The sequence below is a fragment of the Hyaena hyaena genome, unplaced genomic scaffold (genome assembly GCF_003009895.1).
Source record: "Hyaena hyaena isolate Hyena2069 unplaced genomic scaffold, ASM300989v1 scaffold_229, whole genome shotgun sequence".
Classification (NCBI taxonomy): Eukaryota; Metazoa; Chordata; class Mammalia; order Carnivora; family Hyaenidae; genus Hyaena; species Hyaena hyaena.
Window position 1 is genome coordinate 270,749 of NW_024080861.1, and position 144,179 is coordinate 414,927.

Consider the following 144,179-nt stretch of genomic DNA (forward strand, 5'->3'; position numbering starts at 1 on the left):
TGGGGCTCTTGGGGGGTCAGTCAGTTAAGCAAGACTCTGCCCCTCCCCTGCACTCTCTCTTTCCGAAAATAAATAAATAAATAAATTTATCAACAATAACAACAACAAAAACGCTCCTGTCACAGTGACTGGCGCCCTTCATCAGTCCTCAGCCCTCCCCTCATGATGATCTCATGTCCCACTTGGCTCTGGAAATCTCTACCTTCTTGGTTTGTATGATGGCCGCCCACCATCCCTTATCCTTCTCAAGTCCCATCTCTCTCCATAGTGCCATCTTCTACATGGTTTGCTCTGGCTCAAAACCTGAGGGGCCATTGCTGACTTCTCTACTTTCTGAGCAACCACATCCAGTCTGTGGGTGAGTCTTCTGTCTTCAAAATATATCCTGAGTCCAATAACTTCTCCATACCTGCACCATCATCATCCCAGATCAGGCTTCCATCTTCTCTCCGGGGCTGCTGTAACAGCCTCCTATCTTGTCTTCCTGCTTTGTCTTGTTCCCTATAGGTAAGTCTTCACAGAGCAGCCAGAAATTGTTTCTCTGTGATCGGAAATACAAACGCAAGGTAAAACATTTTTTAATTAAAAATGAATTTAAAATTTCAATTTAAAAATTATCCAAAGTGGGGCGCCTGGGTGGCTTAGTCGGTTAACCGTCTGACTTTCGCTTGGGTCACGATCTCGCGGTTCGTGGGTTCGAGCCCCCCGTCGGGCTCTGTGCTGACTGCCAGCTCAGAGCCTGGAGCCTGTTTCAGTCTGTGACTCCCTCTCTCTCTGACCCTCCCCTGCTCACGCTGTCTCTCTCTCTCTCTCTCCTAGAAATAAAAAAAAATAAAAAAAAAACATTAAAAATTATCCAAAGAGAATTAATAGTATGAAAACCAAGTCTAACCCTCTCCTGTCCTCTATCCCATCCAGCTCCTTTCCCCAGAGCCAATCAGTTTCTTGCACTTCCTTCCAGAGTTAACCTGGATAACTTTCATAGTTTTCATAGATCGCAAAATACTATATACAATGTTCTGCATCTTTTTAGAATGATCTGCTGAAAATCTAAGATCAGATTATTCTAAAGCTTAAAACTACCTAATGTCTTCCTGTTACACTTAGAACAAAATTCACATGGTCTACAAGGCCCTACATGCCTTGTCCCTGGTCTAGTCTGTCTCTTACCCTCACCCGCTTTATACTAGCACATTGTTCCTCCTGACGCTCTTCGCCCGAAACAGGCTGGATCTCTCCTCTGGACCTCTATCCTCTATGTTTGGAATGCTCTCTTCTCATTTTTCTCTCCTTCATTCCATGGCGGTTTCTGCTCAGATGTGACCTTATCAGAGAAGCTCTCCCTGATTCCTTATTCAAAATATCATCCTTACCTCTACCCCTTAGCACTGTTCTTCCTTACCTTGCTGTATTTTTCATCACAGCTCTTCTTCTTCTTTGTTGAGATTATATGAACTCAATTATTACCTGTTTCCTTACCTTGAACAAAAGGTCCATACGGAAGGTGCTTTGCTCACCCCTGTATGTCCAGGGCTGACAGCTATCCTTGGTGTATGGTGGCATTTGATTAATATGAACTGAAATGAATAATGAAAATAAGATATATTCACATATGATATTGACAAAACTTAAAAGTTAAAAAAAATTCTAGTAGTACTGATGGGGACTGCTGGTAGTCTTATAGACTGGCATCATTTTTAACCTGAAAATAATTTGAAAATATATGTTAAGAACATTAATAGTTATGTATCTTTTGGGCATATGTTTAGTAATCTATCACAAAGAAACAGCAAGATGGGAGGAAAACGTTGTACAGAAGGATGATCATTACCCACCAGGGACTAATGAAATAAATTCGTTTAAATACACAAAATTTGGTATTATGTAATTTATTAAACTCTTAAATGTAAAAAATATATAATGACAGAAAATTGAATTCTATAATACTAGGGAAAAATTCGTATGATATATAAAAAGTTTGGAATCAGTGTAAATATTTTTTAAGTTTATTCTATCCATTTTGAGAGAGAGAGAAAATCCCAAACAGCCTTCGCGCTGTCAGCACAGAGCCTGATGAGGGGCTCGAACTCATGAACCCTGAGATCATGATCTCAGCTGCAACCAAGAGTTGGACACTTAAGCGAGTAAGCTGGCACCCCAGTGTAAATATTTATTGATAGGAAACTGATTAAGTAATATGCAATATTGAGGCAATGGAACATTATATAGCTTTTATATGCTTTTTACTTTTTTTTTTTTTAATGTTCATTCATTTTTGAGAGTGAGGGCAGGACAGAGGATCTGAAGAAGGCTCTGACCTGCGAACAGCTATGCTGGTGTGGAACTTGAACTCACGAACCTTGAGATCATGACTTGAGTTGAAGTCCGTCGCTCAGCTGAGACACCCAGGTGCCCTTTACATAGCTTTTAAAAATAATGAAGGACCTTTCTGTAGTGATATTGTGGGACTTCTCAAGTATGTTACTCTATTTATAGCAGTCAAATAAAACAGAGTGCAAAGCAATATGGATAAGATGTTCTAATTTCTACTAAAATTATATATACATATTCATATATGTATTATTTTTTTTAAATTTTTTAAATGTTTTTTAAAATTTATTTCTGAGAGAGAGAGAGAGAGACGGCATGAGCAGGGGAGGGTCAGAGAGAGAGGGAAACACAGCATCTGAAGCAGGCTCCAGGCTCTGAGCTAGCTGTCAGCACAGAGCCAGACGCGGGGCTCGAAACCACGAACCGCGAGATCATGACCTGAGCCAAAGTCGGACGCTCAACCGACTGAGCCACCCAGGCACCCCATATGTATTATTTTCGGAAAGAATTTAAAAACAAATTCCTAATTTTTATTTTAAAAATAAATTTAAGATAGACTGGCAACTATCTGCCTCTGGTAAATGCACCTGGGTATCTGGAGTCTTCTTTTTTTTTTTTTTTTTTTTTGGTATGACCTTTTGAATTTCGTGCCACATGTGTGTTTTACCTATCCAAAAACATATTTAAATGTAAAGTCTACATATACAGTAGGATAACAATAAAAAGTAGGTCTAAATATATGAATAGAAGAGACATGAAAATAAATAATCTCAAAATTTTAGCAGGGATTTTCCCTTGATGCTGGAATTACTGTTGATTTTTACATGGATTGTTTTTATAGATAAAAGTATTTTGTTAAAAACCTATTCATTTCCATTTTTTTTTCAAATATCAATTCTTAAAACTAAATTAGCTTTTTGTAGACTTCTGCTCCTAGTATGCTAAGTTAGTTTTCTAAACTGATGTAACATAAGTCTAAAAATGCACAACGTTAGTTCAAGAGACTGTGTGTACGTTGGAGATACATGAGTATAATATCATCTTTTTTGTTTCATTGCATATCTCAATTTTCTGAATTTCCTCTTCACAGCAAATAACACATCCGCATTAGGTTTGATGTCTTCAAAGGGATCTCTACGTGGTTCAGCTCCCCAAGGAGAGATCCCCTTTGAGAACCTCAGATCATGGAAATGAGGATCAAAAGTATGTAGGCAGAGACACCAGGCCTTTAGAGAACTTCCGCCAGCTCGGGGGGCCTTTTCACACGTTTCACAGTGTTCTTCTCTTCCTGTCTTTACTCGAACTCCAGTTCTTGTCTTTCCAGTGCATCTGGCTGGAGTTATAAAAGCAAAGCAGCTAATCGCCTAATCACAGGTGTGGATCACTGATAGGATCTTAAATGAGAGCTGAGGAATTTGGCTGTGTCAGGCTGTGCCTGTGTTGGTTCTATAGAGGGTGGGGAGAGATTTTTTTTTCTTTTTGAGGTGAAAACAATTTCCAGTAATCGTCATCACACATTCCTCTATTTCCAAAAGGGGGACAAAAGATTGAGAGGGTGACGCTTGCCCAGTGTCACACAACCGGCTGGTAACAGACAAGCTAAGACTACAACACAGATCCTTGACTATACCCACATATGCTCACTAATCAGGCCGTAACTGTACCCGGTGGGAGAGGGGAGAGTGGTGGGCTCCGTTTAGTGTTGAAGCACTAGAGAGCTTGAAGCAATAGAGAGCCTAGTGGGTGCTTTTTCTTCAACTGCAGAAGAAATGGTGCTCTTCAGCTTGTACTTCTAGAGACAAGTTGCTCTTTGAGAAGCTTAGAAGCTTCACAATATTTGTTATAGGAGTTTTCTTAATGTTTCTCTTTTCTTTAATTAATGCCTAGGGAAATATGCGTTAGTGGGTATCTTTTCTGTCTTTTCCTGACAGCGAAGTGTGTTGAATCACATGCCAGCTGAACAACAGACTCTCAGGAAACCTTATGATTTCTGAGAAGTAGAAGTCAGAGCGTGGGATCCTGAGGGCTCTCGAGTTTCTCATGTTTCCGGTGAGTCTTATATATGCTCTCTGCCCCTGGATTCTGTGAGAACCTCCAGAGTTTTCTCAATCACATGCCTTCTCCTTTGCTTAAGGTAGTTGGAGGTACTCAATTTATGCTACCAAAAGCGAACATGCACACACCATCTTGCTGGGTTGAAGCTAATGACCACCAGAAATACCAGAACTCCAGGAGCTTGCTGGCCTCCTAAAAAAAAAAAAAAGGGTTGAACTCGGCACTACATGATCCAGAAGTTTCCTTCCTGCCTTATAGTTCTACTTGTTTATGAAATTGATGGTGCTTTTTATTGGGACATTTTCTACATCTAACTTGGTAGAGCTCTAGAATGACAGAGATTCAGTTAAAACTAATGGTCGAGAGGTTAATGTGTTGAGACAGGCCTCAAGACAGGAAGACGTTCCCATTTTCAAAAAAATTGTATTTCCTTAAAACCTGAAGACGCGTTTTGCTTTTCAGTCATTGAATTGAAAGGGTACCTCTGCTTTCTAAAGCATGGAACTACAGCTGTCTGTCTGTGCTTCTCTTCACGTACCTCCGACTGGGCATCTGGCAGTGACAGGTAATCAAATCATATCAAGGGACATTGAGCCATCTGCCCTAATTTCAGCCCTCAGAAGTGAGCTATTGGAAAAGGTTTCAGCTTTTCATCTTGAGTCTACAAGCCAGCATGGTTCAATTTCCTCAATGAAAGTATTGATTTAGTCCTTTAAAAATAATTCCCAACCCTGCCGACATCAAGGAGATAAGCCTCATAGCATCGAGATAAAAGATAATCATGCTGTGAATAAGGCTGTTAAATTTTCTTTCACACACAAAACAAAACTCTCAAATGCATGTCTTAAATGGCCAACAGAAAAGAGCAGCAAGCTAATTAGGCCTTGAGGATTAGGAAAGCACAGTGCTGGGAGGTGATGAGTGGGTTGAGGGTGACAAACCATGGTCCCCCTGAAGCCAGTGACATACTGAAGTATTCCTCCCACTGTGTCGTGAGATGTGAAAGACAGCCCAAATCAACACTTTGGCTGACATATATTTTGTATTTTGTTCACCTTTTTGATATTGAGATAGTGGCATTCTCTTCTTATGGTGATTATATTTGTGTGACATTTAAACTAATAAGTGTATGTTTTATTTGAAGTATCATGCTGTATTTGAACTATTGTACAACCAATGTCAAAACTGATTGGGTTTTACTTTAAATCCCTAATATCTTAGTCCATTTGGGTTGCTATACCAAATTATCATAGTCTGAGAGACTTAAACAACAAACATGTATTTCTCATGCTTCTGGAGGCTATGAGTCTGAGATGAGAGTGCCAGCAAGCCCAGGTTCTTAGTGAGGGTCCCTCTTCCTGATTATGTCCTCACATGGCCTTTCATTGGTGCATGTATGAAAATAGAGGGAGGGGTATCAACAAAGGAATTTTAAGGGACATAAGCATTCAGTTTATAGCACCTGGTAATACCTATTCTATTCAGGGATCTATGGGTTGCATCTTAGGTTGGATTTCCCACAAGTGGACACTGAGATGTGGAGTCATGTGAAAGTAGTTTGTTAGGAAATGAAACTGGTGGGGGAAATCAGGAGACGCAAGAGTGTCATATCAAAGTCCCACAGGGACTAACCCTTACTCAATCCAGCAGTAAAACCATCATGATTAGGGCAAGGGATACAGATAGCACCCAGGGGATGTACATTCCTATGAAATTGTGGCTCTTAAGACCAACAGGCTGGGAAATCTGAGGGCAGCCCTCTAAAGAGCTGCTTGGTAGGCTCAAAAGTCCCATTGATAGAAGGCTTGTACAGGAAAGGGTCCCCCAGGAAAGGGATATGCATGCAGCACAGTCAATTCCAGGAAACAAAAACGGACTCAAACTAACTTCATTAAAAGAGTCTCAGTTAAGACTGCATTTGGCTGCATGTATTAGAAGCCCGACTCAGTACCTAAGGAGAAGAGTTTATGCTTCTAACGTAACAAGAAGTTTAGAGATTGGCAGTGGGGGATTGGTGTAACTGCTTCCTGATGTTCTCAGTGATTCATGTTCCTGCTCTGTCTTCTTGCTTATTGCTTCAGGATTGCCAGATGGTTCTTTTACCTCCAGCCTCATGTCTGAGTTCCTGGCAGGAAGAAGAAAAGGGATGGAAAGAAGGCCTTATGTGTATTAGGAAAGCAATCATTTCCCAGAAATCTCTAGCAGATATTTCATTGCCTCTTAGTTCCTCATTCCCTTTAGATGTAAGGAATTGGGGAAAGGTGGCACATGGCTCCCCCGAAAAGAACAGTTTTTCTTTTAGTAAAGGATGGGCAATGACTGGGTATTTAGCAGTCGTCCAACAGACGTTTTTGTTTTCTTTTGTTTTTGCAAAAATACAACGGGCCATCGTAAGGGCATCCCAAGACAAGATGCAAGCCCGCTTGAATTCCTGGGATTGTGCCAGGACTGGCCAATGAGGAGCTTGTCTTTTGTAAGTTAACTTTGACTGGACAATGGGACATGCACATGCGCAGAGTAGATATGTGAAAAAGCATACTTTCACGTTGACCTGAAGCCTGGTGAGCCGTGGGCAGAGTGCATACCAGGCAGCCACGCAGTTAGTTTGGCTCTGCATGCCAAGCCCGGGACCTGGGTTGGGCTGGGTGGTGGTGATGGTGAGGGTGAGGGTGAGGGCAGCCACAGAAGCAGCAGCAGTGGCAGTAGTAGCCACAGCCCTGGAGGGAGGAGGGGCCCCAGTGTCAGGATCTGTGGCAGGAGGCTCGCTTGCCAGGCTGTCTCTGGAGTCCATCTCTGGGGGATTGGCACAAATCTTAACTCTTTGGCCAGGAACTATTAGAGCTCAGGTGGTAAAACTGTCAGCAAAATTATTGCAAAATAAAAACGTACACATGGGCATTTCAATAAAACCTATTATGGAGTAATTAGAATTCTTCATAGTTTAAAACCTCTGTGTTGCTAACTACTGCAGCATTGCAAAACAAATATGCATAAACTTAGAAATAGAAATTAAATTTAACGATTATCACATTTAATGAAATAGAACACTATTTTCATATGAAGCATCAGATGAAACAATTTTAATGAAGATAATTTTGAAATTAATTTTCCTTTGTAATTGAATATACAATGGTAGAATGCATAAACAAGTATTTGAATTATATGTAAATCACAAAGTCAGTTTCTTGTATAACCTCCACAAATTATAGGAAATGTAAGAAGAAATATTAAAATGCCCATGGCATAAGTTTACATTTAAAATTATGTTTAGAAATTCATGAAACTGATCTGTATGAAGACACATATTTCAGAAAAATTGTTCTGCAAGAATCATCAGCTTTAGGTGTACTAATATTTGTATTTTAAAATAATTAACTAGAAATGTATCCCAATGATTTCATAGCCTATAAAATACTCTTTTATGTAAAGTTTATTTATTTTGAGAGAGAGAGTGAGAGTGGGGGAAGGACAGGGTGGGGGTGGGGGAGAGAATTTTAAGCAGGTTCCATGCTCAGCAAGGAGCCTGAGAGGGGACTCAATATCAAGACTGTGAGATCATGACCTGAGCAGAAATCAAGAGTCTGATGCTCAACTGACTGAGCCACCCAGGCACCCCACCTGTATACTCTTAACAGCTTCAGTAACTGTGATGTCAGCAGACATATCCTCCTAAAAATAAAAAATCATCAAAAATTGTTTGCAATCTTGAGTTTTCCAAGAGCAACTCACATTGCTTTCAATGATATAGATTGAAAATGAAATAGCTAAAAGTAAAACTTTTGATGATTTAATAAATATATTTGCAGAAATGAGCCAGAAGAGTCTAAAATCCATCAAGCTATCACACTAATAAAGTGTTATTTATTATATTATAAAGATTATGACACCAGGGGTGCCTGGGAGGCTCAGTCCATTAAGTGTCTGACTTTGGCTCAGGTCATGATCTCGAGGTTCCTGGGTTCGAGCCCCGCATCGGGCTCTGTGCTGACAGCTGGCTCAGAGCCTGGAGCCTGTTTCAGATTCTGTTTCTCCCTCTCTCTCTGACCCTCCCCTGCTCACGCTATCTGTCTTATTTATTTCTCTCTCAGAAATAAATAAAACATTAAAAAAATAAAAGATTATGGACACCAAAAAATATTTTCTTCAGTTTGTAAGTTTATACTGTTACCTACGTATCACAATTACCCCTATTCATGAACTGAATTGTCTCCCTCTGCCAAATTCATATGTTGAAGTCCTAACCTTTTATGTGACTGTATTTGGAGACAGGGACATAAAAGAGGTAATTACGGTTAAGTGAGGTGATAAGGGCTGGGCTCTAATCCTGTAGGGCTAGTGTCCTTATAAGAAGAAGAAAAGACACTAGCCATCTCTCTTGCTGCTGTGTGTGTGTGTGTGCGCACGCGCGCGTGCGTGCATGCGCGTGTGTGCATACAGAAGAAAGGCTATGTGAATCACAGCAAGGAAGCAGCTGTGTGCCAGCCAGGAAGAGGTATCTTATCAGAAACGCTGACAGCACTTTGATCTTACTTAAGACTTCTAGCCTCCAGAACTGTGAGAAAGTAAGTTTCTGTTGTGTAAGCCGTCCCATCTGTAGAGTTCTGTTAAGGCAGCCTCAGCTAATATACCCCTATACATTTTATAAATAATAAAATATTTTAAAGGAAAAGTCATCATATTTTTAGTACCTTTAATGGCATTTTCCCCTTGCTTTTGAACAAAGGGCTCCACATTTTCATTTTGCACTGGGCCCTGAATTACACAGCTGGCTTTTCTCTGAGCTGAAGTCACACTTTGTGCCTCTCCTAGGGGCATTTCAAAATGGTTCTTCTCTCTACTTCCTCTCTCCCCACATCAGCTTTTCCTGGTGGCATATAGCCCAGCAAGGCCATTTTCATCCTGACTATGTGACGTTTTCTCAAGTGTTCAACAGTAACCCACTAATTCCGCCTCAGAGCCCTGATTCTGCATTTCTGTGGAGTGTAATTGGCTTAGCCCAATTTATGGATTGTTTGGTCTTGTATTGGATGCCCCTCTGTTCCAACTGGCTGGGGCCACACACATGTAGCTGGCTGGCCAGGCCTACATTTTCAGGGCCTACGTGTCCCGCAGTCAAAGGAAGTGCTGTGGGCTGGGCTTGTGTTCTCAACTGAGGCAATTAAAATGCTTGCATGGAGGATAACTTGGCCTCAATTCCAAGCTTAACTTATTTTTCCAAGGGTGTTCAGCATCTCCACTCCTAAATATAACCACCCATAGTTTAAAAAGGAAAAGCAGAAACCAGTACTGTGTTCTGAGAAGTATTTCAGGGTTGTGCAGCTCAGCTCTCCATTGACAAAAAACATATTAAAAATAGGATTAGATAGAGAGGCTCCTGGGTGGCTCAGTTGGTTAAGCATCTAACTTGCACTCAGGTCATGATCTCCCACTTTGTGAGTTTGAGCCCCGCCTTAGGCTCTGTGCTGACAGCTCAGAGCCTGCTTCAGATTCTGTGTCTCCCTTGCTCTCTGCCCTTCCCCTGCTCACACTTTCTCTAGATAAATAAACATTAAAAATAAAGAAATTAAAAAAAAATAGGATCAGATGGAGATTTTCAGCACAATAATGCAATGTCCATGCATTGTTAGTTTAGGATCCTCTAAATTAATTTAACATATATTTTTTTGCTATCTCATTTAACATTAAACTGTGTTTGAAAAAAATTAAACGTCAAATGTATAAATAAAAGTAGCAACATAAATATTTTCCACTGAGATCAATTTTAATAATATTTTTTGGCAAGATTCATATTTATTATTTTAAAAGTGTAGTAATATCACAGGGTGACTTATCTGGGTGGCTCAGTCAGTTAGTGTCAACTCTTAATCTTAGCTCAGGTCATGATCTCCTGGTTCACAGGACTGAGCCCCGTGTTGGCTCTGTGCTGACAGCATGGAGCCTACTTAGGATTCTCTGTTTCCCTCTCTCTGTGCCCCTCCCCTGCTTGTGCACATTCTCTCAAATAAGCATCTTTCAAAACGCAGTAAAATCAAGTGTTACTATACATTTCCAGAAGCAAACTTGAAAGATTCCTGTTGAAATAAAAGGACGAATTAAAATCACTGATTACAAAATATTTTAATACAGCAACACCTTAGTTACCTGGCATTCAGGCTTATGTACAACTCCTACAGTCTGGAACACAGCAATAGAACAAAGTTCCCCGAGGTGTTGAGACAGCTCTCGTAAAATCAGAGCACTGAAGCTCATTTGCTTTAATTGTAGAAGAGGGACCCAGTCAGAGCCTATTCACCTTACTTTATACACTTTCTAAATAACTTTGATGATCTGGTTTGGCAGCCCACAGCAGATTAAAGCCAACAATTTATTAGGGTAGAAGAAACGAATGAATGAAAAGCAGATGTGCTGCCAAAACACACAAAGTGTTTATTGACATCAGAGAGGAGACTGAAAAGCAGAAACTCTAAAATGTTTAGTTTGGGGACATTTGGTACACACATATTTGACTTACATTCTTGCACACATTTAATAAGCATACATTCAATAATAATACCTATTATTAGCCTTTGCTATTGCTAGGTGCCCAGGATATAGAGACTGAAATCTCGGTGTCTGCCCTCAAGTGTTTATAATCTAGCAGAAAGGCTGACAAATAAAAAGGCAGTTATGATGCAGTATGGAGAATGGTTAAGTGCTAGATAAAACTGAAGCCTGGGTGATGAGCCAGAATGCATTTAAAATATTCCAGGCAAGATGCGATGAAACCCTAATTAAGACAGCAGCAGTGGAAATGCAGAAATGTCTATGACTTGAAAGATCAAGAAGGTAGAATTTCCAGTTCAGGATGTCTGATTGGATCTGAGGGATGAGGGAGAAGGAAAAGTCAGGGATGTCTCTCAGATCTCTAGCTGGTGTGAAGAAACAGAGACTTCAGTCTCCCTAGAGGGCATCGTCTTATGAGGGCTGACATTTTAAAAGAAGACTTGGGAATCACTGACAAAAGGTCAGAGAAGTGTGAAATCCATTTAGTAGTGATTTTTCTCTGTTGGGGGAATAAAACACCCTATTCTATATGAATGGTATACAGAGAAGTCCTTGTAAGTTCCTGAGGGCAGGGCAACTGCCATTTATCCTTGTAAACCCAGGGCCCAAATGTGGTGGCTGCTTAATAGTAATTTATTTATTTGACTTATAGAAACCAATTAAAACCACTTTGACCTTTTCTAATCATCTCCCTGAGGGAGTCAGATAAGACTGAGGAAATTTATAGAGGTCTTTTGTCCTTGAGCAGATAGCTATTGGCTTCAGAGATACTTCTCTTTCAAACAGAATTTTTCTTAAGGGAATCGAAAGGTCCATGTTGTCATCTTGGATCAGATCTTCTGAAGGTCCTGACTGGCAGCCCTTCCATCTCCTCAGGCTTCCAGAGTCTTTTACAAAAGTCTTGAACACTAGTTGGCTCCTTGATGCTGATGCTGTGGGATACAGAGGGGGACCAGCAGTGGCCCCTCAGGGAGCTGGGGGGTGGCCTTGTGTACTCACAGGCACTGTATGCTTACAGGTCTAGGGATGGGTGTGCAGTAGAAGCCTGCCATTCCCTAAATGAAAGAAGGCCTCATTCAGCCGACCTCAGAGACCAAAAGGTTCCCTGGAAACTTCCCGACCCCTAGAAGAGTCCCCAGGGACTTCTATTCAGAAAAGAAGCTCATCTCTGAGAGGCAACTTTGTGAACAATGAAATCAAGATGCACTTGAAAGAGAAGCTCAGAACTGGGTCAGGATAGGGTGAAGGGAAGAAACAGTCCAGATGCATTATGGAACCTCTCTGAAAAGAACTGTTTTCATGATTTTGAGCACTGACATCTACTGAAGCAATGTTATTTTTTTCATTTGAATGTTTAATTTTGAAAGCCAAGCTTGAGAAATAGAAGCATTTTATCCTTTATCAAATAGCTGTGAGTCATGGTTGATGTGTCTGAAAAAATCAGCCATAAAATCTCCGTTGGCTTTGAAGCAGGAACAAAAACAAAATAAAACAAGAATCAAATCGCACAAGGAAAACCAGCTTCCAAAAACACTCCCAAGAATGCTCATCTGTGCCTATGGAATAGGGCATTATATCAGATTGCCAAGTGTGTGAATTTAAATAGCAGGCTTTGTCTATAAAATCTGTGGTTGGATGAGCATCATGCTGCAAGGGTACTGGTATTTAAATGAAAGCTACACTGGGCAGTGGGTGTTCTTGATCCAGTTTTATGTCTCTTGGTTGCAGACGGCATGTTTTTAAAAATTCTTTCGAATCCTCCTAAAGCAGCTTCGCTTTTCTGCAAACCTTAAAGTTGTTCAGTGTTACTGGCTAGTTGCTTAGAAGCCGACTCCAAGGTGAGCCTTTCCCACTCCAGCCACCTTTTTGTGGGGAGATCATTCTGGAAGCATTTACCTGGAAGGGAGCCACCAGGGAAAAGGTACACAGCCTAGCTCCCCAGAGGGTAGGGGGAGACGTGGAGGGACAGGGCACTTGTCACCCCAGTCATGGGCCAGGCAACTGGGAGAAGATGTGGTCAGCCCAAAGCTAACCCGCACAGGTGTGGCCTGGAGGTGTGTGGGGGGCTGCAGGATATGGGTGGGCAGCCCCGGGCCCAGTGACTAACTCTATTCCTTTTCTGAATGCAAGGCCGCGGTCACTGATAATGCACTCTCCTGTTGGGAATCATCCTTGCCCTTAGCGGAGGGTGATGAAGACGTGACAGGCTTTCCTCTGGGAAGCCAGTGGGATCAGAACGAGCCATTTTTGGATACAAATGTCAGTGGCTTTGCCTGCGGCAGTTCACGGGAAGACATAATTGCTGGGAGCTGCCTCCCTCCACCCCTCTTCCTGCACTCAGCCACCCACCTCCCGTGAAGCTGATCACAGACAGAGCAGAGGGAAAGGCAGGCAGTAGATGCTGCTCTTTCTCGTTCCTTCCCACTCCCTCAGTGGGAGTCTCTGACGTTTCCAGAATTCGGACCCCAGAGCTGAGTGGGACTCTAGTGGGCAGAGGGGAGACCCGTCTGCCATGGATGTGAAGACTGCTCTGCAATTGAGAGCAGTGTATGAATTGAACCTGGGAGCCTTCTCTGTCAACCACATACTGAGTTTATGCCTTCTGAGAGAAACTCTGGGCTTCTCTGAAATGTGGCTGGGGGAAGAGAAGGGGGTCTCAAAATTTAATTCTTGGGCACTGCCTTCTATACCTCCTTTGGAAGTATAGACTCAATGCAGAGAGATTTATGTTTACCAACTGCCCCCATCATATATGTGGGGTCTTTACTAAATCCTTATAAATGTTGTAACTTTAATAATTTGTTTCTATCATATCTACCACCTAGCCTCAAGTGGTAGTTAAAAGGCAAACTTATTGAATGTTAGGACACTTGCTTATTCAATTGTATATTCTTATTTCAAATTCTATACAATCCAAACATGGCTTTCGTAAGTGAGCATCGTTCTATACCTAGCAGTATTAAAATACTCAGAAAATTCAGGGGCGCTGGGGTGGCTCAGTCAGTTAAGCGTCTGACTTCGGCTCAGGTCATGATCTCACAGTTCGGGGGTTCGAGCCCCGCGTTGGGCTCTGTGCTGGCAGCTAGCTCAGAGCCTGGAGCCTGTTTCAGATTCTGTGTCTCTCTCTCTCTCTGACCCTCCCCTGCTCACGCTGTTATCTCTCTCTCTCTCAGAAATAAATAAAAAACATTAAATTTTTTAATTGAAAAAAGTTAAAAAAGAAAACTCATCCCACTTACAACTAGAGTTTACTTTGCTCTCTCTCTCTCTCTTTTAAGACTTCACGCCCAGCATTGGAGCCCAATGCAGGGCTTGATCTCATACACTGAGATCAAGAGTCCCGTGCTTAACAGACTGAGCCAGCCACCCAGGCACCCTTACTTTGGTTTCTTTTAAACATTTAAAGCATCAGGGTTCACAAGGTTGTAAATGCTTCTGTTTTGTGACTGACTTGAAGAGCTATCATACTTCTATGGTCATAGACTCTCCCAGTTCCCAATTTTAGGCTGGTAGTCAGCTCAGGGGACTAGTCAGCTTCAGCAGTATCCATCTGGTTTTACTCCCTTATTTCAAATACAAATACGTTGTTGACTGTTCCTGTCTGAGCTTATATACTGTGCCTGTCCTCACAACATGAGTGGAAAGATACCATTAATTTAATTTTCATCATTCCACCCTAATTACTTTTTCTATGAGGTCTTTAAAAATTCAATAGCTCACAGGCCTCTCTGTTCCTGAGGGTGGTGCTGATAACGGAGAAAGTAAATGTGCTCATAATAAAATTTCCACACTTTTCTTTTTAAAATGTCACAAGTAATACATGTCCATGATGAAAAAGCGAGGAAGCATGTAAGCAGAAAGAAAAACCCTGCATTTATATGTATTTATAAATATGTATTTATAAGAATGTACATGTATATTTGTAAAAATGTGATATATTTCATCACTTTTTAATATTTTCCTGTTTACTATTACATGAATATGTGTCTTTATTGTAATGGCTGCTCAATTTTTTCTTGTATGGGTATAATAAAATTTATTTAATTGATCTTTTATTGTTGGAGATTCATGTTATTTAAAAATATATGCAATGGTAAATGAACATCTTATTGCTACATTCTTGTGCATTTGCTCAAGTATTTTTGTAGGATAAATTTTCTGGACCCTAAGTTTCTTTTTGATCATACTTTGCTCAATGGCCTTAACTTGTCCCCTTTCGATGGGACGTGATTGTGGCAATACAGAAGATAGTACTGCCTCTACTGGATTCTTCATATTAGTTCCTTGACCTTGAGTATTCATTTTAGTTGCTTTATCTCCAGAAATTTCTCATTTTGGGTTTTTTATTCCTTTGCTAGAGATTATACTGAGCTTGGTCAAAGTTAGAGTTAAAATTTCTCTGTTGCTTCCTATGTCTCAACACTGTTCCTCTGCTCTCTCTCTCTCTTTTTTTTTTTAAGTTTATTTATTTATTTTTGAAGAGAGAGAGAGAATACTAGTGAGGGAAGGCCAGAGTGCTTCATCTGGTCAAGAATTAAGAGCTGCCCATTAAATATATAGAAAGCAGTGAACTGAGCTCTGCCTTCTAGCAAGTCCCAGATAAGGTGGCAATTCCATTCTCTGAGGCAACAAATACATGTCTAATGTCCTAATTCATAGGCGGTCCTTACATAGGGCAGCGGTCTAGGCTCTGGTAAGTCCTGGATTTCCCTCACACTTCCCCTGTGTCCTGCCTACTGGACCCTATTTGAGATATTTTCTGTTGGTCAAAGCCTTTGTTAAAACACAATGCTCGGAATGAATATATGTTCCAGGATTTTGAGGGTTTAAATGTTGGAGGTTGCTAAGAAGAAAGATCAACAAATGTCTTTATTGTACTTCTGTTTATATTTTTGAGCAGAGTAAAGTTAAATGTTTAAAATTTATCATTATGCCTGAATTAAAGGTGTTCCACTTGAAATGTTGTTTAAATGCGTAATTTCTTGGAGTGCGGGGGTGGCTCAGTGGGTTAGGCCTCTGATTCATGACCTCAGGGTGGAGAGTTCTAAGTCCTGCACTGAAGACTGCTTAAAACAAACAAACAAACAAACAAACAAAAAACCCCAACTGTCTGTAATTTCAAATCTCCTTTTGGAAACTGGTGGCAACAAGCTGGCGGGAACTATGGGACTTAGGAAAAGCAAACACACTCTATTTGCTAATGATCACTAAGCATTTGTAACCAAGGTAAGCTTATTACAGAAAGGAAGAGTTAGCTCAAGTGTAAGGGCAGAGCATTTAAAAATTCTAACCTTCTTTCTTGCATGCTGAAATCAGTTAACAGAGATCAACTATTAGCTGCTATATAAGGAAGGGATTTGTTTACACAGATTTTTGTCAGGGACTGCTTGCCTGCCTGTCTGAGATTTTATTACTTATTAACTCATTATTCCCAGTAAGTAGGAGAAGTTGCTTGCATTTCTAAGGTTTGCGCAAATCAGGTGTCCTCATTTTTCTGCCAGGGCTCAGGTATTCGGTCTTTGGATAATGGCAGTTCTCAGCAAAGCCAAGGTTTTCCACGCATGCCCTTAACCATGAACAGCTAATTAACCAATTTGTTGATGGTTCTTTCTGGTTTTGGATTTTGGACATAATCAAAATGTTGGATACTGAGAAGCTTTGTAAACAGAATATGACCGTAAGTGTACTTGTTTCTGACTTCCAAGGGATGATGTCTAACAGCTCTCAGATTCCAAATGCCTTGACCAATGGCACGAGGCTGACACTGATTATGGAACCCAAGAGAAGAACACAAAATTCAGGAACTCTGGGGCTCCATTATTGGTTTTTTTTTTTAACTAATTATTTACACATTAGTGCTCTTGTAACATATATACTCAGTTTAAAGGAGAATTATCAAAGGAATACCTGGTTTCTTCCCATGTTTAAGGAGAACGTTGAACGAATTCCACCAAAGCTCTGTGAGCCCCATGTGCACCCCCAGTCTGCGGGGGAACCGGGAACCACAGTCCTGCACTTTCATGTTAACTGTTTCCTTGCCTTTCTTTCCTTTCCTCCCTTCCCCCCTCCCTCCCTCCCTCCTTCCCTTCCTTCCTTCCTTCCTTTCTCCCTCTGTCCTTTCCTTCCTTCCTTCCTTCCTTCCTTCCTTCCTTCCTTCCTTCCTTTTTTAAAGCCCTACCTTAACCTGGAACTTGAACTCCTCTCCCTGAGATCAAGAGTCACAGGCTCTACCTACTGGGCCAGCCAGGTGCCCCTTCTTTGCCTTTCTTTATATATTTTTACCACATATATATGACTAGTGTTTAATTTTGTACATTTTGGGACTTTATGTAGATGAAATTATCTTCTATGTAATCTTTCAGGAATCACTCTTTTTGTTCAACGTGTTTGTGAGAATCATTCATGTTTCATGTATAGGTATACTTAATTCATTTTCATTACTTTCTCCTGCTGATAAATATTAGTGTTTCTTCAAGGTTTCTTTTTTTTCAATGAATAATACTTCCATGCAAATGTTTACATATGTCTCCTGGCACCTTTTTCCATTGCTGACATTTATCAAGCACTTATTTTGTGCCACACACTCTTCCAAGCACTTTCAATGTATTGATTCATTAAACCTTCCCACAACCTTATGTGGTAGGTATAATTATTATCCCCATTTCATAGATGAGGGAATTTGGTCCAAAGAGGTTAAGTAACTTGCCTAAGTTGATAAGCCTAAGAAGAGACGGGACTGGACTTTGGACCATGCTTCCTAGCTACAGAGTCTGTACTCTCAGTTCGTACAACATTCAGACTCTTCTGCTAATCAATCACTCAGTCAATCTGAAAAATTCTAGGGCTTTGTTTTTTATTTGTCCACATATATCTTTGTTAGTCAAATTGTTAGTAAGTGAGTCAATTGTTAGCAAGTAAGAATTTTTTTAGTAAATTCTTTTAGAAGCATAAAGTCAACAAATTTAATAAAGACCCCAGGCCTCCTTTTGGGGGGTTGGGATTAAAATTCCCATTGTTTCTCCTCTCCCCCCCCCATCTAATATTCTGACGTATCTGCATTTTGAATCAATTTCAAAATGGGGAAGAAGGTACTTCATGAAAAGAAAGAATATTATGTAAACTATCTTAACTATTTGAGGCTTTAAAGACCAGTGGCTAATTTATATGTCCCACAGATATCAGTTTCAGGGACAGGCAAATGGTGGATGGTATTTATTCCCATGAGTGTTCATTGTCTCGATGGCCTGTGTATGAAAACTAAACATGAGCCATATGGACATCTTCTGAGTTGGTGGGAAACCTCCAAGCACCACCTAATCCAGAAGAAATCTGTTGAAGAAGTAAGGGAGAAAATACCTAACTTGCTTCCAAATTTAGCAACACGTCAGAGACAGGTCTTAGATAAAAACAAGGATAGCCATTCCTGAGGACAGAAGGAGCCTCCCTCTACCAGCGCAAACACAACATAACACAACAGCGCTCACTTCTTTCTGAAGAAAGCCTTGGATGTAGCAATATGAACCCTAACGTGGCATCTTTACTGGCATTCAGAAAGAAAAACCAACTGGAAAATCTGTTAAAGACTAAAACTAACAAAGGAAGAAAGAAATCTCACAGCTTCTACAGGTAAAGCAGTCTGGAGAAATATCAGTGAGAAACATGAATGTTTATCCAGGATTAATAGTGCAAGCTAAGGTTGCCTTCAGCCACTTTCACCCGAGGTCCCGAAGACTTTAGTAGGAACTGAGCACAGAGGAGGCCAATACCTCAAAGGGCAGATAAATGACTACCTAATACTCAACCAGCCACTCCGCAGAGGTAGTGATTTTCAGGAAATAACATTTTGGAAGGTTCAGCTATCTGTAAAAGACTCACAGCACTCTGCTCTTAACAACTCCAATTTTGGGTTGCTGTTTGACTGAAACAATTTTAAAGCATTAAATTTAGAAAAAAGAGTTCACAATCTGCCATTTCAATAGTTTCTAGTTTGGTTAAGACTGATGCTTCATAAAGTTAATCTAAGTATAGTTAAAATAAGATTGTTATATTTTTTGAGTGAAATATGATCCCCCCAAAATATATTATTTTTGGGAATAATATATACATATATACATTAAAAGTATCTGGAAAATTCTACACCAAGATTAATCAACTTGGGCACTATTGACATTTTGGACAAGAGAACTCTCTGTTATGGGGGACTTCCCTGTGCATGGGAAGACTTTTATCAGTATTCCTGGCCTCTCACCTGCCCCTGACACTAACAGCACCTTTCCCCTGAGTCGTGACAATCAAGAATGTCTCCAGCCATTGCCAAATGTCCCATGGGGGGCATAATCACTCCCATCATTTCTCTACCCTAATGTGTTTACAGTGGTTAAACCTGGGGTGGCATATGACAGGTAAGTTTCACCCCCCTTCCCTTTATTTCTAGTTACTGTACACTGAATATGTATATCTATCTTCTATAGTGAAAAATTAGAACTACCATTAAAATATCTTGAACCATGACACTCTGTGGTAAAAAATTATACGCGCGTGCCTTAGAGCAAAGTCTTTGGGGAAAAAAAACTAGAGCAAGAAGATTTATGGAAGATTTTGCGAAGGGAACCACAAAGAAAATAGAGAAAAACAGTTCTTCCAAGAATTCTTCCACAAAACTTCAGCTCAAGACATGAGGGTGGTATTGAGTGGGCCAGAAAGAATTTGATTTATGATCCAGGTACACCGATCCATGCTGATGGAGCCCTTTATTTAATGTTCTTATTAGACTGACCATGCTGAACAGACTTGCATTCTGGGCTGTACAACTAGTTTTTCTCTGCATTGATTCCCTTGGAGTTGAGCTCAGCCTAGGGGCACCAGATCTTTCCCATGTTATCAGCTGAGAGGTAAGTGTCCTTCACGTCCTTCCTTCCCATGCATATGATGTGGCACTAGGTTTCACTCACTTTGTAGAGGGTTTATGTTCATTCACCCAATTTGGAATGTATGGGGTGTGGAAATAGAGTCACCAATTGTGGTTTTCACGAGGAAAACTTACCTAATGTGGAAGAGGTAGAGGCCACAAAATTTTTTAAAATGCTCACCACTTCTTACATGCTTTAGATGACAAGGGACGATGTAAAAGCTATTCAGAATTAGATTCCTTTTTATAAAACCACTGACGATATCAATCTGAAGGTATAAAGTAGGAAGCAAATTACGATTGTTCTTTTAGGTAAGAAAAACAAGGTGAGGCCAACTCAGTCTTGGAGTTGAAACAGTCATGTTTAAAGGGCTTGTCTCTCTGGAGCTGAGCACATGCTCTAACAATTAATAACAATAAGCACATAGTGCTCCCTGTGCACCAGATACTGTTCTAAGTGCTTCTATATTTCAACTCTTTTCATCTCAAAACAGCCCTAAGGGAGTTGTTATTCCTATTTCATAGATGAGGACACTGTAGGACACAGCAGGTACTCAAATAAACATTTTGTGAATAAAACCAATAAGCCAAACCATCATCAATCACTTTGTTTTCTTTCTGCTCTTAGTAACGACTCGTTCTTTCCTATTCCTGAACTTCTTTTACAGTTAGTGTTATAAATTTGTTCTTCAAAACCAGCAGAATCATGTCTACAGGGGTTGAAAGGAACAGAACACTCTAGTTAATATGATTATGGTCTAAATGAAATCATGAGATCAGAAACTGTTTGGATTTGAGGACAATCTCAAAAGACCATGACTCCAGAATCTATCTCTCCTCTCGGGGTTGTCTGTGCCAAAAATATAAATAGGGAAATACGGATGATATCTGTTTTCTTGTGAGAGCATCAATGGATTAGGAGTTCATGGTTGAAACAAAAGTACATTAAGGTAAAATGATACCATATTGCTGTTCCTGAAGGTCAGAAACTGTCAAATATCAATAATTTTATATGGTTCAACTTTATAGATTCTGTCATATTCTAATGCAGTGATGGCAGAGTTTAATTTTCTAGGTGAATGGTAAAGGAGATGGGTCTAGTTACTGAAATTAAGCAGGAGGGTATTGTTTCATAGTATATTTTATTTTCCTTACAGTAAATTGTGTCAAATTTTAATACATTCTCCTTTACCTATTTATTTAACTTCTTTTATATATCCTTGTTTGTTTATGTATTTTAAAATTATTGATTTTAAAGTTATGTAGCTAAGGTATATTCATTCATACATACTCCAAGGAATCTTTGAGGCATTGCTCATTCAAACAGAATACTTCATAGTAGAATAGTAACATAGTGTTTCAGCTGCTAACCATGTTTAATTTGGAGACTATGTAAATATCTTTTTAAAGATACATTTCCAGGGGCACCTGAGTGACTTACTTGGTTAAGTGTCCAACTCTTGACCTCAGCTCAGGTCTTTTTTTTTTTTTTTTTTTACAAACAGTTTATTGTCAAGTTGGTTTCCATATAACACCCAGTGCTCATCCCCACAAGTGCCCTCCTCCACGCCCATCTCCCCCCCCCCCCCCCACACCCATCAGTCCTCAGTTTGTTCTCAGCATTCAAGAGTCTCTCATGGTTTGCCTCTCTCCCTCTCCCCCACTATTTCCCCCCTTCTTCTCCCCCATGGTCTTCCGTTAAGTTCCTCCTAATCCTCCTATACGTGCAAACATATGGTATTTCTCCTTCTCTGCCTGACTTATTTCGCTCGGCATAACACCCTCAAGGTCCATCCATGTTGCTACACATGGCCAGAGTTCATTCTTTCTCACTCTCAGCTCAGGTCTTAATTTCAGGGTCATGAGTTCAAACCCTGTGCTGGGCTCTGCACAGGACATGAAAGTAGGACGCGAAGCCTACTTTAAAAAAAAAAAAAAAGGAAAAGGAAAAAAGACACAGTTCCAGAAATAAATGTACTGTTCTATCACAAAAGGTGGCATTTTCTTTCAGGTTAGTCCTCTACTAAAAAGTGCCTAAGTTAATGAGAGGACATTTTCTAACTATAAAATTATAATAACAATTTATATTTACACTCTAGAAGTTCTCACAAAATATTAATATGGCCACTTAAACATGTGTGTAACATCAAGAAGGTCCATGCCTGTTTTGCTACTCTGAACTTGGATAGTTATGATTGAATAGTGGGTTGGGGTCTTTAAATGTGACCAACTTACCAACTTACCACCAACTTAATGATCTTTGTATGTTTTAAATATTTCATCACTCTGACCATAAACTAAATTCTAAAAAAAGAGTAGTATTTATTTAAATGAATGGTCTTCGTGAAATATTCTTCTACAGTGCTCTACACTTGTTAAATGCCCAGAAAAATAATTTCAGAAGTAGGCTTGTAATAAAATAATAGAGAGGCCATACACAGCCCACTCACCTGAAAGAATTCTTTATACAATTTGGCAAACATTTTTGAATGCATACAAAACAGTGGGCCAGCCACTGCATTCCACGTGCCCCCCATCACTGTAAGAGGCCCCATGCATGACCCAACCCCCTCATGAGGCAGGATGAAACCAGTGCTGTGAGAGCAGAGAAGAAATAAGTACTCCTCACTGACAAATCTGAGTAAACTTCCTTTTATCCCACATATTTATTTTCTAGTCACTCATATGTTTGCACCCATGTGCCTTGTAACAGTAGGGATGTGGCAAAGGGAAGTTTGGATGTCAGTCTTCTTCCATTTGCACACAGAGTCCCCATTCCTCCATAAATTTCAGGAGATAGGTTTCATTTTCTTCCGGTGGCTTGTCTGGAGGATGTTCCTCATACAGTCTAGACAAAAGGCCTTCCTCCATGAGCTCCTCAGACTCAGGATGCTTGCCTCTCTCTGAGTCCTGTTCAAAGCTAGAGAAAGACGGTATGCACAGCCTGCCAGTCTGAGGGTCCCAGTCCACCAGTGTGGTTGACGGCTCTTCCTCTGGCTCCTCTTCCGTGCCCATGCGCTCCCGCAGCCACAGGTCCAGGTCTCGGAGCTGAGGGGCATACGAGTACAGTGGCGTTTGGGGGCTCACGTCTGCCAAAGCCACCTGGTGCTCAAAGAATGTTCCTTGGAGGGACACCTCCTCCTGCAAATTGAGCTCCTGACCTCCAGGCCCCACACAAACGTCGGTAGTTCTTACGTTGTATTCGTATTCAACAACAGCCGTATCTGTGGATATTGCTCTGCCTGGTGACTCTTGCTGGGGTAGGGAAGTACCCTGGGTGTTTTCCTCAGAGTCACAGGAAATGTCCATCAGATGTGAAGCGTACCCTAAGTGTTTCACCTCCATTTCCGCCTGATGCGGCCGCTGGTCCTCGCTGGGCTCATCCACGTCCGACACATCGTTGCTTTTTTCCACTACATTTCTCGTATCCTTATGAGGAACGTTAGAATCCTCCAAAATATTGAGGGTGATAAAATTAATCACGATTTTTTCAGCAGGTACAAAGAATCTTTTGTCAAATTCATTTCCATAAATCAAAATCTATAAAGAGAGAAGAGAATGGTTTTCACCTTTTCACTTGAGAGAGACAAGAAAAACAGCTGTTAAGTAGAACTTATACTGTCATCAGACAGTTTTAAAGACCTGTTCTTACCCACTCATGGAAGTGAAAGTTATTCTTGGAATAAACAGAAAGCCTCATTCACGTGGAGGCAAGAGACTTGTCAAGACACGAAAAAGGCACTCGAAGTGAAAAGTGGTTCCCTGGGGGAGTGCTTATCTGGCCCAAGGACCAGGGTAAGGCTGTGCTCTTCTCTAATTGGCTGAGGGAGTTCAGGGGAGTTATTTCATTTCTTGAGCCTCGGTTTTTAATTCTGTAAATTCAGAATTTCTGCCACGTGAGAAGTGGCGAGGACTGAGGTAGTTTTGAAATTCCTTTGTTAATTATGGGTGATGACGTATTTCTTAGCGATGGTTCTCCAGGTTACCGGCCCTGTATTGGATGTACCCCGGACATGAGATGTGGGTGAGCATGGAAACTGCATATAAAAAAAAAAAAAAAGAAATATGCACACAAGTAGGGATGGTTTTACTCATTCCCCAGATACCACTCTACTCACAGTATAATGAGGCCAAAAAGGGAAATTCATCTGTGCGTTTATGGCAGATAGAGAAACTCTAAATCATCTCAGGAAAACTGGTTTGAGATGAAAATTGTGCTGGAGATATGTCTAAGGTGCCTGTTTAGATGACCAGTCCTGAGTTATGTGAGAGTCCTCATTGTCCACCCCTTGATGTGATTCCATTCAACGTTACAAAATATGGCATTCAGCGGCGCCTGCCTGGGTGGCTTAGTCGGTTGAATGTCCAACTCTTGATTTCAGCTCAGGTCGTGATTCCAGGGTTGTGGGATTGAGCCCCATGTTGGGCTCTGCACTAAGCTTGGAGCCTGCTTAATATCCGTCCCCACCTCTCTCCCTCTCCCTCTGCCCCTCCCCCACTTGCTTGCACGTGCTCTCTCTTTAGGAAAAAAAAAAAGACAAAATACGACATTCAGCCTCATTCTTTTACAAAATTTTGGTTTTACATGTGACCAACTCTCTTATGAATTTTCCTCCCAGGAAAGCTCTCCCTGTGCCATTAGAAAACCAACTCTGAAGCCTAAAAGCAGGCAGAATAATAGAAACATTCAAAAACCAAACTAACAGCTTGCGTTGCATACATGTATGCATTGTGCATATGTGAACATATATTTTAATAATATGCAAAGAAATCATTTTTATCATTAATATATATATATGCCCAGCCCTTCTGAGCCCTTCAGTGCACAGTCCAGAAGCATACGGTTTACTCCTATTTTCTCGCTCTCCTTGCTGTGAATGATTGTCCTGGCCATTTTCCTCTTCAATGTGTTTCCACTCCACGCCTGTCTTCGGCCCTACACCCCACTCCCCTCTTCTAGACTCTCCCCTCCCTTCCTCTGGACAACTGCCCCAGTCTCCCAGCTGCTCTTCTCATTTCTAGTCCCACTCTCTCCAAAGGTGTCTGAAACCTACCATCCAGTTGGATCTAAAACACGATATTGAGTATCTCCCTACTCAGAGCCCTTTGGAGATTTCCCTTTGCCAACAGGATGTAAAGCCCACGATCCTTAGAACACCACCCTGATCCTCCTGTCCCCTGGCCCTAACACCCCCTATCCACCTGCACTTCTGTAGTTTCTCATCGGCAACTGTGTAGTTCAGCAACGTCACGTGGTTTTCCAAACATCTGCTCACCTTGGTCCCTGCTGGTTTCTCTGCCAGCAGTCGGTGCCCTAACTCTTACTCCTCTTTCTTAACCAGGGCAGGGCATAAAGCTTCTCCAGGACCCCAGTGAAGGGCTCAGTGCCCTGCCTCTACCCCCAGAGTCCTCAGTGCCTGCTTTCTTCTTAGCCTTCGTGTGTCGTTTTGAAATTCTAGTCCTCAACTAAATTTGAACGTCTGGGAGGGCATGGATTGCGACTTAATTTATCTGTGTGCCTCAAGACCTGGTCTAATCTGCTCATGAAACTTAAAATCTTGGTCCGAGCTGAGGAATCTTCCTCTTTGGTTATGTTAGTGAGTTAATCTAGTACCAAAAGTGTTTTTTCAAAATTAATTAATTCTTTAAACTCACTCTGCTTATGAAAGGAATGTGTCTGTTCTAGAGCCTCCTTTTCTACTCTGTTGAAAGTGAGTGGTTATAACGACTCCTGCCACACTAAGAACTCACCAAATTTGCGGGGTGTTTCTCGTTGCCAACATGGATATATCTGTACATGGAGTAGCCCATCACAGAAAAAATAAACACGGTAATGGATATGGGCAAAACATACCAGAAGATGATTTTAACCTTCAGTGCTGATGTTTGATCTGTAAAAAAAGAAAAAGCAGAGGGATAGATAGTTGTGATGCAGTGTGGTGGGAAAACACTGGAAATTTCAAGAGGCTTTGGGCCGATTACCTACATTTAGGAATTCAGTTTTTTCATTTATTAATTGAGAAACTTGAACTAAACATGATAAGGGGTTTCAGAATTCCTACTCTCCGACAAGAGCTGGTCTTAGGGAATCATCTGGACTTGTCACAAACATTTACAGCACGGATGCCTTAACACCCCAGTCAGCAGACAGGCCAACATTTTATGTCTGGCTATTAGAGTCATGCCGGCTCTCATATCTAAAGCTAAGTGTGCCTAACATTTGGACAACTCATATACTTTAAGCCAACCAACAAAACCCTCTTGATAAGATCCCGTCAAGATGCCCCACTTTTCCATGTACTCATTTGACTCAATCTTTTCCACATATTCAGCAGAAGACAGGAATGTGTGGCATCCCCTTCTTTGTCACTAATGGAACCATCCTTGAGTGGGTCGGCTAGACTTTCTGGGTAGGTCTGGAGCTTGGGATGTGTGTAAGGAGGTGGCTGAGCTGGTGTGTGCTGAGGACGGAGGTAACTCCTTTCCTGGTCCTGTGTGCTGTAGGTTCATGATGGATGAAAGTCCATAGGGGCGTGGAAAGCCCTGGTGAATAGCTTTTGAGGAAGCAGTCCTGGCCCACCATCAATCAGACTATACAGTTGTGAATAGCGCTCATTGTGACTAACTTATATTTGTTGCACTCCTGTAGGGTATTAGAAGTTGTGATGGGTGATTTTCAGTGCCAATTTGGCTAATTCATGGTACCCAGCTATTTGGTGAGATATTCTACATGTTTCTGTGAAGGCATTTTTAGATGAGATTAGCACTTAAATTAATAGACTTGAGGGGCACCTGGGTGGCTCAGTCGGTTAAGTGTCTGACTTCAGTTCAAGTCATGATCTCGTGGTCTGTGAGTTCGAGCCCTGCGTCGGGCTCTGTGCTGACCTGCTCTGTTTCTCTCTCTCTCTCAAAGTAAATAAACATAATAAAAATTTTAAAAAATAAAGTAATAGACTTGAGTAAAGCAGATTAGTGTAAAGATTAAATCTTTATAATGTGGGTGGGCCTTATCCAATCAGTTGAAGGCTTTAATAGAAAAAATAAGACATAAAAAATGGGGGGCACGTGGGTGGCTCAGTTGGTTAAGCATCCGACTTCGGCTCAGGTCATGATCTCACAGTCTGTGGGTTCGAGCCCCGCATCGGGCTCTGGGCTGACAGTTCAGAGCCTGGAGCCTGTTTCAGATTCTGTGTCTCCCTCTCTCTCTGCCCCTCCCCCTCTCACTCTCTGTCTCTGTCTCTCAAAATAAATAAAGACATAAAAAATTTAAAAAAAAAAGAAAAAATAGTGATCACTTCAAGAAAGAGAGAAATCTGCCAGCAGATTACTTTCAGACAAGAACTGTAACATCAGCTATTCCTTGGATATCCAGCCAGCTGGACTGCCCAACATCATATTTTGAGCTTATCAGCCTCTACAATCAAGTGAGCCAACTCCCTAAAGTAAATCTTTCTCTATATATCTAGATATATAGATCTAGAGATATATAGAGATACAGATATGGGTTCTGATTAATAAAATCAGAGCAGGGGTGCCTGGGTGGCTCAGTCAGTTAAGCTTCTGACTTTGGCTCGAGTCATGATCTCACAGTTAGTGGGTTCGAGCCCCGCGTTGGGCTCAGAGCCTGGAGCCTGCTTCAAATTCTCTCTCTCTCTTTCTCTCTCTGCCCCTCTCCTGCTCATACTCTGTCTCTCTCTCAAAAATAAACATTAAAAATAAAATAAGATAAGATAAAATAAAATAAATAAAATAAAATAAAATCAGAATGTCCTGGAGCTCTCTAATCTATACAGATATTTGGATATTCTTGATGCTTAGGCCTGAGACAAAGTAGCAAAGTCACAATCCAGTTAAATATATTAAAGATTGGAAATAGAAGTGTCATGGACAATGAGGGTGGTCGACAACAGCCAGTGAGAAAATGTCCAGGTCCAGGGGTCCAAAGGCAGGCTCTTCCACCCCAAACAATTCCTGAGGAGCACATCTGTCCTCAGGTTCCACACAGAAAGGTGCCAACAGCACAGTGTAGTTGTTCAGGTTGGCCAAGCAACACTTGCCCTACATCAGGTTACAACTCAGTCTAGTCCTCTTAATACAATCTCTGGTCTCTGAACTGAACTTGCCCCAATCAAAAAGCGCCATGACAATGATGGATGGCACTTAGAATGCAAGAGCACATGTTTGCCACAATAAAGCTAATAAACTGTATCCATATTTTTGGGTGTGGGGGGCTGGGGCGAGCAGAAACGTTTTTCAAAGAACAGTCCCCAAAGAGGTTGTACAGCTGGGGGGCCACGGAAAAGGGCAGAACTTGAAACGATGCCTGATTATTTAGTTACCTTTCTCAGACTAGGGAGAAAGGTGGTCCACCTCTTACCGGGAAGGACTTAATTGGGTCTGTACTTGAGCTTCTCTAGATCTGCCCACTGCTTCAATGATCTCCACTGGAAATTCATTCCTACCACCTGGCCACTGACCAAGCTCTTGGTAAACGGAGCATACTTTCCAAATACAAAGATGATTTTTCAATCTGCTTTGTTTTGCTTTTTGCTAGGGTAGCATTTCAGTTTTATTTGAAACAGGGCAGAATGCCCTTCGTTTTACAGGGGAAGGCAGGGTAGGGATGGAGATTCAGAAATAAAGCTTTTCACTTTTGATATGTACTCACAAAGTCCCCTTTTCATTCCTTGGGCCGGTTTCATCTTGCAGTGCGGGAGGTGGGAGAGAGGAGGGGAGCAGGGCCCCTGTCACCACTGGCATCCCCGAGCTGGTGATGGGGCCGGGTTGGGGGAAAAGGTGTGACACCTGTCCTAGGCCAGCGTGTTTAGAAGAAGAAAAAGGAAGAATAATGGATGAAGAGCCATTTGATGAGGGTAAACCTTAGGGTTCATTTTCTTTTTTCTTTTTTTTTTTAATTTTTTTTTAATGTTTTATTTATTTCTAGGAGAGAGAGAGAGAGAGACAGCGTGAGCAGGGGAGGGTCAGAGAGAGAGGGAGTCACAGACTGAAACAGGCTCCAGGCTCTGAGCTGGCAGTCAGCACAGAGCCCGATGCGGGGCTCGAACCCATGAACCGCGAGTCATGACCTAAGCGAAAGTCGGACGCTTAACCGACTAAGCCACCCAGGCGCCCCAGGGTTCATTTTCAACATTCAAGCTTTAAGTTCAAGCTCCTTGTAACCTTGGGGAGGAGCGAGCAGACAAATGCTAAGCTCCAAACTCTGTGTCTCCTAACAGGAATGACAGTCTTCAGCCAAGTTCAGAAAACACGAGAAGAAGACAAAAGGAAGGAGAGAGAGGCAATGGCGAGAAAGTAGCTGTCGATTTGCTGATCCCAGGCCCTCGTGCAGCCAGTGAGTGACATCTGGATACAATTTGCACAGCCTGTCATTTGTATTCCTCAGGGAGAGCAAAAGCTGTGTCTTCAAGTGTTTTTAGGATAATATTTTGTTTCTAGCAATGAAATTTGATGTTGAAGACCACGGAACTTGTACTGATGAAAGTGATTACAATAAAAAAAAAAAGATGTGTATAAAAAATTCTTAATTGTTATTTTCCCACAGAAGAGACTTGTTGGCAGCGGACACCAACGGATGGGTGCTGAGAGTCCCCCGGGGGTGCAAACACACCCTTAACGCTGGCCAAGTTCAATGGCAGAGTCCCAGGCTGCTCAACACATTTCTGGCGTTGGTTGCTTCTGCCTTTGTCTCAACTTGTTTCTGGTAGACATGGGTTTTTCTAAACCTTGTTTATAACTGCCATCCTTCTCCTCTTATCAGATCTCCTTCCTCAGACCAGCTGAGATATTTTAAGCTTACCTTTCTGAGTACGGACACACTGCTTCTCAGAAGGCTGAGCAAGGCGCGGAGGCCCTGGGACGAAGGACTCCACGCGCACGCAGTACAGAGTGTCCGACTCCAGCCAGCTGAGGACCAGCGTGTGGTTGGTCACACACTGGGACCACTAGAGCAAAGGATTGCAAACAGCAGTTAGAGCCACAAAATTCCAGCACTACCGCAGGCAGATATCTCTAGGAGGAAATAAAATACTAAGAGACCACTAAACCCTTTATCATCATGACAAGCTTTTCTTCAGCAACAGCTTTAAAATACCCTTCCCTTTAGCTCAGCAGAGCATGGTCAGGAAATGGACCCATTCTGGGAACATATCTAAGTAATAACACACGGATGGATTTCTTAATCACCCTCGTCCTATGCTCTTGCTGACATCTTTTTTCATTCATGGACAGATGTTACGCAAGTAAAAGCTCTCGGTCAAAGTGAGGCAGACAGTTGTTCTCCATCCAATAGCAACACCAGACCCCATTAGCAGAGAGTCTCTGCAAGGGAAATCTGAAGGAAGTGCTGGAGATTTCTCCAGATTGGCTTCAACTACATTTTGTATGACATCTTTTTTGAATATCGCATCTTCTCAGATTCACACGCGTCAGCCTGCCTGTTCCAGCATTAGCTGTGAAAAGTGACACCAATTATATGCCCCCGTTCTAGGCTTACCGTTCTGTTAGACTTAGCATTATATATGGACACATTGTACTTCAGATTAGAGTAAATTTGTTGCATGGAGATAGAACTTTCTTCTGGATTTCTCTTCCACTTCTCTGGAGCCGTCAGAACAATAGAAATGGATTTCTCGTCTGTAGACAAAGCAACCTCTGGTGGGCCAATTTGTGCTTAAAGGGGAGAGGAGAGGGAATGATCATGTTCAGAGGTGGAAATTGCCATGGATAAAACTACATTATATTCCTACGGGGATCAAAGCCCTACAGTCTACCTCTTAGGTGAGATGACTCAGAATGCTCAAAGGTGGGCCCACGTTATGCTACATCTTGAAACAATCATTTCACATACCCTGACACCACATTAAAAGAATATTCAAGTGGTGAATTTACCTAGTTCCTAGTCACATGGATAAATAGGTGGAAAATAGAATTAAAAGTGTTTACAACACTTCTATGACATCAACTGGAAAGTTGGTGATAAATAACACTAATATGAACTGTAAGTGGTGAAAATCAGACATGGAGGAATGAACCACTGTTGAAGGCCTTTGAAGAAGCAGATGGGGGGCGCAGTCAGTTGCATGTCTGACTCTTGATTTTGACTCAGGTCATGATCTCACAGTTTGTGAGAATGAGCCCAGTCAGGTGCAGCACTGACAGCAGGGAGCCTGCTTGGGATTCTCTCTCTCTCCCTCTCCCTCTTCCCCTCCCCTGCTCTCTCTCTCTCTCTGTATCTTTCTCTCTCAAAAGAAATATACTTAAAAAGAGAAGACCTTTGAAGATGTGATTGGAATGATCTAGAACAGAGGTTCTACCACAAAGGCCCAGACGGGAAGTGTTTTAGGCTTTACAAGCCATATGAACTTTGTTGTAACTGTTATTTATATAAACGTAAAAATCATTCTAAGTTCTTGGTCTGTAGAGAAATGGAAAGGGGGTAGTGCTGCATTTGGGCTGAGGGCATACTTTGCTGACTTCTGATCCAAAAGGTTCCCAGAGGAAAAGCTCCAGCTCCAGGACTCGAGGAGTACATATACATTTCATTATGCTGGCTCTGAGTGGGTCCTCTACACCGGAGTCAGGCACAGAACAGGAGATGGAAAAATTTAAAAAGCAAATATGAGGAAGATGTTGCCTTAATTCTGAGTTCCACCTACAAATTACATCATCACACTACCAAGTTTTTAACATAAAGACACTTAGTTTGGCAATCAGAATGCTCTTGAATCAATCTTGTGGACTTAACGCCATGGTTTATGAACCCACAGCAATTTAAAAAAATCTGTCAGTTCCTCAAATTTCATAGCCCCCACTAAATAATCAAACAAAATTGAACTATTATAATATTGGCAGCTGGTATTAATTTTGAACCTGGGAGAGATCCTAGTAATGACTCAACCAAACTTCTTATTCTAAAGATGAAACTGTGATCCAGCAAGAGGAAGCCCCTAGGACTGGTCATACTACGAGCTGAGGGACAGAAAAACAGAGCCATGGAGAGCACTGGTCTCTCAGGCAACGCTGTCCATGAGTCCAAGACTGTATACTTGATGGTCAGATGAACTTGATATTATACACGTTTATAGACAATTGTGTTACTTACTCTCTAAGAATGGATAGAATCGTCCCGTTTCTGCCCATTTGGAACAATTCGTTCCCCAAATGGCCTTGACCTTGGCATAATATTGATGTTCGTAATCAGAAGTTTCCACAGAGAGATCACAGCAGGTCCTACTGATATTTCTACATTCGGATTTATTCAGCCATTTTTTTTGCCCATATCTGCTGAGAAAGACACCGAATTAATAACACGAGGTGCCCTCTGTGCTTTACAATAGGGAAAATAAAACCCGTCATTATACAAAACTGAATGGAAGTTAAGGCCTTCTCTTCAGAACAACAAAAGTGCCTATCATTGAGATAAAAAAGAAACAATGTTTGCTGCTGGCAAGTTTTTTTCATTAGCTGTCAGGAACATGAGTCAGAATTTCTGCAATCACCTTTCTTTTCTGTGAATTATAATGTGAATAGTACATTTTGAAAGCATGTATTTTATTCTTCTTCTTGGGGTACAGTACAAATTCTACATATTGTATGATCAATTCTTTCAGTAATCATCTAAGTAAATTTTTAGTCCACCATGCCTATAAAGGTCAATTTGATGGGTTGTTTTAAGAAAAATTAGTCATTTTTTTTCTTGGAAGAAAAATCACCTTGACATTCTCATAAACTTTAAAAATCTACTTGCTATCGAGGGTTCTAGGGAAAATTCACTAGGTTGGAGGGCATGCCACAGTGACTACAGTAATGATGATGACAGTGACAAGGCTGTTTATATGAACTTATCCTTTCCTTTAGTAAAAACGTCAAGCCCATAGCAAGGAGGGAGGGGGAAATATTTTTAGCACTTTTCAGGTGGGAGAGACTGAGGTATAGAGAGATTAAGTGACCTCGGAGGAGCTAGTGAGAGAGACAGTGTTGTGTAGGAGTCAATGAAGGGATTAATGCAGGCATGTTGAGGTTCTAGAAAGCTGACTGGTGTAGGATGGAGCATGTAGTGGGTTAGGGGTGGCAGCCTGGGGAGCTGTTGAGAGGACAGTGGTCCAGGTGGAAGATGTTGGTGGCTTGGACAAGGACAGCGGCAATAGAAGAAATGACAGGACATAAGAGGGAAATGTTGGGAGCCAAGACTTGGCCACTGAGGGCAAGTAAGAGATGAGGGAGATGAAGTTCAGGATGATGTCTCTTCTCTGTCTGGGACAGTGGTAACGTTTACCAAGATAAGGAATACCGAAGAATAGGGCGCCTGGGTGGCTCAGTCGGTTAAGCGTCCAACTTCAGCCCAGGTCATGATCTCACGGTTTGTGGGTTCGAGCCCCGCGTCGGGTTCTGTGCTGACAGCTCAGAGCCTGGAGCCTGTTTCAGATTCTGTGTCTCCCTCTCTCTCTGCCCCTCCCTTGCTCGTGCTCTGTCTCTCTCTGTCTCAAAAATAAATTAAAGGGGCGCCTGGGTGGCTCAGTCGGTTGGGCAGACAACTTCTGCTTAGGTCATGATCTCACGGTTTGTGGGTTCGAGCCCCGCGTCAGGCTCTGTGCTGACAGGTAGCTCAGAGCCTGGAGCCTGCTTCAGATTCTGTGCCTCCCTCTCTCTCTGACCCTCCCCGTTCATGCTGTCTCTCTCTCTCTCAGAAATAAATAAAAACATTTAAAAGTAAATAAATTAATTAAAAATTTAAAAAAAAGGAATACCGAAGAATGGGTTTGGGAAATGGGGAGGAGGGATGGGAGGAAGGAAAGATGACAAGTTCTGTTTTTGCCATGTTGAACTTCAGGTATGTGAAAAAGATCCAGATGCAAATGCCCGGTAGGCTCTGGGGCTCAGGCAAGGGGTGAGAGTGGGAGGCAGTGATTTTGAAACCAAAGGCACAAAACTGCTCATTGAAGGCCTGCGCGTGAATGAAGTGATCAGGGAGACAAAGCAAAGCCTAAGATAAAATTCCAGGATCATCAGGATTTAAAGGTTGGATACAAAGTCTATTTGGAAATAGCAACTAAAGAGAAAGAAGGAGAAAGGGATATCATAGAAGTCAAGGCAAGAACATGTGTTGAGAACAAGGAAATGTCAACTTTATCACGTGTTGCCAAAGTTTAAGGGTATCGTCTCTTTTCAGAATATGGCAACAGAATCCTGAAAGCAAATGTCTCCTGTTTCATAAGTACCATACCCGCCAGAAGACATTAGAAATACAGTTGAGATCCTGTTGACCAACTTCTCCATCAAGTGGTTACTACTGCCTAAGAGTTTTCAAACTTTTTTTTGGCTCTGAGCCGCAAAAAGAAATCTGTTTTATGGGGCACCTGGGTGGGTCAGTCGTTTAAGCATCCAACTCTTGATCTCAGCTCGGGTCATGATCTCACAGTTTATGGGATTGTGTCCTGCATCTGGCCCCGCACTGACAGCGTGGAGCCTGCTTGGGATTCTTTCTCTCCCTCCCTCTTTCTCTGCTCCTCCCCTGCATGTGCATACTCTTTCTCTCTCTCTCATAATACATAAACATTAAAAAAAAATACGTTTTATACTGTGACCCAGCTCACATAAACATACATATATTTAACATACTAAAACAAAGGTTTTATATGATAATATTTAAACTTTACTACATGCCATGAATTCGGTTATTTTCCCTTCCAATCCTTTTCACGCCATTCCAGTCCTTTCTGTTAAAAATAATGCTAGTTATGTCCCTCAAAATTGATTTCATGGTCCATCAACAAGTCTTGACCTATGTAGGTTTAAAAAATACTGCCAACACCGATTTGATGCTTTCTCCTCAAACTTCCTTATCTGCCAACGACAGGGCAACTTCCCATGACAGAGGTGGGTGGAGGAGAAAATACTCTTTCCCAGATTTTGGACAATATGCTTTGTAAGTCTTACAAGCTGATAGGCCTGAATCACTCAATGAATACTCCAGTACCGATGTTTACGCATGACAAAAAGTCACGTGGGGCTCTCAGTGGTCTCTGACTATTTTCTGATAATGGTAGGAAGTGCTTATTACACACTGGGACCAGTGCTTAGGATTTGTATGCTTTCTCATTTAATTATCCTACGACCCTAGGAGGTAGGTGCCATTATTTTCACCCTCTTATACAGATGAGGAAACTGAGGCCCAGTGAGAATAAGGGACTGCTCAAATTTATGTGACTAATAATAGGCATATCTGGAATTTGAACCACTTTTCCCTAATGCCAAAGCTCGTGCTTTTAGAACTACACTGTAATTTTTTCTTCATTAAATTATTTTGGCAGATATAATTTAAACTTTTGTTAAAATTTAATTTGTTACTTGGAAACAAACTTCACTCCAAAGGGTAAAAAGCATAATATGTAACTTGCCCAAGGTTACGTGGCTAGGTTCAGAGCCTAGCTACAAACCAAGGGCTCTTGGCCTTGCTGCTGAGCCTGGAGCCCTGTCGGTGACATACATTACTCTGTATTCCTCTCCATCTCGCACATGCGCAGGCATGTAAGGCCTCTGACACGGCAAGTTTCTTTCAAAATAATCACTTCTGAAAGTTGTACCATCTAAACTATTTGCTCTCCCAGGGCAGTGATGACTCTGCCTATTTTCTTGTTATCCTTTTCTGAATCAAATGAACATGTAAAGGACAGAGCAAGCTCTTTGCTCGACCTAATAGAAAAGGAAGCCCGGGGCATAATCAAGAGCATTTCTCTTTGCAGAGTCGTTTTCTTTCCTAAGACACCAGCTTCCAGAGAAACTCCTTGAACATGAAAGTGAGATTTTGGATAAATGAGGTCATTGGGCATAGCAGCTGAAATATTTCACTGCCTTTAGTGGTCAGATTTTTTTCCCCCAAAGACAAAAATGGCTTTGTTCTTTCTTTTCTTCTCTTGTAAATTCAATTAAAAATTTTTTTTGATGTTTATTTATTTTTGACAGAGAGACAGAGAGCAAGTGGGGAAGGAGCAGAGAGAGGGAATCTGAAGCAGACTCCAAGCTCCAGCTGTCAGCACAGAAACTCCAGCTGTCCAACTCACAAGCCATGAGATCATGACCTGAGCCGAAGTCGGACACTCAACGGACTGAGCCACCCAGGCGCCCCAAATATGATTTTTTTTAAACTCAATCAGAAAAATATAATCAAAAGAGATAAAAAAAAATCACCCTAAAACCTAATACTCTAAAAAACATTTGGCATGCTTGATTCTGGACGTCTCCTTATGCTTCTCTATACACACAAGAATGGTTAGATGACGGCACACAGAGATAATAACTAGATTGTACCACACATATCGTTTTAATCAAAGTTGTAAATTTGACTTGATTTGAACTTTAATAGAAAAAAATTGAAGCGAAAGTAAAGGAATTGCTGTGGTTCAAGTGTTTCATCACCACAAGAGATGTTTGGTCCTAAAAGATCTTTTAAATTAAGAAAATAGTTTATCAAAAATACCAGGAGTTTAGTTATTAAGGTGATGCAGCATTTTCATTTTAGATCACATTTAACAGCTTCCTGCTATGGAAGTCAGTACATTTAAAGTTTTTCCCTACCTCCTAAATTTTGATAACCACATTTTCCATCACTATTTAGTCTTAGCTCTTCACTCAGATGGTTTCAGTGTGTTTACCAGTCTTTTCACGATGGCAATGATGTTGTGAGTACTAAGTTCTTCATCCAGGCTCATCTTTATCTCTATTGGGCAGATACCATCTTTAGTCAGTGGTTTTCTCCCCCTCAAGAAGGTCTCAAGGGAGTACCATCCTCAGATCTCACTTGCTTGAGAATACATCTGGTGAACTTGATGAGAATCCCAGATCACACCTATTTTTCCCTCAGAATATGTATCATTGCCTTCTGTCGAGTGTTGCCAGACAGAAATCACGCCATTCCCCCTGCCCCACCTCACTTGATTCCTGTTCTTCTTACGATCATCATAAAGTACTTCATTTTCTTCACGTTCAGTAACCTCACCAGGAGAGGTCTTCCAATGTTTTTATTACATTTTCCTAGATTGAGCATGAATTTGTGATGTGTAATTCCAGATAGTCATTATCACATTTCAATTTTTACTATCAGTTAGGGTTTTCTTCTCTATAACATTTTTATTTTCCATCTTTTCCCTAAGCTCTGCCCACTTGTCTTAAAAAAAAAATCCTTCCTCTTGTTTTAGGATTTCTTCTTTGACTGTTTGCTTTTCTTTCCTCCCTTCCTTTCTCTCTTCCCTTCCCTCTTATTCCCTCCTTTCCCCCTCCCTCCCTCCCTCCCTCCTTCCCTCCCACCTCCCTCCCTCCCTCCCTTCCTTCCTTCCTTCCTTCCTTCCTTCCTTCCTTCCTTCCTGACTTATCATTAGAGATCACATTGCATATGATTCAAAGTATGAACAATTACTTGTCTGAATTTTTCTCCTTTTTCCACAAGAAAGCTTTTCAGGAACTTTTCACTTATTATCTCCTTCTCCCTCTCCCCCTCTTTTTCCCTCTCCTTTTCCTCTTCCTCCTCCTCCTCCTTCTTCTTTGTCTTTCTCCTTTCCAGTAATTATGGAGAAATGTCATGCCAGATTCTTTGGGACTATTACTCTTTGAACAGGGCCAGCTATTTACCGAATATTGAGAGAACGGCCATGGGGTGGGGGTAAGTCACACACCTGCTCTCCACATCATATCATTCCCTTTGCTGCAGAGCCTATCCACCCTCAAGTTGTGGACTATCAGGAGGCTGATGTGCCCATGGCACATCACTAAGGTCATAGTCCCCTTAGGCTGCCTCCCAGCCACTGTCACCTCCCCTCCCTCCTGCACCCACCTCACCGGGGTGACTAGGCCTGTCCAGTGGATATGTCATTTGAATCTCTTTCAGTTCCTCTGTCTCTGACATTCTGTGACACCAAACTGGGGCTCATGGGGACATTTTCTCAATTTCTGGTGGTGGAAATCCTTAGATTTCATATCCTACGAGTGTTAGGAAAGCCTCTTAGTACTATGACATTGAGTCTTATAAAATTATTTTCTACTGTTGGAGTTCAAGAAGGTTAGACACTTTCGGTGTCTGTGGTTGTTTTCCTTCAGATTTCGCAGTATTTGGCTTGTATCCTTCAGAGTTTATTGCTTGGGGTTTGGCCATTTCCTCTGTTTCTTTGAAGATGGGCATTGTCTATCTGTTTTGCACTCTTTCTTGCTTGCAATGACTTTTGAGGGAGAGATACAATGTGAAATGTATTCGTTACTATTTTTAATAGGAAGAGCTAGTGGCACAGAATTCTGCACTCACTTTCACTTCAAATGGTCTGTAATTACAGGGACACCTGGGTGGCTCAGTTGGTTGGGCCTCCAACTTTGGCTCTGGTCATGATCTCGCAGTTTGTGAGTTCGAACTGGCTTCAGGCCCTATGCTAACCACTCAGAACCTGGAGCCTGCTTCAGATTCTGTGTCTCTTTCTCTCTCTCTGTCCCTCCCCTGCTCACACTCTGTGTCTCTCAAATATAAACATAAATTTTTTTTAATTGTCTGTAATTACAGTAGGTTTAGACACTTCAGAGATAATGGATTTCCTTGTTTGCTCAGCTGCAGAATAACATTTTGACCAACTTCTCTCCCCTTTTAAGTAACTTTCCCTCGCCTAAGCACCCAATGCTTCTATCTCCAAGAAGGAAGTGCTTTTTTAATTTAATTTGACAGAACGTCTCCAGAAAATTTAGCATGAAATATCTGAAACTTTTCTTTTTTCCAAATGCTTACTTAATACAACAAATGGTTTATTTTTGCACAATTAATGGGTGTCTGAGTCTCATGTTTATAAATTAGCGAAAAGGAAAAGAACCAACTTACATGAAATACTGCACAGTGTAAGTAAGTTCAGCTCCTTGTAGACCCTCTGGAGGACTCCACTGTAGGATATTCTTCATGTTTATGGATAAGAAGGTGATATTCGTAGGCTTAGGTAAACCACCAGTGATGCAGAGAACTAAAAAAGGAGGAGAGAACTGAGGTCTTAATGGAGCAAAAGGAAAACAAAGTCTGTGTGGTAAATGGTCTTCAGACATGCCCCACAAGCCACACCATCCGGGACTTTTGTCCTGTGTATTTCCTCCCAAACTTGAGCTGACCCCATGGCTCACTTCAACCAATAGAAGGTGGCAGACATAAGTCTTAAGAAGCTCCAAGCTGCCATGTAACAAGTTGGGCTACTCTGCTGGAGAAATCACATCGAGAGGCCACACAAAGAGGGAAGAGTTCAGTGGTCCCATCTGAGCCCACCTTTCCAATCAGGGGCCAGAATGAAGCCACTGTGGACATTCTAGCCCCATCTGCCATAGACGGAAGCTGCATGAGAGACTCCAAATAAGACCAACAGAGGAGCCATCCAGCTGAGCTCATTAACCCTCAGATTTGTGAGAAATAATAAACTGATTGTTTTTAAACTACTAAATTTTGGGGTGGTTTGTTGTGTGCACCAGCAGATAACTGAAACAATCCATTTATTAGACACAGAAATAAAACTTAGGATAGATGGCCTTGAAAGTTTCAAGTTTTGGAGACTGGTGTTAGGGGAAGCTTTACTAAAGTATGGAAAAAAGCACTAATTAGAAAATAAACCAGAGAGAGAAGACAATGTATTTGCCTCTTTACATAACTGTGCTCTCTAAGAAAACTATGCTCGAAGACTCACTTGTAGAAGTTCTTTGTAGAGAAATTATAAAGAATTGAGTCACTCCCAACAAATTAGAAATGGACAAAAGCAAAGTGGAGGATAGTTTCTTATAAAAGGATAACCTTCCATAAGAAAAAAACAAACAAACAAAAAACAAACAAACAAAAAACACCAAGGATGATCCTTGAATTAAAATAAATTGAAAAGATCATTGGTAACATGTATGAAGCAGAATATTAACTTAAAATATTGGAGAGGCTCCTGGTTGGCTCAGTCAGTTAAGTGTCTGACTCTTGATTTTGGCTCAGGTCATGATCTCACATTTCATGAGATTGAACTTCATGTCTGGTTCTGCACTGACCCTGAAGAGCATGCTTGGGATTCTCTGTCTCCCTCTCTCTCTGCCCCTCTCCCGCTTGTATACACATGCACTCTCTCTCTCAAAATAAATAAATACATTTTAAAAAATCAATAAAATAAAATGTTGGAGAGATCACAATGTCCTGGGTAATAAACAATCAGATTTTATAAACAACATATCAGAAATACATATATTTTAGTCATAGTACTTGGAGAATAACAAATTTTGATACTTCAACCCAAACTTAGGAAATGAAATTTAGCCTGGCCACCAAAGACTGATTGATTCTTAGCTAAAATCTCATAATTCTTGTGTAAATGAGCTGGTACTAATGTTGGAGAAAGAAATTAGCTTTATCTTTGGAGTAATCCTTGGCTAAGGTTAGGACTACACAACATATTGTAATTCCACAAGCCAAATGAAAAGAAAGAAAAAATTCTTTACTTTAGAATTAAACGTGGTCATACATACCAATTTCGAAGCCAAAATAAGCTCTTTAACACGTAGCAGAGTAACCAAAATATAGGTGGTTGAGTGTGTGTTTGGGTCTAGGTGCATGTGCTCTATTTGTAATGGCTCTTACTTTTAACCCTGATAATTTTTTAAGATATCTGTTTTATTTTTAAGAAGAAAGTTAAATACTCAAAGAGATGCACTATCAGCTGATCACTATGTGGATTTGAGTCTGGCAGAAGTAGAGAGGATCTCAAAAAAAACACAGCCTGCCCAAAGTCCATCTTTGATTTTTAACGTTCTAACTCTTTGGAACCACTGTATATCAAATGGCATTAGCTTTTTTTCTGGAGATTATATGCCATGAATAATTATCAGTGATTTAGTACTGCTCTGTGCTATCAATAGGTTTTGATTTTTAATCAGATTTTGGAGGATGAAACAGAGAACATGGAGAGGCAGTACCAGGAAATATAGTACTTCCCAACCCTTCAGAAATGACAAACATTTTTTTTAACATAAAAATTCCAAAGGGTCTTTTCAGATCTAAAACCTGTAGTTCTACATGGTTATATTGATGAGAAGTTTCAGTTCAGTAGTCATTTCATTTATCCATTCAACTAATACTTATAAGGTACTATTACAAGTTGAATTGTGTTCTCCCAAAACAGATATATTGAAGTCCTTAGTAGTTAAGTAGTTAAGATGAGATTATACTGGAGTGGAGAGGACTCCTAATCCAATATGACTGGTGTCCTTATAACAAGACAGCCAGTTGAAGACACAGTGACACAAGGAGAATGCTCTTTGCAAATGTAGGATTGGAGCAATGCACTCTACCAGCCGAGCAATGCCTGGGACGACCAGAAATTGAAAGAAGCAAGGAAGCAATGTCTTCTAGAGGCTTCCAAGGGAGCACAGCCCTGCCAGCATCTTGGTTTTGTAATTCTACCTCCAAAACTGTAAGAATAAATGTCTGTTGTTTTAAGCCACCCAGGCTGCAGTACTTTGTTGAGGCGGCCCCAGGAAATGAATATAGGTACTACTATGTAGGTATCTAGTGGTGAATACAGATGTGCTCCTGCCCTTCTGGAGTTCCCTGACTAGAAAGGAGAGAGACACTGCTAGCAATGTACTCATACAAAATGAGCAAATACATACCTGTAAATTTGGTGAGGAGGCTATGAAAGGGAACAAGGTTGGAGCAGTGGGTCACAGAACCTACTCGGACAGGGTCTTAGGAGTCAGCTTGGGCTGAAAGGGCAGCCAGGCAGAGGCCCCAGAGAGGAAAACTCTAATCCCCAAAGGCAGTTCCTTGGAACTATCAAAAGACCAGTGTGTTTGAGGGGCCCCTGAATGGCTAAGTCAGTTAAGCATCCGGCTCTTGATTTCGATTAGGTCACGATCTCATGGTTTGTGAGTTGGAGCCCTGTGTTGGGCTGTGTGCTGACAGCGTGAGCCTGCTTGGGATCTTCTGTCTCTCTCTTTCTGCCCTTCTCCTGCTCACACTCTCTCAAAAATAAATAAATACATATTAAAAAGGAAAAGACATATTAAAGAGTGTGTTTGGGAAACAAGTGAGGGAGAGGAGAGTGGCCAAGAAGAAACTGAAGCACAAAGGAGCTAGGGTCCCCATCCCATCTCTGTGAGCCCTGGGAAGGAACCTGGATTCATATGAAATTCAGTGGGAAAGCATGGAAGTCTTTTCAGTAGGGGACGCCATGAGCCTATTCATCTTTCAAATAGATTACTTCATTACTGGGGGGAGAAAAGATTGGATGGGGGCAAGAATAGAACTGGAGAGACCAGCAAGACCATGACTACAGCAGTCCTAGTCAGGAGAATGGGCTGGCACCCAGATGCTGGCTGTAGATAGGAGATGTGTAGACATTGTTTCAAAGCAGAAACAACAGGGCTTCCTGATGAAGCAGAGCTACAAGAGTCTCAACAGCAACAGAATCACTACGTTATGAAAGCTAAGTTAACAAATGAGGATTTGTCAAGGAATACTTGCCTTTTATCTGTTTTGATGATGCAAAGAATAGAAAAGAATAGAATAGAATAGAATAGAATAGAATAGAATAGAATAGAATAGAAGAATAGAATCAGCATTTTTTGAGGAGAAGAAGTTGCACACTTAAACAAAGCCAATTCATAACTAGCATTTTCTTGTTGTTTTAAAATCTCTGTGAAGTTTTTAGGTACTATGGTTGTTTCAGGCTTGGAAAACATAATGGAAAGCACTCCTGAGCAAACATTTAAATTGAGATAAGTCCTTTTTCTAACCTGCCAGTACTGATAAGATAATTTATTCAACACTGAAGTGAAAATATGTCACACCCACATTAATATCAGGAGTCATGTGCCAGCTTATGGGTAACAAAAGCATTTTTGTTCACATAGATTTATGGCCTGTAGGTACAGGTCTGATTTTCTGATAGTTCATCCATTTCACACCCTAAATCATAAAGCTGTTGGATTGGCACACGGAGTTTTATTTCTGGGAGTGCTGCAGCATTGCAACTTTGACTTGGTTCGGAAAAAGATCTGACCTTTCCTTTTGCAATTCTTCCAAACGCACCATGTTCACCAGTCACACCAAATTACCTGCAATATGCTAGTTTGCTCCACCATTCTGTGCCTTTACTATTTTGTTGCCCTCCTCCTATGGCATCTTTTGGACCTAAAAGACCCCTCATTCCTCCATATGTGTATCCATTTAATGAATATTGACTTGTACTATTTCAATGACATGATGATGCTGTGATGTTATGTAGGGGGTGCATGGTCTCTACTAAAGGTGGCAATGGAGAGGGGGACGGTATTGACATTCATCTGGGAGAGAGGCCGTTCTCTGACAAGAAAACATAACTCAGTTGACCTCAAAAATGGGCGGGACTTCTGGGCTCCTTTTGAGCCTCCCTGACCAGGTATGGGCTTTGAGGAATGGTGCCCAATCGATGGTGCCCCTGGAATTGTGGGTATTTAAGATGGCCTCTGCCTTATCAAAGCTTTGAGCGGTCACCAAGTAATAATTGGTTAGCTATATCTTGTAAGTCATATCATTCAGATTTGTGTCTGCTCTTGTAAGGACACAAGTCTAAACCAGACTGACTCCATAATAGGCTTTAAGTTTCCCCTCTAAACTAGAAGGCCTAAGTTTCACTTTCCCTGAAACTATCAGGCAGCTACACACTGCCCAAGGCCGAAGAAACTGCCCACCACTTCACTCCACCATACTACCTTGGCAACGCCCAATCAAGAGAGGCCAGCAACTATAGATAAATCTTAGCTACCTAATGTTAAAGTTAACCCATTAGGCGCCGAACAAGACCCTAGGCTCGCTCTGTAATTGGTTGAATTTAAAAGTACTCTAAATGTTGTAATTGGGTCTCGCCAAAAGTAACAAATACTCTAGACAATGTGAATGGATAAACCCACTGTCAATGATATTGTATAATTATGATTGGATCACTGTTTCCATGCCACAACTTCTGTAACTCCCCCGTCACAAGCCCCATAAAAACCCTACTCTGCCTTTGTTTGAGGCTCTCAGCACGGATCCACTGCGTTGGTGAGGTCTGGGAGCCCAGGCTCGAGCCTGTAATAAAGCCCTTTGCCTTTGCATGCGTGACTCGGTCTCCCAGGTGGTCTCTGGTCGTTGAAGTTACTACGATCTGGGTATAACACTCTTAGTGTTTGTTTTCCTTTTGTAAATTCTTCCCCTTGGGGGAGTTTTCTAGCTCAGCCTCCTTTATGTTATACACCATAAGGAGAAAGTTCTATCTCTGCTCTTGGGTCCTTCCAGTAGGAAGAGATTAGATAAATGACATTTGAATTGGGTCAATCTATGACAACTTCATTGATGGAATATTATAAAATGTGGCTACTACATTTGTTCCAACAATGTAGTATAAATACAGGTCTCAGGTATAGTGAAATGGTATGTAACATTTTCTAGGGGCCTCAAAGCTAATCCTACATCCCTGTAAAAGTGTTGCAGCTTTTTTTTTTTTTAACTTTTTAACATTTATTCAGTTTTGAGAGATAGAGAGAGACAGAGCATGAGCAGGGGAGGAGCAGAGAGAGAGGAAGATACAGAATCTGAATCAGGCTCCAGGCTCTGAACTGTCAGCACAGAACCCGATGCGGGGCTCAAGCTCACTGACCATGAGATCATGACCTGAGCTGAAGTCGGACACTTAACCAACTGAGCCACCCAGGCGTCCCTGTTGCAGTTTTAATTATATGCCTGACAGTCAAAGATATTTCCATTTCATTACACTGTGGGAAAAGCCTATGCGTAAATTAGTGCTTGATGAACACCCACAAAAAGTGGTGAGGTTTTCAGAGTGAACTCACGAAGGGTCAGGGTAATCAGGCTCATGGTTACCCAAACCTCTGTCTTTGGGGGCTGAGACATTATGATGTTCCTATTATAGACTGTGTGTTCATTCACCAGTGAGGAAAACAACTAGGCTGTAAGAGGCTCAATAGTCAAAGGCATCCACCTCTGGTGAGTTCCCTTCGGGGCCATTCAAGTTTCCCAAGCTCAAGACTAACTAGGGAACCTGAGCATGAAGGATACCCAGCCCGGCCTTGCCCAGAGAAAATCTCCAGCCCCCAGTCCCCTCTGTCCTTCTGAAGCTGGAGCAGAGTGAAGGAAGCACCACGCTCTGAGCTGTTTGACACTGGGCTCCATGTCTCATAGTCTTTGTATCCCCGGTGCCTGGCAAATAAATGCTTTTGAACTGAACTAACTAGGGGCTGGTGGGACTCACATAAATCATGGAGACAGGGCAGGACCCAGATTCACATGAACACTGAATGGGGGTGGAACATGCTAAACTGCCAAATCTTGGTGGTATCTTGAAACCACCTTGGTAAACTACATTGTACCCAGGGAATTAACACCTTCAGCAGACACTCAATGTTTGTCATTATTTTTGAGAGAGAGAGACAGAGACAGAGCCTGAGCAGGGGAGGGGCAGAGAGAGAGAGGGAGACACAGAATCTGAAGCAGGCTTCAGGCTCTGAGCTGTCAGCACAGAGCCTAATTCAGGGCTTGAACTCACAAACTGTGAGACAATGATGATTGCTTCTAAGGAGAGATAGAAGAAATTCAATGAAGAAAATCCAAGTATTTCTTCTTCATTGAAGCTTTTCCTGGTGGAACTGTACATAGTCATGTCATTCATTCACCATGGTTACTAGGTACCTACTCTGTGCTAGAAATAGTCCCAATAGGCACTAGTGCAGTAGAGGATAGAAACAGACAGAAGGCCCTGCACTCACGGAGCAGATATTATCTGAATCTGGGACATGATCCATCAATATATGCTTTCCTTGCCAGATATGTAAACATTTATGTGGATGAGTGATGCATAAGTCATACAGAAAGGGCAGTGCTACTTCTTTATAGCCACACCTCAATAAGTAAATTTATGTGCTTAAACATGTTTTTGACTATTGCTGTTGGTACTTGATAGCAAGGAGGCCTTTAAGGTCGAGACTACTTCTTAAAATAAATATATTGGAGTTGACCCATCAAAGACAGTGTGTGTCTTCTGTGTAATTTTTGTGGGAGGGGTTATAATTATTCCTATGGTACTTTTTAGCTCATGGCATTTGGGGCATGTTTTTTCAGCTATAATTGATTTCAATTGTAAACATACAAATATTTCCATCTCATTTTTTTATAGTCACACCTTGTTTTTGCAAAACCATAACCTGATTTTCCATCTTGATTACCCACGTTTGTTGGAAACAGTTTGGAATGTGTTTGAAAATGAAATCACATCTCCAAGATGAAGGTTTGCTTCTTAATGGGTTATTCTGACCAATGCATGCAGGCTCTATCTGGAACTCTGAAAAAAAGGAGTTTAAGAAATATGTTGTTGTGAGATATTTTGTGCATCACTTTCTAAAATGCCTATTTTGAAGACGCCATTATTAACTCGTATATGTCAGCCCTGCTGTTAGAAAGCCAGTGGTATTAGCTTATGTCATCTCTTATAGAAATGTCTTCCTTTCCTTTTTAGAAATTAGCCTTTTAAGGACAGAAACTTAATTTGCTCCACATTTTGTGATCTCTAAAGTATCTCAATTTGTAATAATGAACATCATAGTAACTGTGGAAAAGTAAGGTAGATTCAAATGTGGGTTGGCATCTCTACTCTTGATAACTTGCTTCAGAAAGGAAATGAAAGTAAGAAAAGAGTCAAGGGCAAACCATTTGGGACCACTAAGGTATGAGAAAGAATAGTTATTGGGAATTCCACCTTGAATCAACAGGTATTCATTAAATATCATCTACTTTATTTTTAAAATCACTTTAATGACCAGACTTTCTTTATATTCTCACAGAGCCATTCTTTTATTATCTCCATCACTTGCAATTTTCAGAGGGAAAATCAGCATCGATTAGTGTGATCGCAATTGTGATTTCAGATTTTCCTACTGAACAAGACAAAGATGGAAGTGTACAGTAGCCATCAAAAACACTGTCAGAGAATGGGAAAAGATAGTTGCAAATGAAATATCAGATAAAGGGCTAGTATCCAAAATCTATAAGGAACTCACCAAACTCAACACCCGACCAACAAATAATCCAGTGAAGAAATGGGCAGAAGACATGAACAGACACTTCTCCAAAGAGGACATCCAGATGGCCAACAGACACATGAAACGATGCTCAGCGTCCCTCATCATCTCGGAAATGCAGATCAAAACCACACTGAGATACCACCTCACACTGGTCAGAGTGGCTACAATGAACAAATCAGGAGACTCTAGATGCTGGCGAGGATGTGGAGAAACAGGCACCCTCCTACACTGTTGGTGGGAACATAAACTTTTGCAGCCCCTCTGGAAAACAGTGTGGAAGTTCCTCAAAAAATTAACAGAACTCCCCTATGACCCAGCAATAGCACTGCTAGGAATTTACCCAAGTGCTGATGCATAGGAGCACAGGTACCCCAATGTTCATAGCAGCACTCTCAACAATAGCCAAATCGTGGAAAGAGCCCAAGTGTCTATCAATTGACGGATGGATCAAGAAGATATGGTTTATCTATACAACGGACTAGTACATGGCAATGAGAAAGAATGAAATGTGGCCATGTGTAGCAACATGGATGGACCTTGAGGGTGTTATGCTGAGTGAAATAAGTCAGGCAGAGAAGGACAGATACCATATGTTTGCACATATAAGTGGATTAGGAGGAACTTAATGGAGGACCATGGGGAAGAGAAGGGGAAAAAATAGTTGGGGAGAGGGAGGGAGGCAAACCATGAGAGACTCTTGAATGCTGAGAACAAAGTGAGGACTGATGGGGGGGGGGAGAGGGGAAGGGGGGTGATGGGCATGGAGGAGGGCACTTGTTGGGATGAGCACTGGGTGTTGTATGGAAACAAATTTGAGAATAAACTATTTAAGAAAAAAAACAAAAAACACTGTCAGAAAGGTAAAATTTTTTTCAACAGGCTAGCTCTCCTCTGTAGTGAGAGGTAGATGCTTTGATATTTTTGAGAGTGACTATGAGTAGGATCAGACCACTTTAGGGTTGAATTATGCCTTGATGAAGTTGTGTAACTACTTGCGATAAAGTGAACAGAATCTGCACATGCAGCATAGGCCACGCTGAAGAGCAGCTCTTTCAGGTCCTTAACTGACACAAGATGTAACAAACCACTGGTCATGAGAAAAGCAGAGCAACCATGAAGGGGTCCCCCCATGATGAAGAGTCAAAGGCACTGCTGCACTGACAGCCTTGGAACTTATCCACAAACAACTGAGAGAGTGGACCAATTAAGACATTCCCTTTGCTCTTGCTCACTAAAGCTAACAGGGCCTTCAAAGGACTGTGTTGATTAAGGAAGTGGGAAATAGCACCTAGGACACCAGCCTCATCTTGCAAAACCACAGCTGTAACAATTGTGCCTTTTGATAATTGTTTGCGGTTTGATTCAGCATTGCAAAGAGTTCCGCAGACCACAGTGACTTGAGGCTGCCAATGACCTTGAAGTCAGGCTGTCCTATAGCTACAAAGCTCCTTACTCCTGCCCACTTTTTGTTGTTTGTTGCTTTGTAGTTTTATAAAACAGAACTGGAAAATATATAAGAAAGAACTGTAGGTGTGAAGAAAGAATGTTATAATTTATAGATTGAATATGCTGAGAAGCAGGCATTAGCTTTACAAGCATACCTCGGAGATGTTGCAAGTTCAGTTCCAGACCACTGCACTAAAGTGCATATCACAATAAAAAAGTCAAATGAATTTTTTGGCTTCCCAGTGAATATAAAAGTTATGTTTACTCTATGCTGTTGTCTACTAAGTGTTCAATAGAAATAGAAAGGTACATAACTTAATTACAAATATTTTATTGCTAAAAATGCTAACCATCATGTAACATTTCAGTAAGTCAATATCATTGATTACAGATCACTGATTACCATAACAAATATAGTAATAACAGAAAAGTTTGAAACATTACAAGAATATAAAAATGTGATACAGAGACACAAAGTGAACAAATGTGGCTGGAAAAATGCACTGACAGACTTACCTGCTTGACACAGGATTGACACAAATCTTCAATGTGTAAAAAAATCTACTATCTACAAAGTGCAATAAAATTAGATATGCCTGTATTTTGCTGCTAAAATTTTAAATGAAAAAGATCTGAATTTCTATGGAATGACATTATTTTATATAATATGGATGCCAGCCTATCTATAACTATTATTTATTGAATTTATGTTTTTCCTAAAAGCATTAAAATTTTTTTTAATGTTTATTCACTTTTGAGAGAGACAGAGACAGACAGAGCACGAGTGAGGGAGGGGCAGAGACAGAGGCAGACACAGAAGTTGAAGCAGGCTTCAGATTCTGAGCCATCAGCACATAATCTGATGTGGGGCTTGAACCCACGAGCTGTGAGATCCTGACCTGAGTCATAGTTTCATGCCCAGCTGACTGAGTCACCCAGGCACCCCTAAAAGTGTTTGATGTATTTGTTCATAGTAAGACATTTACTTCGAAATCTCATTGCTTTTCTAATGTATCTTTTCTCAAGTAGGCAAATGTGAATTGATATATATATATATATATATATATATAATTTTATGTATATACCAGCAACTCTTATAAGTCTCAGTTTAGAGAACCCGTTTTATAGGAAGCCCTGCCTGACTTCTAGATTGAGTTGGTTACCTTGTTCTGTGCTTTTTAAGTTTTTTTTTTTTTTTTTGAGACAGAGAGAGAATCCCAAACAGACTCCATGCTATCACACATAGCCTAATAGGGGGCTTGAACTCACAAACTATGAGATCACGGGCTGAGCTGAAATCAAGGGTCAGATGCTTACCTGACTGAGCCACCCAGGCACCCCTGTGCTTCTAAAGAAGCTTGGTTTTCTCAATTCTGGCATTTATACTTTATTTTTTTTAAGTTTATTTATTTGTTTATTTTGAGAGAGAGAGCAGGAGGTGCAGAGAGACAGGGAGAGAGAGAATCCCAAGCAGGCCCTGCACTGTCAGCACAGAGCCTGATGTGGGGCTTAAACTCACAAACCTCAAGATTGTGACCTAAGCCAAAACCGAGAGTTGGACGCTTAACCTACTGAGCCATGCAGATGCCTCTGGCATTATACTTTAATATAATTACCTATCTGAGTCTAAGCATGCTGTGAAGAAAAAAGACCTTGTTTTCTTGTTCACCTCAGTGCCTATATATGCATGAATGAATGACATTGAATGAATAGCAAGTGCTCAAAGAAAATTATGTAAAATTTACATTGTGTCAAGTTATACATTAACTTCTGAAAACTCCAAATGGATTCATGGGGTGTTAAGGTAATTCTTCGTCATTAAATCTGATCACCTTGAATACTTACCCCCTAAGTTATTTGCTCCTGAGCTGAATATGACATTCTATTTTGCACTTAGAAATTATGAGCTAATTTTTAAAATAACAAAGTAGAGCATTTAGTAGATAATTTAGTGAACCTTTTGCAACTCATGTATTTTTATCTAAAATGGAGGAGGAGGGCTGGCTTGGAATTAGAAGGGTAGTTAGCATTAAATATGGAAATGGTCCTTGTTGGAGTAAAAGCGAGGATTCTGCAGTAGAAGTGCCCCTCAGAGAAGCCAGGGGTAGAGCTCAGGAGAGAGAACCCCTCTGTTGAAGAATTTAAACTTCACTGCCTGTATTACATACCTATTGACAGCTTTCCCTATTTATTGAGGTATAATTGACCTATAACATTATATTAGTTTTAGGTCTACAAAATAAAAATTCAACATTTGTATATATTAGAAGATAGTGGCTCTCTCTTATCTTTATGCTATGGAAAGTATTAGAGAAGTCCTCATCTCTGCCTTCAACATTCTCAGCAGAGGCTTCCAGGCACAATGCTCCCACGAAAGTAGTACTTTGGCAGCGGGCAGGTTGAAGAAGAAAGCCACTGCATGGGGATGAAAAGGTAGCTTTTCTGCACTTTAGAAGTCAAGCTGACGCATCCTGCCCCGTGAGCCTGTGATGGTATGAATTCAATTGTGTCTCCCAAAAGAAGCGTGTTGAAATCCTAACCCCAATGTACAGTGACCTTGATTAGGTACAGGGTCTTTACAGAGATGATGTGCTAAAAAAGAAGTCATCAGGGTGGGCCCTAATCCAATATGACTGGTATCCTTCTAAAGAGGGGAAGACTGCACACAAAGAGAGAAGATTATGTGAAGAGACAGGGAGAGCGCCATGTGAAGACAGAGAATTGGAAGGATGATCACCAAGCCAAGGAAGGCCAAAGATGGCCGGCAACCACCAGCAGCTAGGAGAGGGGCCGGGAGCAGATGCTCCCTCACGGCCCTCAGAAGGACAGCTGCCAATATCTTGATTTCAGACTTCTAGCTTCCAGAAACCTGAGATATTAAATTTACATTATTTTAGGCTACCCAATTGGTGGTATTTTGTTATGATGGCCTTAGAAAACTAAGCCAGGAGATGTCTTTTGCTTGCCTCTATCGTTTCTCAAAAACAAACACAGTGTTTATTGAGGAGAACAATGAATGCCTCACGGGCTGCCTGATCTCCAGAAAGTAAAGATGAGGGGATTGATGTAGGAGGCAAAATGGCTGCAAAAATTGAGAAGGAGACAATTTAAGTGGGGGGAATAATGTAAACAAATGCTTTAAGGAGGACAACACAGTTGCCCAAAACCCTCCTATCATCAAAATACAAACGTAGCTGTATGAGACGGAACTATGAGGAGGCTGAATGGAAAGCATACATGTTGACAATCTGGAAGTACAAGGACAACCTACTGACAAATCTGTACAGGAAAAAGTATGCTATTTCTCTGTGACTGGAGGTAGAGCTGGCATTTGAGAAAGTGGTGTGTAGCTGTGCAGAAGCCGTGTGCAATGCAGTGACCATCACTGCCAAAAATCAGAACTGGAGTCGAACAGATCGTCAGCAAAAATTTTCTTTCCAGGGAAAGGTATCCTTACTTGCACCAAAGACCCCCATCACAGACCTCACAAGTTCTAGATAAAACATTATGCCAGATTTCCATCCTCTATGCTCTGAGAAGCAAACAGAAAGGAAACCACTTTCGAAAAGTGAAATTGTCTTCAGATGAAAGTCTGAGTTTACATGAGGGGTCTGTGTCTCGTAGGAGAGGAGTACAAGGAGAATGAGGGCAGCCCGTAGGCATCAGGAACCCTGTGTTCACCAAGATCCTGAAGCCGAATTATTTAAGAAGAAACACGCCAGGTGTAATGCTTCGAATGTGGTAGACCAGCCGTCTCATCACCATCTACACGGAGGCAGCCTGGGAGCTTGCAGAGAAATGCAACACACACATATTAGAAAGACCAGGAGAGAGAGGCTGGCATGATGTAACTGGGAAGGTGGTTAGCGGAGAGGAAAGAAGACACAGACAGCTACATTCAGTTTCTGCTCAGCTCGTCCTGCGTGCCTTCAGTAGCATAGAGTGAGCACCAACGATGGGTGAAGATTAAAGAGATGAAGAACTTAAGTCATTATACGGAAGAACATTTTCATAGTGGGAAGTCCGTGATGATAGGACTTCCTGCCTTGGGTGCCATGGGGTGAGTTTCCCATAATGATGGGTACTCAGATAGCAGACAGGGAATGACCTGGAAGTAATGTCGCCCAGGAGATTCATGGGAGAAGCAGCTGGATGGGACTTGAAGGTCCTGTCATCCCCAGGTATCTATATCTGAGGGAATTACGAAAGCTAAAGCAGAGGAAGGATTTAATATTAATGTCTCCAGCCAGCAAGTGTTTCCTAAAGTTTTCTTGCTCTCCAGTTTTATAAGTAATTGACACATCTTGGAATTGGTTATAGTAATTTATTTTTCTGGTATCAGCTTTTGTGTCTAGTAATCCTAAATATGGACCAAGAAAAAGTAAGAATCTTGTCAGAATATCACAGAGCATGAGTGTAATGTTAATAAGATGGATAAAATAATTTTACGCATTAAAATATAAGCTACATTAAGCTGCAGCTGATTCTAAGATGTCTTCTTTTTAAAAAATCATCATGGAAGTGAATATGACAATAATACCTGGTAAAGCTGTGCAAAGAAGAAAAAGATGCAAATAGAAAATCATTTTTAAAATATCATGTATGTAATGAAAGGTGCTTTTAAGCAAAAAAAATGCAAATTTACTGAGTAGTATTTTGTGAAAAGTATTATGCCAAGAACTAACAAAGGCAACACACAGATATGCAGTTTTATTTATTTAAAACATAAAAATAGGGGCGCCTGGGTGGCGAGGTCGGTTAAGCGTTGGACTCTTGATCTGGGCTCAGGTCATGATCTCACAGGTCTTAAGTTTGAACAACACATGGGGCTCTATGCTGATGAAAGAGAGCCTGCTTGGGATTCTGTCTCTCCTTTTCTCTGCCCCTCATCTGCTGTGCGCATGCTCTCTCTCTCTCTCAAAATAAATAAATAAACCTTAAAAAATTAAACATAAATAAATAAAATAAACCGTTATAAAAATAGTTAATGTTTTATGTTGAAATGCTTACACTAACATATTTATTTTATAATCCTAATAATTCCATCTGCCTATTGTTTTGTCCAAAGTTTATGTTTCAGTGGAAAATATGTGTCCTGCCCATGGCTCTAACAGTCAGAGCTACACACAAAGTTACACTCAGAACTGTCACTCCCTCCTCACCCCTACCACCTTGTTCCTATACCATACCACCTGCTAGAGGTAACAAATCTCCTTACTTCTTCTCTGCAGCGTGAATACTGTCTTTCTTGAATTTGTTCTACAGGAGGCTCCATAAATAGTTATAGGCAGCGGGTGCACACATTTCGAAGAGTGAGGCTGATGATGCCTGTAGTTACATGCTTGGATCTGAGATACATGATGTTCTCCAGACAGCCTGGGGATGAGCCTCTAGCTGATCAGTGTGGGAGCCATGCAAAGGTACAAGAAATTACCCTATGTCTGCTCCAAAGTAACAGTAACTATGCAGTGAGAATCCCTGCAGACACCACCTTAACCAAGTGATCAAGGTCAACATCACCACCAAGAAGACATATTGATATCACAAATCCTTTGCTATGATGCACTGAGAAAAACAACATAATTTGCTCAGGAGGAACAACCTCACTCTAATCATGAAAAGACAGCACATGAACCCAAATTGAGGGACATGTTAAGGAAAAGATGACACTCCAAAGTGTCACAGACATGAGGAACTGTTATAGATTGGAGGGGACAAGGGGAACAATGACAGCTGTGTGTAAAGTGGGATCCTGGAACCGACAAAGAGCCTTAATGGAAAAATGGTTGAAATCTGAGCAAGATCTATAGTTCAGTGAATATATATTATACTAATGTTAGTGTCCTGGTTCTGAACATTGTACAATGGTTATGTAAGATGCTAAACTTGGGAGGAACCAGGTAAGGGATCTATGGAAACTCTACTGTTTCTGGAACTTTTTTTGTAAACCTCAAATTATTTCAAAAGTAAAAGTTAAAAAAAAAATATTGAAGGGGATTTCATTTGTTCACTGGAATCATTTGTGTGTGTACAAATAACTTCTCAATGAAATAGAAATCCCAGATGCTGCTGTGTAGATATCAGAGAGGAGGCACTTCAACAAATACCATTGCTGTGCTAATTATAGTATTATTATTTCTCATAAGCATAAACAGATGTAGTAGTAATATTTAGACTGTATTCTAAAAGTAGCAAAACTAAAGTTAGGTTCATTTGTTCACAGACATAGTAGACTCCATATTTTTTTTCTTTCTTTGGGGATTTTGGGGAGATGTCCTTGATGGAGGCATATTGGAGGTGAGATGCCCAGTGTGAGGGGCAGTTAGCTGGGGACAGAGTTGGTAGGAGCACTCTAGCAGAGGGAACTACAAGCATCTCATTTTTCTGAGATGAAAAATGGTTTGGCTTGTTCTGGGAACTGGAAAAAGGCCAGTATAGCAGGAAGTAAGCTGTGTGAGGTAGGCCCGAGAGTCCACAAAAAAACCTTGCAGGGGTGTTCAGAATTATTTTACAACAATCGGGGCACCTGGGTGGCTCAGTTGGTTAAGTGTCCGACTTCGGCTCAGGTCATGTTCTCCGGGTTCGTGGGTTCAAGCCATGTCAGGCTCTGTGTTGACAGCTTGGAACCTGAAGCTTGGTTTGCATTCTGTGTCTCCCTCTCTCTCTCTGCCTCTCCCCTGCACATGCACTCTCTCTCTCTCTCTCTCTCAAAAATAAATAAACATTAAAAAAATTATTCTACACCAATGGATGCCCCTGAAGGGCTTGAGGAGAGGAGATACATGACCTTGGAAAGTTATCTTCTCCTGCTCTCTCTTATTGACTTTGAATGCTTATTTATATAATGCTGACCACAGTTCTTTACATTTACTGAAGAAAAAGCATCGGAATGGGCCACCAGGGTGGAGTTTGAAATGTACAGGAATAAACTACCCGGTGAAACTTCTGTCCCTGGAGAATTTAGAGAGTGAAGGTGAGTGTGCATCATGCCTGGCTTGAGGGAGTATCACAGATGTTCTGAATCCCATTAAAAGCTTACCTCAAATTAAATATCACTATTTTCCCAGCGTGTTGATGCTATGTTGAATTTTTTTCTTTCTCTCTGAATGTTTGGTATTACAGAGTCTGATCCAAAGCCTGAGTTGGGTGACTGAATTTTTGTGTTAAAAAGTTCAAAAACTTAAAGTATTCGCCTACCCGACAGTGGCAATGCCATCAAATCCTTGGAAAGCCCACACTGTTTGGTGGATTGTGTGGCTGATCCATCAGGGTAGAGATCGCTCTCTGTTAAGAGGTAAGTACAGCATCTCGATAGCTTCTAACCTGCTTTTTCCAGCAGTCCTTAGGGTACCGGAGGACCTGAAGAAAATAGCACCTGGGCCTCATGGATCAGAGAAGAGTTTCGCCTGGTTCTTTCCCCTTGATGTTACTTTGGAGCCAAGAATATGACTGCCATCTATTGTAAGCCTCCAGCCCAATTATAGAGCAAACCTTATGTCTCTCTTTGATTAAATATAGGAATAAACAAATTCATATCTGTTAGTTGAAGCCTCAATATATGCATAAGTCAGGAGTAGTCGCTTCCCATTCAGCCTATGTAGGAAATAACTTTAAAATAATATAATATAAAATCATACACTAATATATTATAAACAAATTTATAAATACAAAATAAAATAACTATCATTTTAAGAAATAACTATTATTTTTGATCCATTTAGAATTTAGAAGAGAAACATTTTGGGGGTATAATATCTATTGTAAGATATTGTAAGAGAGTAAAGGAGGGTCAGAGAGAGAGGGAGACACAGAATCTGAAGCAGGCTCCAGGCTCTGAGCTGTCAGCACACAGCCTGATGCGGGGCTCAAACCCATGGACTGTGAGATCCATGACCTGAGCCGAACTCCATCGCTTAACTGACTGAGCCACCGAGGTGCCCCCAAAATATTACATTTTGTAACTGTATTGAACTTATTGCATTTTTATTGAAGTGTAGTTGACCCAGGATGTTATGTTAGTTTCAGGTGTACAACGTAGTGGTCCCACAAGTCTATAGTTACGCTATCTATGCTCACACGTATAGCTACTGTCACTGCACAGTGCTATTATAATACCATTGACTATATTCCCTGTGTGGTACCTTTTATCCCCATGATTTATTCATTTCATAACTGGAAGTCTGTAGCTCCCACTCCCCTTCACTCCCCTTTGCGCCCTTTCCCTCTGGCAACCTTCAGTTTGGTCTCACTATTTATGAGTCTGTTTCTGCTTTTTGTTTATTTATTCGTTTTATTTTTTAGACTCCACCCACAAGTGAAATCATGTGGTAAATGTCTTTCTCTGCCTGACTTATTTCACTTAGCATAATACCCTCTAGGTCCACTCACGTTGCAAACAGCAAGATTCTATTCTTTTTTAAGGATGAGTAATATTCCCATGTGTGATGTGTGCATATGCATAGCACATCTTTATCCATTCATCTACCATGGGTTGCTTCTATAATAACTGTATTGCACTTAACTTTTTCTTTGACTTTTGAGAACACTGCGCTTTCACGGGCAACTTTCTTCTTGCAATCATTGTTGTTCAGCTCTGGGTTAAAGGTATATAAATGTCTGAACCACATCTCTACAAAGTACAGTATTCTGGGAAGCTTTGCTGGTTTTAATTAAAAAAAAAAAATCCCAGATATCTTGCTTTAAAAAATCTTCTTTTTCTCATATACCAGAAATGCAGAAGAAAAAAAGAAATCAAGTTAATGAATCATCCCAGCTTCCTGGATTCCACTTGGTAGAATTTAAACTTAAAAACACAGCAAAACACATTTCGGTTACCTTATGTCAACAATAAAAGTTTCGTTATTTTCGAAACATCAAAGAGCACATATCTGCACACGGTCGCAACTGCAAAGGAAAAAGATGACGTGCTCAGGAGAAGCGATCTTATTTTAGAGACACTGCCGCTCTCTAGACCCTGTTCTTTCCCAGCAGGTCGTTGCGCGGAATCCGGCTTAACACGCCGCGGTCGGCCGCTGTTACAGGGTGGCAGGTCGGCGCGGGCCGGGGCGCTGAGCAGGCTCACTGTCGCCCACTGCAGGTTCCGAGCTGTGCGTCCCACTCAGAGCCACCACTGTCACCCTTCCGCCACCTCACTGCCCCCCGCGCAATGCAAAGTGTGAAACGCTCGGTCCTGCAAACTGGACTCAGAAGCAGGCGCGCGAGAGGCTGCGGTGAGTTTCTCCCGTGGCTCGCGGCGCCGACCGCAGGCCGAGCCCTGGCGAAACCCGGCAGGCGGACGAGCCGGATGGCGCTGCGCCGCCCGCGGACCCGCCCGGTACCCTCCGCGGCCCGCACCCGGCGGCCGACCTACCTGCGCGTCCCGACGGCGCGGCTGCGAACAGCAGCAGCGGCGGCAGCAGCAGCCGCAGGGCCGCGCGCCCGGGCGCCTGGAGCCCTCTGGCCGCCGCCCTCGTCGGGGGTCGGCGGGCCCCCATGGGCGGCGGCGCCGGGTCACATCCTGGCGGCGTCCCGCGGCCTGGCGCGCGCCCCCTCGAGCCGCGGCCTCCCGCGACGCCCGGGACCCACGGCTCGGGCCGCGCGCGTCGCTCCCAGCGGCCCCGGGAGGCGGTGCGGCGGCCGCGCCCCACCCGCGTCCCGCCCCAGCCCGGCTGCCGGCGCGGTTCCAGGCCCCAGGCACGCAGCTCCGACGGCCTGAGCGAGTGTCCCGGGCCGCAGCCCGCGAGGGCACTGGCGCAGGTAGACCCCCACTTCGGTGGAGGCGAGGAGGGGAGCGCATGGAAGAGTGATTCTGGTATTGGGCCTGACCGTCACGCCTCTAAATGTGCACTGTCGGGGTTCAGTACCCGAAGACCGGGATGGAATGTTTGTTTCTCTGCCATGCATTCACTGTATTGATTTCGTGCAATCCCCACCACCTGCAACTAGGTAATGTCCGTTGTACAGAAGAGGAAAGGGAAGCTCAGAAAGGGCGACGACATATCTGCTTGAAGGAAGTCCCCAAGCTTGTCAGCAGTGGCCTGCAGATGTCCACACAGGCCGGGTTCTAGGGTCCAGGCTCTTTATAACGGGATGATGGAGGGTTGAAATTAAGAACTGTGTTGGGGCGCCTGGGTGGCTCAGTCGGTTAAGGTTCAGCGTCTGGCTCAGGTCATGATCACAAGGTTTGTGAGTTCGAGCCCCGCGTCGGGCTCTGTGCTGACAGCTAGCTCAGAGCCTGGAGCCTGTTTCAGATTCTGTGTCTCCCTCTCTCACTGACTCTCCCCTGTTCACGCTGTTTCTCTCTCTCTCTCTCTCTCTCTCTCTCTCTCTCAGAAATAAATAAAAAAATATTAAAAAAAAAAAAAGAAGAACTGTGTTGAGGGACGCCTGGGTGGCTCAGTCCGTTAAGTCTCATAATCCTGATTTCCACCAGCGGACTCTGCTGACGGTGTGGAGCCTGCTGGGATGCTCCTTCTGCCCTCCCCCACTTCTCCCCTCCCCTGCTCGTGCGCCCCCTCTCTCAATAAATAAATAAATAAATAAATAAATAAATAAATAAATAAATAAATAAAACATTAAAAAAAGAAAGAAATGTGTTGAGATAGTGGGAAATAGTATAAAGAAAACCTGAGAGCCAGGCTCAGCTCTGGTCCTGAAGAGGGAGTCGTAAAGGCTGAGAGACATGAACGATTGGCCTCGGGTGTGTTCCCGCTTTCCCTCAGGGATACCCAGGTGTACAAAATTAGATCCCTAAATTTAGCTCCACTGCTTTCATCTTAGAAAAAAAAGAATCTAAAGTAACTGAAAAGAAAGAAGTCTTTTTGCTGGGAGGAAGTGAGAGTTGGGGCAAAATTTTGAGTCCTCTAAACATGTTACTTCCTTCTCCCCGAAAGACTTGGAAACAGAGGCTAACTAAATCCAGGTCAGATTGTCCCTTTGTCTGGGACTCAGCGTTACGATGCAGAAGCTGGGACTCCACGCAAGCTTATTTGTCAGCCAGGTTCCTTAGGTTCCACCAATAGGGGGCGCTGGAGGCATGCTGCCAGCCGGAGGCGGGGAGCCCAGGGGCCGGCCTTCCTATTGGCTGCTCTTGTCCACGCTGCCCCACTGTGTGTCCCGGGGCCCCAACGAGAGAGCTCCTGGTTCCACGCGCCGCCACAGAGATTCCAGCAACGGGCTGGCGGTGCCGATTCTCAGAAGCCAGGGCTCCCGTTTCCCAGGTTCCTCTCCCACGATGTAACCCCCACATCTTCCCTTTGTTCCTTCCGCCCTGGGGGCTGAGAGTTGCTTTTTGCGGTAACTTTCACTGCTTCGGTCTGAGAATCCCCCCTTTTACGTTTTTAGTTCTCCAACATCTGTTTCATCAATTCTACAGAGCACATTTTGTTTCTGTTAAAATAACTGGTATTGTTTCTGATTCCCTGGCTTGGGTCTTACTGATTCAGTAAGATTTAGGAAGGACGGACATTTTAGGAAGGACTTCATATGAACAGCAGGTCATCAGCATTGTTGTGAGTTGCTGTTCTTACTACCCATGAATTATATTAGTATAGCTTCATCCTTATTATTTTAAGTCTAGTGAGTTAATGCATATATTTGCCACAAAAGTATTTTGGGCCAAATGATTTTTGGTAGCTAAGATTTCGGACTTGTATGCATTTCTGTGCAAATATGAATTATTTGTGGCCCTAAAGGGGCTAACGCAGAAAGGTACTAGCCCTACCCTTCTTAACCCGAGCAGTAACACTTCGTTGTGTCTCCCATTAGAAAGTGGAAATGAGGAGGTGCCTGGGTGGCTCAGTCGCTTAAGCGTCTGACTTCGGCTCAGGTCATGATCTCACGGGTCGTGGGTTCAAGCCCTGCGTTGGGCTCTGTGCTCACAGCTAGCCCAGAGCCTGGAGCCTGTTTCAGATTCTGTGTGTGTCTCTCTCTCTCTGACCCTCCCCTGCTCACGCTGTCTCTGTCTCTCTCAAAAATAAAATTAAGAAAAAAAAAAAAAGAAAGTGGAAATGAGTAGGGGTCTTTCCCCCTTATAAGTGGGCTACCCTTTGTTTGTGAGCCAATACCGTTCTGTACATCTGCCTTCCCTCTGGCCATCCTCAGGTCCTTCTTTGGACTTGGCAGCATGTCAGAATCTCACTGGTCCCCTCCCTGTCATCAAATTCACCACTCTGTCCTCAGTAGATGCCTGTGGTTTTTGTAGGATGAGTGTGACCTAAAAAATTGCTAAATGTTCAGTTGATGTTTCCCATGCATTAAATTAAAGAGTGTAGTCATGACTCCTTTTGTTTTTACCTGTGACCTGGAACTCAACTTAGGGAGTTTCCTTTGTACCTTTAAATTCTACCCTCTTACCCACCCCATGAAAATCAGGAAGACACAGTCTGGTTCCCTCCCAGTCGAAATCTGTCTAGTCAAAATAAATCCTAGTATATCCTTCAGATGATTTTTGAAATGACTCAACGTATTCAAACTGGAATTTTCTTCCACTCATGAAGATTATAATCTTTCTGGTTCTGTCCCTTTGGTGCTTTCTTTTATTAAGTTTGTGATTTCGATTGCAGTATCGTTAATACATAGTGGTATATTAGTTTAAAGTGTACAATATAGTAATTCAACAATTCCTTGCATTACTCCATACTCATCATGATAAGAGTGCTCTTTAATCCCCATCCCCCCCTTCCCTCTGGTAACCATCAGTTTGTTCTCTATAGTTAAGAGTCTGTTTCTTGTTTTGTCTCTTTCTTTTTTCCTTTACTCATTTGATTTGTTTCTTAAATTCCACATATGAGTGAAATCATATGACATTTGTCTTGGACTGACTTATTTTGCTTAGCATTATACCCTCTAGATCCATCCATGTTGTTGTAAATGGCAAGATTTCATTCTTTTTCATGGTGGAATAATATTCCAGTGTGTGTGTGTGTGTGTGTGTGTTTGTGCGTGTGTGCGCGTGTGTGCACGCGCGTGTGTGTGCGTGCACGCGCACCAATCTTTTTCATCCATTCATCTACCAATGGATACTTGGACAGCTTCCATAATTCCAAATTCCATAATTTCCATTTTTTACAATAATTTCCATTATTGTAAATAATGCTACAATAAACATAGAGGTGCATGTATCTTTTTTGGAAACTTATTTTATTGTTTATTGTTGAGAGAGAGAGACACACACACAGAGTGAGCAGGGCAAGGAGGGGAGAGGCAGAGAGAAAGGGAGACACAGAATGTGAAGCAGATTGCAGGCTCTGAGCTGTCAGCACAGAGCCCGATGTGGGCTAGAACTCACAAACTGTGAGATCATGACCTGAGCCAAAGTCGGAAGCTTAACTGACTAAGCCACCCAGACACCCCTCTTTTTTTTTATAATTTAATTTTTTTAATGTTTGTTTATTTTTGACAGAGACAGAATGTGAGCAGGGAAGGGGCAGAGAGAGGGATACACAGAATCAGAAGCAGGCTCCAGGCTCTGCGTTGTCAGCACAAAGCCCGTTGTGGGGCTTGAACTCATGAACCATGAGGTCATGACCTGAGGCAAAGTCAGATGCTTAATCGACTGAGCCACCCAGGTGCCCCTGCTTGTATCTGTTTAAATTAGTGTCTTGTATTTTGGGGGCAAATACCCAGTAGCGCAATTACTGGATTTTAGGATAGTTCTATTTTTAACTTTTTTTTTTTTTTTTGAGGAAACTCTGTACTGTCTTCCACAGTGGCTGCAACAGTTTGCATACCCCCCAGCAATGCACGAGAGTTCCTTTTATGCCACGCCCTCGCCAACACTTGTTGTTTCTTGTGTTTTTGATTTTAGCTTTCCTGGCAGATGTGAGGTGATATCTCATTGTAGTTTTGATTTGCATTTCCCTGATGATGAATGATGTTGAACATCTCTTTGTGTGTCTTTTGGCCACTTGTATGTCTTCTTTGGAGAAATATCTAGAAGACAATCCTTCTTGCCATGATTTATCCCCTACTGAGATCTTAATTTTGTGGAGTCTACCGTATGGGATTTTGGGCTTTCTGATCAGCACAGCTATAAATCAATACCCTCCACCCTCAACCCTTGTGCTACTACCACAAACAAAACTACAACCTTTTTCTATTCCAATTGAACTCCTAAATAGTTTCCAGGGATGATACATCATCAGCACCATCAGCACCATCAGCACCATCATGTGAAGTTATTGAATTCTTACCTCGAGCTAGCTACTATGCTTAGAATTTTAGACTCACCACCTTCTCAGGTCCTTACAACAATTCTATGAGTTAGTCACATTACCCTGAATTACAAAATGAGGAAATATGCTTGGGCAAGTTGTTCACTTAATAAACGACACGATTGGGATCTGAAGCCTGGTTAATCTAATTTAAAGGTCTGTGTTTGTAATGACTTCCTTATATGCCTCTGCACTTAAGAAAATAAAGCAAATACATATACCAGGTGGACTGCAAAATAACACATATATGAAGATGTATACTTATTAATTTATGAAAAATGCAGCATTGGTGTGATTTCCATATTGTAAATCACCTTGTGAATGGAAACAGATGCCCATTTTTTAAATAGTTTATTGTCAAGTTGGTTACCATATAACACCCAGTGCTCATCCCAACAAGTGGCCTCCTCCATGCCCATCACCCCCCTTCCCCTATCCATGCCCCCCAAAGCCCTCAGTTTGTTCTCGGTATTCAAGAGTTTCTCATGGTTTGCCTCCCTCCCTCTCCCCAACTATTTCCTCCCCTTCCCCTCCCCCATGGTCCTCCGTTAAGTTTTTCCTGTTCCACTTCTAAGTGAAAACATATGGTATGTGTCCTTCTCTGCCTGACTTATTTCACTCAGCGTAACACCCTCGAGTTCCATCCATGTTGCTACAAATTCAGATGCCCATTTTTGAACACTCAGTTCCAGAAGGTACTACGTTTCCAAAAGTAAACCTGAAGGTTAGAGAGAGGGCAGGGCATTTTGGGGGGAAAGGAGGAAAGGAGAGAGTCCGGGGGAGATAGTAAGCATCTAGTATTAAGGAGATTTCTGAAAATCCTTTTAGTCTACTCTGCCATTCTCTGTGGATATTTGGAACCCCTGACAATGTTGACATTATGCTGTCTGCTCAAATCTAAATAATATCAAATAGTTAAAATCTTTTTTTTTCAAATAGCTGAAATCTTAGGAATCCTATCTCATCAGATATTTTTCCAATTCTCCAATTCTTTCAAAAAATTTTTGAGAAGTGGTCCACTCATTAAGATTTTTTTGTAGTTAAGTATAATACACATATAGAAAAATGCACCGAGATAGATGTTACAGTTCAATGAGTTATCACTAAGGGAATATGTTGTTAAGCATCACCCAAGTTAAAAAATAGAACAATGCTAACTCTACGTAGCCTGTCCGCTTACCTCTTCTCTTCTCCCCAAAATATTTCAGTGTGTATTCCACTGTATTTGGCTTCTCTTATGCAACATGATGCTGAGAATTATCTGTGTTACTGCCTATAGCTTAGTGCAACACTGTAAACTTATCTATTGTGTAACCATGCTATAATTTACTTATGCATTTTATTTTGGTGACATTTAGATTGTTTTCAGTTTGGAGCTAATGGCAATAGTGCTTCTTGGAGCATTCTTATTTGTGTCTTTTATCTAGGTGTACATATTTCTGGCAGGTACATACCCAGAAGTGTAATTACTAAATCATAGGAGAGACATAATTTCTGCTTAAGTAAATCATGCCAAACCTGTTTTCCAAAGTGTTATAACAATTTACACTGCCATCAGCTGCAATGACATTGAGAAATTTTTCATAAGTTTATTAGCCATTTGGATATACTCTTGTGACAAGGATCTGCTCCTGTTTCTTACCTGTTTTGTTTTAATTATATCGTCTTTTTATGTTATTGTTGTTTGAAGAAATTGTTACATATGCTGAAAATGAAGCCTTTAGCAGTTATATATTGTATAAATATTTCTCCTTTTATTGTGACTTGCTTTTCTACTCTCTCAATAGAGTAATAAAAGTTCTTAAATGTAATATAGTATAATTTACCAATTATTTTTCTTATGGTTTTGTATTTTGTGTCCTGTTTAAAAAATGTTATCCCACCCGAAGATCATGAAGAGATTCTTCTAAGTTCTCTTCTGAAAGCTTTATTGCTTTATTTTTCACATGTAAAATTATGATCTGCCTTGAATTGATTTTTGTCTATGATTTAAACTAGGGGTTCAAATTTTATGGTTTTTTTTTTATATGAGTCTGACTGTCCTGGCACCATTTACTGAAAAATCATCCTTTCCCTCAAGCTCCATCTTCTTCTAAGATGCCATTCATTAATGGGTGTTTATAGACGCTGCTCTGTTCTATTGGTCTCTTTGTCTATTATTTTGCCAAATCCTACACTATTTTAATTACTTAATTTTTTTTCCTGTTCATCCCTCTACCTTGTTCTTACTTGTGTACCTTGACTATTTTTTGCCCTTTGTATTTCCATATAAATTTTAGATCACTTGTTAATTCCCACAAAACAACTGGCTGAGGTTTTTATTTTAAGTTTTTTTTTATTAAGTCATAACACACATAACATAAGGTGCCTAAGACACATTAATCTTAACTTTTTTCATACATACAGAACCATGTTACTAACCTCAGATCAAAATATAGAATATTTTCCCTAATGCTTTTTCTCATACACCCCCAATAGGAACTCCCTGTTTTGACTTTCATTGCCATCTGATTAGTTTTGACCTTTCTTGACCTTATTAGGAGAACTATACAGTATATATTCTTCTGTGTCTGGCTTCTTTTGTTCAACGTAATGTCTTTGAGGTTCTTTCATGTTGTCCAATGTATGAATAGGTTTGTTTGTTTTTTTTAACTGCTAGGAGTGTCCCATGATAAATTGTTAATGTCTGTTCATTTTTATGCTGAAAGCAAATACCAGGTTTCCAGGGCAGAGATGAGAGTTATTAGTATTACCTACAGCGATAACTGCATCTGTTTCCTGGGCTCCATTCCTCTCTCTCCCTCTCTCTCTCTTCTGGGGTGACGTGATGAGAGCTAGGTGGATTCTGTGCACGCACCGCAGGAGAGGAAACCCAATGTTATAATCTGGAAGCTTAGATAGACTACATGCTGCTTAGCTGCTGCTCTGTCTTTCTGAAAGAAGGAGAGAATCTCTTTTCTTTAAGATTAACAAATACTTTGGAGAGTAAATGAATTCTTTCAGGAAGGCAAAGGTGAAAGTCCCTATCCTGGACCGCAAACATTTGGCTCTGGGGGAGGTAAGTTTTATCATCTTCTGAATGGGAACATATGGCTCCAGGTCTAACCCCCCTTGCAATCGTAAGGAGCAGATGAGTCAGGGCAGAGGAGATATTCTATGATGTGCCAATTTCCTTTGCTTAAGAAGACAGACTGTCCAGAAGTGTGGAAATATTTGTGGAGCATTGTTTCCCTGACATTCCGTTATATGAATTTACCACATTTGATTTACTCATTTTTCTGTTGATGGACATTTGAGTTATTGCTTGTTATTGGGTTGTAAGAGGCTTTTGTGTATTGTGGATGTCAGATATATATGTTGTAAATATTTTCTCCCAGTTCATGGCTTGCCTTTTCATTTTTACAATAATGTCTCCAAGAGCAAAATTTGTAACTTTGATGAAGTCAGATTTTTCAATTTTTTCCATTGTGGAAAATTGTTTCCTTCTGGTGTCTCATCTTCAGAAATCTTTGTGTATTCCAAAGTTGAAAATGTTTTCTTCTAGAAATTTTATAGTTTTACCTTTTACAATTAAATCTACAATACACTCTAAGTTAATTTTTCTGTATGGTATGAAGAAAAAGTAGAGGTTAATTCTTTATCTCAGGCAGCTGTCCTTTCATATCTGTGCCATTTGCTGAAAAGATTTTTAGTCCACATGAAATTAACTTAGTCATCTTTTTGGGAAATCTATTGGCCATATATGTACAGGTCTATTTCTGGATCTCTATTCTTCTCATTGGTCTCTGTTTATTTTTGCACTAATACCACATTTAATTATTTTATGTTTTATTTATTTCCGAGAGAGAGAGACACACAGCATGAACAGGGGAGGGTCAGAGAGAGAGGGAGACACAGAATCTGAAGCAGGCTCCAGGCTCTGAGCTAGCTGTCAGCACAGAGCCTGAGGCGGGGCTTGAACCCACGAACCATGAGATCATGACCTGAGCTGAAGTCGGAAGCTTAACGGACTGAGCCACCCAGTTGCCCCACTAATACCACATTTTAAAAAAACAAACTTTTTTTGTTTTTATTGGCAAAGAGAGTTTTCGCTTACTTCTCTCCCAGTTACATTACCACAGTAAACGTTCAAAACTAAGCAAGTCACATTGGCATATTATTGTTAAGTAAACTTCATACTGTGGATTTCTCTAGTTTTTCCACTGCTATTCCAGGATCCAGTGTAGGGGTACCATGTCGCCTGTGGTTCCCATGTCTCCTCAGTCTTCTCTGGTCTGTGATACTTTCTCAATTTTCTGTGTTTTGCATGATCTTGACAGTCTTAAGTACTGGCCAGGTATCCATCCTGTAGAGTGAAAAAAAAATCTATGGACAAATATTAATAGGAAAGTTTAGCAGGGTTTCTAGACATAAATTCAATCTACAAAATGTCCATTTCTACAACCCAATATTAAACTAGTAGAAAATGAAATAAACAATAGTTTATAATAGCATGAAAGATACCTAGGACATGCAAAACGTTTATGGGAAAGGTTCATACATTCTTTGTGAAAATGCATGAAATTCTGAGTGACACTGCAGAATATTTTTTTAGATGGAGAAATATAGATAGTGGTTATGGACTGAGAAATCTGTATCTGTTAAAATTAGGTCATAGAGACAATGCAATTCCAATGAAAATTTTAATGGATTTTTGTGAAAGGTGATTATAAAATTCTTGACAAGGTGATTATAAAATTCATGTGGAATCTCAAAGGCCCACAATTAATAAAGGTATCTTTCCAGAAGTTCAGATGGGAAGACTTGCCCTTTCAAAAATCAAGAGTTATTATAAAGGAACAGTAAGGTCATGTGGTAGAATAAAGGATCCATGAAACAGTATATGGTGTCCAACATTTACAGACATTTGATAAAAGAGGGTATTTTAGATGTGTGAGGAAAGAATGGGATTTAAGTGAATGAATTTTCTGGGAAAATTGGGTATTTACCTTTTGCCACATCACATACAAAAATAATTTGAGATGGATTAAAGAGCTGTTAATGGGTTAAATGATGTCCCCTTCCCAGTTCTCAGAAAATGAACTTATCTGGAAATAAGGATGTTGCATAAATTAGTTAAGTTTAGATGAGGTCATACTGGAGGAGGATGTAACTTTAATCCAATATAACTGGTGTCTTTATAAAAAGGAGAAATGGATGCAAACATGCACACAGGGAGAAGGCCATGTGGGCATAAAGGCACAGACTGGGGCCATGCATCTACAAGCCATGGAACACCACAGATTACCAGTAACCCACCAGAAGCTTAGACAAGGTGCCTGGGACAGATTTCCCCTCACAGCTCTCAGAAGAAATAAACCTGCCAATACTTTGATTTCAGACTTCTAGCTTTGGAACTGAGAGATAATAAATTGACGTCACGTAACTCACCTTTGTTACAGCAGTACTAGCGAACCAATCCAAGAGCTGAATGTGAAAGCAAAGTCAAAAAGACTTTAGAAGACAGTATAGTAGAATATCTATATGAACTTAGGGGAGGAAAGCATTTCTTAAGCATAAAAAGCGCTAACTATAAACAAAAAGATTGATAAGTTTGAACTACATTAAAATTAAGGATTTCTGCTCACCAAAAGGCAATGAAAGAGAGTTAAGAGACAAGCTACAAATCGGAAGACTATACATGCACCATATGTAGCATATATTACATAGAATATTATGTATGTCATATATGCATATATTCTGGATATGTGTGTGTGTGTGTGTGTGTGTGTGTGTGTATTTCTGGATACCAGACAATTTTTATTTAATTTCAAAGAACACTTTTCACTAAGGGATTTGTGATGTTGTTTTGGTCATTTCTTCTCTATTTTGAGGTTCAGAATTAATGTGGAAAATGGAACAGTACTCCTACTAGCAGAAACAATGGCTTCTGGAAGGGTTTATAAACACTCACAGAAGTTATGTTCACCAGTACCATAAAGAATGGTGGCAATAAAGAATATGAAAATCCTTGCAAATATTGAATGACCTTGGCATTCATGATCACCAGAAAGTTCTCAATGCAGCAACTGCTTGTATAATAAGTCAGCTGGTGGTTGAGCCTGCTGGGAATGCTAATTAGCCAGACTATGTGAAAAGAAACCAAAGATTCTTCCTTTCTGGTATGGAACAACAAAGCACGACATTAATAATTTGCTTTAGTCCAAATCCAGAGGTAGTCTAGCTTTACTTGGTAGAAGCATAGCTCCCTCTGCTGGGTAATTTAGGGAATTCAGATCTGAAGACTATTGAAAATGCCAGGTAGGCACATAGCTCATTGAAAAGTTTTTATTTCAAAGGAAAAACCAAGATATTATTGAAGAAGAACGAAGCTGGGCAACTTACACCATGATATCAAAACTTTCTGCAAAACTATAAATTGATAAGTTAGAATTCATTAAAATTAACAACTGCTGTTCATCAAAAATACCGTGAGAGAGTGAAAGAGCACAAAGCAGAAGATATTTGCAACATATATGTACATGGGAAGAATGCAGAAAGTATGAATAACCCCTACAAACCAATGAGGAAAAGGTAGACATCCCAATATAAAAAGGGGCAAAAGTCTTAACAGGTACTTTAACAAAAACAATTAAAATGACAACAGGCCTTTGAGCATCAGCCTCATCAGTCATCAGGGAAATGCAAAGTGAAACCACAATGGGCTACTAATGCTTTCCCAATATGATGGTTAAATGATACCCAGTGTGGATGAGAAGTTAGAGCAACTAGAACTCTCATATATTGTTGGTGAGAGTGTTAATTGGCAAAGCTACCTTGGAAAACTGTTTAGCAAAACTGCTTCCAAACATGGCCAGGTTCAGGGATAGATGACCTGTGCAGTTGCATAGGGCCTGAAGCTCAGCAAGTCTCCATTGCATGGTTTAATGCCTTGCTGGCCACATTTAGAAATTCTTAATGATTTTCTCTGTAAACTTGTTTTTTGTTTATTTGTTTGTTTGTTTTGGTAAGTGAAATCTTGTTGCAACTATGGACCATACACTTGAGCAGGGAGGTAGGTACAGCCTGTGTGTCTGACATTGTTCTTTGCTGCCTCATTCACGTAAGGCATACACCATGCCTGGAGCACCAAATTCTATCCAGCCCATGCCTGAGCGGTCACTCAAAAGAGTACAGGGTATATGGGTGCCTCTGACATCCCTGAGGAGCCTTGTTTCCACTAGAACCAGAACTTGCACTAAATGTAGAAAGAAGGCAGTGCTCTTTTAAGAAACATGAAAAACCAAAGAATCCTATCATATTCTTACTGATGTCACTGCCCTGCATTAGCTAAACACATATGCTAGAAATAAGAACATGGTAGGAAAGGAAAAGATAGGGCAACCTACGGTACTTTTTCCTTTTAGTCCTTTCTCACCAGTAGGCTGAGGGTAGGAAGTGTTGGTATAAAGTGCACGTACCAAGATACAAAATAAAAATATCTGATTTAGGGGAAGGCTGGGATGGGTGGCTCAGTCAGTTAAACTTCCGACTTTGACTCAGGTCATGATCTTATGGGTTGTGGATCTGAGCCCCATGTCGGGCTCTGTGCTGACCGCCTGAGTGGTCAGAGCCTGGAGCCTGCTTTGGATTCTATGTCTCCTCCTTTCTCTGTCCCTCCCCTGCTCATGCTCTGTCTCTCTCTCTCTCAAAAATAAATAAACATTAAAAAAATATGATTTACAAAATGGATGAACATAAGGGAATAAAAGCAAAAATAATATAAAAACTGGGACGAAACATAGGAGACTCTTAAATACAGAGAACAAACTGAGAATTCCTGGAGGAGTCGTGGGTGGGGGGATGGGCGAAATGGGCAAGGGGTAGTAAGGAAGACGCTTGTTGGGATGAGCACTGGGTGTTATATGTAGGGAATGAATCACTGGAATCTATTCCTGAAATCACTATTGCACTATATGCTAGCTAACTTGGGTGTAAATTTTTAAAAAATTATATATATATATATATATATATACACCTGATTTAGTTCAATGCAGCATTTTCAGTATTCTGTTAAGAGTGGAATCCATATGCATGTACAAGCTACAAAATTCAAATTGTGTAATTGCAGGGATTCTGCATACAGATGAAATGCTTTTATATTTGCATTTAAAACTGCCAATGCTCAATATAAAGTGGAATGGTGGAATCCATGCTAATATCTAAACCTTTTAATTTTCTTTACTTAAAGTGACATTAAATAGCAAATACAAGAAAACTACAACAAGTTGAAAGAGAATGTGGAAAAGAGGAAGGAGTTTTATACTTTTGTACCTTGGATGGCACTTTTCCCTTACCTTTTAAGCAAGAAGCCTTGTATTTTCATTTTTCACTGGTCCCTGCAGATTATGTAGCTGGCCTAGTTAATGAATCAGTAATTTTAGTCCTGGAGATGTATTCAACAAAAATGAATGCATGTCGTTTACCAAAAGTCACGTATGAAAATGTTAATAACAGATTTATTCATAATAACCCCAATCAAGAAATAACCCAAAAGTTTATCAACAGTAGAAGATGTCAACTGTGTGTGTATATATATATATATATATATATGTACTAGAATACTAGATATCGGTGAAAACAGATTATTGCAACAAACAGCAACATGAATGAATCTGACAGATGTGATGCTAAACAAAAGAACTCAGACATAAAAAGAATATATAATCTGTGATTTCATTATAAGTTCAAAAAACAGACTAAAGTAAACAAATGCATAATGACAGAGTCAGAATAATTACTTCTGGGGGTTGTGAGAGGGAAGGCAATCCTCCGACCCTCTTCTGAGGAGCTAGGAATGTTTTGTGTTAATCTGGGTGGTAGTTAAATTTATGCATATGTGACATATGTAAAAATTAAGCCAGTTGAACCCTTAAAGATGTGTAATCACACCTCAAAAGGAGGGAAAAGGAACAAGTTATATTTCTCAAAATTGTATCTTTATTATAAACATTGTGTGTATGTGTGAGATACAGTGAGAGAAAGAGGTAATGCCTTTACCGACCACTAGGTGGCGGTGTTGTTCCTGTTCCTGCTGAGTGCTCTTGGGTAGGAGATTGAAGGAAGCATGTTTTCTGTCTACATTCCTGACTGTTTGCCTTTTCATTGAAATAAATTGTAAGTAGTGGCATTTTGTTACTATAGAGCATTATTTTATTTTAGGTCTGAATTCCTAATTCGAAGATCGACTGTAAGTAACTTTTGCACTCTTCTGTCTAAGGTATGCAAGTTGAGTTTGGGGTCATAGCTTAGGCTTTCCTGTATAATTGCTTTCCTGTATAATTATTTATATTTCAATACTGATGATCTAATTTTCTTTAAAAAGTGTATTTATTTAGTTTTGAGAGAGAGAGCATGAGCGGGGAAGGGGCAGAGAGACAGGGAGACAGAGAATCCCAAGCAGTCTCTGAGTTGTCAGCACAGAGGCTGATGAGGGGCTTGAACTCATGAACCCGATCACTACCTGAGCTGAAACCAAGAGTCAGACGCTTGACCAACTGATCCACCCAGGCACCTGTTATGATCTCATTTTTAATTTTCTCTAGAATCTTGACTTCATATAATAATCTTGACAGTTATTTTTCTCACTTGCCTTTTTCTATGTTTGGAATGTTCTTCCTCTGACATACACATTATCTGACACTTCATTTCAGGGTGCTGCTCAAATGTGCTCAGAGAGACCTTGTATGATCGTGGTGCCAAATAGCACGAATCTCCTTGTCAGATTCTATGTTCTTACCTTGTTTCCCTTGTTTCTTTTTCTTTCTTTCTTTCTTTCTTTCTTTCTTTCTTTCTTTCTTTCTTTCTTTCTTTCTTTCTTTCTTTCTCTTTCTTTCTTTCTTTCTTTCTTTCTTTCTTTCTTTCTTTCTTTCTTTCTTTCTTTCTTTCTTTCTCCCTTCCTTCCTTCCTTCCTTCCTTCCTTCCTTCCTTAGCATTTACCATGACCTGACATGTCTATACATGTGTGTACATTACTGTCTTGTCTTCCCTGGTAAGAATGTAACCTCCATGAGGGCTGGAATTCTTCTGTTGCTCACTGTGTGGCACCTAGTAGGTGCACAACAAACATCTGTTGAATGAATGACAAACCTTAATTTGTCTCAAAACTAAGAACAAGTATAATTTTGGAATTTTCCATGTTCTCACGTGTATTACATTTTTGATGCAATTTAAAACATCGCAACTCTGGAGAGAGATGAAGGATTATGCTGAAAGAAAAACCCAGAAATGTGGAAGGATAAATATGATCAGTAGAGCCTGGTTGGTCTGAAGTCAGAATCTTCCTGGAGTTTCAGGGGGTCCCGAGGTAGGGAGGACCAAGCAGAAGTGGGCATCCAGAAGGACTGAGTCTCATTCCCGTGTGCAGTGCACGTCAGAAATGCGCCCCGCTTGCCACTGGATGTCACTGTTCGCTCATGCTCTGGAGTCGGCCGGAGGTGGGAGGGGGCGCCTCCTCAGTCCCTCTGTGCATGAATATGCAATGTTCTAGTTGACAACCATGACAGAGGGCACAGACTCACCTGTGCAGGCCTCCTCAATATGGGACCACTTACTGCTCCTCCCTAAAATTGATGTTCGGTTCTGAGCTGCACAGAAAGGTTTAGAAGCCGAGAGGGATCTCGAGGGCGGCTCTCCACTTGGGTCTCAGCACTAAAGCAACGCTCAGGACCAGGAACACAGCTGCCAGAAGGAAGAGCGCTGCCATTTCTCTTTCATTCAAGAGTGACTGACTCTTCTACAGGCCCGGCGTCGGAAGCAAGGACCGGAAATTATTTGGGTTTTACAACCGGTTTAGATCACATTCGAAGATCACACTAAGATCCTTCCATTTTAACAAACAAAACGGGAAATGAAAAGTAAGGCTTAATGTGTAGGTTATGTCAGAACTCGACAGTTGCTCTCACTTTTTAAAAAAAGTTTTAATGTTTATTTGTTTTTGAGAGAGAGGGAGACAGAACATGAGCAGGGGAGGGGAAGGGAGAGAGGAGAAACGCAGAATCCAAAGCAGGCTCCAGGCTCTGAGTTGTCAGCACAGAGTCCGATGCAGGGCTCGAACTCATGAACAGTGAGATCATGACCTGAGCCAAAGTCAGATGCTTAACCAACTGAACCACCCAGGTGCCCCCACAGTTGCTCTCACTTTGAAAGAACTTCTTAACAGCTCAAGGTTACAGCTGGACTCAGGAGTGTAGCTACAGCCAGTCCCATTAAGATGTTCAACGTAAGGCATTACCTGGTTACCCCCCATATTTATTCACACATATAAAAATCATGAAGTAAACAAGTTGCTACAGCCTCCTTACCCACCACTTCCCTCCTGACCCTTTAAGCCTATGCTCATATTTATCTTTCATATCAAGCTATAAATATGGGAATTTGCTATACTCCCATTAGGAGTATTTCCTTTAAAACTCACTCAATTTTTCAACAACTATTTATTGAGTACCACTTTCTAAGACTGAGCACTAATTTAAGATCTGGGGACACAGCAGTGCAAAGGACATAAAGTTTCTGTTAACAGTGGAGCCCACATTCTAGTGTTTAAATAGACTAAAATCTTAAAGTAAAGGGAAACGGCCCAGATTGTTTCTGTTGACGTCACCCAGTAAGTGGAGATGCACTGGGTTTCCCATCACCAAGAGGGTGGTTTGATAGCTCAACGAGTGACTAAGACTCTAGAGAGAGTCACCACATTCCAGTATGGGCCCCTCCAACCACCTTTAAGAGTGCACAGACTCGGGGCGCCTGGGTGTCTCAGTCGGTTGGGCGTCCGACTTCGGCTCAGGTCATGATCTCAGGGTTCGTGAGTTCGAGCCCCGCGTCAGGCTCTGTGCTGACAGCCAGCTCAGAGCCTGGAGCCTGTTTCCAATTCTGTGTCTCCCTCTCCCTCTGACCCTCCCCTGCTCACGCTGTCTCTCTCTCAGAAATAAATTTTTAAAAAAGAAAAAAAGAGTGCACAGACTCACAGCACAGGTGTCTTCAATATGGAGTCTCTTACGGTTCCTGCGTGAAAGTGATCTTTGGTTCTGAGCAATGCAGACAGGCTTTCTTCCTGTACATTTTTATTCTGTCCCATCAGTTCACAAATAGCCAAAGAAATTATTTTTAAGGCATATCTTTTCTTGTAGCTTTCTTGCTTCAAACCCTTCAGTGGTTTACCATCACTCTTAAGATAACAAGTCTTTACTGTGCTGTAATTTGCCCCCTGCCTCCTCTTCCAGCCTCATCTGGTCCCCTTCTTCCCCTATTTCAGTTCTACTCTCTAGAGATTTATCAGCCCCTCTCAGCTCCTCTCAGTGACAGGCACGTTTCTGTATCAAAGGTTCTGGAGATGCTATTTCCTTTGTCTGGAAGGCTCTTTTGTAACCATCCCTCCCCTTCACACACATACCCTTTAGTGTTGGCTTGAACTCCAGTCACTTCTGCAGTGAAGTCTGTCTCCCTTGACTAATCAGGTTTCCCCTAGTCCATGGTCCTGCTAACAGTGATGCTCACTGCACCTCCCAGATGCCTGAGCCTGTGCACCGCCTTTCCTGTCATCCTATCCCAGTTCACTATCGCTGAAGGCTTCGACAGTTGACCCCTACAATGTGCCAGGGTATCAGCTCTCCATTTACCACCCTCAGTGGGGTCCTCATTGCCAGGTGGCCGGTGGGCAATCTATCCTAAAATCCCCTATTAGAGTCGACTTCCTGAAACCATTTCTATAACCAAGTGTCTTTAGTTGGGTCCTCTGGAAAGAGCTCTGAAATGGTCGTTTCATTGGTATGGTTGGTTGGTTGTTGGTGAATGTGCCAAGGATCAACACTGGTGATGGACTGAGGGAAGCAGTGTTGGTAGAGTGGGGCTGAGCTGCGATGTAGTTGTAACAGAGGCTTCAGCCGGTCCCATACGGAGCTCTGGAGCTGGGAGGGCCCTTTACGGGTCTCTCAACTGAAGCAAGGGGCTGCTGGGCTTTGTAACTCTTCATCCATGAGTCGCTGGGGGACCAGCTGCTCTAGAAGGAAGCATAAATGTGGGTAAGGCAGCTTCCTTTTGCCAAGAGCAGTTCCCTGGGAGGGACACACCTATGACAGCCAACACCTCTGGTCGCAGAAAAAGGAATCTCTCAGTCTGAGGTGTTGATCTGGTTGGTACAGTGTAGTATCCATTAAGGCAACACAGCCAGGCTTTCCACACACGCGGCTTCAAGAAATCATTGACGGGCTCTTTTATTTCTATCAAACATGAACCTTCTACCCTGAACTGATCCTATTATGTTACTCTCTCTGCTTTTAGATTTCATCTTTGTTGCCATATTATCTCTGCTTTTTATTCTTTTGAACTTAGAGCACAAGTTTCCCTGGCAGAAAAGGAAAACTTGATCGGAAAGCTTTCTATCTACCAGACACAGCGCTGGGTACTTTAGATATGTCCTCCTTTAGAACACTAAGCTTTATTAGTGTTTTCTCCCAAAATCTGTTGAACCCTTAAACTACCTCTTTATTTCTCCATTTTATTTCTGAGATTTTCATACAAGTGTTCTGAAATTTCACTTTTAAATGAAGTCTTCTAGCTGAAGTGTGTATGCTAGTTGCAGTAATTAGATGAAAAATAGACAAAAAGTACAAAAAGGTATGTTACCACTATAGTTAACTATATTATGAGTTACTTCATTATTTTTTAATTTGCTAAAACTGATGCATCCTTACTATTTAACATGAACTTTGAATTAGCAAGAACTTTTAATAACGGCCTCATACATTTATGTATGTATATTATCTGCAGATTTCTGCAAACAATAATTGCAAACAGGAATGGGTTTTTAATTTATTTTTTAACATTTATTTATTTTTGAGAGACAGAGAGAGACAGAGTGTGAGCAGGGGAGGGGCAAAGAGAGAGAGGGAGACACAGAATCTGAAGTAGGCTCCAGGCTTTGAGCTGTCAGCCCTGAGCCCAACACGGAGCTCGAACTCTCGAACTGTGAGATTATGACCTGAGTTGAAGTCAGACGCTTAACTGACTGAGACACCCAGGCACCCCAGGAATGGATTTGTAAGTGAATTATTTCACAGCTCTCCACAAGTGTGCTAAATCCTATACCGTGCATTCTAGAATTCTGAATGAGACACTTATTTCTAACCCCTCGTAGTCCCAACTGTGTAGTGAAAATCGAAATGTGTATCACCTGGATTGCCATAATATTCTCTTGTCTATTGTCCTAATATTTTTAAAAACCTTGGATCATTATATATATTTTTCTTTTTAATTTTTAGAAAGAGAAAGCACACACAAGCAGAGGAGAGGGGCAGAGGGAGAGAGAGAGAATCTTAAGCAGGCTTCACACTCAGTGGGGAGACCGACCTGGGGCTCAATCCCATGACATGATCCCATGACCCTGAGATCATGACCTGAGCCAAAATCAGAGTCAGACATCCAACCCACTGAGCCACCCAGGTGCCCCTAGATCATTATATTTTGATCTTAGAGTCTTTTTTTCTCACTGTTTTCAGTTGTGTTTCTGTATGAATCAGCTATTCCAATATTCAATCTAGTGGGATTAGCACAGATGAGAAGTAGCCTGGGTGACTAGACTCTAATGTGGGTTCTAGAATGAGCTTCTCTGTTCTCATATGTGAAAAAGAGCTAATGTTTATATCAGCTATTGCTGTGAGATCAGTTAAGAAAACCTATGGAGAAGAGCTTTGAAAACAGTGAGATGTTTTTAAAATGAAAACATTATTACTAAAAAGAAACATATAAGAAGAAGGAAATGTAAAATACACTAATTGGCTGTACTTTATACAGGCACTTTATACAGATTATTTCACAACTATGTTAAGAGGCAGGTATTATTATTCCCATTTTAAGGAAGAGAACACTGAGGCAGAAAGGTTAAATAACCTCTGAAGGCCACAGACTAGTGTCTGAGCCATGATTAACACCTAGTTTAGGATTCCAAGCCCCGCCTTTTGTTCTCTTCACCAAAGTTGGTTTTCAATTAATCGTGTATAATCTGTGCAGATCAGTTTACTACTGTAAGTTTTTCCATCCCTTCCCTAGTCATTTCTGGTAGTGCTCCTTGAAATCTTAGGGAGACAGTGGATTATGATTTAAAATCTCTTGCTTTTGGCATTGCACTTTACCTTGTTTCTCATATTTGTTTTAGATCAAGAAATCTGAACCTGAAAATGCATGTTACCACTGCTAGTTATGTGTATCTTTCTATATCTAATTTCAGTCCTTAGAGGCAAGAAATTGGTTTGAGGATGCATCTCACAGGTCAGTTCCAGAAGGTCAGGAGGTGCAAATGAGCTGAGCTGTTGATTCAGTTGAAGTAATTCTGATGAGCACATGCTTGCATGTCGGTCTATAATGTGGTTCATCTCCATAAAATCCCAAGCTTTATGGGTTTGAAAGCATTAACTCATGTCTTAGGAACATCCCACATAGATTATTATAATTCTTGGTATGCTGCCTGACCATCTGCTTACCTACAGGAATTACAATCAGATGGAACGGCCCCGTTCAAATCTAGGCTCAGAAAATAAATAGGAGAATACCTCAGACTTTTCGTTTTGTCGAAGCAGCTATTTTCGTACACCCTGCCCAGCATAACAATACAAAGATGTTAACTTGTGATTTTTCTTCTTGTTTCAAATTGATTAGAGCAGGAAAATAAAGTTCGTTCCCCTCCTCTTGTGTGTGTGTGTGTGTGTGTGTGTGTGTGTGTGACAGAGAGAGAGAGAGAGAGAGAGAGAGAGAATATATCAATGATCTCATGCAGCATGCCTGTAAATTAGTGATATTTAAATGCTTATTGCTTTGTATTCTGCAAAGGTATCCACCTAATTTCCATTTGCAGATTTAGCTAAATCACAGGGGAAAAACTACAGCAGCTCTGTTGGATCGCCTAGCCATGGTTTTAGTGGAAGGAAGGAAGAATGTGAAGCAGAATGAGCAGATTCTCTTTATTTCCCTTTACCTCTGATAATGAAATATTGATTTTTTATGCATTTTGATAACTAAATAGTAAGTGACAGGAAAAATCCAGCATACTCCGGCAAGGAGTTGGTTGGGCCTAAAGAGTGTCATGATCAGTAAGACCATGATGAGATTTCTGTGAAAATCATAATGATCAAATATTCATTTCTTAGTTGCATGCAAACAATATAAAAATACTAAATTTCAACTCCGCTCATCCATTCCTTTCTTCATTTGATCTCATATGATTACATGACTATCCAGGTATAAAACCCGGGTGGAATCCATTTAGGATGAGAACTACTTTTTTTCTATTATACTATTATCATTTTTTTCTACTATGGCAAAGACTGTCAGAATACAAATGCACATGAAAGTGATGTCATGGCTTAATTAGCTTCTGTGAGTTAGTTAGCTCCTATTCTGTGGCCATAGATTATACACTTAACCTACGGGACCACTGGAAGAATCAGGCAAAATAGTGTGAATCCAAGATCACTCTGGGATCACCAAACCCCTCCTCTTCGCTCCTCACTCCCTCCTCCTTTCCTAACTTCCACAAATATTTTATTGATATACGCTAAGTGCTGGCACTGTACCACTCTTGAGGACACAGAGAGGAATAAGCAGACACAGTACTTTCCCTGAGGAAGGTCACAATCTATCCTATTGTGGAATCTATCTATTCCACGATTTCATATGTGGAATTTAACAAAGAAAACAGATGAACATAGGGGAAGGGGAGTAAAAATAAGATAAAAACACAGAAGGAGACAAACCATAAGAGACTTTTAAATACAGAGAACAAACTGAGGGTTGCTGGAGGGGTGTTGGATGGGGGGATGGGCTAAATGGATGATGGACCCAACAGGGTGCCTGTTGGGATGGGCACTGGGTGTTATATGTAAGTGATGAATCACTGGGCTCTACTCCGGAAACCATCATTACATTGTATGTTAACTAACTTGGATTTAAATTAAAACTTTTTTTTTTTAAAAGAAAGATTACACTTTAGTGGGTGAGATAGATATGAAACAGCTCATTCATTTCACCAGAATCCATGGCATTACAATTGCAGTAAGTGCTATGCCTGAAAATTTCTGGATGCTGTGGAAAATATATTAATATTTTTTTACTTTTAAAAAATATTTATTTCATTTCATTTCATTTCGTTTCATTTCATTTCATTTCGTTTCATTTCATTTTATTTTATTTTATTTTATTTTATTTTATTTTGAGAGAGAGAATACATGCACAGGGGAGGGGCAGAGAGAGAGGGAAAGAGAGAATCCTAAGCAGGCTCCATGCCCTCAGCAGAGCTGAAACAGGACTGGAACTCATGAACCTGTAGATCATGTCCTGAGCTGAAGCCAAGAGTGATTAACCAACCAAGCCATGGACGTGCCCTATTTTCTTTTCTTCTTATTAGCATTTTCTTTTCTTGTTTTGAAATTGAAATATAATTGACATATAAAATTTGTTAGTTTCAGGTATACCACATAATGATTTGATATATGTATATTTTGCAAAATGATCATCAAAATAGGTCTAGTTAACGTCCATCACCTACACATAGTATTTTCTGAAATGAGATTATTTTCTTTGTTATTTTGCTGTCAGGAAGAAACATTCTGGAATTCAACAGGCCATTTCTTTTCACATTCTTTTCTATTCTTCTCTCTACTTCTTAACCAGTCCCAAAATTGCCCATTGGTGTTTTGAGCTAATACAATTTTATGAGAAAATAGTCATAGTTCTAATGCCTTTGCATAGCCCAAATATTATTATATACCTTTGAAAATGACAATTTAAAAATCATGGTTTATGTTTTTACTCAATTTTTCTTGGACATGACTCTAATATCATCCTGCCTAGGTACATTTATTTTTTCAAGTATTGCTAACTTCCACCTAAAGACAGAAGTCTGATTTTTATCAAGGCTCAAAGAACTTCAAAGAGTTCTGTCCTTAAAACAATGACGAAAGGTAACTAGGGTGGGCTGCAGGGGGCGCTGGAGGAGGGAGATGTTTTGGTGTTGGGACAGGGAATATAAAAGTAGGATGTGGGTTGGTGCAAACCCTAAGGTCCAGAGTTGTGTGTATGTGTGATTCCAGTACTCTAAAGTGCACTTTGAAGTGTAGCTATGGAGTTCATTATCAGTTGGTTCATCTCCCTATTGGTTTATTTATAGAAGTTTTCCCAATGTGTGTCTGTGAATATTTATTCTATGGGATGTTAACAAGCATTCATGTGGGGGAAAGAACACCACCAAAAAGCCTCAAAACTGTCCATGGTCAAATAAGTTGCTTTACTGCAGACTTCTCAGAAACTTTAAACACCAAGGCACATTGTGAATTACCAAGAGAGGACTCATAGACAGTATATATTCAAATTTATTTGATGATCAACCTTGTTTTTATAGAACGTCTTAGAGGAATAATACTGCCTGGGATGAAGTTTGGGAAACAGGCTTCGATTACTTTCCAAATAAATTTATTCTCTTGAGGATACCGATGGATGTAAAGGTAGATGTCTCGTAACCTATAGAAGACTAGAGAATAAATTAAGTCTGGATTAAAGTGTTATTATAGATAATTTACAAAATGGCTAATTCACAGGGAGAAAATCATTGAGGATTGAGAGTTACTATGATTTAATCTCACAAAGGAATGATGACCATGGGCATTAGAGTCATTTTTACATATACTGTGAAATTTGGCAATAGCAACTTGTTCCTAGGTATTTTAGGATCAATTATGTAAAGTTAGAATCATTTTTATTTTGTTTCTTTCAATCCAACACAGCTGACTTTTAAAAATTGTAGATTCACTCATTTGATTTCAGTACCACTAGTTTGAAGTATTTCCATCCTTCTTTACTGCAAATGAAATTTCCTGGCTAGGGTATGGCTTCACTGGAGATGAATAAAAGGCAAACATAACTGAATGCTGCATGATTTCATAACTCTGTAAAATCATATCGACCAGTTTGAATTGGTCTATGAAGATCTCTTTCTGTTTATTTCAACACCAGCTCTCCTAATTACTCTAGCTCCTGTGCTCAGTGGGAATTTATGGTGTCTCTTTGGATTCTGAATTCCAAATTCCATGTCCCAATTTATTGATAGAGGTAAAAACTACAGTTGTACTTTTTTTTTCCTCTCTGGCATCTGAAAAAAAAAGTTTGCCTTCTTTTCTGAAACTAGATTCTTAAATCTGTCTTTCTTTATCATCCTTCGACTCATGGCCATATAGTAAGAAACTTTACTTAACAAAAGTAGAAAAATACTTCAGCTAATTGGAGCTATTTCTGTTAGGAGTTAAAAAGAAGATCCCAGCTTACACTCCACTGTGAAGGTAGGAGTTTCTCAGGTACTAGAATTGAGGAATGGGTTTGGATTTAGACATCAAACTTTTAGATTCCACCAGTGTGCTCATATAGAAATTGTGTTTTAAAAATTAAAATGCTCTTAAATCTCTGCTCAGAAAGTTTACCAGATGAATACATTGTTATATGCATTTGCACATAATGAAACATTGTCTAACATTGAGTCATGGTGGGAGACAAGTGGAGCTTAAACTCTCCTGTCTTAGAATGTCCTCAAAATCAATCCTGGGATTGTTTATTATCGTCGGTTTGGATTTCATAGTCAGCTCAAAAGCAGCAATTCTTTCTTTCCTTTCTTTTTTTAATCAACTAATTATTTATCATTATGACATAATTATGATTATAATATATTGATCTTTAAGATGTAAAGAAAGTAATTTATTCAACTGTGGGTGGTTGGATATCTGGTGTACACAGTGTTCTTTTTCTTTTCCTCTTATCACCTGAGCCAGGGAAACATCTCAACACACAGGGAGGGCATCCTCTCGGTGTTGGGATGAGCAAGAGGCTGACGGAACACATGGTTTAAAATGATGGTTTAGAAGAGCTATGGTTCACAGAAAGTGAGGACTCAGCAGTTTCATATGATCTTTGATTAATTCAGTTATACATTCAGTATAGATTGACCATCTATGATATGCCAGGAAATGTATTTGCAAGGTCAGATCGCTGAACAATTCGAAGTCAAGCTGATGTTGAAATTGCAACCCAATGCTAGGAACCCTGGACATTGTCTCAGAAGTGACTTAGAACACATCGAGGATTTTTCTAATAATGACCCAAACTTGTTTTAGTTCTCCCCAGATGCTGAGACCTCTGGATATTTAAAGAGTCAGTACTTTATGGTCTGGGTAGAGGTTTTAATTCGACTGGGATGCTAGTTGCAGTAGTTCATGGGCAATTGAGGATAATGCTAACCATTTCCTGCAAGTATTGAAACATTATACTTTAGGTAGAGTTCTCATAGTAATTAATTAATTAATTTAACCCTTATAATTCTGTAAGCATCTGACTACATGTCCGTTCTCCTTTCTTTCCCCAACTTACCCAAGGCTTAGGGAAGGGATCAGCCAACTAAGCCTATGGACCAGATCTAGTCTGTGGGCCAAATTCAGCTGTTTCTGAAGAGCCCAAGCACTAAGAATAATATTTATATTTTTAAAGGATTGTAAAAACAAATAATAATATGCAGCCGGGTCAGTACGTGGCCTGCAAAACCTAAACTGTTTACCATCTGGCTGTTCTACTCTATTCAGGCCACCACAACAGCATACCACAGACTGGGTGGCTTAGAAACGAAAGAGATTCGTTTCTCACAGTTCTGCAGGCTGCAAGTCCAAGATCAGGGTACCAGCACAATCAAGGGAGGGCTCTCTTCTCAGTCACAGATGTCTTCTGTGTCTGCATGGGATCCAAGTGGCAAGCTAGCTGTCAGAGCCTTTTTATAAAAGCCCTAATCTCATTCATGAGGATCCATGATTCCTTCCATAGGTCTCCCCTCCTAATAACAGGACCTTGGGCATTATATTTTCAACAGATGAATTTTGGGGAGGACACAAACACTCAGACCATAGAGCACTGACCCTTTATTGTAAAAATATTCCTGCTTTTGGATTAATGGCTTATACGTGGTGTTCATGCTCTTTAGAGACGATTGGTATAATTCATTCTGAAAAAGACATTTGGAAAAATTAATGGTAAGCCAAAAACTTGTCAAAATTCTTGCAGTATATTCTTAAAGCCAAACCAGTTTGGGCTTATTCAAGAGTATGAAGAATAACAGCTTAAAAATAGGTTATTCCTGGCCCTGGACCAGTAATGTGTCAGAACCAGCTTGTAAGAGCTGCCTGTGCATGTCTGTTCCTAGCTCCAAATATAGTGATGTCAACTTGGTAGCTTGAAAAGGCCATGAGGGAAATAATTCCACCATAGGAATTGGCAAGATCTACCATTTGGGGCCTTTTCTCCCCAGAAAGCTGGTTTTGATATATGTCCCAGTAAACCTCTAAATAGTTGTTATTTGATGTCTGAAGTCATTTATAACCCAAGCTGATATACTTATTCTGGTAATAAAGAGATCTGAGTGTTTTAATTTCATAGAAGCTAATTTTTGACATGACATCGATAAATTTTCTTAGAACCTAAATCATCCATGTCAGGGGAATGATACAGTTCAGTACATTGCTGGGTTGTGATAATTGAATGTGTTAACACTCGTAAATATTCAGTAAGTTTTCAAAAGTAAAGCATTTAAAGCAATGCCAACACATGCTAATTAGTTTATCAGTGTTAATCTTCCTATCCGGGTTCTAGCTCTATGGAACAGAGCACATTCAGACAAATCTATCTAGGTCCCATCTGGGTACAACTTTGGCTTGGAGTCGGAAGAATGGAGTGTCCATCCCATTCTGCCATTTACTGCTTCGCATCTCAGGCAAATCAACCTCAGTATGGCTGACTCTACTCATTTGTAGAAAGAGCTTAATGTCACCCACCTTGCCAGTTAGTGGGAGGATGAGACAAGATAATAGATGGGGAAGCACTTTGCTAATGGTAGCACATCACACAAACATAAGGTGTTATTATCTTACAACAATAAGATATTGAAATGTGTGTGGTAAGACTCAGGATGACATTCTGTTGAAAAGAAGAAATAAATGAGTCACATCTTCCTTTACCTCTCACCCTTTCTGTCAAAAGTGGTGAATCACTGGCCAAATATGTAAATGAGACTGACATAAAGACTCATATGAAAGTTTTTATTCCACTTAGAGGAGCTCTGATGGCACTGTGTGTTATAGTAAAACTAACTTTTTGACTAGAAACCAAGATATTCAACTCTACTGCTGTAGAAAATAAACATGAATCTCTTCAGGATAGTTCATTAATTTTTCTATTACATAAAGTATAATTTTTATTAAAACATTCTATTTACCCTTTAAAAATATTAGTCGTGTCATGCATTTGCAAAAAAGTTTTATATTGAGATAATTTTATTACTATTGCAAAAGTTGGTGAAGAAATTTGTTGTAAGAAGCTATCTTTAAAAACATTCTTTTTAAAATGTTTATTTTTGAGAGAGGGAGAGAGAGAGCATGAGCAGAGGAAGGGCAGAGAGAGAGAGAAGGAGACAGAGATCTTCAGACAGAGATCTGAAGCAGGCTGCGCGCTCTGACAGCAGAGAGCCTGATGGCGGGGCTTGAACTCACGAACTGTGAGATCATGACCTTAGCTGAAGTCAGGTGCTTAACCGACTGAGCCACCCAGGCACCTCTGTAAGAATTTATCCTAAAATCATAAGTTAATTAAAATTATGAAAAATCAATAAAGTGATTGATTTTTCACAACTTAAGCTTACAGTATACAATTGAGTTGGGGGAGAGCAATAATTACTCTTATTAATATTTGTTACTAGCTCTCTGGAGTCTTGCTGCTCAGACTTTAATGTATATATGAATCAACTTCATGCCTGGTTAAAATGCAGATCCTGTTGCAGAAGGTGTGGGGTGGAGCCCTCTATGGTGAATTTCTCAGAATCACCCAGGAGACACCCAATGCTTTTCTGCAGACCACACTCTGAGTAGAGGTAGAGGCTATGCAGCATTTCATGGAGGAAAAAGATTTTTTGAGCCTCTGTTTATTGACTGGAGATTCTATTCTGGCTGCCAGTGGTTGAGGTCCTCAAGAGATAATGCCTCTCTTTTTGCATAGGTTCTAAATTAGTTGAAAAAGGAAACAAAAAGGTAAATATTGAAGCAAGAGTAACACCTTTATTACTGATAGGAGTCTAAAGGAAAGAATGTAGCTTCGTGTGAGAGCCACACGGGAGCTCTCAAAATCACTGAGAAGTGCAAGCTTCAACTTTAGTTTTACAGTAAATGTGCAAAATTACTAGTTTAAGAAGGATTATGGTTGGTGGGGAGTTGAGTTTCTTCTGAGTTTTATTCTACAGTTCAGTCAATGATTGTTAGAGAAGACCTAGATAATTCGGAAGAAGGCTGGTATCTTGATATTCCAATATAGATCATATTTCCTAGGCACAGAAAGCAAGTTTCCAACCATACTGTAGTTGTTAGCTAGTGTCTGAGAATTGCTGTGGGTACTCACCATCCTGGACTGCCTGGATGAGTTAGCTGGGTCCTGGGTAGCTTCTCCTTCTTCCCATTTGAGAGGCTGCACCCAAGCTCAGTTTCCCATGGGACCAGTGACTTCCTCTCTCACTTCCAACCACCACCAGACCTCAAAGAGCCTACATGTAAATACCTCTGAACTCCATTGGTAAGAGAACAACAGAAACATCGTGTATGCGTGCGCGTACAGACACGCTTCTGTATTAAAACACAGACGCCTGTATGTAAGTCAGGTGACAATACCCCATGGCCACCAGCCATTGTGTCAGAAGGGAAGTATTTTCCCTTCAGATGATACTGAGGATCGTTTGTTCAGTGTTTAAAATTAAATGTCATACGTCTTTTGAATTTTCATTGTGGTTGTAAGCTGGTAACTAAAAACAAACCAAGAAAACAAAATAGACCCAAACCACTGCTATTTGTCTCTCCAAACTGTTCTTATCGCCTGACATTAAAACTCACCAGGACAATTTTCTTGACAGGAGAACTTTCCATTTTTTTCCTTCCCGCTCCTCTTCCTCTCTCTTCCTTTCTCCTCTTTCTCTTTCTTTCTTGTGACAAATGTATAATGTTCATTTTAAGTGACTTGAATGCACTTGGAAGAGTGACTTTTTTCTCTTTCTTCCTAACCTTCTGCCCACCTCCCTGTGCCCACCACCTCTTACTTTGGGAATGGCGACATCAGCAAGAATGATCTTCTTTTAAATAATATCTGATGAAAAGAGGTTCGCCATCCCATAATATGGAAGACATTTGTATCATTTATATTCTAGGTTGATGATAAAACTGTCTTATAAAATTGGTTAATTATGCTGGGGTTCAACTGTTCATCATGTTGGAAAAGTAGAGTTTGAGGGAGGATCCAAGGTAAAGGAAATGGGGATAAGGGAAGATTCCATTTATTGCTTTTTTTTTTTTTAATGTTTTTTTTTTTTTCTAGGAGAGAGAGAGAGACAACGTGAGCAGGGGAGGGTCAGAGAGAGAGGGAGTGACAGACTCTGAAACAGGCTCCAGGCTNATGTATACTGTATGTTAATTACCTCAACAAAACTATGAAAAAGATCAGAGAAAAGGATTTTCCAAAGTAAATGAAGTACCTATTTATTTTTTTTAATGTTTTTTTTTTTTTTCTTCTAGGAGAGAGAGACAGCATGAGCAGGGGAGGGTCAGAGAGAGAGGGAGTGACAGACTCTGAAACAGGCTCCAGGCTCTGAGCTGACAGTCAGCACAGAGCCCGACGCGGGGCCCGAACCTACAAACCGCGAGATCATGACCTAAGCGAAAGTCGGACGCTTAACCGACTAAGCCATCCAGGCGCCCCATCCATTTATTGCTTTTAGCAGCAGTAAAATCCAAAACCTTGGAAAATCTCAGTAGAACCCAATTACATAAAACCACGTTAATTTTACTCGCATCACTGATATTTAAAAGCCACTTGGTGAGCCGTGTTGGGACACCTATGTTAAGAAGCATGTGAGGAAGCATTTGTGATCACATTTATAGTAACCTATTGAGTAAGATGCCTCAAATTCAAGGTGTGTTATTTCAAATTTGTAATGTTTACAGGTATCTTTGTATCCAGAGTACATAAAATGAGGTGAAATCATGGAAACTCATTTTTCTTACTTTTTTTGCCTTTTAAAAACCCTCTCTTCAACTAATGCTTTTTACATGATGGTTCTTTCCCTCTAATTCTTAAATATCTTCAAAATCATGTTAAAGTCTTCAATGGCTCCTTTCTATGCCAGGTAGAGACTTACTCTACAGTAGCGCCGTTTTCTTACCAACGTCAACACGCAAACCAACGTCCTGAGATAGGTCTGGAAAATGGCAAAGGGGATGTTACCTTTTAAAATTAAACAAAAGAAAAATGCAGGGAACCAAATCCAATAAAGAGAATACATGTCACATCACGGTGTTGTGGAAAGAAACAAGTTGCATTTTCAGCATTGCTGGTATTTATAAGTCACTTGATGAGCCATTTTGACACATCTCTGTTTGCAGCATGTGAAGTTAACAGCTGGGTCCCATTTATAACATTCCACTCAATAACATGCTTCAGAGTCCATGCTTAGAATTTCAGACATACTTGCCTATAAATCAGCAGACTTTTAGGTTGGATAAAATCATTGAGAAGAAGGCATACCATGCTACTGCATATCTTTTTAAACTCTTTTTGCAAGTATCATCATTAGTATGATAGGCTTTTCTTATATTGCTTTAGTTTTTCAACATCTTAAAATCTTAAGCTATTCCCCTTCCTACCACAGTCATGCTTAGTAGCTCCTTTCTATACCTGCCCCGAAGCACAAAAATATAATCCTACAAATAATTGAAAATAACTCTTTAACTTGCAATGTTGAGTCTTATGATGAGTTCTGTTGAATTCTCCAGTCTTTGGAGCATAATATTTTGAAAAAAAAAATAAAAAGCAACAAAACACGGTCTGTGGAGCCTGAGTGGTCTGAGTTCAAATAACTTTTCAGTTAGAACCCCTGTGCTTGACCTGACTGGAAATGGGTAAATTAATGCCAATTTCACAGAATTATTTCAAGGGTTAAATAAGAATGACAAGAATAGCTAAGATACATGAAGGAGTTTCTATGTGCTAGGAATTGGTGGGGAGGAAAACAACTTTTCCTCTACCCTTAGGTTCAGTGTCTGGGAGCCTGTGAATTTAACTGACCAAAGACCGATTAAAATGAGAGAAGGAATACAAATTTGTTAATATGTTTACATGCACAGGAGTCCACAGGAAAGAAGTGAAACTCAAAGAGGTGGTTAGACTTGGAAGCTTATACACCATTTTCACAAAGTGAAGAGGGTTTTGGCTTCAAAGATGTATGAGTTGTGGGGAAGTAACAAAGTAATTCATGGTAGAACTCATGAGAGATAAAGGTTTTGAGTAAGGTTGGTTTACGCAGACTCATTTTGGTGTTGACCCTGTCTCTTGGAAGACAAGTTGTTTTCCTCATCCTGGTGCAGAAGGGTGGGGAAACCTTAGTCCCCCTTTACAAAGGAAATGCATGCTCTGCATGTAGGCAGAAAAGGGGAGGGCAGAGAACTCTTCTTGTGTTGATTCTTAATTGCTTTTAGTTCAAAATAATCTTTATGACGAAGTGGCATATTTGGGGGTGGCATATCTTGAACTCCTCTGTATTGTGCTGATAGCTTTACACTGACTTGATACTTTACCTAGATCAAGTACACATCGAAAAGGGGCCACATTAATTATTAGGACAGAGAAATGTGAATTTATTCCCTCTTTCTATGCCATTACAACTTTTGTAAGAGGTTTTTACATAATAAATATAGTAGCCTATTGGACACATCCTTCCATATTTTACCATTTCCCTATAGTTGAAGAACATTTAGACTGTTTCTACTCTTTGTTTTGCTATTAAAACTTACACTGCAGTGAATATGACTGTATCTGAATTTATATTTGCATTTAAAATTTTTCACCCTGAGTATAGAGGCTCAGAAATGCAATTACTGAGTCAAGGGATATGAACACTTTAAAGCAAAATTATTTTCCAAATTGGTTACCCTAACTTATCAACCTCATCTCATCCTTGCTGTTATAATTTAAGTATTTTTTGGTTGATGGTTGTAGAATGGTACTTTTTTTTTTATTTTAGCATTTTAACATGTCTAATGAATCAAATAATAAAAATATTTACTGGCAATTTGTTTATGTGTTTTTCCTATTTATGTTTTGATGTTTTTCTAGTTGATCCCCAAGAGCACTACATATACTAAAATTAACTCTTTGTTCACTATTCCAAAAAAAACAAAAAACAAACAAACAAAAAAAAACAGGAATCCCCACACCTTGTTGTTTGGCTTTTAATTCAGTTTATGTTAAGTTTTAAGATTTAGAATAATTTAAGGTTTTGTGGGATAAAAATCTAGCAAATTTTTTTCTATTATAGCTTCTTCTATTGTGTTTATAATCTAATTCCTTTCACTTTCCAAAGATCAGAAAAAAAAATGCTAAAGTGTTTTCTTCCAAGTTTATTTTTAGTTGACCTTTTTTTTTCAATTTAACTCTCTATTCAATTTAGACTTTCTTTTGATGTATGGTATGAGAAAAATATCAAAGTATTCTTTCAAGTGTTCTACAAAGATAGGCCTACATAACTTGGGTCCCATTAAAATTAAGTGAACAAAGACATCTAAAACAAAACTCCCAAAGCAAAAAAAAAAAAAATCAATCAATGGATTTTTTCTTGAAAAACTGTCTTTACAAAAGAAAGAAACTTGGAAAAATTTTATGTAAGCTCAAGTTTAGCTCAAAGTTAAAAAATATATATGTTTATTTTTGAGAGAGAGAGAGAGAGATAACAAGTAGGGAAGGGGCAGAGAGAGAGAGAGGGAAAGAAAGAATCCAGGCAGGCTTGTGCTGTAAGTACAGAGCACGACTCAAGAAACCATCTCACGAACCATGAGATCATGACCTGAACCAAAGTCAAGAGTTGGAAGGTTAACCAACTGAGCTGTTCAGGCACCCGTAGCCCAAGATTTTTAAAACACAGAAAATCCCTTTTCCTCTTAATTATTCGAGGCATATAAAACATTACTTTTTCCTTGTTCTAGAGTATTCATATGTTTTTCTTGCTACATAAAAACTTTGAGTCTTTCTACCTGTATCTGTATTTCTATCTATCTACATACATGCATATATTCTTCGTGTGTCCACTACTCACCTACTAAACCTTGTGAAAATGAAATGATCCTCCAGGTGAATGAGAACTTACAGTCATGATACAAAGGACTCGCTGGATTAATTCTCTGGCACGCTGCAAGTTAAGACCTCAGGAGGGTATCCTGATTGAGATTGAAGCATATACATAAATAAATCCCCAGCCAATGCTTGATTTGAATAGATATATGGGAGCTGGGGACAGAATTGACCAGATGCTGGACCGTATGATAAACACAGAGGGTCATGGTGTGGTATAAAAACCGGGCATTTATATGGTTCAGCTGGCCGTGCATAATCTTCTACTAATTTATAAGCAGGAACATCTGTTCTCTAGCTGCTACTCTTTCCAATTTTCTAACGGCCTTCTCCTTGAGTCTCTTGTTTAATCGAGCAGCTCCCCCATGCTGCGGGAAAGAAGTGGGGGATCACCAGCAGGGGAAAATGACATGGCCCTGAATCTGCCTTTCAGAGAAGAAAGGGAGAAATACCTCCAGGAAGATTCTTGGTCTCATTTTGAATAAGACTTCTTTATTATCCAATGGCATTTTGAAAATGGTCTTGAAGCATCTCGGACTGCATCATTGGGCCAGATCTTTATAAGGAGAGATGTCTCTCTGTCCCTTAATCAATACAAGGAGAATTTAGGCCACATTACAGCCTCACATTGCTTTCTGTCAGAGTTGGTGTTACTTTCTGTTTAACTTGGATCAACCTGTGTTCTGGGAGGCTACACAGGCAAAACAGGGAGGCAAGAGCTATTATGTCCTCACCATACAACTCACCTCAAACAAAACAAAACAAAACAAAACAAAACAAAACAAAACAAAACCTTTGTAGGGACTATCTCCCTATTCACCGTTCTTCCTTTCTGTTACCATTTTTCTTTCTGCTTCTTGTCAGGGCAGGGGATGGGGGGTTATGGTGGTGGCATGCCCTTCATCATCTACCAAACTAGGCCCAGCTTTCCACTGCCTCTCTGTCCAACCGCACCGATGTCTTAGGTGATGGGAGCTTAGATTTTTTTTTTTAAATTTCAAAACGGACTTCTACCACTGATATTAAAAGATTCAAAGAAATGAACGTCTTAATGATGGAATTTTGTTTTCTGGGGCATATGGATAATATAGTTTAAAGAGAAGGAGCACTTTACCTTCAAATAATACTCTTTTGGAAGAAATGCCATTGGTCTGGGCTTAGAAGGTCTTGAGTCCTTATTCTGCCCCTAATAGTATTCTGATGTTTGTCCTGTCACCTAACCTCTCTGAGCCTGTGTTTCCGGAACTTAATGATGGGATGGTGGAGAATAAGAACTCCACCTCATTTTACAAAAATGCCTTTTAAGATATAAGACATTAGACAAATGTAAGTGACTATGATTAGATCCATGGAAATGTGGAATATTAGAGCTACATTAATTTTTCTGATTTATATAATGCAAGTTATCATCCAAACCAGGATGCCCTGAGAGAGAATGGGGGGTGAGAAGTGCACAGGAAGCCATGATGACAGTAAACTGTCCTGGGAAAACCTACACATGTGGTCTCTTTGGCCATAAGAGACTCTAGAAGCCATATGCTGTAATAACTCAACTTTCTCCCTTGACACTGTACACACAAAGGAGGAGAGAAAAATAAGTAAGTAAAAGGTCTTTCCACCAACACTTTATTATGTATTGGGGGAAACTGAGCACATTGAAAACACTCAATGATGTTATATGTGATGTTGCCTTTTAAAAAATGTTTATTTATTTATTTTGAGAGAGAGAGAGTGCATACGCAAGCCAGGGTGGGGGAGAGAGAGAGAGGGAGAGAGAATCTCAAGCATGCTCCTGTTGTCAGTGCAGAGCCCACGGCATGATTTCATGTATTGTGAGATCACGACCTGAGCTGAAACCAAGAGTCGGACGCTTAACTGACTGAGCCACTCAGGAGTCCCTCTAATGTTGCCCTTTGACCCAGGATCACCTTGGTCACGTGTACAGTGGCCTCCCACCTTCTCCATTATATCGTATTGTTAGAATAATAAAAAAGCATGCCAAGTGGTTGAGATAGTTTCTGCAGCACTTTGCAAACAGTGGGCAAGGGTCAAAGCAAAACTGTGATCTCCCCACCACGTCCTGCTCCAACCTAAGATTATATTCGCTGATGGTGCTCTGCATTTGATATAATAAAGTTGCCCCCAATCCTCCTCCAGTGCTCTACTGGTGATTCATTTTTTAAAATTTTTTTAATGTTTTATTTATTTTTGAGACAGAGATAGAGACAGCATGAGCAGGGGAGGGTCAGAGAGAGAGGGAGACACAGAATCCGAAGACAGGTTCCAGGCTCTGAGCTGTCAGCACAGAGCCTGATGTGGGGCTCGAACCCAAGAACTGTGAGATCATGATTTGAGCCGAAGTCTGACTGAGCCACCCGGGAGCCCCTCTCCTGGTGATTTTGAGTCACTAGGTTTGAGGTAGATTCTGCTGATCTACATATTTAACCAAGCTCCCAGGTGATTTCTATGATCACACGAGTCTGAGATATATGGATTTAATAAATATGAAAGTAGAAAGATGCCTTCCAGATCATTTAAACCAGTGGTTATTAAAATGTGGCTTTCTGTTTAGTATCCGAAATCTATAAAGAACTTACCAAACTCAACATCTGAAAAACAAATAATCCAGTGAAGAAATGCGCTTCCAGTGAAGACATAAATAGACGCTTTTTCAAAGAAGACATCCAGATGGCCAACAGACACATGAAAAGATGCCCAACATCACTCATCATCAGGGAAATATAAATCAAAACCACACTGAGATACCTCATACCAGCCAGAGTGGCTAAAATTAACAACTTAGGAAGCAACTGATGTTGGTGAGGATGTGGAGAAACAAGGACTCTCTTGCACTGCTGGTGGGAATGCAAACAGGTGCAGCCATTCAGGAAAACAGTGTGGAGGTTCCTCAAAAAATTAAAAACTGAACTACCTTATGACCCATAAATAACACTGCTAGGAATTTATCCAAAGGATATAGGAGTGCAGATTCATAGGGGCATATGTACCCTAATGTTTATAGCAGCACTCTCAACAATAGCCAAATTATGGAAGGAGCCCAAATCTCCAATCAAATGTAATTGATGGATGGATTAAAAATATGTGGCTTATATATACAATGGAATACTATTTGGCAATGAGAAAGAATGAAATCTTGCCATTTGTAGCAATGTGGATGGAACTGGAAGGTATTATGCTGAGTGAAATAAGTCAGTTAGAGAAAGATAGATACCATATATTTTCACTTATATGTGGATTTGAGAAACTTATCTGAAGACCATGGGGGAAGGGAAGGAGAAAAAAACAGTTACAAACAGAGAAGAAGGGAGGCAAACCATAAAAGACTCTGAAGTACAGGAACAAACTGATAGTGGATTGGGGGTGGGGGAAGAAGGGAAAATGGGTGATGGGCATTGAGGAAGGCACTTGTTGGGATGAGCACTGGGTGCCGTATGTAAGCAATGAACCACAGGAATCTACCCCAAAAACCAAGAGCACACTTTACACATTGTATGTAAGCCAACTTGACACTAAATTATATTAACAATAAAATAAAATAAAATGTGGCTTTCCAACCCACAGTAACAATATCACCCAGGGACTTGTTAGAAATACAAATTATTGGTGTTATATTCAGTAGGAACCCTGGAGGGTGGGGCGAAGTGACCTGTATTGTAACAGACCCTCCAGATGATTCTCATGTAGACTAAAGTTCCAGACCACTGATTTGGGCCAACCCTTTCTTGTCCTCCATTTTACAGATGAGGAATGTTGACACTCTTTTCTCTCACTTTGGGATCTTGATTGTTGAGAAAAGAACAGGTCCTATAATCCCTAGATGATTGAGAACAGGGCAGAAGACAGATGGTAGGGAGCTACTGAGGATGGGCATCAGTGAGTATGGTCCACCACTCTGTCTCCCTGCTTCCCGAGTGAGGGCTCTTGTGTGTGTAGATAAGGACTCATGTTTGCCAAAGGGCTGCTAAAAGACACAAGGCTTCTGAAGAACCACACCCCTGTGGTAAACCAGAGCCCGGGTGTTAATAGTGACTCCCCACTTAAGAAATCCCCTAAGAACCCAGACACCAAGAAGCCTCTGTTCCTTCCAGAGAAAGACATGTTTCACTCTTGGTGAAGTTTCAGCTCTGCTTTTGGTGGTTAGTCTTTGCTATTCTCAGGGTGGTTGACGCAAGACCCTTCTACCTAGTGCTGCAGAAGAACACCTGAAATTGTGACCTATGAGCAGATATTGACCAGTTTGATTACACATCTTTCCCTGTCACACTGAAAGACTGAGTGCTCAGTGGATAATTCAAACATCCCTGATATGCTCAAAACCAGCGTTTTCAGACTTCAGTCATTGACTACAATTTTCACAATGTTTTCAATGTTCAAGTACAATATGTTCTATTATTTATTTGATATTTTTCATTTTTTCTATTTAAAAACTATTTTAGAATAGTTTTAAATTTACAAAAAATGTATGAAGATAGTACAGAGATTTCCCATATACCCCTCCCCTGGTTTCCCCTATTATTAACTTCTTACATTAGTAGGGTATATTTGTCACAACGAATGACTCAGTATTGATATGTTGTTATTCACTAAAGTCCATACCTTATTCAGATTTCCTTGGGCTTTACCTAATGTCCTTTTTGCCTGTTTCTTGATCCCATCTAGGATATCATTAAATTAAATTTATTCCTCAGGTTATATTTGGCTCCCAACCCTGACCTACTGAATGGGGATCTAATGCAAAATGATGCTACTCTGGCTACTGTTATTGCTGTGAGTAGTAAAGCCCTTTGTCTTTGGTCCAGGAGTATCCTGTCCTGCCAGCATCAAAGAAACTTTGACAGGCTGACTTGTTAGCCTCCATGTAGGATACAATACAAGATCTCTGAAGGTTCCTGACAGTGTGTGATACAGTGAAGTATTCAAAAAGAATATGGAATATATATTGCATTCACAAACATGGAAAATAATTCAGTTAAGCTGTGAAAAGGTGGCTGTTGAAAGTTAGCAGATTTATAAACAGAACAAGGTTTGAATTGATCTTAAAAACTCAAGGAATAACAAGGTATTTGAATTTGTAGTTTTCATAAATTAAAATGTTGATTGTATTTAAAAAAAACACATTCCCTAAGTTTTCTGGCATGAAAGCCCCTGCAAAGGATGCCATAAAACTCATATAGATAATTCTAGACCATCGGATCTTGGATAGCTGTCATATGAGAACCCATCCCCAAAGTGAACTTACCCAGAGTACTTATGGCCAAGAATGAAAAGCTCTACAGCTTCAAGGGCATTTAGCATACGACAAAGAGCTTAAACCCAAAGAATGAATCTCTAATGGTGGAATTTGGGCACCAGTGTGGGACTAATACTCTTTGGGTCATGTTATGAGCCAGGGACCTATTTTTCAGATTCAGGGGATAGAGTACGGTCCTCCTATCTTAAGCTCTCCTGAATCCTCATTCGTTAGAACTGGTGCATAATTGGTGCTCGTTAAACATGTGTTAAAACATTGTGATTTGGGGTACCTGGGTGGCTCAGTCGGTTGAGTGTCCAACTTCAGCTCAGGTCATGTTCTCACTGTCTGTGAGTTTGAGCCCTGCGTCAGGCTCTGTGCTGGCAGCTCAGAGCCTGGAGCCTGCTTCAGATTCTGTGTCTCCCCCTCTCTCTGCCCCTCCCATGATCATGCTCTGTTTCTCCCTGTCTCTCAATGATAAATAAATGTTAAAAAAAAAAAAAAAGCATTGTGATTGAACTAATTTAATGATTTTAAATAAGAGAAAGCCATGATCAGATTTTAGTTTCAGGTCATTCTGGCTATCACATGAAAATTAGATGGGAGGAGGCAAGTCTAAACAGAAAACCAAAAAGGAAGTCTGTGGCAAGTGAACTTGATAGCAGACACACAGCAGAGGTTTCTAGGGTTTTGCAGCAAAATTTTACCCTCCTCAGCAAATAACTAGTCTGGTTCTGGAAAACAGTTATTGGTTGGTCACCAGGCACTCAAAGAGGCCAAAAGCCTGACCAAGCACAGCTGTGTGACCACATGACCTAAGCTTTCCATCACTAATGGGTATCTCTTGGATTCTCAAACTGGGAAGCAGGGGGGCATAATCAAGACTGGACCTGCTGGGGACTCTCTCTACCTCTCTCGCTGCCCCTCCCCTGTTCTCTCTCTCTCTCTCAAAATAAATAGATAAACTTAAATAAAAATTGGATTCCAACATGTTCTTAGAGCACAAATAAACTTCAGCACCTTGAGAACTGACAGATAAGATGACCCATTCTGTGAATATGTGACTTACTCAACCTCTTTCCCACATACGCCAGCTTTTTCAATGTGCTCACATTGAATGTCCATGCAGTAGACACAGAAGTTATTATATATGGCTCAAAAGCAAGAACTTCCTGTCACTGAGCTGGCCTGGCTACTGCCATTCTGAGTGCTCGTACTGGCAACAGCAGCAAGCAACCTAGGAACACTTTGTATGTTACCGTATCTTCGAGGCGCCAGTGATTTGTCCCTAGTGGTGTAGGCACATCGAGATTTAGGTTTGCTTTTCTAGCCCACCTTGCTTCTGTTTGGCACAGCATCTGTGAACTTACTGAGCGTCTTATTCTCCACGTTGTGTTTTGCCACACAGCATGGGTTCTGACAAAAGTAGTCTCTTTATAGGAAAAGAAGTCAAGGAAATATATCCAGCTGTCTACCTGGCATCTCTCTGGGGATGTTTCAAAGGCACTTCACGCTCAACACCTCCAAAACCAAACTCATGATCTTCTCCCACAATCCAGTGCTCGTCCACCGGTTTCTGAGTGAATGACATTTCTACCTAAGTACCTCTCATCATTCTTGGCACCTCGCCTTTCATCCCTCATATCTAATCATATCCAATGATTGCCTTCTAGACATTCCTTAAATTCATCTACCTTTCTCCATTTTTACCATCCATACTGGATGGTACTTTCAAGAAGACTTCGAATTATGTTACTAAATAAAGACTGTCATACCTTTTGCCTTGACTCTGCTTCTTTGTTCCTGACAGCAGAGTGGATAGGAGCCCTGAAGATGCAGAAACTGCCTGGTAACCATGAGGCAACAGGAATGTAAACAAAAGCCTACATGCAGAAAGGTGGCAAAGTGGAAAAACAAACTCAGCCTGGATCCCTAAGGACTCGTTGCACTGCAATGATGTGTCTGAACCACCTGTCACCACACATAAACCCCTCTTTTTATAAAGTTCTTTCTGGTTTGTGAAGCAGCAGTTAAGAGGGTTTAAATTTTACTTTTTGAGGACTGAGAATTTTGTTTCAAAACAGAAAAAAATAATGATGTGATGTTTGGCTCTTTGACTCAAGCTAAAATGGTTCCAAAACAAACACACTCAAAATCAGGACTATCCGCTCCCCTAACCTAATCAACATCGAGAGAGAGAGGAAAATAAAATTTTATCTTCATACCAAAAATTTTAAGAATGTTTGGGAGTGTCAGTCCTGTCTCAGCTTGAGTCTCAGCCAACTTTCCTTTTCTCATCTAACACACACAGATGTACACGTACACACCACAGACCTTTCCCTCTGAATGTTTTGGATATAAGGTTTTACTAATCCCCTAATGAAAGGTTGTATTCACCTTTTCCTGAGTTTCAATTTGTCACTGTAAAGGGACATCTTAGTGGTCTGTGAGATATAACAATATGATAAATTTGAAAGATTAATGTGAAATGTACCTTAAAAACATCTATACTTCTTGTTCACCCAACACTAGCAGTGATAGCACTCTCACTTTTCGGAATTCTTGTATGAACCACCTGCCCTCACATTTTGGTCTCGAAGTCTAGCCTCCAATTCACAGATATAGGACTCTTTAGAGAATCCTATAATTATGACCAAAAAAAAAAAAAGTCAAGATGGGTCTGGAACATCCTATTTCTGTCATAAAACAGGGTCAGAGCTAGAAGGATGACATAGAAGGAAACTTAAGGGGGTTCCCAACAGCTAAGTCATGTTCATTTGAGAACAGATTCAAAACAAAGCTTAAGAGAGAAAATTCAGGGGATGCCCAAGTGACTCAGTCATTTAAGAGTCTGATTCTTGATTTCAGCTCAGGTCATGATCTCACAGTTCATGGGTTTAAGCCATTTTTCTATATTTATTAAAAAACTTTTTTTTCTACATTTATTTTATCTATTTTATCTACATAAGCACAAAAGCTACTAATTATAGCTAGTTACTTACATAAAGCTAGTGATAAACGTTTGCATTTTAAAAAACCAGTAGCAGTGGATGTTTACACATGAAAAGGGACAGGCAGTGTCACATAACTTAAAGGCCACCACATTTGAAGAAAGACATGTCTCAAAAATTGAGAGTTTTTGTAAAAGGCAGAAATATGAGTGAAAATGGTTTTATAAAGTGTACTCAACTTACGATCAAAACTCAAGTTTAAATGGTCTTAGACTGGAGTGCCTGGGTGGCTCAGTGGTTAACCATCTGACTGGCTCAGGTCATGATCTCCTAGTTTGTAAGTTTGAGCCCCTCTGTGTTGACAGCTTAGAGCTTGAAGCCTCCTTCGTATTCTGTCTCCTTCTCTCTCTGCCTTCCTCCATTTGCACTCTGTCTCTCTCTCTCAAAAATAAATAGGTGTGGGGGGAGGAGGGGTAGATGGGCATGGAGGAGGGCACTTGTGGGGATGAGCACTGGGTGTTATATGGAAACCAACTTGATAATAAATTATTTGTAAAAAAAATTTTTTTTAATTTAAAAAAAAATAGAGAATTTCTCACAGCTGCCAGGTGTGAGATATAACATGTATAGTCTTACAGACAATGGTAGAAGGCCTATCAGAAGTAAATACATGTTATAAAATTAAAAAAATAAATAAAGACCATTGTGTTTAAAAAATAAATAAATAATAAAACATTTACAAAATATTAAGTGGTTTTGGACTGTGTAAACCAAGAGCTTGTGGGTTCTCTCTGAGAACCTGCACTATCAGCTGATCTGTGATGGCCTTTGTTTTCTTTAGGTTCAGTAAGGTCGCTAAAATCCTAAGTAATAAAACAGTAGCTGGCAGGGTTATTGACACCCTGAGAAAATATAAAAAATCAAAGCCCAGGAATGTGAGGGATAAGAATACAAAGTACTGTTTAATCTATGCTAGTTATTTTTATTCAGCATAATAGTTTTAATTGATTTTATAAACTTTGCAATATTTTGTCTTTTGTATATTTCTTAAGGGATTTAGAGCATTTCTGAGCCTTTAAATTTTAAAAGATCTTTGATTATGTTTTTTATTAAGTGTTTAAATGTTTGGATAAATCTAATTGGTTATACTCATTTTTTAAATTACTTGTGTAAGTAATATGTGATTAATTAGGAGAATGCTGCTTTTTAATTTTTTTTAATTTTTTTTTATTTCTAGGAGAGAGAGAGAGACAGCGTGAGCAGGGGAGGGTCAGAGAGAGAGACGGAGATACAGACTCTGAAATTGGCTCCAGGCTCTGAGCTGGCAGTCAGCACAGAGCTCGTCGCGGGGCTCGAACCCACGAACCGCGAGATCATGACCTAAGCGAAAGTCAGACGCTTAACGGACTAAGCCACCCAGGTGCCCCAGAATGCTGCTTTTTTAAAAAGGAAGTCAATTGATTTATAGATTGAACTTATTTATTTAAAAAAAAATTGTTAATGGTTATTTATTTTGGAGAGAGAGACAGAGTATGAACAGGGGAGAGGTAGAGAGAGGAGACACAGAATCCAAAGCAGGCTCCAGGCTCTGAGCTGTCAGCACAGAGCCCGATATGGGCTGGAACCCACCAATCTTGAGATCATGACCTGAGCCGAAGTTGGACGCTTAACTGATGGAGCCACCCAAGCGCCCCATGGTTAAACTTATTTATAAATGGATCACTAAACGATGTACCACTATGAAGAACATACTTCCACCATATGTTAAAACCCCTTAAACATTAATCCGCCCACTCCTTTCTGCTCTGGGTTCCATGGCCTCATCAGCACTAGGTCCCCTCTGTTAAGGTGACCTAACTAACCAGGGGTTCTTTGATTCAATCCAAATATACTGAAAATATTCTATGCTCTACACATCCAGAGCGCTGACATAGTTCCACTCATAGCTCTAAACATCTGTTCTTTTGCCCTATACGGATACTGTTTAGACCATAGGGTAGCACTTACACTTCCCGCCCTATATCTGGAAACAAAATAGCTGTGGAGCAATACGTTCTGTTCTGAGCATGCCCAAGCAGACGCTCAGATTGCACTAGGAGGACCTGAAATGTAGAACTGCTTAGTAAGAGAAAAGACACATCGAACTGCCAAATCTTTTTTTTTCATTACACTAATTAAACTATGTGTTTGCATCCAAAGCATCATTGTCCAAAAGCATCCATTTTCTTGCATTGTTCATGCTCCAAAATATCTTTCCGGAAGTGTTTACAAATTAGTGTAGAAAACACAGCAGTGGCCAGTAGTAGTAGTTAAGACACATTTTGCGGGACTGAATGCTACTTTTTTTCCCTTAATATTGTGCCTCGTAGGTCTAGATGTAATATCATGAAGGGTAGTACCATTGTTTCTCTAGATATCAGAGGGAGATGGAACACTGGAATTGTGAGTTGTATTATTGTTATAAAATATATAATATGATTTCATTGAAATTTAAAATCATTGTTTTCAACTTAATTTAAATAATTTTGATATTGAAATTTTTTTGATTATAGATAATAATTTTACCAATTATAAAGTGGTCATTAGTTATCCTTTTACTTTGCCTTTTTTAAAAGAAGTTATCCTGAATATTTAGGAAAATAGCTTTTTGAAAACAATACAACAATCATTTTCATATTCTATCTTAATATTTATTTTAATACATATAGATAAAAACATATCCAAGTTCACAATTAACTGACTGAGCCACCTGGGCACCCCTTACTACCTTACACCTCATTTTTAAAAGTACAGTACATTTTAAAATGCAGTACGTTTTGAACTGCAAAAATATGTCCAATCTTGAAATGTCTGTCAGTCATTGATTTAAAAGATTATCCAAGTAAACCTGTAATAATGGTATTAGCATTCTTGGCAATAAAAATGGTACAGACCCAGGATTTTGGCCAAAAATGCAGAAGCATTCTTTGTGCCATGTATGGCACAGTTAGAATTTGTTACCAAGAGATAAGGCCAATAGTAATGATATTCTTTGGAACAGTTACAAGTTTACGTACAATACATTCATCTGCCTAAAGATGAAACAGTTTGGTGAAATACATACAAAATTTGACCTTATAAATACTCTCAAAGAGTGAGTGTTCTGAGGAAGTGCTGCTAAATGAGCTGGTTTTTAATTCAGATGAGATACAAGATGCCCTGAAAGAGTAGAGTGAAGCAGCTTCTCCCAAAAGAAGGTCATGTACATTGGTGGAATATCAAAGTAATTGTGAAGTTTTGTTCTCTGCGGTTATTTGCTGGGAACCCTTATTCACTATTAAGCAAAACCTTCTAAAAATAAAGACAACAAAACCAGGCTGAGTTTGGCTATTTCGCTTTTCCAAAGCGGTGTGTGGGCCTTGGTAGAGGAAAAGTTCTCCAAATAGAAATCAGTAAACATTCTGTCAGAACTACAGTGTCTGTAGGAAGGTTGCTCACTCGGCGTTATTAAGGCCAGCAGAGCACAAAGTAAGTGACAGTCTTGACTAGAACACATAATTAGTAATGGTAAAATGAAGTGAATAGAAATGAAGGCATGAATAATAAATACTATGAAGTGAATAATGATAAAAATAGATGATAATGTATGAATCACACATCTCTGTAGCTTGTTACTCATCTGAATGGCACTGGCGCATTAGCAGAGCACTAGACATACGTAATAATGACTAAATTCAGTCATTGTTGATATTTGGCCAACTTGGAGTCACATAAAAACCACGGTTTTCCACAGCTTTCAATTTTATGCCTATGACGGTACACTTATCAAGACGGAATGATAGCGTATATTTCATTTAACAACTTATTTGCTTTTAAGCACTCAGGTTTATGAAATGTGAGCCTCATTTATTTCTGCTTTTCCCTTAGTTCCTGTAAACGTTGGGAACAGTTCTGTTCTTCACAAAGAATTGGGCCTTCTGTACACAGGGCCTCCCCCAGACAGACCCTCACTTCTCCCCCACAGGCACCTAACAGGAAGTGAAAGGGACTTCTCTCTTCATCTTAGAATTGCTGCTGAGGCGCAGAGCTGAGGCCCACAGGGGGTGAGTGTCCCCCAGAGGTCAGAGAACAGCCAACTTCTGTCAGATATTTTTCTCCCAAAGTGCAAAGTGGAGGCCAAACTGGTCCTTTAGTCCTCATTCCTATGACCTCTGCCAGTTTGTACGAGCAGCGGTAAAAGTTTATTGAAAAGAGAGGAATTCAGAGGAGCCATGGTGCTTTCCCCACCTTGACATCAGAGGGGAAGCAGAGGACAAATGCCGGTAGCATCTCACTCCCGTCTGGTACTTGCTGACCGGCCACCACTCGTAGGCTCCCCGAAATGCTCCAGAGAGAAGGCTGGTGACAGAGCTCTTGTGGAGAGTATGGTGGTTGCGAGTTCTCGACTCACAGGAGAAATTCACGTGTTCCTAAAATTTGTGACCATACGTCCTGGGGCCTGCCTTCCTCCTGAAAAATTCTGAAAGCAGGAAGCTGGCTAGCATAGACCCGGATGGCTGCACAAGGTGGGAGGGAAGCAATAGTGGATGTGCATTTCTCCTATTCAGTATGGCAAGGCGGTGGTTTTCCCACAGACAAGTAGGTGACTGGGTTTGAGCTGTGCTGGGACCCAGCACCAGAGGCCTGCAGCAGCAGGGGACTCAAGGAGTAACTTGCTATGTATGGGGGGGGGCTGCTGAGGGGGTCACCGAAGATCAGCAGTTGTAGTGGTCAGATTTCAAAATGGCCGCCAACAATCCCAGCATCTTGGTATGTACGGCCTTGTGCAGCCCTCTCCCATATTGTACCTGGCCTGACCATGACGGCAGAAGTGAGGACACGTCACTTCTGAAACTGAGTTACAAATGACACTGCGGCTTCCGTCTTTTTTTTCTCTTGTTTTCTCTCCCTCTTTGTTTTTCTCACAGATTGCTCACCTTAGGGGAAGCCGGTGTCATGTCACGAGAAACTCTATGGAGAAATACATATGGTGATGAACTGAGTGAGGCCTTCTGCCAACAGCCACCTGAATGAGTCTGGGTTTCTCTTTGCATTCTTTAGTCCCACATTAGCCTTGACGTGACTATATCTCCAGCTGCTGGCTCTTCCTCAATCCAGGGTTGGGGGGAGGGATGTAAATGGCAGAAGCTTTGCAGTGGGTGTGATATTAAGGTTTTGGTTTAGCCTAGACTGGAGTTTTTATTTATTTATTTATTTTAATGTTTTAGTTATTTCTGAGAGAGAGAGAGAGAGAGAGAATGGCAGCATGAGCAGGTGAGAGTCAGAGAGAGAGGGAGACACAGAATCAGAAGCAGGCTTCAGGCTCTGAGCTGGCTGTCAGCACAGAGCCCAACACGGGGCTCGAACCCACGAACCGTGAGCCAAAGTCGGACACTTAACCGACTGAGCCACCCAGGTGCCCCTAGACTGGAGTTTTTAATACCTGGAAAGTTAGTTTGCCTGAGATGACAAAGTTAGAGAAGGGAGAGCCAATGTAGCATGAAAGGAATCTATGATGAGAGACCATTAAAGCCATCTCCTGTTTATATCCTCCATCAGATTAACTCATTGAGCATGATGGGAACAGGCTAGGTAGATGTTTGTGTGTGTGTGTGTGTGTGTGTGTGTGTGTGTTTCCTGTGATATAGAAAAGAGTTAGGTAAACTCATCTGTAAAGTTCTAAACAGTAAGTATTTCAGGCCACATACGGTCTCAGTTCCATATTCTTAAAAAACAAAAACTCTTGGGAAATGTAAATACCACTCAGCTAATGGGCTGTACAAAAATACAAAATTCAGACCAAGGGCTGGATATGGCCCTTGGACAATACTTTGCCAGCCTTTGGTCTACTTGACACACATGAACAAAGAGACACTAAGAAGAAAAAGTTATCAGTGATAAAATAAAAGTTGTTTAAACCTAAGGATGGCATGGCCAGACAGACTCAATCTATATTGAACAGAATGAGTAATGTGAATCTTAAAAATCTTAAAGATTTAAAAAATGTTAAAAAATACCCATTTTATAAGATCAAAACATCCTAAGTGCTCATATTGTTTTTAACGGGTGTCTTAATATAAGGTCATCTATGGCTTTGCACGTAGTTCCCAAGCTCTTTTGAAGCTGGGCATTTAATAGCTAATTCCTACACAATGAATTTAGGTTATTTGGAACAGAGGGGGATCATGACCAGGTCATTAACTTCCACATTTGGTGTGTTCAGAGTCCAAAAGTCTTATGGAGAGCACATTTTTTTTTTCTGAGTAATGACAATAAAACAACAACTTCTTTTCTGGAAAAATACATGAACCCCAGGGCTTCTGATGTATAGGTACTCACACTTAACATAATTCCAACCCATAATCTAATCCCTATGTAAATACATACATACCTACGCATATACATACATGTAACTTCTCATATCAGCATTGTTTCCTAAAGAGAAGAATTGTGCTTTCTTCTTTGACACTCAGGAAATCTTCATCTTTTGCTTCTCTCCCAAATTTAACTATTTAAAATAAAGTTTTACTACTTCGAAAGAACTTTACAGTACCTGACTAACCACACAGACTCTTACTGTGCTCATTTGGAAATGCTAGTATGTTTCTCCTAAGTCTTGGGTTTCTGGATAGTTGGATGCAGAGGGAAAAGGAAACAAAATGCGGAAGAGTTTAAAAGGAGTTTGCTCACAAATGGTACCTTTCTATATTCTACTAACTAACATATATTTCTCAAATGTTGGTGAACTTAAAATTCCATGAAGAGCTTTTCCCCAACACTGGAAATTCTTTCACTGAGTCTAACGCAGGGACTGGCAAACTTTTTGTGTAAAGGGTTGGAAAGTAAATATTTGAGGCTCTAGACCATATAATATTTGCTGTAAAGGAAACCTGAATATGTCACTCTGAAATATGCCTCTTCGACATAAAAATTATTGTGAGCTGAAGGCAATTAAGAAGCAGCAAACACAGGAAATCCCTCAAACCCCTCTCCCTTTTCTGCCTAAAGGCAAGATATAAATTCTCTTTTTACTGGACTTATCAACCCAGAATGGCACCAAAGGAGTCTGCAGACAAACCTTCTTCCATTGGTTTCCTCTGATTTATTTCCCTTACCACAGTTTGCTACCCTTAGAAGCCTAAAACTGCTTTCCTGTGTCCTGTCACATCCTCGCAAAACGTATTGTTCTTCGTTGAAGATGCCAGATAAGCCGGAATGCTTATTGAGTTACTTTTAATTTGGGTTCCTCCCTCGTGATGTGCACTGCACATGTTAAGGAACGATTCGTTTTTCTCTTGTTAATCTGCCTTGTTGTATGGTCCCAGCTGAAAACTTAAGACAGGCAGAGGCGAAGATTTCCTCACCAACAGTCGCAACTACCCAGCAGGGCCATACCAGCGCAAGACTAGCCAGAGGCAGTACATAATAAAGTGAGCATGACCGCATTCCAATCAAATTTCATTTACAGGGTGGATTTGGTCCACGTGCCTAGATTTTGCCCATCCCTGATGTAGAGTATGGCCCAAGTATGCTATATTTGGAAAAGCACTACGTTTTGATAAGGTGCTCATAAAAATTTGTAGACAACAACAACAACAACAACAACAACAACAACAAAAAACCAAACCAAAACAAAAAAACCCCACGAAACCCAACAGAAAACTGGCAACAATTTAGAATAGGTAGTTACCAAAAAGAAAAAAAGTAAAATTATTTTATAAAGAAAGGGGGAAATTCAATATAATTAAAGAAATGAAAAATGAAACAGAACACCACCTTTTGCCTAATAAATTAGCAAAGACTAAAAGATCAGACAAGGTGTACTTTCGTCAGGCTGTGGGAGAACAGGTAAACTCGATGCCCTCAGTAGGAGGATGAATTAGTACATTTTCAGAGGTAGTTAAGGCACACCTATAAAAATTATGTATAAAGGGGATTTACAATCGCAATAAATTGAGAACCATTTTTAAAATCCACCGAGCGGGGCACCTGGGTGATCTAGTCGGTTGCGCATCTGAATTTGGCTCAGGTCATGATCTCACGGTTCATGAGTTCGAGCCCCACCTCTGGCTTGCTGTGCTGTCGGCACAGAGCCTGCTTCAGATCCTCTGACCTCCTCTCTCTGCCTCTCCCCTGCCTGCGCTCTCTCAAAAACAAACATTAAAAAAAAAAAAGATTAAAATTCCACCAAGAAGAATGTGGTTGAAAAATTCCAGTATGTGTGCTCTGCCTTATACTACATAAAGGTTATGAACAATAAGGTACAGCAGTATGTTGACTATGGCAGACCGTTGATTATCCTCCAAAATGATTCTCTCCCTTTTTATTGAATGGGGCTGCCCTGTTTGAGATGTTTGTCCACCTCCCTTGCAGCTAGGTGTAGCCATGTGCCTAAGTCCTTACTGATGGGAAATGACTACAATTGACGTGTATTACATCAATCTTCTTAGAGTTCATCTTCTTGAAGATGTTTCCTTTAAAACATCCTTTTTCTATTTCTGTAGCAGCTTAGAGAGCTATGTGCTAGAGATGACCACTCCCCTTCATTCCAATGGGTCCTTGAATGATTTCCTGGAGCAAATCCTACTTTACAGCTTTGCACTGTAATGTGAGAAAGAAATACCTACCCTACATACCAGGATACCATACCAGGATGGTTTGATTCTCTTTACAGTAGCCTAGCACTTAGCCCTAATACAGAAATGGGAAATGGTGCTGTCAGAATTGAAACATAAAATGTGGCATTGGTATAATGAGAGAGCAGCAGGTGATGGAGGTACAGGTATTTCAGGCTTAAAGGCTGATGATTCTTGTTCTGGTTGACACACACATTTGGAGAAATGATCATCTGCAATAATCGGGAAAGCAGATCACTTCCTCCGTTTCTGCAGAGGAGGCTCTTGGAAAGAGTCAGAATGTTGATCTGTGTTCACTGCTCTTTGCTGATTGTTAAAAGACTTTTTAAAAAGTGATGAACCTAGGGGCACCTGGATGGCTCAGTCGGTTAACCATCCAACTTCAGCTGAGGGCATGATCTCACAGTTTGTGAGTTCGAGCCCCATGTCGAGCTCTGTGATGACAGTTCGGAGCCTGGAACCTGCTTTGGATTCAGTGTCTCCTTCTATCTCTGCCCCTCCCCCACTTGTGCTCTGTCTCTCTCTGTCTCTTAAAAAACTAAATAAATGTAAAAAAAAAAAGTGATGAACCTTGGTAAGAATTGGCAAGTTTGTGAACACGGAAGAAAACAGCATCCAGAAAAGGGAGGCTTACAAGGTTTGAGAAGCCAACTGATTCTACATCCCAAACTGTAGGAGCTAACCTAATGCTCAGAGCATTTCTCAAAGGCCTATCAAGACTCCTCAGTCAAGCAAAGAGCGGTGTCTGACAAACACCTACCCAACCTGATTTTTTTCCCAGGTGACTTCAAGGTACCTGTCATTCAAAGGAGGAACAGTGTGTCAACCTCCAAGCCAGGAATTGTCAGTCTAACACCGTGTGTCAGACAAGAACTTTGTTCTGGAGTCTGAAATCAAGGCATCGGTAGGGCACACTCTCTCTGAAGGCATTTGGGGAGGACTGTTCCTTGTCAATTCAAGCTTCTGGTGACTGCTGGCAACCCTAGGCCTTCCCTGTTTCATGGCTTCATAACTCCACACTCTGCTTCCATCTTTACACGGCTGCCTTTCCACTGTGCCTGTGTCCAAATTTCCCTCATTTCTTAAGGACTTCAGTCATAAAGTTACTTCTGGATGAGTCAGAATGTCTCACAATTATGTTACCTTTTATGAGGCTGATTTTTAAATGCTATCTGATCACTCTTATCAATAGGTGGCCAGGCTACCTACTACGGTCATTCTCTGGTCACTGATCACAAGCACCTGTGTTACTGAGCCAGATGACCATCCTTCTGTGTTAATTCTATTGGATTTGCCTTCCAAAAGTCAGATCTTGGATGCATAAAAAGATTTTTTTCAAAATGTTTGACAAAGAACCTATTACAAATTGTCATTCCCTGGAGGTCCCCCAGGCAAAGGATGTATGTATATATGTATGTAACTTCATAAAAGGAAGATGATAAAAATAATTAGGTTTGGTATGGTTCATATTTTTTTTTCAGTTAGTTCAACACAATTATAAGAGCTATATGGAAAAATCTGTCAAAAGAGAGGCTCAGCCCTTTGTAGATTAATTCTGTGTTGGTAAAATATTACTGATATATGTGTTTCAGAGCATGGATAACTTAACAAGATAGATTGGAAGGTCCTGGAAATTTGTGAAGGTCGCGACTGTCCATAGGCCAATCTTACTTTTAGGGGAAATGTTGATCAAATCCTCATAAGGTAATTAGGTATTATACCCTGATAGAAAATTTTAGTTTCCTCCATTCTGTATTGGTAGCAATTATAACAAATTAACTGCAGCCAGTCTGTCTTGACAAATGGTTTCAATCTTCCTCCCATATTTGCCTGAAGGTTCTACCATAAGCTATAATTCTAGAAATGGATCTTTAATAAAAAAAAAAAAAACACATGGTTTCAGAGACTTAGTGGGAAGGACTCTACCAGATTCTTCTGCATCTATTGTTACTTTGAAGACTAGACTCAGAAGAGCATAGCTTCTGAGTGGATGGTGCTTAGATAGCTGTCACATTATACCAAGAGTCTGGCTTGGGGTTTCTAGAACTCTATTTAGTCCAGAAAAGGATGAATTCATGAGCACAGACTACTTACCCCCAATATCTAGTGATGCAAGAATTAACCAACTAGAACACAGTGAACTGGTGAAAAAATATGTGATTTTTAAATTTTTATCAGTTACTATATAACTGATATTGATAATGTTAGTATCAGTTGCAATGTTATATTTTGATAGAAATATGATAGAAATTGCTACTTAATCTATCTTGAACCTTTATATCTCTAATGCTAACTAAATAGAACATTCTTGAAAAGTTATCATTCTCATTGAGTCCTTGGAATTCAGGAACAATTATTGCTAGTGAAGCTTTCCTCTTTAGTCACAATGTAGTTACTTGCATACAGTCAATCACAGCCTTTTTAACCAGAAATAATTTGATGAATTGATAGCACAACCTAACTGATTTTATTAAGAGTGTCAATAAGTTTTTAAATATAGATATGATAAACTCACCATTTTGGAACAAAAGTTGTACTTCACACGTAGAACCCATGACTACAAAGCTCCCTAGTAAATGATCTAGTACCTGCTTAGATTTACAGAGATACTGTTTTACACAAGGAAGCTCAATCCCTGACAGGCTTGGTGTTTCTTTCTTTGTTTTAAGTAGGCTCTACACTCAGCGTCCAACATGGAGCTTGAACTCATGATCCTGAGATCAAGAATCGCATGTTCTACTGACTGAGCAGGCAGGATCCTTAGGCTTGGTGTTTTAGAAGACTTTTGGGACCTTGAAGAGAGAGGAGCTCATCCACATTTATAGTAGCTGCAGGTAAAATCCAGTGGAGATTAATTTCTTGGGTTTAGTGTTTTGATCTTGGACTAGAAGAGCAATCACATCAGGTTGTGCTGGCAGTGTGGAACCTGCTTAGGATTCTCTCTCTCTCTCTCTCTCTCTCTCTCTCCCCCTTTTCCCCTCCCCTCCCCCACTCATGTTCTCTCTCTGTCACTCTCTTTTTCAAACCTTAATTAATTAATTTTATAAATAAATAAATAAAAACATGTCTAAAACTATGGAGACTATTGAAAATACAATTCATACAAAATTTTGAGATAAAGTTAATTTTCTGGTCTTAATAAATGCTTAAGTAGGTACAGCTTGAGATTTGCTGATTATACCACAAGTTGACTTCTAAATATTAAATAATGTTTCTTGTTGCATCTATGTAAGTACACCAGGCTGAAATATAAAATTATTGATGATAGCAACGAAGGAACCATTAATAAAAGATATCTATAACTTGTAAAGGGAAAGGGATGACGGCAATCCATTCGTTGTAAATCAGTCTTATCCTTGACCCACTAATTACTATTTATTAGAACATTTTACAACTTCAGATGGATGTTAACTTTTAGAAAACCAAATGGCATGTAAATTATTGTCCCTATAGCAATACAAATGCTTTTTCTTCCTATAGAGACGTATATGATTTTCAGAAGATAACCCTAAAGGTTATAGTTTCACTGACCTGTTGGACATTAAGTAAGTTTGTCTCTAAATAAACATTCTTTCTTCAATGACTTCAATAAATACTTCTCTCTCTCCTGTAGTCTTTTGAAAAAGCTTTACCATTCTTCCTGTACTCTCATTCATGAGTTAAATCTTTAATATACACTCACTTAAAGACACACACACATATACACACCACCGAAATATGACTAAATACCCACCAGGTAAAATACTAGCAATGCCAAATATTTACAAGGATATAAAACAACTCACATTCTCTTGTATTGCTGGTGGGAATATAAATTAAAACAATTTGAAAAAAACGGGCTTGTTAGTACTGAAGCTAAACATCCTTAAACCTAATGACCTACTCCTGGGTAGATATCCAACAGAAATCCATGAGTCTATATACCAAAAATATACATGAGAAAATTTGTAAAAACTTGATTTGTGACAGCCCCAAACTGGAAGCAACCCAATGTCCATGAACGGAATAGATAAATTGTGTTTTAAATATACAATGGAGCCTATGCATTGATTTCAAAAGATGAGCTGTTGATACATGCTACAACATGGATAGACTTAACAGACCTAACATGAAATGAAATCAGACAGATGCAGAATACTACACACTGTATGATTCTATTTATATGAAGTTCAAAAACAGGAAAAGCCTGTCTCTGAGATAGAAATCAGGATGTGGCTGCCCCTTGGGGATACTAAATGGGAAGCCTAAGGAAAGAAGCCTTCAACATGTTGGAAATATTCTATATCTTGACCTGAAATACATACAGAATACATATTTAAAAAAGCACTGACCTATATTCTTTTCTTTTTAATTTTTTAAATGTTTTATTTATTTCTAGGAGAGAGAGAGAGAGACAGCGTGAGCAGGGGAGGGTCAGAGAGAGAGGGAGTGACAGACTCTGAAACAGGCTCCAGGCTCTGAGCTGGCAGTCAGCACAGAGCCCGACGCGGGGCTCGAACCCATGAACCGCGAGATCATGACCCAAGCGAAAGTCGGACGCTTAGCCAACTAAGCCACCCAGGCGCCCCAGCACTGACCTATATTCTTAATTCTTACATCCTTTTTGGGATATAAGTTATAACTTAATTTTAATAGAAAGAAATAAATGCATTTTGGAAAACTCACAGGCTCTCTGGGGGTTGGGAGTGGGGCAGGAGAGAGAATCTGATTTGGAGGCTGCACAGTGGGAGCAATGTCCCAATTGTGCTGCAGACTGGCCCATTAAAGACTCCTGTGCTGGGGCAGGTGTAGCCAGTGCAACTTATATCTTAAAGCCCAAACACTGGCAATCGAATGCTGCCACCAAAACCACAGCCACAGCTGTCTCTGTGCCATTCTCTCACCACTCTGGCCAGAATAGATTTTGCGAAAAGACTGCTCTGAGGCCTATATTGGCATAGCCTGGGGCAGGGCTATCAGATTTGTGGAGTCTCACTACTTGCCCCTTAGTTGCAAAGAAGTGTGGAGAGAAGGCACCTGCTACTACTATTTCATAAACTGGAGGGATTCCTCAAACATAAGATGGTGGTTCCAATTTGAAGCATCCTGAAAGAATAACAAGTGCCTGTACGGGGGAGGTAATTCAATTAGTCAACAAATACTTAAAGTGTGTTTATATTGTACTAGCCATTATGCTAGTGAAGGAAATCCTTAGGCTGCTTTCCTATGAGATTATTTCTCCTCACTTATTTGCAGGAAGGGAAAGGAATTTGCACCCATTCAGTGTGAAGGTGTTGAGAGATTAGGTTCAGATCTTGGCAGTAGATCTTTTCCTTCCAGAACAGTGTGAGTCCACTTTTCTTTTTATAGGTTTATGAAAAGCAAGAGTAATGATCTTGACTACCTTTTCCTTGAAAGATTGGAATACTACTTTTAATAATGAACTTGAACCATTGGAACACTATATACATTAAAGGCAACTGGTCCCAACCTTTAGAGGTCTTGGCAAACTGTCAGTTTCTTGCCTCCACAGCTCCGTTTTTGCCTCTGTTGCAAAATCTATTGATGGCCTAGGATCTGTGCCCTGGGGTGAAGTACAACATCCAGATATAAGAACAGAAATAGATTTATAGGCTGGTATTCTGTTAAGGAGTTGACAAACAATGTTTCTGGAAACATTCCTCTTTGCTAAAGTTATTTTAAGAAAACAAAAAATAACAGATTAACTTTAAGCAATGAAAAATATTATTCTCTTTGTCTAGAGGGATACAGGAGTTCTGATGCACAGGGGCACAGGTACCCCAATGTTCATAGCAGCACTCTCAACAATAGCCAAAACATGGAAAGAGCCTAAGTGTCCATCAACTGACGAATGGATCAAGAAGATGTGGTTTATCTATTCAATGGAATACTACATGGCAATGAGAAAGAACAAAATCTGACCATGTGTAGCAACATGGATGGAACTTGAGTGTGTTATGCTGAGTGAAATAAGTCAGGCAGAGAAGGACAGATACCATATGTTTGCACGTATAGGAGGATTAGGAGAAACTTAACAGAGGACCATGGGGGAGGAGAATGGGAAAAATAGTTGGGGAAAGGGAGGGAGGCAAACCATGAGAGAGCCTTGAATGCTGAGAACAAACTGAGGGCTGATGGGGGTTGGGGAGAGGGGAAGAGGGGTGATGGGCATGGAGGAGGGCGCTAGTTGTGATGAGCACTGGGTATTATATGGAAACCAACTTGACAATAAACTATTTAAGAAAAAAAAAACCCTGATATGTTTAAATTTAGATTCCAGTAAAACAAAAAACAAAAAACAAAGAAAAATATTGTTCTCCATGCAAATATGGAAGATAGCGATAAAGTCAGATATTGGCTGGAATTTAGACTTTACAAAGCCCTGTTCTCAAACCAGTGGAGTTGACATCCTAGGAGCCTATAATGGAAGCTGCTGTGTGTGTGTGTGTGTGTGTGTGTGTGTGTGTGAAAGAAAGAGAGCTGTAAGCATTTGAAATAAGTACTGAAGACATAGTAGGTGTGGTACATGGAATAGAGTTACTAGCACTGTACTGGACATATATTAGAACATTAACAAATATTTGTGGCCTAAGCATGAAACATTCTAAAAGGACTTTTTGACCTTGAAGATTATATTAACAGAGGAATTGGGAAATGCTGGCCCTTTGGTTACAACATTCATATAGCTATATGATTTCTAAAGAATATCACATGAGACCTTGACTTGCTGTTATAAAAATGAGTGGAAATGAAATTCCATGTGCATTTAGTGCCAAGGTAGCTGAAAAATGAACCAAGTGATATAACCAAGTTGAGAATTGCTGAACACAAGACAGTGGCTAATTCTATCTCTGATAAAGCCTTGCCCAGGATAACACACACATTTGTAGGGCTTTCCTGAGCTCAAAATGCATTAATTTTATCATCTGTAGAAAGATACACTTTCTAGCAATATTCTTCTCAATATATAAAAGTTATAGTGGACATGGACAAAGTTTGCTTTGGTTAATACAGCTCATGATTCATGGCACAGACACTTGTTACTTTATTCTATTAGTTAAGGATCTCTGGGTTGAAAGTGATAGAAATTTAGTGAAAGTAAAGTAAGGGGGAAAAGCAAATTATTTGTGTGCTTGAAGTCAAAGTTCAGCAGGCTGACTAATTTTTAGTATGGCCAGATTAACTTGCATACCATCAGAAATCTCTCCATCTCTGCTCTGCTTTCTTTCGTGTTCACGTTATTCATGAGTGGGCTTTCTCTATCTGGTGGAAACGTGGCTGATGTGTTAGTGCCATGTTTAGTTGATCCTTACAGTGCATCATCCCAGAGGAGAGAGTAGGCTTCTCTGTTCCACTCTCAATATTTAAAAAGAACGCTGATTGACCTACCTAAGATGAAGCCCACCAGGTGAAGGTGCTGTGTGTGTGTGTGTATGTGTGTGTGTATGTGTGTGCATGGAGACCCCTTTGGTCAGGGGACAAATGGGGGCAATGGAAGAAGAACAGAACTATGGGGGCTGTCATGCGTCAGTCCTGGGGTCAGTGGATGAGATCAGGGGTGACTGTGAAGATGGGCTGGCTAGTCAGTGTTCACACTAGCTGCTGTATGCCTCTTCTTATCATCCGCCACCTTCCTAGACCTGGAACAGGATCATCAGCCTTGGGTACTGTATGATTTCAAGGGCAGGGAAAATCATTGATACTAGCCTTCAAAATGACTTGGCGATGGAATTTACCAAGTAGTGAAAGTTTGCCAGTAATTGTATAGACTTAAGAGATCTTTCCAGTGATTACATACTTTCCAACCGTGCATGTCTCTGAAAGTAGAGACAATATGTTTCCAGGCGCACAGTATGTCTGGAATTAGTTTTACCCAAGGCAAAGTGTATTGTTCCAGATTAATTTCTTATAGATAAAAAGCCCCAATCCAAATATCTGGCAGAACTGGCTCACGGTTGCTTCCTGTCACCAGTGGGGGATCAGAAAGGAGGAAGGCCTAGACAGGGGAAGGAATGCCCAGTGGATGAGTCCCTGCCCACATCAGGCCCAGGAGGTAAGTAAAGAGAGGCTGGCTATCACTGAAGCGCTGAAAGGGACTGAAGTCTTAGCTTTTAAAAGAAATTGGCGTCTTTGGGGCATTGGGGTCAAGCTCCCTCCCCCTGAATCACGCTTATCCTATAGAGATCAATTTTGGTTATTCAGTCTGGACAACACCAAGCACTGAGTTATGTAGTCAGTGCTGTTATTGTTAAGACATGAGGCCCACTTTCCTTTCAGGGGCATGTGACCCCAGCCAGCATCATAAAATAAACAAAAGAAAATCCACCGAAACAATGAAAAAATATTCTATTCTTTAAGTTCACTTATGTGTCTGAGTAAAGGGCGTATAAGTAAAGGGAATCACATAGTTTGGGGTAAGAATTTCTGTGGTTATAATTTGAAAAGACTTGTCTAGAGTTTATTCTAAATCAGCTCTTCAAGTCATAAGGTTGTTTTGTTGCTGTTGTCGTTGTTGATTTTGGTTTGGATTTTTTGATTTATTTGTTTTTGTCTTGGAAACGTTGGGTCTTCTGTTACAGAATAAATTCCTGAAGTTTTTCTTGAAAATCAAGATACCATACAAATAATTGATACTAACCTTCAAAGCAACTTGGAGATTGAATTTGCCAACTAGTGAATGTTTGTCAATACCTGTATAGATTTAGATCTTTTCAGTGAATACATATCTTCCAACCATGCATGACAAACAGATACTACTGGTCTTGTTCTACTTGTCTCTGAGAGCAGATGGCTACCCACCAGCTGCCTAGCTGTCCCATCACATCTTCCTGCCCCTGCTGCTCTCTTATCTTAAAGGTCAATACTTGCCCTTCTATATACTGACTGACATCATAGAAAATAAAAAAAGAAGTATAAGAAAGTCCTGAAGTTCAACAGAGCAAAACTGACATTTAAAAAAAGGAACTTTAACTAGGAAACTAAAGGGATATATGCATGTACCAAATCCCAGAGGAAGTTCTAGAGGGTCTGATAAAAAGTGTTTAAGCTATGGAGTAGTTAGATGTGACCTCTGACCTTGTCAAATCACAACCTCTCGGAGGCTCGCATAAGGTAAATGACCATCTATTTCATGATAATTATGACTGCCTTGTGGGCAAGTGTGAGGGTTAAAGACAGAGTGTGGACTGCAAATGTGGACTTGTGCAGACTGAAGCTTGGACCTGCTGAGGATGTGCCTGGAGAAATGACCAGCTCTTCATCCAGTTGTATGGTTAGTTCTTGGTATTGGGCTGAGACTGTCTCTGGGTCTGTGCTAAAATTCATTTTTTTCTGACCATATGGGAGAGCAATGAAACTAATTCTCTAGCTCCTACTCTGTCTCTTATTGTCTCCCTCCATGCAATTCTGAGTAATTTTTAATCCACTTATTATTGTGTGCAATTGTGTATAACTAGAGGTACTTACTGTATTGTTATCACATTTTGGAGCAGTTTTCATGAGGAACTGTACAAATATTTTATGATACATATCTCTGCACAAGAAAGACAAACTTAAACACACAGACAAGACTAGGCCCAAAGTGGAGAAGGCAGCTTTTGATTGCCTACACTGAGCCTTAGGCCAGACCTTTGCTCAAGGGGTAGTGGAGCTTCTGGGAGGTCATTGGTGGGGTTTTTATGGTCCTATAATCTCCACTCACACCAGTCCCTCTTCCAAACAAACATACCACCCCCTGTATGCTTTCACTTTCAAGCCAACTTCTCTACCTTGTCCCAATTACTCCCCACACCCCCCAATCAAACTGTCATTCATAACATCCTTGTGCATAGAGAAGATGATAGGGCTACTGGCAAGGACCCTTTGCTGGGAGAGTTGAGTAGTAACTGTGGTATAAATTGGCATTAAAATTTCTTTTTACTTTGTTGCTGAAAGATATTTACTTGATTTTGAGAATAAGGATGAATAATTTTAGGGCAATATTAAAAAAAACAAAACAGGGGCGTCTGGGTGGCTTAGTCGGTTAGGCGTCCGACTTTTGCTTAGGTCATGATCTCGCGGTTCGTGGGTTTGAGCCCCGCGTCAGGCTCTGTGCTGACTGCCTGCTCAGAGCCTGGAGCCTGTTTCAGTCTGTGACTCCCTCTCTCTCTGACCCTCCCCTGCTCACGCTGTCTCTCTCTGTCTCCTAGAAATAAATAAAACATTAAAAAAAAAATTAAAAAAAACAAAACAAACACGGAAAAGAAATCCTTAGTGTATGTATTAAATGAGGAAAATTATATTGCATAGGCTTCCTTTGGTATTTAGATGTTATCATCAATATTAATCTAGATATTAATCCAGAGATCATAGAAATTTTTTTCAGATGCTATTTTTATTTACATAGAATAGAAGTTAAAAGAAGATACTGATTCATTCAGTAAAAATATTTTACAACAGAAAATAAATGTGTGAAAAAGTATATTCATATAAAATAGGATATGCATGGAAAAATATTCATGCAAGTAAAAGTTCCATTTATGTAAAAATTGGCATATTTATGTCAAGTTAACTGTCTCAATAGAGAGTGAAAAAGTATTGCTTCAAGATTGCTTTCATCTGTAGCACTCTCTTAAAAACATTAATCCAACACTATTTTGTTAAATGTCTACTCTAACCTTGTCTCTTAAATGTTTATTTAGCTGTCTTACAGCAATGCAAATTGTTGTTGGGATGCTATATTCAGATATAAAGTTCTGCGTTTCAGAGAGCCTTTTATTCTTTGCCTCCTCTTTAAATTCTAATGTTTTGAGCTATGTTGCTTAAATTAGTTTACAAGTAAAATGTAAAGGAAGAAAATGGATAAACAAAGAGTTCCCCAAGATGTAATTAATGGCAAACAAGAAACAAACTGCATCAAGAAAATATATACACAACTTTCAGTGAGATCCTTCAAACCTGGGACAGCCCATTCTCAGAGAGTTTTTGATTTCCATATTGTGGAGCACTCCACAACCCTTCAAGGAAGTTCCACACATTTCTCTTCACTTCTCCGACTTCTTCTGTCTAGCATGGGCTGGTACATTTCAGCCACTACACAATAATCCATGTGAGGTGCCAGAGCTCCAATGTCAACAACTCTGTGAGCTCCTTCATATACCTTTTGTTCCTGTACATAAGGGGAAAAGTAAGATGACAAATGGTTTTCAGTTAGTCACTGGTTTGTTCTATTAAGTTGTCCATAGTCTCGGTAGTAGTTGTTGTAGGGTTTCTCGGTAGAAATTGTAGGGTTTCTTCCCAGATACATCGTCTTTCTCCAGAGTTCTAGTTCACAACCTGATAAAGAGACAGGTCATGGCTGTGTACATGCGACATGAGGGCTACTGACTGGTTGGCCCAGTGGCCAGAATTTCTTTTCCAAGAATTTGCACTGCACAGTGAGGAAAATGGAGGCGACTTGGAGACCACTGTAGACAAGAGACATGTGGCCAGAGAGACGGATTGATTGGGATCCTTTAAGACTCTCTATTTGTCCTTCCCTGTCACTTGAAAGCCTGCAGCCTTTTATTTCCTGCTTCTTCCTGTCCCTAAGATCACTTATCTATTTGGAATTTTATTAAACTCCTCACTTCTCCCTCCACTTTTCTGTTTGAACCAGTTCGAGCGAGCTTCTGTGCCACAACCATAGGAACACTGTTTTAGATGGACACCAAAAAGGAACATTCAATTAACTATCAAGCAAGATAAAGGCACAGATGGTAGATTAAAATACTATAGAAAAATTGGCATAAATGTATAATGCTGTAATCCAAAAGCCACTTAAAAGGAGTGTGTAAAACCCATAAAAATGAATATTTGTGGTCATCAAATGGAATTAAATATTGTTAACAACAATCTTAAATATGCACCAATCTTTAGACAGCCACTTTCATTTTCTTCAGATTAACCAGGCAAGATGAAGTGGAGACCAGCTGAGCAAAGGCACAAACCCCCCCCACACACACACACATACACACACACATATATCTGATGGTGATGCCGATTGCAAGTTGTTCATCAGTGGGATGGAAGTGAGAAGGAACTGAAAAAAGGTAAAGAAAAATAAGAGGGGATTGAGCGGCAAAAGAATGGACATACTTTAGAGCTAAATGTTACTTAAGTGAACAAAAGAAAGATACCAAACTTGCCTTTTCACCTGAACTTACCTTTTCTAGTGAATTGTTAATTATAAAGACTCGATATACTAGCTCATAGTAATTTTCTATTGATACATTTTTTCCTTTTTGGTCTCTATATGGTAAACCTGGAGCCTGGAGAATCACCAACAAAGATCCATTAACTTGAGTTATATTCATGACTGGAGGATCAATTTTCGCTGGAGAAAGAAGAGAATTTGACAAATCATTAAAAAAATGTAATATTTCACATGGACACGTTATACATAATAACAAGTCACTACTAAACTCAGAGATGTGGGCAAAATAATTATGAAGAAATACTGCTGACACCTAAAATATGAATGTCTGAGAATTCTCTTTGGAGACAATTTTTTGTTTGCAAAGACTGGTACCTCCTGATTCAGCTTTAAATTTTTTTTTATTTATTTCTGAGAGAGAGAGAGAGACAGTGTGAGCAGGGGAGGTTCAGAGAGAGTGGGAGACACAGAATCTGAAACAGGCTCCAGGCTCTGAGCTGGCAGTCAGCACAGAGCCCTATGCGGGGCTGGAACCCACGAACCGTGTGATCATGATCTGAGCCCGTCAGCCACTCAACCGGCTGAGCCACCCAGGCGCCCCTCAGCTTTAAGAGGACATTTATTAACATTTTCCCTAGCCCATAGTGATGGTTTTGGAAAATGAAGTGTAAAAAGTTACTTGGATGGAGATTTAAAATATTTTGTAGGCTCTTAAAGATGTGAAATTTCAAAGCAGCTTTAAAACCATTTGAAGATTTGTTGTTATAAAATTAATTCAACAGGGTTCTGTTATATACTACGGAAGAGCATGAAGGATCCAGAGAGAGAATTTTTGGTCCTTGCATTTTGATATCATTAATCAGATCATTAAGAACCAGGAAAGAAAATTGGATAAATTAACAGTCACTTTAATTTTCTTCAGATTAAGTATGGCAATTCTAGGAAGAATTAATTCCATAATGGATTTTGTTGTTGTCTTCCTTTTTGGTATTCATTACATATTTTCAGTTTGTAGATTTGTATCTTTATAATTCTTGAAAATTAACCATTCTTGATAGATAAGAAAGATGATAGCTAGATAGCTAGACGGACAGAGATAAGTACATAAAGAGCTATATATGCTTTTCTTTTGGAATTTCAGTTCCACACCTGTTAGAATTTCTTACTTGATTCTCTATAGATCTTAACTTCTCTTTTGTTTTTCCATCTGTTTTCCTCAGCAGAGTATTCTGAATGGCTTTTTCAGACCTGTCTTCCAGTCCACCAATTTACTAATTCAGCCTTGTCTAAACAGATCTTTAAGTCCCCAAATTAATTTTTTTTATTTCTATGAGTTTTTAAAAATTTTTATGTCTTTTTCAGTCTATCTGGTCCTAAAGAATAATATTTTGTCCCTTGATTATGCTTTTATTTCCTCTGTTATATCTTTAAACTTATTTATTTTGCTATTTGCTTCCACTATGGTAAATACTAGAAATGCTAGTAAGGTAGATGACTGTTTCTTCCAAACTTGCTTATATTGATCTACTACCTTGTGTTTTAAGTGCGAGCACATGTTTAAAGTTGATACTTTCAGGAGTGTCTGGGTGGCTCAGTTCGTTAAGCATCTGACTTCGGCTCAGGTCATGATCTCACGGTTCGTGGGTTTGAGCCCCCCCGTCGGGCTCTGTGCTGACAGCTAGCTCAGAGCCTGGAGCCTGCTTCAGATTCTTGTCTCCCTCTCTCTCTGACCCTCCCCTGCTCACGCTGTCTCTTTCTCTCTCTCAGAAATAAATAAAACATTTTAAAATAATAATAAAGTTGATACTTTCATTTTTGCTGCTTTGGAGCAAAAATTTTTAATTTAATTTAATTAATCTTTTTAAATCTGGGGAAAGTACAGGTGAGTTCACCTGCTTGAGGAAATCACAGGGGTCAGAACGACCTGAGTGTAAGGGATGGTCTTTGCCCTGAGAGAACCATGTGATCGAGGTCTCCCCTGCCAGGTTAAGTATGAATTTTTAAATTAAAAAAAAGTTTTTTAACGTCTATTTATTTATTTATTTATTTAGCATGAGAGAGACAGAGACAGAGCATGAGCAGAGGAGGGGCAGAGAGAGAGACCCAGAATCTGAAGCAGGTTCCAGGCTCTGAGCTGTCAGCACAGAGCCCGACGTGGGGTTCAAACCCACAAGCCATGAGATCATGACCTGGGCCAAAGTTGGTCACTCAAACAACTGAGCCATCTAGGTGCCCCTGAATTTTTAATTTTAAATAAACATTTATTGGCCTGTAAAGTAGATACTGACAAATAAACCATATGGCTCAATAAATCTTTACAAATAAACACTCCTGAATAGCTATTATCCAGATTAAGGAACATTACTAGCACCTTGGAAACCTCCTTCATGGTTCCTCCAATTACTTAATCCCAGAAGATAACCACAGTTGTACTGATGTGTATTACCATATATGTCAGTTTTTGAAGTCATGCAATATACACTTTTTTTGTGACTGGATTCTTTCTTTCTCTATATATATCTAGATCTAGGTCTACAGATATAGATATAGATATAGACACAGATATAGATAAAGATATAGATAGATACAGACACAGATATATAATTATGGGCTGAATTTTGTCCCCTGAAAATTCATAGGCTGAAGTCCTAAGCCCCCTGTTTCTCAGAATACGACCATGTTTGGAGACAGGGACTTTAAAAAGGTTAATTAAAGTAAAATGAAGTCCTATTGACTTCATGGGTGATATTGGTGGGCCTTAATCCAATATGACTGGTGCCCTTACAAGAAGACTCCGACATGCGTGAGCACAGAGGGATGACCACGTGAGGACACAGAGAGAAAGCCAAGCCAAGGAAGAGAGGCCTTAGAAGAAACCAAACCTGCTGATACTTTGGTTTTTGACTTCTGGCCTCAGAACTGTGGGAAAATAAATTTCTGTTGTGTAAGCCAGGGAGTCTGTGGTACTCTGTGGTTGCCCTCGCAAACTAATATATATATTATATAAAGTATATAATAATCCATATTGTTGCATGTATCAAGAGTTCATTCTCTTGATTGCTATGGAGTATTTTTTTAATGTTTATTCATTTCTGAGTGAGAGAACATGAGCAGGGGAGGAGCAGAAGTGGGGAGGGGGACAGAGGATCTGAAGCAGTCTCTGTGTGGAGAGCAGAGAGCCTGACGCGGGGCTCAAACTCACGAACTGTGAGATCATGACCTGAGCTGAAGTCAGACACTCAACTGACTGAGCCACCCAGGTGCCCCTATATAGTATTTAATTATATGTATATCACAATTTATCTATTCACAGGCTTAGGTTGTTATATCAGTTTAGCTTTTATAGATATTTCCATGCTTCAGGGAACCTACCAGTTAATATTCCCTTTAGTGGTATATGAAAGTCTCATTTTTCACATTCTAACATTTGGCATTATTATTTTTTTTAATTAATTTTAGGCATTCTGGTAAGTGTACAGTACTAATTCACTGTGTTTTTAAGTTGCATTTTCCTGACAACTAATGGACGTGTTTATTGGCCATTTGGATGTCCTCTTCTGTGAAGAGCTGTTCAAATCTTCTGCCCTTTTTTTTAATTGGTTGTCTCGTCTTCTTCTTATTAATTTGTAAGAGTTCTTTGCACATTCTGAACACAGTCCTTTGTCAGATATAGCACTGTGAATATCTTCTCACTGGGATTTGTATTTTCATCATTTTAATGGTTCGTTTTGATAAAAAGAAGCTCTTAAATTTAGTATAGTTCAATTTACTGGTCATTCCCTCCATCAGCAGTACTTTTGGGGATCTGCCTGTCTCAGAGTCATGAAAATATTCTCCTATGTTATCTTACAGAATAGTAGGTGGCAAACATTTTCTGTGAGGTGCCAGATAATAAATAAAATGCAGCTTTTGGGCTGCATGTGTCTCTGTTTTAACTGCTCACTATGCCATTGCCTGCAGTGTGAAAGCAGTCCCAGGCAAAATGGAAGGAAATGGGTGTGACTATGTTACAATAAAATTTCTTTACAAAAATAGAAGCAGGTGCTTTGGCTCACAAGGTGTAGTTGCTAAGTTTTATTATTTTCATCCAGCCAGATTTGGTCTTGTAAACAGGTGACGTAAGGGAACAAGATTTATTACTTTTCCAATTGATCTAGTGTTGCACATGAATTTAGCCTCAGTCCTTCTATCTTGACCCAGAGTTTACCTTCTGGGCCTGCACTCGGAGGGCTACATAACTATCCTCAGGTGCAAGGAAAAACACAAATAAGAAGACAAGGGTCAATATTCCCTGATAATGGTTATTTATGACACAGTTTGCATGCTTTGTCCTTGAGATAATGGCTATTCCCTTGAAACTCCCCAAAACCCTGAGCCATGCCTTCAAAATAACAAATGTTGCCTTCCATACCGGGATAAGGGCTGCTCTCTTTATCGCTTTGTAGCCTTTTTACAATAACTGGTCAATTCTGTACTGCCCACTTGCCTGCTTGCTCATTATAGAAAGCCCTAAGTCCTTGGACTCGGGGCCACACATTTAGAGTTCTGTGTTAAGTCTGTGCAGTCCCAGCGAGTATAAAGACTCCCTTAATTTGGCTTCAGCGGTCTCGGTTGGTCCCAACGTCTCTCGGCATAACAATCATCTCATTTAGACCATAGTGATGACGCTGAACTAAACCACGGACACAAATCAAATGACTGTATACCTGTGTTGTGTTGCTTCTCAACTCTGGGATTTGCTTTTGTGTCTGCAAGGTATCTCTGTCAAGATGGTGTTTTCTGAAACTTGAAAGTTGGATATATCTGAATCGCAAGCCTTTATGAATTTAGGAAACATCTGATAACTAAGTCAAGAATGAATCATACGCCCTTCTTTGTTTCCTCTCTTTCTTGGGAGGGCTTTTCCTAGTCTGCTCTTTTTTCTTATAGGAGCTCTTTGACCGGCTAAGATTTTATGAGGGTGCTAATTGTAACTCCCCACCTTGCATAGACCTACAACCTTGTCTCCTGCCCCAAGGGTGGGGGGCTGTTGCCACTTAGGGGCTAGTTACCAAGTCTGGGAAAATGCCCTCAGGACAGCGAGACTTCACTTTGTTTACCCTCTAGTTTCCCGTCTGGGAAACAGCTACTGTTTTCCAGCTACTTTGCTTTGCAGACCCAGGAGATTTCCTTTGTTTCCTTTCATGTTCCTCTGCAGAGTTAAAAAAAAATTATGTTTTACCAGACTTTCCAAGCATTTTAGAAGAGGACAGTTTCTACCGTCACAAATACCCACCCCATTTAGTCTGAAACCAAAAGTTGTTAATTCACTTCTCAATTGTCAGCAATTTTGTCTAATTGGTTTGAAGATGAAGGATTTCCTGCTTTGTTTACACTTAAATTTTGTGAAGTGGTTGACACTTAAGCCTGTTTGTAATTTCCTTGCTCCAAATTCTAGTGACTGTAGACCCCTTGTCTGTCCCTTACAAGGTGAGAAGAGTTATTGCTTAGTTTTGTAGGCCAGTTTAATGTATGCTTAACTTTCTCCTGGATTAAAAACATTTTTAACAATCTTGGCACATATCTAGCACAAAAGAAACAAAATGCCAAAAAAAAAAAAAATCCAGTTCTCTTTTTAAAATGTGACTCTCAGTTTAGACTTAACTCAACTGGTGGACATTAGTTAAAGATGGATACTGGCAAGGTTAAATACTACTGTGTATTTTCTTTCCCCACTAATGTATTTATGTGTAAACTGACTAATCCTTGTTCCTTCTGGCCCAAGTTATTATTATTGAAGAATTTTCTTTCAATCACATGCATGCAGAATCTGTCCTTTGAATGTATGCATTCATTATCTTAGATTTGTATTGCTTAATGTGATATTTAATCTGAAATACAGGTGATGTATATGTTTCAAGTGTTGGTCTAGAATACCAGTGAGCCTGGCTGCAGACATCACAGGAGCCCCTACTGTGTGGTCTGTGCTGCTGAGCTTTGTAATGGAGTGACCATTCTTGACCCATGCACTGACTTGCGATTTTGTTGTAATGGACGATTTAAGATGACTTGATCTCCCAAGACTGTTTTACTCGACTCTTCTCTCCTTGAAGCAATTGCCTTCCAGAGCATTCACAAATATATGGACTCACTGGTTTCCTCCTACCTTGTACTCAGGCATCCTTTAGACACCTGGGTTTATTCAACACTCCTTCTCAATACTTTCTGCCTAGACAATCCTATCAATGCCAATTGTACTATATGCAAATGACTCACAAATGTGTGTCTAATAGAGTCCTGGATCTGTATAGGTGTTTCCTTTAGATATCTGAAATCATATTCAAAACTGACTTATGGTCTCCATTACTCTGCACCCCATCAAATTGGTCTTTTCCCATCCAGCCTCATCAAAAACTATCTCAGTGATACATCCAGTTATGCAAGCCAGAAGCTTGGAAGTCATCTTTGATACGTTCTTCTTCCTTACTTCTTTTTTTTTTTTTTAATGTTTTATTTATTTCTAGGAGAGAGAGAGAGAGAGACAGCGTGAGCAGGGGAGGGTCAGAGAGAGAGGGAGTCACAGACTGAAACAGGCTCCAGGCTCTGAGCTGGCAGTCAGCACAGAGCCCGATGCGGGGCTCGAACCCACGAACCGCGAGATCATGACCTAAGCGAAAGTCGGACGCTTAACCGACTAAGCCACCCAGGCGCCCCTCTTCTTCCTTACTTCTATATGCAGCCCGTCTCCAAGGCCTGCCAATTTTTCCTACCAAATGTCCCTTCGATGATAAATTTTCTATAGTTCTTTCCATTATCCTAATTTAAGCCGAATCCTGACTCTTACCGGCTATTACAAGAACTCACTAACTCACTTCCCTGCATCCAGTCTCTTTTTTTTGTGATCTGTATTTCCACAGACAGCCCAAGTGATCTTTTCAGTACACAAATCTGATGACATCATCCCCTGATTAAAATCCCTTTCTATTTTTTCTGAAGAATGTCATAACCCCTTACTAGAACATTCTCATTCCTGGTCTGTCTCTCTTGTCCCATCTTATTTCCAGCCCCTCTGCCTGACCCTCATCAACATGCAGCTGTTTTTCAGTCTCTTGAACCTGTCATGCTTCCTCCTGCCTGAGGGCCTTGTCCACCTTTTCTTGTCTAGTTAACCTGTATTCATCTTTCAATATCAGCTCAAGTGTCATTTCCCGAGATATGCTTTTCCTGATATCCCTGATCATGTCTCTCCTTGACTAGGCTCTCATAGCACTGCGGGTCTCTTTTGGACCACCTGTCCTTGGTATCATTTTATGTTCATTTGTATTATTATTTTATTAAGATCTGTCTTCCCCATTGAATAGTAATCTCTATGAAGAAAGAAACTTCTTTGTGTCTCATGTGCTTGCTATTTTCTCCCCAGAACCTAGTATAATGCCCAGAACCTAGTAAGTGCTTTATAAACACATGCTGAAGGAATAAAGTCATTCAGCCATTGCTGAATGATTTTAAGTCTTTCCATTAGAAGATCAGGCCTATTCTCAAACTTCACAGCTATTTTCAATTCAAAACAATATGGTTTTAGGTAAGACTGACATCATACTGAGCCTCAAATGCTGCTTTAACTTAAGGAGTTGTTTTTTTTCTTAAATGTTGCTTTGTCCCTACATAGATACTAGGAGTCAGAACCCCTTAACCTAAAACAACACCCTGTTGTTTAGAAACGTGTCTCAGGCTGAGTCAGTGCATTCAGTTGATTCATTAGGCCTGTATCATAGGCTCTAGGAACACGCTGTTCTATTATCCTAGCAACGTGTTTCTCAAAACACTTTTTTCAGAAAACCTCAAGACCTGCGGCAGGAGAGGCAAAACTGGAGGTAAAGGATGAGGCAAGTGAGCAGGGCTGTTGCTCTCTCTTCAACAAGAGTAGCTCCAGTGTTGACCGTGTTATGCATTGACCGTGTTATGCACTGCTTTCTTACTCTCTTAAGTGGTCCTGGCTTTAAAAAAATTTTTTTTTGAGTTTTTCCCTTCCTGGGACAGTCATACAGAAAGAACACAAACCTTTCTTCATGCAACACTATCTCAATTTAAATAGAATTGAGTCAAAACTTCAGCTCATCTCACCCAACATCGTTGGCTAGTCTTACCAACTAGCCTAACGGATCACACTGAAGAAGGCTTTGTTTGCAAATAAATTTGAAGTTGACCCCATCTGGAAGTTTGAATATAGTAATTAAACTACTCTGCAAATTCCCCTCACCGCTGTGTACCAGCTTAGTTGTACAGTCTCCTTTTCCTCCCTCAGAGAATTGTTGATGGAGTGTGTTGGGCTTGAATCTCAAGTTATTCCAGGAAACACTGTGCTGGATGCCATGGATAGTTTACTCGATTGCCATGCCACTCTCTTACTAGTTGAAGATTTGACAAACTAAAGATGTCTTTTTCTTTTTCTTTAAATATTTTTTTATTTATTTCTAGGAGAGAGACAGTGTGAGCAGGGGAGGGTCAAAGAGAGAGGGAGACACAGACTCCGAAATAGGCTCCAGGCTCCGAGCTGGCAGTCAGCACAGAGCCCGACGCAGGGCTCGAACCCACGAACTGCGAGATCATGACCCAAGCGAAAGTCGGACGCTTAACCGACTAAGCCACCCAGGTGCCCCTAAAGATGTCTTTTTCTAAATTCCATTGCATCTAGCATTCTGTAAATGATCTAATTAGTTTGGATTTAATTGGACGTTGTACTAGTTAGATCATTAGGGTGAGATTTGGAAGGCAAGTGAAGCAATAATGCTACCAGTTTTATGATAAGTCTTTCATCCTTTCCTAGAGGGTAATTGCGAATTAGAGAAAGGTAAGTGTAGACTCTGGCCAGTAATGGGACCCTGATTCTGAGTTGATAATAATTTCTGGGGACTCAGATGCCTCTTTTAGTGCATTCTTACAGTAGTCAGGCAGTAAAAGTAAATTTAATAAGATATACACCACAACTGACAGAATCCATTTCCAAGTTTATTTCCATTTCATTGGCATGGAGGGTATTATGGGATGAAAGGTCAAGTGGAAGCCAATGGAATTCTTCTTTTGGACAAAATTTATGCATCAAAAACACTTTGAAAAATGCAGGGGTAGTGAAATGTACCACTTCCCTCATTTAACTCATCTATTTGAATTGTTTCCTCCTCTCCCAAAACCATAGATCTTAAATAATAAGAAGGATAATTGTAAATGTACTTAGGTGATGACCATGGTATAACTGCTATTCAGTTACAGTGTCTCTGTTTTCGAGTCAATCAATATAGCTATTGGTTGGAGAATTTTTTCCTTCTTTTGTCCAATAATTAGAAAGCATCAGAACAATTTCCTTTCACTTGGCTTTCATAGTCGTGTGGGCCTCTATCACATATAGTCTACAGAGTCTCTGATCTTTTTACCACAAGATATCATGATATTGCTTGAACTTGGTATGCCTAATGTCCTAGGCACTATAGATGCTTTAGTAGGAAACATGTTATAGAAACATGTTGGAGTTATATTTCCTCTGGGGTTTGTTGAGATGTTTCCTTTCAAGTGAAAGACAAGTTGTTTCATTTTGCATCCCCTACTGCTAAGAAAGTTTCACTGGTTTGTTGGGCCTCTATGCATTTTGTAGGAAACACATATTTCATTTAGTTGTGCTACTCATTTACAAAGTAACCCATAAGATTTTCAACTTTGAGAAGGACCCAGACTAAATGACAGACTTCTCAACTAGTTCATGTTGCAAAGGAGAAAGATGTCACTACTTGTCTTTTATGATCCAGAAAATCCAACAATCTTCAAAATATCTGTGGCAGATCAGGATGCTATTTGGAGACTGTGGCAATTCTAAGTACCTGGATTTCTTGGAACAAAGTCATACCCTCTTTAGAAAAAAACTATGTTTCTTTTGAAAAAAAAACTTCAGACTTCCTTGTCACTGAGCCCTGATGGAAAATGAATGCTTGAATCAAAAGATACCAAGGAGCCATGTGGTCTGAGTTTCCTATCATAAGCTGGGTGTCCTCTGATACAGAAAGTCATAAAATGCACAAAAACATGACAACAGCAAGTGGAAACAGATTATAGGAGTTTAGCCTCTAGCAGGTCTTAGCATCAAATGAATTTACAAAAGTAGGTGGTCTGTCCTTTCCGCACAACTACACATACTGTCTGATCATTTCTTCTTCCTCTATAGTTATGGCATCTTGAAGAGTCCCCTATGACTAGTTAATTTAAGAAGAAAAAAGAAAAAAAGCCTGCTTCCCAGAAGGTTCTGCATGACATGATGGCGCTGGCCAGAAGTGGACTGCTACAGCATTATACACACTCAGTTGGGGGCAGGAGGTCTGGAGAAGAGGTATGTGGATGGACTCTGAAGCAAAGATTTCTATGTCCATGTGAATGCAAAGTAAAATCCACCCACCAAAAGGAAGCTTTCAAAAATCTAGGTGGATATGAAATTGCAAGGGACCCAGAATAACCAAAACAATCTTGAAACAGGAGAACAAAGTGGGAGGGCTCATACTTTTCAATTTCAAAGTTTGCTACAAAGCAACAGAAATTAAGATAGTGTGGTACTGGCACAAAGATTTATGTATAGAACATTGAAACCAAAGTGAGAGTCTAAAAATAAACCCACAGGTCTATGATTAGCTTATTTTCACCAAGAGCACCAAGATCATTCAAAGGGAAAAGAATAGCCTTTCCAACAAATGACACTGGAACAACTGGCTAGCCATTTATAAAAGAATGAAGGTGGACCCTTACCTCACACCATACATAAAAACAAACTCAATGGATCAAAGATCAAAATGTAAGAGCTAAAACTATAAAACTCTTCAAAAAACATCAGATAAACCTCCATAGGCTTAGATTTGGCAAAGGATTTGTAGATATTACACCAAAAGCATGAGCAACAGGGAAAAAAATAGATTGATTTCATCAAAATTTTAAAAATGTGTGCTTCAAATCGCTCCATCAAGAAAGTGAAAAGACAAACCACAGAATGGGAGAAAATATTTGAAAATCATATATCTGACTAAGGACTGGTATCCATAATAAATTAAGAGCTCTTACAACTCAATAATAAAAAGATAAGTAAGCCAATTTAAAAATGGGCAAAGGAGCTAAATATATAATTCTCCAAGAGAGATACACAAATGGCCTATAAGCACATGAAATGACACTCAACACCATTAATCATCAGGGAAATGCAAATCAAAGCCACATGAGCTATCACTTCATACCCACTAAGACAGCTATATCAAAAGGTCAGGTATGTGTTGCTAAGGATGTGAAGAAATCAGGACCCTCATACACTGCTGATGGGAACGTAAAATGGTGCAGCTGCTTTGGAAAACAGTATAGCAGTTTATCAAATGATTAAACATAAAGTTAATATGAGATCTAGGGATTCTACTCCTGTGTATATACCTACAAGAAATAAAACTATTTGTTTCCACGCAAACTTGTGTATGAATGTTTATAGAAACACTATCATAGCTAAAATGTAATAACAATTCAGATATCTATCACCTGAGGAATGGATAAACAAAATGTGACATATTCTTGTACTGGAATATTATTCAGCCACAAAAGAAGTGAAGTACTGATACACAATACAACATGAATGAACCTTAAAAACATGATGCTGAGTGAAAGTGGCCAGTCACAAAAGATCACATAATATATGATTCCATTCATGTGTAATGTCCAGAACAGAGAACTTTATACATATAGAAAGTAGATTAGTCATTGCCTTGGGCTGAGGGGCTGGAGAAATGAGAGAATAGGATGGTCATAGCTAAAGAGTAGGGCATTTCTTTTTGAGGTGATGATAATGTTCTAAAATTGATGGTAGGTGATGGTTGTAATATCTGTGAATATACTAAAAACCACTGAATCATACACATTATATAGGTAATTATAAGGGGTACCCATTATATCTCAATAAAATTGTTTTAAAAAATCTAGATGGAGGCAGTGAAAACTTATTTCCCCAGTGTTTCATACTTGCTCCATAGGCTTATGAACAAAATGGTTGTGTGAAAGGAATGGAGGCTTTATACAGATTCAACAATATGGACCTCCTTTTTCAAAGCTGAACTGATACACTGAATATCCAACTTCCTTGTAGAAGAGGACCAGTATAGTTCACTTTATATAGTATACATATCTCTATCATCTCTATCTCTATCTCTATCTCTATCTCTATCATCTCTATCATCTCTATCTCTATCTTTATCTCTATCTATCTCTATCTCTATCTGTGTCTGTCTGTCTGTCTATCTATCTATCTGTCTGTCTACCTACCTACCTACCTACCTACCTATTTTATCCCTTCCAACAGGGAGGGGAAAGGGACAGGGGAATAGACAGTTTGCTGATTATAGATTTGTCTTCTCTGCTTCAATGCTTTTATCTGCAGTCCCTCTGACTACCCCACCATGAATGTAATGAATGCCTCATTCATGAACATAGTACCTGATGATACATTGCTTATGACAGAAGAATTAAGTTAATATGGAAGAGGTGAAGTCAATCTCATACCCACAGGAGTATTTGACCTTCTGATATATCTCATCACTTAGAAACTCTTGCTTTTATAAAAGGAAGATAAAGTGGCTAATTGAAAACTCAGTTTGAGAGCATCTTGTGAAGTTGAACATGAACTAGTATATTCTTGTGACCAACATATGGTGCTATTTCTTCCATAGACAGCACTTACTGATCTAGGATATAAGAAGTGGAAATGGGAGGGGCAATTCTCATGGTTAAACATGATGAACAACTCATGAAATGGCTTGTTTCCCATATACTTGATTATAACAACAATGGTTTAAAAAAATTGGAAATTGAGGCCTCCTCTTGTTTGAGCTCTTCATGCCATCTAACCAACAAGGAAAAAATAAGATCCTTGTGTTGTTTAGGGCAATTGGTTCTGACTATCTAGGGGAAGCAGAGTTGCTATATATACAACAGGGTCAGGTAAAAGTATGCTTGGTGTCACCTGGGGTGCCTCTTAGAACTCTTACATTCAGTGATAAAAATCAATGTAAGATTATGTTAAACTAATATAGTAAAGATTAAAAGGACTTAAACTCCTCAAGAGTGAGGAGCTGAGGTACTACCTGGAAAGAAAGCAAATGTTGAGTTAATAATGAGAGAGAAGTTATAAATACTAACTACAGCTACATGATTAATCACAGTTATGAGGACTGTGGTAAATATCTATACTTTCCTTCTTGCTTTGTATGCATATTTTTGTACATATAGATTAAACACTTTCTTTTTACTCTTTTCCTTTTGTTTATTATTTTACATAAGGTCTGTTGGTCATGGTTTCTTAAACTTATATTTTATATTATATTATTCTAGGATTATGACTGAGAAAAAGAATATATGTCATTGAGGAATGGATACAAGAGCAAACTTTTGGTCTTCCCTTTGGGGAAATGACTAAAGTTTTAATTTCCTCAACAGAAAATCCTTCTGAAGAGTATTTTAAAGAACTTACTTCCTATGCTCAAGAAAGGACTACAGCATTATGACTCCTTTCCTACTGTTTAAAACGACTTTTTTCCTAGCAGGTAACAATCGGGTAGCAGTCTAGACTGTGGGTTCTGCAGTCAGATGCAGTAGAATGGAATCCTAACTTGGGTTGTATGGGCTGTGAGACCTGGCCACCTACTGAAGCCTCTGTGCCTTGGGTTTATGGGCTATAAAAAAAAGATAGTAAAAGTCATCTTCTTGGGTTGTTCTGAGAATTGGATCAAAGGAGATGATGGTGCAGACCTGAGCAAACATAGGGCCTGCTCTATGGGACTCCTCGGGGTTGGGAAGAGCAAATGCAAAGGAACTCCATGGAACTCACTTTCCCACCAGGGAGTGAAGCGCTGTGTCATGGTCCAGTCTGAGCGGATCCCAGCTGAGATGGTCCTTACCCTCCCATAGTAAGGCTCCTGTATATCTGATGTTTCATTAGTAAGGTCACAAAAGGATTCGAGAATACCCCAACAGTCCTCTTTATTTTTCCATTGTCTCTGTCCATACCTAGAGAAGGAAAAGACAAAGATCTGAGGTGTTTTTTTCCTTCCCATTGAAGGAATCATCCATTTTTTCAGTCTAGGAATATTTTAGACTGGTTGAGCTCTGTCCTCCAACATCAGCACCCCTGTGAAAGCTTATGGCTACTCTCAAGTACCTTTTACAAATCTTTTATTCTTATTAATCAAAGTGCTATCTTGGTGAAAGAAAAACACCTCTGTATCCATAGCAAAGGGATTTGGGGGTTTTTAATACTTAGTGAAGTTATTCTTCTAGTATATGAACGAACTTCCACTTTGAGTACTAGCTTCCCACATCCTTAATGCTTCTGAGGTTTCAACCCTGTGGTTTTCTTCACTTCTCATCAGCCTGCTGTTGAGTAATGTGGCCAATTCTGAGAAGTTGCTACCACTTTTTTATCTCAGGTATTGCTTACCCAACACATCTGGTCAATCTTTTTGTTGAAAATGGGGCAGAGGTTGTAGTGAGGGAATCCTGGAAGGAGGAACTAGATGTGAGGGAGGGGAGACCATGAAGGAAAGGTCTGAGACAAAGAAACAGATAGGTTGACTCAGCCCAAGACTATGGGATGGTGTAACAGCAAAAGGGAAGATTAAAGCTTCCCTTCTTTTTCTGTCACAATTCAGAAAAGACACAAGAAGATGATGGTGGAAACAGAGTGGAAATTAGAAGCTGGGGTGAAAGTCTTCCCAAAATATTTGTGAAAAGACTTGAAATCTAGCTTTCTGGCCATACAATGAGGAATACTTCTGGCATCTATACTCTGTAAACTATATAATGGCAGCAGTTGCATTTTATCAAAGGACACCATTAGAGCATAACCGTAACATATATTGAGTACAGTTTTGATGTCTTTTAATTGTTATTTATTGTTGGGACATTGTCTTTGCTATCTACATTTAGCTGTTGTGGCTGGCTTCTCTCTTAATGTGATAGCTCTTTTTTGTTGTTGTTGTTCTGTCCCAATAGGACATATATTAACAGTAGCCCCACATGAATGGAATAGCACCAAAGTGAAAGATTTCAAAAATATAAATCTGCATTGTGCTCTTGAAAATACCATATAAAGAGGAATGGATCCAGGCATTCTGAATCCCATACAAGTTTGGGGGTATTCTTTAAGAAAAAACATTACAAATATAAAATCCTCCCATGGGAACTTAAACGTTAATCTTCATTAGTTTCATGGTAAAACAAGTTCTAATCTACTTTCAATACTAGACCATAAACAGGCTCTATTTATACTGCATAAGGTGGAAGTATATAAAAAAAAAAAAAACCCATCCCTATATTCAACTATGCACAAATCTCCTTTGGGGATGGAGTTTTTATTATAAAGATGCATAAATTTTGCAGCTGCTACACAAAATATGTTGAGAAAAGCAGCAGTAGTTAGAGACTGAGAAACTTCTGGAAATAGATCTTGTGAAGGGAGCAAGAGATTAATTAATGGGAAGATCTGACCTTGAGCCTACCCCCATGCCAGAGAGACATGGAGGAATTGATGGAATAAAAATTGAGAGTTTGATCCACAGCTACATCTGATGTTCTGAATTTCTAAGGAAGAAAATCATGAGAGCGAAAGTGCAATATCTCCTGTCTCAGTATGTCTCAGCCAGCATCTTAAACTATGAAAGAGGAGGAGGAGGAGGCCCAGAAAACCCCAAGAAATGTACGAGTGGGAAAACCCACCATTTGCATATCAGGAGCTTCTGTTTCCAGGCCTGGATCCAGGAAAGGAGTTGATTATATCTGGGTTTTGATAATGATCCACCAGCAACAGCCTGAGGAGCCTAGAGAGGGGCATGCAGCAGCGTGCTCTGGTCTGTGTTCCTGCTTATAGGAGCCATTCGTTTTTGCAAAGAATTTTCTAAATTTTCAAAAATGGCTTTTAAATTAAAAAATGTATTTTGGACACTCATGTCCCACGGCTTGTTCTTCAATTATCAATAGCATCACCTTAGTTGAGTACCTACTATGTGCTAACCAATTTGCTTCCAGCATTCACTAGGCAAATGTATCCTGAGAGGCCTCGATGTGCCAGGCTCCATTGTGAAACTGAAGGCTCAGCCTGTAAGATCCCGGTGCTGGGTCTCCAAGGGATGAAACATCTCCCCCAACAGACTCACATCATCATGCATTTTGTGTCCCCAGGCAGCCTTCAAGGAGACATGACACGCCTGCCCCCACTTCTACTTCTTCTCAACCTCTCTGAAACTGAGAAAAAGATCCTCACACTCCACTGCATTCTAGAACATGAAATTCTAGTGACCATCTCCATCAGCTGGAGGAAGCTCAAATTACTTACATTTTATATTGCACAAAATAGATACTGCTATTGCTGGTACAAGCCCTCCCAGGCTGCCAGTGCAAAATGTTGTGAAAATTTTGAGATCGAAAATGTACTCGCTGAGGCATCAGAGACTCATGGGCTGACTGGGTTTCTAGAATAAAAAGGGAAGGAAAAACAATGAACACTGATACAGGCACTATTGTTATTAGCAATTCTTTTCAATGGAATATCTGCATCAGGATTTCCTAAAGTAATTGCTGTAAGTGTAGACGGTGGAGGTGGAGCCTGGAAGTCGACATTTTGGATCTTGAATGTGACAAGGTTTACACACACTGAAGTTTCAGAACAACTGTGTTCCGGACTACATAAACATAAAGGATATCCTCCCACCCCATTCCCAAGCTCCAGAGGAAGTAAATAGCAGTAAAAAGAAATATTGTCCTCAGTTCCTTCTATGATGGTGATGGAATATAATGACCAAGATGAAAAGCCCACACCAAGGCCACCTTCCATTTTATTTTATATTATATTATATTATATTATTTTATTCTATTTATTTATTGTCAAATTGACTAACATACAGTGTGTAAAGTGTGCTCTTGGTTTTGGGGGTAGATTCTCTTGGTTCATCACTTCCATACAATACCCAGTGCACATCCCAACAAATGCCCTCCTCAATGCCCATCACCCATTTTCTCCTTTCCCCCATCCCCCTCACCCCACTCAGTTTATTATCTGTACTTAAGAGTCTCTTACGGTTTGTCTCCCTCTCTCTCTGTTTGTAACTATTTTGTTCCCCTTGCCTTCCCCCATGGTCTTCTGTTAAGTTTCTTAAGATCCACGTATGAGTGAAAACATACGATATCTGTCTTTCTCTGACTGACTTATTTCACTCAGCATAATACCTCCCAGTTCTATCCACGTTGCTGCAAATGGCAAGATTCATTCTGTCTCATTGCTGAGTAGTATTCCATTGTACATATAAACCACATCTTTATCCATTCATCAGTTGACGGACATTTGGGCTCTTTCCATAATTTGGCTATTGTTGAAAGTGTTGCTATAAACATTGGGATACATGTGTACCCCTACGAATCAGCACTCCTGTATCCTTTGGATAAATTCTTAGTAGTGTTATTGCTGGGTCGTAAGGCAGTTCTATTTTTAATTTTTTGAGGAACCTCCACACTGTTTTCCAGAGTTGCTGCACCAATTTGCATTCCTATCAACAGTGCAAGAGGGTTCCTGTTGCTCCACATCCTCGTCAGCATCTGTTGCTTCCAGAGTTGTTAATTTTAGCCACTCTGACCGGTGTGAGGTAGATTCTCAGCCTGGTTTTGATTTGTATTTGCCTGATGATGAGTGACGCTGGGCATCTTTTCATGTGTCTGTTGGCCATCTGGATGTCTTCTTTGGAAAAGTATCTATTCATGTCTTCCGCCCATTTCTTCCCTGGATTATTTGTTTTGGGGGTGTTGAGTTTGGTAAATTCTTTATAGATTTTGGATATTAACCCTTTATCTGATGTGTCATTTGCAAATATCTTTTCCTATTCCTTTGGTTGGCCTTTAGTTTTTCTGATTTTTCCTTCACCGTGCAGAAGTTTTTATCTTGATGAGGTCCCAATAGTTCATTTTTGCTTTTAATTCCCTTGCCTTTGGAGATGTGTTGAGCAAGAAATTGCTGTGGCTGAGGTCAAAGAGGTTGTTGCTTGCTTTCTCTTCTAGGGTTTTGATGGTTTCCTGTCTCACATTCAGGTCTTTCATCCATTTTGAGTTTAGTTTTGTGTATGGTGTAAAAAAAAAAAAAAAAAAAAAAAACTAGTCTAGTTTCATTCTTCTGCATGTTTCTGTCTAGTTCTCCCAGCACCATTTGCTAAAAAGACTGTCTTTTTCCATTGGATGCTCTCCTGCTTTGTCAAAGATTAGTTGGCCATACATTTGTGGCTCCAGTTCTGGGTTCTCTATTCTGTTCCATTGGTCTATGTGTCTTTTTTTGTGCCAATACTATACTGTCTTGATGATTACGGCTTTGTAGTAGAGGCTAAAGTCTGGGTTTGTGATGCCTCCCCCTTTGGCTTTTTTTTTTTCAACATTACTTTGGCTATTCAGGGTCTTTTGTGGTTCCATACACATTTTAAGATTGGTTGTTCTAGCTTTGAGAAAATGCTGGTGCAATTTTGATTGAGATTTCATTGAATGTGTAGATTGCTTTGGGTAGTATTGACATTTTAACAATATTTATTTTTCCAATCCATGAGCATGGAATGTTTTTCCATTTCTTTGTGTCTTCTTCAATTTCCTTAATAAGTTTTCTATAGTTTTCAGCATGCAGATCTTGTACATCTCTGATTAGGTTTATTCCTAGGTATTTTATGGTTCTTGGTGCAATTGTAAATGGCATCAATTTCTTGATTTCTCTTTCTGTTGCTTCATTGTTGGTGTACACAAATACAACTGATTCCTGTACATTTTGTGCCCTGCAACTTTGCTGAATTCATGCATCAGTTTAGCAGCCTTTTGGTGGAGTCCTTTGGGTATTCTATGTAGAGTTATCATTGCTGTCTGCAAAAAGTGAAAGTTTTACTTCTTCTTTGTCAGTTTTGATGCCCTTTATTTCATTTTGTTGTCTGATTGCTGATGCTAGGACTCCCAACACTACGTTAAACAACAGTGGTGAGAGTGGACATCCCTGCCGTGTTCCTGATCTTAGGGAGCAAGCTCTCAGTTTTTCCCCATTGAGATTGATATTAGCTGTGGGCTTTCCATATATGGCTTTTATGATGTTTAGCTATGTTCCTACTGTACCAACTTCCTTGAGGGTTTTTATTAAGAAATCACCCACCTTCCTAGGAGCCATTATGTTATTGCTACACTAAGGTGAAATCTGGCCTGGGATCAATTTTGGCCCTAGGAACTTAGCCCAGAACTCGGTTTCTCCTTTCTCAGGTTCTTTCTCAGTCTCCGGGTCTTGTCTCATTGGCCTTTAACCTCTAGCAGATGATGTGGCTTTCTTGCAGGCGGGTGAGGCTTTGCCACCTGGTCCTGAATGGCTGCACTCACCAGCTTGCAACGTATGTTCAGGGACCTAACCATAACTGCTGAGATGAACCTGTCCATGCTTTCAAGGGAGACTGCACAAGTCCCTGTTGTCTTCTGAAGAGAGTCATGACAATAATTGTGGCAGGAGAGGGGATCACTGCGTACTGGCGTAGCTTGTGCTTTCCTCCTCAAATCATTGAATGAGTGACCCAATCTCACCTGCATTCAGTCCTGTGGAAGCAAGAGATCTTGACAAAATTTTATTCCGGAGTCTGAAGGAAACTAGAATAAGTCACTAAAATATGCCTCTTTGACATAAAAAAATATTGTGAGCTGAAGGCACTTAAGAAGGAGCAAACACAGGAAAACCTTCTCCCTTTTCTGCCTAAAGGCAAGTATACATTCTCTTTTTACTGGAGACGGGCTTATCAGCCCAGAATGGCACCAGAGGAATCTGCGAACAAACTTTCTTCCATTAGTTTCCTCCCATGTGTTTATTCCCCTTACCACAGTCTGCAGCCCATGGAAGCCTAAAATTGCTGTCATGTGTCCTGTCACATGCCTGCAAATGTGTTGTTCTTTGAAGATGCTAGATGAGCTGGAACGCTAAACTGCCCTTTGAGTTATTTAGGTTCCTCCCTTGTGGTGTGTGCTCGCTGCATGTATTAATGAATGATTTGTTTTTCTCTTGTTAATCTGCCTTTTCGTTAACCAGCTGACAGTCTAAGTTGGACAGACATGAAGTTTTGCCTCCCACCAAGTGCAAAGTTTCTGATCAGGGAGAGGAAGTCGGGCAGAAAGAGAGGACGTCAGGAAGTATATCCTGGTCTTTTCCCAGAGTCCATCTTCCGCCACAAACCCCCCTTCTCCAGGGTGGCCTCCTGGCTCCTGCTTGCCTCTGTTGGGTGTGGTCCCGCCCCAGGATCTTGGCACTGGCCTTGCTTCTCCCTTGGAATTCCGCATGCCTCATTTCTTTACCTCCTTCAAGTGTTTGCTCAAAAATCATTGAGATGTCAGAACATACTTCTGAGCCCTGAGCCCATGATCTCAGCTCTGAACATTTAAGATTTGTTGTATCCTACTAAAGGAGGCTGTTTCCTTAGGTATTTATTTTTACCAACCAAATACTGTTTGTTTGGGTTTTTTTTTTTGCTTTTATATTTATTTTTTGGAACTTCTTCAGTGCATCAAATGGTGATGTGTTCATGGTAAGAGGCTACTGCCACCGTTGATTTTTCTCACCAAAATCACTACTGGATCGATCCTAGGTAGTACATAAACATTCCAGAAGTCCTAGAACATGATGAACACAATTTCCTGGAGCCTGAGCCTAAGGCTGATCTACCACCCTGAAGAGTGTCAACTCAATGTCCTTTATCTCCTCCATCTCTGCATTTTTTTTTTCTCACTTTCGTAACACCACCTCCACCACCACCACCAATAATAGCAAATCTCAGTAGTGGGCACTGCAGGCTTGCACCTGCATTAACTCATGTAAACTGCCCAGCTCTTCTATGAGAAAGGCACTATTGCAGTCTCCCTCTTACAGACAAAATCGGTGAGGCTGTTTTTGTACCCAAGCATCTGACTGCAAGACCTGCCTGTCACCCACCACAGAAACCAAGAGCAAAGCCTCAGGAGAGAGAAGTTAATGGTAGGGAAAAAAAAAAAACCTGAGAGCCTGAGGATATTCTTTCCCCTCCTTTTTCCCTCCCCCTCCTTCTGGCTGGCATTCGCTGATCACTGGACATGTACAAACATTAACCATTTATCAGACACGGTGCTGAAAGCTTTACGTCTCATTTCATATTCACAACCACCTAATAAGGTAGGCATTTTTATTAGTACATGTTACACATGGGGAAGCTGAGGCTTAAAGACGTTGTGGATCTTGCCCAAAATTACAGGTCTGGTAACATGTAGAGCCAGAATCATTTTGGCAGTGCTTGAATTCCTGCTGTATTTTGCTAAACAAGTCCTTGCTATTGCTGCAGACCAAAGGTATCCTGTACTCAAATCCACACATTTCTGAAAGACGAAGGATTGAATTGTTTTTATGTTATCAGTCACTGAGCAACTCTAGTCTTGGGAAAGTTACTTGAGCCACTGATACTGAGAGGTACCTGTTAACTTGGGGTTTTGATGACTTTGATCAGAGGTATCATGGGATAAGCAGATGTTCTCTGCTCTTGGAAAGTTCTCTGTGAAGACCAACAGCAAATTCTTACATGTAGTTTGTGGCATCTATACTGTGCCAGGCACTGCTCTAAGCACTTAGTGTATATTAACTGATCCAGTCCTCACAGTGACTTACAATCCCCATTCTACAGATGAGGAAGTAGAGGCACAGGGGGTCAAGTCAATCACCCCAGGTTTTCTAGATGGCAAATGACAGAGCTGAGATCCAGGCTCAGGCAGTCTGGCTCAGGAGGCTGCTCAAAAACACCATGCCACAGTGTTCCTTGAGGGCAAAGGAAGTGCTAAGGAGACAGAGAGATGGATGTCCATTTGTCCTGTGTGAAGTTTCTCGTATGCCTCCTCTTTAGGAGCTACTTATTAAGGCCACGTGGAGTTATTCAGGCTGCAGACAGAAATTGACCCCATGTCTGTTTGGATCATTCCACGACAGAAGAAAGCTGACATTTTTTACAAAGCCCAGAGAAGCACTTGTGCCATTTCTAACAGTCCCTGGAGCAGACTCAGACGACAAAGCCATGAACAATAAAAAAGAAATGGAGCACTTACCCACTACAGTCAGGAAGAAACTGATGAGGAAGCCTAGAGAGCAATGTTTAGGCGTCATGGCTGCAGGGTGACTGGTCAGACCACCGGTGTTGCCCTCAATGAGAGCACAGCTCTGGACAGAAGAGGAAACTGTAGAGTCCGCATGCTGGACATCCCCTCGTGGGTTTAACCGGTTCCTTGAAGGAACTACAATTTCATTTTGTTAATACGCTATATTCCTTACTATTTTAGGGTTCTTGTAGTAGCATAAAAATCACCAAAAGGCATTTGCTCTAAGTCACTTCAGTGTGGCAGCTTGTTTTTGTTGGGACTGGGACTTACTTAGCTTTGAAAAGGCAGAACACTGAGGATTGGTTGAACGGAAGGCAGGATAGGGCAGAAATTGTGCAAGGCACTCAAAGGTGAGGGAGTAACACAATTTGTGAGCCTTCAGGGGATCTAGCCTCGGGAGCCAGAGAGGCTGCCAGCCACCAGGACTTGGCTGACAGAGTGATCCCTGAGAATTGTACTTGGCAGGTATAGCTCTCTGGGCTCCCAGCAGTGGTTCGAGCTGATAGGGTCTGTTGGAGATCCTCCCTTTTCTTCCTCCTTGGAAGCTCTCTGACTAGCCTCCCTGGTACCTCATAGCCTCCACACCTCTGGCTCTCCACTGGGCTCCCTGCTCTACTGGTCAGTCTTCCCAATCCATGATGGGCCTGGGCCCCATGCGACTCATGCTCTTCCTTTCTCATGCCCATCCTCTGTTTCCAGCAAGCTGATAAAGATTTTGAGCTGTCAGGCTACATGAGTCCTTAAAAGGTTGAGTGTGGAGAGCCATCGTTCTGAGCTACGTTCTATCTTTTTCATATCTTCTTTGAAATCTGATCAAACTAGGTCATCTGTGCTCCTTGCCTATGATTCATTACACTCATTTTTCTCGCCAATCTTTTCAACCACATGCTTTGAGAGGAACTAGAATAATACATGAAAGCACACAAAGAAAGCCATAAATTTTTTTTTTTAATTAGGATTTTAGGTCAAAAGAGGAAATGTCTTCTTAGTCTCTTTTAAGTTCTTGGTAGAACAGCCTCTTTAGTAACTACCAGGGATGGCTGCTAAGCAGTTCTCATCCAATCAGTCACTCAGTAAACTGAACAAACATTTGCTGCCTTATCACGTGTCAGGAATTATTCTCAGCAGCAAGGGTACAGCAGTGATTAAGGTAGATGCTACCCCTGCCTTCCAAAGATTACTTCTAAAGGGAAGTAGATGGAACTGCCAGAGCTGTGTGGAGGGGTTTGTGAAGATCATGCCAGATTTCCCAGCACCTCCATGCTGTGTCCGACTTCATGCTGTGAGGAGACCACTCTCCCCCACCCCCTCCAGGGGTGGATTTTTCCACTGCTCATAAGCGAAACAAGGCTTTCAAAGAAGAAACATGAAACCAATTTTAGGCTCCCTTTGTATGCTCTTGGTGCTCCCTGAATTCCAGGGCTCTTAGCAGTATCTACTTACTTGCTGACATTACCCAGCAAGCTCTAGACTTTGCATTAATCTTGGCTTTTAAGCGGGGGTGGGGGTGATAACCTGTGTTTGAACTCCTGATGTTCAATACCTTCAACACCAATGCTCTTGTTTTGATGCAACCCAATTGCTCCAAATTCTAGTTAAGAAAACAAGAAAAATATTTTAATTCAAGGTTTAACTAGTGCAGCAGAGAATAAAATTGGGGTTTCTACTGGGTTACTGACACTGTAAAACAAATAAGGAACAATTTGAGGGGAAGGGGCAAAAGCACAGAATATACTAAGAACAGAATTCTCTCAAAGATGTGTGAACTTTTGTGCTACGTTAAATTACAGAAACCAAACCAGTGTTAATTGTTACCACCGTTCAATGAGCTCACTAGTTGTGTGATATCATAATCTCATAGTCTGCATAGATGAGAAGATAAAATTAAATTCTAAAATCCTACCAAATTAGAAACAGAATTTGATATCATAATCTCATAGTCTGCATAGATGAGAAGATAAAATTAAATTCTAAAATCCTACCAATTTGGAAACAGAATTTGAAAAAAAAAAATCATAGTCAGCATAGATGAGAAGATAAAATTAAATTCTAAAATCCTACCAATTTGGAAACAGAATTTGTAC

The 144,179-nt window shown here is 40.3% G+C and overlaps 2 protein-coding genes and 1 pseudogene across 2 annotated transcripts; all 3 read right to left on the minus strand.

Moving 5' to 3' along the window:
• Nucleotides 1–22,282: 22,282 nt before the first annotated feature.
• IL20RA (interleukin 20 receptor subunit alpha) lies at nt 22,283–57,976 on the minus strand. The gene is made up of 7 exons (XM_039243564.1): nt 57,765–57,976; nt 38,706–38,841; nt 31,959–32,137; nt 30,351–30,526; nt 29,655–29,799; nt 25,589–25,728; nt 22,283–23,377 (listed from the first exon to the last, which is right to left on the minus strand). The coding sequence occupies exons 1-7, from the start codon at nt 57,886–57,888 to the stop codon at nt 22,580–22,582; spliced, it is 1,698 nt and encodes a 565-aa protein (XP_039099495.1). The 5' UTR covers nt 57,889–57,976; the 3' UTR covers nt 22,283–22,579.
• A 60,663-nt stretch (nt 57,977–118,639) lies between these two features.
• IL22RA2 (interleukin 22 receptor subunit alpha 2) lies at nt 118,640–142,241 on the minus strand. The gene is made up of 5 exons (XM_039243594.1): nt 142,045–142,241; nt 136,274–136,409; nt 133,772–133,950; nt 119,912–120,081; nt 118,640–118,875 (listed from the first exon to the last, which is right to left on the minus strand). The coding sequence occupies exons 1-5, from the start codon at nt 142,100–142,102 to the stop codon at nt 118,726–118,728; spliced, it is 693 nt and encodes a 230-aa protein (XP_039099525.1). The 5' UTR covers nt 142,103–142,241; the 3' UTR covers nt 118,640–118,725.
• On the minus strand, nt 121,774–121,895 carry LOC120239382 (annotated as a pseudogene).
• Nucleotides 142,242–144,179: the final 1,938 nt, after the last annotated feature.

What these genes read in the sequence shown, in the direction of transcription:
- IL20RA (XM_039243564.1), bottom strand. Translation starts at nt 57,888, where the DNA reads ATGGGGGCCCGCCGACCCCCGACGAGGGCGGCGGCCAGAGGGCTCCAG. An exon ending in CGCGCCGTCGGGACGCGCAG is followed by an intron (nt 38,842 to 57,764) that starts GTAGGTCGGCCG and finishes CTCCTTTTTTAG; the next exon opens with TTCTCTGCATCACTGGTGGT. An exon ending in ATTCTATCCATTCTTAGAGA is followed by an intron (nt 30,527 to 31,958) that starts GTAAGTAACACA and finishes CTCCCCTTTAAG; the next exon opens with CACAAATTGGCCCACCAGAG.
- IL22RA2 (XM_039243594.1), bottom strand. Translation starts at nt 142,102, where the DNA reads ATGACGCCTAAACATTGCTCTCTAGGCTTCCTCATCAGTTTCTTCCTG. An exon ending in TATTTTGTGCAATATAAAAT is followed by an intron (nt 133,951 to 136,273) that starts GTAAGTAATTTG and finishes TTCCTTCTCTAG; the next exon opens with GTATGGACAGAGACAATGGA. An exon ending in TTAACAATTCACTAGAAAAG is followed by an intron (nt 118,876 to 119,911) that starts GTAAGTTCAGGT and finishes CCTTATGTACAG; the next exon opens with GAACAAAAGGTATATGAAGG.